Source organism: Quercus lobata, chromosome 8 (assembly GCF_001633185.2).
Source record: "Quercus lobata isolate SW786 chromosome 8, ValleyOak3.0 Primary Assembly, whole genome shotgun sequence".
Lineage (NCBI taxonomy): Eukaryota > Viridiplantae > Streptophyta > Magnoliopsida > Fagales > Fagaceae > Quercus > Quercus lobata.
This window is the reverse complement of record NC_044911.1, coordinates 37,876,411-38,020,589: the sequence shown is the minus strand read 5'-3', so window position 1 is coordinate 38,020,589 and position 144,179 is coordinate 37,876,411. Positions and strand designations below refer to the sequence as shown.

General features: G+C 37.0%; 7 protein-coding genes and 1 pseudogene across 8 annotated transcripts; all 8 read left to right on the top strand.

Annotated features, from left to right (window-relative positions):
• Positions 1 to 23,309: 23,309 nt before the first annotated feature.
• On the top strand, positions 23,310 to 27,142 carry LOC115955019 (xanthohumol 4-O-methyltransferase-like). Its single transcript, XM_031073047.1, has 2 exons — positions 23,310 to 24,077; positions 26,686 to 27,142. The coding sequence occupies exons 1-2, from the start codon at positions 23,310 to 23,312 to the stop codon at positions 26,983 to 26,985; spliced, it is 1,068 nt and encodes a 355-aa protein (XP_030928907.1). The 3' UTR covers positions 26,986 to 27,142.
• Positions 27,143 to 39,896: 12,754 nt separating this feature from the next.
• On the top strand, positions 39,897 to 42,446 carry LOC115958600 ((R,S)-reticuline 7-O-methyltransferase-like). The gene is made up of 2 exons (XM_031077027.1): positions 39,897 to 40,686; positions 42,147 to 42,446. The coding sequence occupies exons 1-2, from the start codon at positions 39,922 to 39,924 to the stop codon at positions 42,444 to 42,446; spliced, it is 1,065 nt and encodes a 354-aa protein (XP_030932887.1). The 5' UTR covers positions 39,897 to 39,921.
• Positions 42,447 to 44,077: 1,631 nt separating this feature from the next.
• LOC115956834 lies at positions 44,078 to 45,990 on the top strand (annotated as a pseudogene).
• A 10,945-nt stretch (positions 45,991 to 56,935) lies between these two features.
• Positions 56,936 to 80,456, top strand: LOC115954554 (xanthohumol 4-O-methyltransferase-like). 2 transcript variants are annotated; one of them, XM_031072431.1, is made up of 3 exons: positions 56,936 to 57,846; positions 80,016 to 80,133; positions 80,197 to 80,456. In XM_031072431.1, the coding sequence occupies exons 1-3, from the start codon at positions 56,959 to 56,961 to the stop codon at positions 80,313 to 80,315; spliced, it is 1,125 nt and encodes a 374-aa protein (XP_030928291.1). In that variant the 5' UTR covers positions 56,936 to 56,958; the 3' UTR covers positions 80,316 to 80,456. The 2 variants fall into 2 exon arrangements, with proteins under 2 accessions (XP_030928291.1, XP_030928290.1); XM_031072430.1 differs by having other exon boundaries at positions 80,016 to 80,456.
• Positions 80,457 to 84,478: 4,022 nt separating this feature from the next.
• On the top strand, positions 84,479 to 87,285 carry LOC115958119 (xanthohumol 4-O-methyltransferase-like). The gene is made up of 2 exons (XM_031076484.1): positions 84,479 to 85,376; positions 86,847 to 87,285. Exons 1-2 carry the CDS (start codon positions 84,612 to 84,614, stop codon positions 87,144 to 87,146), a joined length of 1,065 nt encoding a protein of 354 aa, XP_030932344.1. The 5' UTR covers positions 84,479 to 84,611; the 3' UTR covers positions 87,147 to 87,285.
• Positions 87,286 to 89,405: 2,120 nt separating this feature from the next.
• On the top strand, positions 89,406 to 92,265 carry LOC115958270 (xanthohumol 4-O-methyltransferase-like). Its single transcript, XM_031076678.1, has 2 exons — positions 89,406 to 90,164; positions 91,906 to 92,265. Exons 1-2 carry the CDS (start codon positions 89,406 to 89,408, stop codon positions 92,203 to 92,205), a joined length of 1,059 nt encoding a protein of 352 aa, XP_030932538.1. The 3' UTR covers positions 92,206 to 92,265.
• Positions 92,266 to 100,447: 8,182 nt separating this feature from the next.
• LOC115954426 (xanthohumol 4-O-methyltransferase-like) lies at positions 100,448 to 102,628 on the top strand. The gene is made up of 2 exons (XM_031072276.1): positions 100,448 to 101,218; positions 102,332 to 102,628. Exons 1-2 carry the CDS (start codon positions 100,448 to 100,450, stop codon positions 102,626 to 102,628), a joined length of 1,068 nt encoding a protein of 355 aa, XP_030928136.1.
• A 22,506-nt stretch (positions 102,629 to 125,134) lies between these two features.
• Positions 125,135 to 127,504, top strand: LOC115956833. The gene is made up of 2 exons (XM_031075116.1): positions 125,135 to 126,556; positions 127,295 to 127,504. The coding sequence occupies exons 1-2, from the start codon at positions 125,135 to 125,137 to the stop codon at positions 127,502 to 127,504; spliced, it is 1,632 nt and encodes a 543-aa protein (XP_030930976.1).
• Positions 127,505 to 144,179: the final 16,675 nt, after the last annotated feature.

Genomic DNA, 144,179 nt, shown 5'->3' with positions numbered 1-144,179 from the left:
AACTCGATACTTCTTTCTTTCTTTATTTTGAATTTTTCCATTTCTTTTTGGATATTAAGCTAGTTTGCAATGATATTGTTTTACTTAACTTGAGACATGGAGTTTGTTAGTTGCTTATATAGAATGCTCATTTTAGGCTAGAAGCTCAAAAATAGATTTCTTTGTTGTCTCTTTTATTGCTAACCTAGGAAATCACAACTTGTAGATTTCACCGAAATTTCAAGTCTGCGAATCTTCACCTTAATGACGGGCTTGAATTACGTGTTTCAGACTGCAGTTTGGCTCCTCTACTATTGTCTGGTTCTGCGTGTCAGGTAATTGTGTGTATGATTTAAATCCCGTTGATATAAAATGCTACAAATTACTACTTTTGACTGATGTTCGTAAATGTTTATTGAGACCCTTCTTAAAAGAAAATATGGTCTATATTGGTACCCCTTGTTAATGGTACTACAATTAGGTATTAATTGAGAGAATTTGACATATAGCTACGGTAATAAATGTAGAGGCTTTATTATGTGAGCCCCCTCTTATCTAATTAAATTATTGATTATTTATCCAAAATGGAAAAAAAGGGTTAAGGTTTGTTGTAGAGTTGTGTAAAGATGAGTTTGGCTCATCTCCGGTACTTTTTTAACTAGACATGTTCTTTTGTTTTAAATATACAATGACAAGTGGTAGTAGGTTTTAATCTCTACCTTTTATTTATTTAGTGGATGACGTAGCAGTCTCTCATTAAAAAAACAAAAGGAGATTTCAGTTAAAAAAGTACTGGAGGTAAGCCAAACCCTGTAAAAATTATTAGTGATTTTTTGAAGTCTGTTTTGGAAAATAATCGGGCTTTGATATGATAGCTTGCATTGAATGCAATTTCCTTAGGTTCAACTATGGTGAAAACAATGTTACTTTTTACTCATCTGATTTCAATAAGTAAGAAGCCTACACAATTGCACTCTCTGAGCCTTCAAACTGCATATCATCAAAGTTTCGCAATGGTTATTTAATTGATTATTATATTCACCTTTTCTTTTCTTTTTTTTTGTTGTTGAATCATCTACCTCTTTTTAACTCAAATACACCTTACTGGGGGGGAGGGGAGATTTCCAAGAGTTGAAGTCTCAACCAAATTTTCTTGTAACTTGAAGTCTTCAAACTATAAATCTTACCAATTATATATAATCTAGTTCTGTATAAGAGTTAAAATTATACTCTGGAAGGACCCACAACTACCATGGTCACTTTTGGTCTAATTAGGTCTTTGAACATCTTTTGTGAATATTTTCAAATGAAACACATAATATAGCTATCAAAGTTTTTAATCAATTTTTAGGATTCTGTGATTACAGTACCACCGGTTATGCTCTCTTCGTTACTATTGTCTGAAATGGAAGTGGAGGACAACTCCAAGGGAGAGAAGTTGCTTCATGGGATGCAAAACTTACCATTATCCTCACAAATTGAGAAGTTAAAGGTTTTTCAAAGTTCATCGTGTTCTTAATTAAGCACATTCTTTTCTGGCACCAGCCCTTTGGCTTAGTCATCTGATTGATGATTAATGGGAGATGCATTAAAGTGCCATATAGAATTGATTGCTTAGGTTCATGGAGTCTTTAAGTTTCTCCAAGTTGTCCAGACACAGGTTGGTTGATGGATCAATCCCACCTCCTGTCAAATAATTGTGTCCTCATTTGGGGCGTTGGTTGGCCTAGACCTGCTTGAAATGATCTTAATTGTTGATATAGAGTCAAAGTTGCAAATTATTCTTTCATCACATTAAATACTCGAGGTCCTACTAGTATAGGTCTGACGTGGAAGTTTAAAAAAAAAAAAAAAACACGAGAAACTCGAATTTAGGAAACTCGAGTTCCAGCCCAGTAAAAAAATTTACCCACGTCCCCACCGACCCCAGTTCCCACTTCCCACCTAACCTACTTGTTTATCTCCAGATAAACACCACGTCCCTACCTAGCCATTAAAGTACCATATGGCTATGATATTTTCATTTCGCCAGATACTAAACAGTCATCTGTCGTCCCCCAACTTCTTCTAATCCCTAAATGTTAATTTCTCTCTCTCTCAACTTTCAGCTCTACTTTTTCTCTCTTTTGTTAGACTTGAAAGCCTTAGATTGACATGTTTGTGCCTAATCAAATGGTGCCTCCATTGAATATTTGAATCCCTCTCAACTTTTTTTTTCCCTTACATTCCATGGTTTAGATCAGCAAAAGATGGTCACGGCTGATGGCCTCGTTTACAAATCTTTGCTATTTGTCACTCAAAACTAGTGTTTTGGTGTTTTAAGCAAACCGCTCTAAAATTGGTCACGGTAAATTTTTTAACAGCCTGGAACTCGAGTTTGTTGAACTCAAGTTCCACATGTTTTTATTTTTTTATTTTTTATTTTTTATAAATTCAGGTCAAATGACTAAACCAATTGGAACTTGAGTTTGCTAAACTCGATTTTGGGTTGGAACTCAAGTTCCAGAAACAGTCTACTTTACTAATTAATTTCAGCCGCATGCTATATACCAAATTTTTTTTTTAAAAAGGTATTCAGAAAATTTTGCCATAGGATGAGTATCAGGTTCTTCTTTTTTGAAGGTGTGTGTTTTGTCCAATTGGCAAAAACTTTTTAAGCAGGCTTCTACGCCACAACTTATTGGAAGATCAGCTGCATCTCCTAGTGCCACAACTGCTACTTCCTTTGATAACACAACAACATCTCCACTGCAATATGCCAATTCTCCTGGGTCAGGTACAAACGGATAAACACCATCTCCTCAGCAACATACCCCTCAGCAGCAACAGTAGCAAAGGCAGAAACTGATGCAACTACCTCAGCATCAGCAGCAGCAACTCCTTGCACAGCAACAGTTCAGTCAATCTGTGATGCAAGGACTGGGACATGAGGAAAAATACTACAATATATGAATTTGAAGTGGTTGCATCTTTTAGTTGATTCAATAAACAATTCTGAATTGCTAGTTATGTTTATGCTTCCAGTGTTCCATCCAAAGTTGACGATGCTTATGGAAGTTTGGACATATAATTTCTTGCACTAGAACATGCTTAATTATATGTATGTTTGTAAATGAACTTTCACACCAACTTTGGCTTATTTAGGATTAAAATTTAAATTTTGGAAATTTGATTGGTTTTTAGGACTTAGTGGAGGCAAGAAAATAATTGTATTTAAAATGGGTGAAACACGTGATGTAAACTATTTTGAGAACAAAAAGGAAAAATCATCTCCCTTTGTATCTGCCTCCCTCTTATATCACAATCTGTTCTAGAACCTTGATTTGGGTCTTATGTTAATCTCTCCGAATGCTTTCCTACTTAGGAAGTTCTGCTCTAGCATTTGAATAGGACTTATATAAGTTTGTTGAAATTGATAATTGTTTGTTGCTAGATGATTTTCATCATTAACCATTTGACTGTCATATGCAGAACCAGCTGCCTCAGCTGCATGATTTGCAGGGCCAGCAGAAGTTTTAGTTGGTAAATTTACAGCAAGCTACATTTTTCCTTAGTTGTTTGAAAACTTATAGATACATGCACACACATGCATGCGTGCATGTACACCCCCACATATATTGACATTTAAAACATGTATGCCTCCATATATCTATAAGCTTGACGTTATTAATGGTGTTCTTGTTACCAAAGTCTTCCAAGAAATTTGGGGTCCATTTGGATGGAGGAAAGGAGAGGGTAAGTGGTGAGTGGTTCCTCTTTTTCTTGTTGTTTAGATGGAAAAAAGAAGTGGGAAAGGAAAGATGAGGAGAGAAAGGATTACATTTCCTTGATTTGGTTGACATCAGAGAAAGGAAATTAGGATGATGTGGATGGAAACATTTTCCATGGGGCCCACACTTTTGCTATCATCCCAATTTGGACTGAGAGAGGGAAAGGGAGAGGGACTTTGAGGTGATTTTAACTTTTTCTATTTTAAAATTACCAATATGCGCTTATGTTCTTCTTACAAGTCATAAATTTAAGGTTGTAAAAGTATAAACATTTATTTTCCTTTCCTTTCTCTTTGAAATCCAAACAAGGGAAATAATTTGTTTCCTTTATTTTCCTTCCTACATCCAAACACAGATTTCTTTTTTCCTTTCCTTTCACTTTTCCTTCCCTAGGTATTTTCTTTTCTCATTGCTTTGCCTAGGTGCAACCAAACATAGTGTTAGTGTAAACAAGAGAATTTGAGGGGATTTGAAGGAGTACTGTCCCTTTAAAGCTCATGTTTTCAAATTCCTCAAATTGGGGGAGTTCAAATTAATCTTAAGTTGCTTCCATCCACCCCACACCTCTACAGCTGCTGATTAATCTTAAGTTGCTTGCATTTTTTGTTTTCTGCTTTAACTATATCCAGCTTCTGTAAAGACAAAGAACATTTTGTGAATTGTATGTTTCTTTCATGATGGTTGCATCTGTGTTAATAAATCTTGTGTTGGTTTCTGTTCTGTTACTAGATAGTGTAAAGCTCCAACTGTATTTTGCTTTTCAGATGCTTTAGCACATTCAGGAATTCATTGAGTAATTTATATTTGATTTTGAAGTGATGTTTCTGGTTTAGCAGAACCATTATCAGATTTGACTGTGTTTCATTCGGTCCAGAGGACTGTAGGTTGATATTTTTAAATGTGAAGATAAATGTTTATTCTGCTATATTTTTCCTTGGGCCAATATGGTGCACCTACATTCTTATGGATCCTGCTATATTCTGCAAGAGGACTATTTCTTATTAAAGAGATTTTCTTAGAATCTGTCTGGCGATTTGCTCTCTCTTTCTCTCTCTCTTTTACCCTTCTATTTTTGTTACTCACTGACAATCCCAACGTTATATGTACAGTTTCTGCTTATTTTATTTCTTATGAAAACTTGGGCAGTGTTTGCTTTTCTTAGGCTTTGTATCCAAGAGGATTATAAATTACAGTTTTTCTCATACTCTTTGTCCTATTGTCTTGTTTTAGTCATTTTGTGTTGGCAAGCTCATATCCAATTTGAATGTGGTAATGCATCTTATTGGTGTGTAGTAGTCATATTAACTGGGATTGTGATCTAAATATTGTTGCCAAGAGAAGAATAATACAGGTTTTTGCTTTATATTGTCGTGCTTGGCACGAATTTGGCCTTTCGAGAAATTGAATTGCTTTAACTTAAACAAAAACAAAAATCGTCCTACCAAACAGATCCTTATTCATTTTTTACTTCACTTTTTCTTGTAAATTTCTTTCAAATATTCTATTCCTTTGAACTTGATATTATATATTTCCTTGTTTGATTTATATTTTATAGATTCTTATTGAAGGTGCTTTTTGGATTGATTTGTTTCTTTTCTTGATTTCTCTTTTTGCTAATAAGTCTTTCAAGTTCAACACATTATTCAATCTAACATGATTCCATTCTTTGTTCAATTTTTATTTTTATAGATTTTGGTGCTAGGCTGCAAAGTTGGATTTCCCAAATTGGTTTGATTCTTTATTTTTATAGGAAATTAAACAAGTGAGTAAACTTTCTTGTCCCTTTTTGTCGGCCAATGTTAGACAAAATTATGGTTAAGTGATTTAATTCTTTAATCTCTTAATAGCTTAAGTATTTTGGAGAATCGGCATTTTATCATGGTATTAGAGCAGGAGATCATGTGTTCTAACTTTGTCTCCTCTTTACTTCCTATTTAAAATGTTACAAGTCCCATGTGTTGGGCCCTACTTATTAAGAGAGTCAATAATTTTAGGATAGTTGGTAATTTAACAGCTAATAATGTGTTAAAAAATTTTAGTTCGCTTTGTAAATGATGAAAGGTAGTGCTTTAATTATGAGAATTTTAACATCTTTGGTTCTTTATTTTTATTTTTTCTTTTTGTTTTCCTACTACCATCTATTTGCACCTCTAAGAACTTTTATTTGTGAATGGTAAATTTTGTCATTTGATATACAAGCTCTTATGAATTTTGGAGCTCTAATCAGAATAGTGATTTAATGTTATTGGTAGTTATATAGGATGTGATATGCATGCTTTAAACATTTCAGTTCATTTAAATGGTAGAGACTTGTTTGATGGACTTGAAGGATGGTAGGTTTGATGGACTTGAAGGATGTGTTGTAAACTCAAAGGTCCCAAGTTTCATCGACCATACTATCAATTCATTGGGTTTTTGATTGTCTCATAGACAGAGAGTGGGATAGTATGACCAAAAACCGTGACACTACTTTCTTATATAAAAATGAAAAAAGATGATAATTGTAGGGATAAGGGCCCAAAGTTATGTGTTGGGCCTTAGGCCTTGGCCAAGGACGTTGGTTGATCCGAGAATGAATAAACAGTAGTAAAGGTGTTAAGTTTAGAATCCCATAAGTAGGTTGCAAGTGGAAAGGTAGGGGAAGGTGGTTCGAGGAGGAGCATCTCCTCGAATAAATAAAGCACATATCAAATGTATATCCTATCGTTCAAGATGACCCTCCAGGAAATTCCACCGATGGGGACAAGTGTTATGAACATACAGGAGGGATGGAAGCTTAGAAATATCTAAGGAAAAACTGCTGCCACCGCATTGAATGCTTTGTAGCTAACTTCTGGCTGCTTTTATGTGGAGAAGACCCCTGAACAGTGCTGCCTTAGCTACCCTAACTCACAGAGGGTCAAGGGGGTGTTCGATGGGACAAACACTCAAGTAGTGCCCTGGATGGTCAACAACTGGAGGGTCAAGATCATTGAAAGGGAGATATCTAATGTAAGAGACCCCTAAGAACAGAAGGGATCGAGAAATTTAGAGAAAAACATTGTAGCTATCAAGAACTGACTTTGTAATCACACTTGAAAGAAATACATAAGAACAAATCTCCTCAGACTATGCTGAAAATGATTTTCTTTAGTTTGAATCAATTTATCTTCATTTTCTTGTCTCCTGAACCTGTTATATTTGTTGTCTAACTCGTTAAAGCCCAGTTTTCCAACCCATTCTCTACAAATTCATTGTATTGAACCTTTTGGGCCTAAGTTCATCCATCCTCTTGGGCCTGAGATCCAAATTTGGTCCTTACAATAACCCTAAAACCATATTAACTCATGATATTTTAATAAAAAAAATATTACTCATAATATGACAAAATCATGGTAACACATAGTGCTCTAAAAAATCAATTGTTCACTTATGTTAATATTCTAATAAATTATATGAACTATTCTCCTTATTGTAATATAGTATTATATTTTAACAATTTTTATGATATTATAGTGTCTAATTATTTTTATGTTATATATATTGTAAGGACCTGATTTAGACTCCTAGTCCAACGGGTTTGTGGACTCAAACCCAAAACAGTCCAAAACAATAAATTTGTAGAGAATGGGTTGGAAAACTGGGCTTTCGTGAACTAGATAACAGAAAGACAGGATTTGATGCTAGAAAGAGAAAGATAAAAGAAGTTTGTTGAGGAATAACGTTCTCGGATTGGTCCGAGGACATTGATTCTTTAATATTTACTCTTAAAAGCTTTATTACAGATTTTGTTTACATAGTTTCTCCTCTCCCTCTTCATGGAGGGTCTTTCACGTTATATAGTCCTCTCCGGGTCATCTTGATCTTACACTTGTTGACCATCTGAACCCTTACTTGAGTATCTGTCCCATCAGACACATTTCTTGGCTTTCTGTGAGTTACGGTTGCCAAGGCAATACTGTTCAGGGGTCTTCTCTACATAAATGCGGCTAGAAAAGTAGCTGCAGTACATTCAATGCGGTGGTAACAGCTTTCCTTTAGATATTTTTTTGGGGTTTTCTTCTCTCTTGCACGTTTCTAGGGTACATTCTTGTCATTGATGCATCCTGGGAGGTCGCCTTGATCATTAGGTCCGATGTTTGACCTATTCCTAGCCAGTTCGAGGAGACACTCCTCCTTGGATAACCTTCCCGTTCCATGTTCTGTTCGTAAAGTCTAACTTAAAACAATTTATACTACTTGCTTGTCTTCGGATTACTTACCTCCTCGGATAGGGCCCAAGGCCCAGTATTTGATTTGGGCCCTTAACCCCCCCCCCCCCAACACACAAACACACACACACACACACAAATATAATATATATATATATATATATATATATATATATATATATTTATATATATTTGTTAGAGAAATGAATTTATGTTAATTTGGGTTAAGAGGTAGCTAACTAAAAGTGTATGAATCCTTTAAAAAAATTTTGGTTGAAGGCGGAGCACTAAACAGATTTAGATGGATTTTGTTGTGAACATCTTATAAGATAGCGAATTTGTAATGTAAATTCCACTAGAATTTGTAAGTGAAGAAAATAGTGGCTAGAAGACAAAATCATTGTCCTTGAAAACTAAAAGGAAAGAAAAAATAATTATTAATTAGTGCATGAATTATGGGAGAAAATGGGCTTTTGCCTTTAAAAAAAAAAAAAAAAATCCAATATTTTGCTCCCTTTTCCAAACTAATTAGGAAAATGCTCCTCTTTTGAAACTTGATTTTCTCAAAATCAAGTTTAAAAAAAAAAAAAAAAAATTCTGGAGCCCTATAGTGGCGTTTTAAGGAGTCTATAGTGATGTTTCAAGGACCTATAGTGGTGTTTTGGAACTCGAACTCCATGAACTCCAGTGCCATGCAAGTTTTTTCTTTTCTTTTTACCTATAACTCTAGTGCATGGAGCTCGAGTTCCAAAACATCACTATAGGCTCCTTAAAAGTTAAAACATCACTATAGGCTCCTTAAAACTCCACAATAGGACTTAACTTGATTTTGAAAAATCAAGTTTCAAAAGTGGAGTATTTCCCTAATTAGTTTGGGAAATGAGGTAAAATATTGGATTGTTTGATAGAAAGAGGCAAAGACCAATTTTGTCCATGAATTATGTAATATTTAAAATGAAGGAGAAAATGCAATTTGCATTTGTTAACTTAATCCAAAAATCGTTTTACTCTTTTAAGTTTGACATTTTTGAAATTGATCATTTTAGACAAGTAACTTTACCCAAACGAACTATGTTCTTAAAGGATTAAGATGATTTTTGGGAAAAGTTGCTGGATTAAAAAGACAAACTTCAAAGTTAAAGGATCAAAATGATTTTTGGACAAAGTTAACTTATGTAAATTATATTTTTGCATAAAATGAAAAAATGGATCTTGTTAATGATTTTGTGCAATCTTTCTTTCTTTTCTCATCTTTCTTAGTGGGAGTTCATAAAATTTGACACTGTGAAACTGCCGGTGGCATGCAAATTACATAGGATTTTCATGGAAGCTGTGGGAAAGGCACTAAATCAATTGGCAGAAAAGAAATCTATTATATGAGCAAAAGCTCTACTACCAAATCGTTGAAATTTGGTTGAAGAAAGCACGACATCTAAATAAGAAGGTAATGGCCTCATCTAGGCACTGGGCTGAATTTTGCTTTCTTCTGAAATTAAGGGTCCGTTTGGATACAGCTGAAAACTGAAAACTGAAAAACACTGTAGCGAAATAATTTTTAAATGTGTGAATAGTATCGTGGGACCCATTTTTAATGAAAAAGTTGCTGAAAAGTGAAATTTGTGGGTCCGTGAACAGTACACGATGTGCTGTGATTGGTCCAAAAAAAATTTGAAAAGTCAAAGTTTGCGGCTACTGTTCATTGAACAGTGCATGAACAGTAGCCGCAAACCCAAAACGCGTGAAAAAAAAAATGAAAAAAAAAAAAAATGAAAAACGCAGACGTAGGATTGGGCGAAAACGCCCAATCCAAACGCACTCTAAGAAAAAACATCTATCTTGATTCTTGACAAATGTGAAATTTAATAAAACATTGTATAAATTTATGTAATTCAATAAGTAGTGATAAATCATGACATTACATAAAATATAAGAAATTCAATTACTACAGTTTTTCATTCACAAATTTTTAACAAATCTGTCTCACCTTTACCAATTAGGGAAAAAAAATTTATTGGGGGAGCTTTAAATGGTTATGTTGGAAAAGGGAGTGAGTTATTTGAAAGATTTCATGGAGGCCGTTGGAGATATGGAACAAGGAATGAGGTAGGAGATGCTATTTATGCTTCGCAATAGAATATGATTTGATATTGATGAACACTTGGTCCTAAAATTCACACTTAATTACCTTAAAAAATATGTATTAACATTAGCCAAATAGGTATCATCGTTATTTGAAATCGTGAAAGTAGATGTTTTAGAGATTGAGTAATACCATGGGAGAGCATAACCACTTATCATATATTGGTGTGACAAGATATTTGTAGGCAAAATTTGCCAAACAGTGAAAATTCTGAAAAATTTTAGCCGGACAGCACGCGTTGAAACTTATTTAGTTAGTTAGACTGTTTTTGAAAGTCGAGTTTGGCAAACTCGACTTTGGGCTGGAATACAGACACAATAGTGGCGTTTTTTTTAGTGGCGTTTTTCAGAAACGCCACTATATGTCACCTATAGTGGCGTTTTCTATAAACGCTGCTATAGCCACTAAAAAACGCCACTATAGTGTTTGTTTTTCAGCCCAAAGTCGAGTTTGCCAAACTCGACTTTCAAAAACAGTCTAACTTACTAAATAACTTTAAACACATGCCACGCGCCTAATTTTTTCCCACAAATAGTCTGTTTGGCAATTTTTTCCGATATTTGTATTATAAGTTGCAACGAGGTAGATTGTTTCTTAAATAATTACCAACCGCATGGCACAATTCAAAAGAAACGATTCTGGGTAGAAAAACAAATATGTGCTTCATATATACTGCGTACTATGCCCATCAAAAACTATTGAACACACGCATAGAGTATTTTTATTTAAAAGCCCTTAGCCACTTCTTGATTTTTTTTCTTTATTTTTTGTTGATTAGGATTTTTTTTTTAAATGATCTTAGTTGGATAAAATACCAAAATTGTAGAACAAAAAAAATTAAAAATGTTAAATGTTAAAAAGGAAAATTCTTTTAGAGGAGGACCATAACTGAATTCTTGGGAGAAAATTTTAAAATATTTAATTAAATATATCTAACATTTTAAAATGTTACATGAAAAAAGAAATTACACTTCAAATTTAGTGGATTATCATTTTTATCATCTAATTTAAAAAAAAAAAAATCATTTTAACCCCTAAAATATCTAAAGCCTTTTCTGGTTTTCTTTCATAGGAAAATTTTCAGTCTTTTTAAGCACATTTTTGCAATTTACTTATTTTTGTATTCACTTTGTATACATGTGATTACTTTATATTTTGAAAATTATTAATCTTAAAAAAAAAAAAAGCCTATCAGGGAAAAAATATTTTGTATCAAATAATACCATGTCATTCGTATCAAAATCTAATAAATGATAGATATGTATAAAAAAATAACTACCCACTAACGAAAGATACTAATATTTTTCATATGTAAGTAAGATAAATATTTTATATTGACATATTTTATTTTTGTTAAATTTTAATAAAATATTGATATAATATTATTTGATATCTAATACCTTCTCTAACGACGTGCTGATGCGTGTATTTAGTGCGAGTTATTTCTATAGGCTATATTAGGGGTCTGTTTAGATTGAACTTATTTTTGCTGAAACTGAAAACTGAAATTACTATAGTAAAATAATTTTTAAATGTATGAATAGTACTGTGAAACCCATTTTTAAATATGTGAACCGTACATGTACAGTATGTAAATAGTACAAACACGGTTTATAAACAGTAAATTTTTGTCTGAAAGTCAACATAAGTGGCCTAAAATAATTAAGAAAAAACAAAACACCATACGCTAGATGCATACGCGCGTAATCCAAACCGCATCTAGGTCCGTTTGGATTGAACTTATTATTGCTGAAACTAAAAACTGAAAATACTGTAGCAAAACAATTTTTAAAGGTGCGATTAATATCATGGAACCCGTGAACAGTATATAAACAGTATGGAAACCGTATGTGAACAGTATTTTTGTCTATATACAGTAAAATCATGTGATTTTACTGTTTATGTAAAAAAAAAGAAAAAAAAAAGAAAGATTGAAAACGCAACGCCACTATCAAGATGCAAAAGTTTAAAACTCGAGTAGATGCGGTCGGTGGAGATACTCATAAAATACAAAATTTTGAAAGGTAGTCTTTTCACATCCCACCAACTCATTTGGAACCCAAGATAGACCAAGCCAAAAAAAAAAAGTTCAAATATTATTCCTGTCTTTTCTAAACTTCATTAAAGGTTCAGTTCCTATCCCTAAATTTTAATAGGTTTATATTTTTTGCTCAAAATATTTTTTTAATAGGTTCATTTTTGTAAACGTTCTATTTTATGTCCTCTCGCTTCATATATGTTAGTTTATAAATCAAAATCAGTCACATCAATTACACAATCCAAGTCAGGTAAACCGTGCACGGGAGCAAAATCTCTTCATCACTCATCCAATCCAAAGCTCTCTCCCTTCTCTATGTAAAATCAATCACAACCTTCTCTCTACATACAGATCTGTTAGTTTTCAAAGTAATCCGTTGGTTGATAAACCCAAATCTGTTTGTTGAACAACTTGAATTCATTGATGAAGATATGGGTCAATAAACCCGTCTCACCTGGTCATGCACTTCGCCACTTGGGTGATGAATTTCTTCTTTGAGCGTGTTCACGCAATTTGGATTTAGATTAATAAAACCTAGAGTACTTAAGTAGGTGAATTTGTATTTTTTATTATTATTTTATTTTTAGAAGAAGGTGAATTGGTATTATCAAAGTTAAAAGTCATTAGGTGGGTGATGTCTCTTCTTTGAAAGTAGTTTCCTTGTAATCCCTTGCCTTTCTATTTTTAAAGTAAATGGCAGGGTAAAAAAGATTATATTTTTCTCTATTTGTGTTTGGTTGGAAGTGTGAAAAATGAAAAGATAGAAATTAGTGTTTGTGTAAATTTACTCATATGCTCTTATTAAAAAATGATACCAATTTAAAAAAGAATAACAAATAAAAAAAAGCACACAACCAACCAAAAAATAGGGCAATCAGCCAATCACCCAAAAAGAAAAATCATGCCCGAAAAAAAAAAAAAAAAAAAAAACCAACAACAACAACGTCCAGTTAAACCCAAAAAGAATGAAAAAAAAAAAAAAGAAGGAGAGCGAAGCGCCCAACAAACACCCAAACTTAAAGAGAGAGAGAGGGAAGCATACATCAAGCCTAGGAAAAAAAAAAAAAAAAGTGAAAAGAAAACAAAGAAAGGATTAGCGTAAAAGAAAAAAACAAATAAGAAGAAGAAAAAAGAAAAAAGAAAAAAATGATGAAGACAAATAAAGGATCAACGGACAAAAAAAGGAAATAAAAAAAGTTCAATAAATATGAATGTTGGGATGGGCAATTGTGTCTAAAACACAACATCTCTTTTTCTTTCCAGTTTTCTTTCTAATTTGAGGAGAAAACATTTTGGTGGGTTAAAAGAGGAAATATCTGGGTCCCATAAAATTTTTCATATTTTTTCTCTCTAACTAAATACCCACAAAAACCATTTTCTCTTAATTTTTATCCACTCTCCCTAAAATCTGTCCAACCAAACAAACCCAAAGGATTGGGAGAATGACAAAGTAGAGAGATGAAAAATCTTTTTTATTTGGTTAAAAAAATATGAAATGATTGAAATGTAATTGAATAAATTTACTCTCATGCCCTAATTACATAAATAAATAAAAATTTTGTAAGCAAAAAAAAAAAAAAAAAAAGGAAATAAAGAAAGAAAAGAACCAAAGCCTTCTAGGGAGGAGAGGGGTAGATAGGTAAATTTTCATTTAAGCCCCTCTCTCCAGAATTTCCCCTCAATTCGGAAAGACTCCAAAATCACCCTAAATGGTGGGCACAAAAAGAAAAAAACTTGGGTCCCACGACTCCCATGGAATCACCCATTCCTAACCAAATACACAAACCACTTCTATTTCTTCTTAATTTCTCTCCCCATAAATCACCCCAGCCTAACACATATTAAGGGCACATTTGGTATATTATAATGATTATTACATGGGAATAGGAATAAGTATTACAAGGAATACATTAAGATGAAATGTAATAAGTATTACTATTCATTAGTTTTGTGACCATTTAGGAATAGAATTTTGAATATGCATCCACAATTTAGTAGAGTATAAAAAGAAGGTGTAATTAAATCATTTTTAAATCAAATTTCCTAAAATACACTTATTTTAGGGTGTTCAAAATAGAGCTAATAATTAACAAGAAAGAAAATTTATTTTCTTTCTTTTTAAAGATACGGCAACTAATGACTTTTTAGGAAATTTTTATAAAAAGTTATTACATAAGATGAAGGAATAGATATTCAGTACTTTTGATAAAGAATAGTTATTCCTCATTTTGAAGAATAACTATTTATAAGGAATAATTATTCATTGTAATAAAAATATAACCAAACAACCGAATAGTTATACCATAGGAATATTTATTATATTACAGTGTTTATTACAGTCTACCAAACATGCTCTAAGTGTCATTTGGTTCGCTACGATGTGAATCACATTTAAGCCACATCACCGTAATGCAAACATTACGGTGTTTGGTCATCTTATTGTTACAAGATTACAATAATTTAAGATTACAGAATATTTCACCTTACCCTAATTGCATCACCTTATTAAATGGAGGTAATCTTACATTGCCTATTGGTGAAAAATATATAATTTATTCAATTGACAAAATTTCTCACACTTATAAATTTTATTTATAAAATTTTCCTAATATATTTTTAAACCCTTGCCTCTTTCTCTCTCTCATAAAATTTAAATCGTAGTCCCGCTCTCTCTCTCATCAATTTCTCACTCTGGCTCTCTCTCATCAAATTGAACGCTTGAAACCCTAGCCTCTTTCTCACTCTTCTCTCTACAAATTGGAGCTTTTGATCAAAATCCATGGCTGATAAACCTAGCCTTTGTTTTGCCAATATATGCATTGAAGAATGGCAATGGAGCTCATGGTTTCGGCCACTGTTGAGCTTAATATAGAGAAATCTGGGAGAGAGGGAATTCGGTAGATGAGAGCTATTGCTGTGATGGCTTATGTGAATGACTGTGGTCATTGGTGGTGGTAATAGATGCTCGATGAAGAGGGATTTGAGAGCCACCCTTATTCTGACTCATGGTGGTTGTTGGTGGTGACCATAAGAGATCCAGCTATGGAAGTTCAAAGCTTGACTGAGATTGATGAGGGTTTAGAGAGAGAGAGATATGAGAGTCATAGATTAGAGAGAAAAATGGGTATAATATGTTTGGTTAGTGAGAAAGTGTGGGAAAGTGTGATTTGAGATAATGTCTAGTTGGTGAGAAAATGGAGGAAAGTAAAATAAAATTTAATTTAGCAATTTAGTCATCTTATATATATATATATATATATATATAGGTTGAGTTCAAGTTATATCTAATGTAACTTTAAGCAAAATTACATCACTTAATAACTTATTATTGTATTCATATTTTGAAAATCCAATCGTTAAATTACATGTTCTATATGTTCTTAACATACATGTCAAATTTCATACTAATCAGATGTAATTATTGTGGCAGTTGTCAAGCGTCGCTATAAATCCATCATTATTATTATTATTTATTTATTTTTGGGTTTGACCTATGGCAGCACTTTGCAATCACCACAATAGGCCCTGTGTTTAAAAATGCAGCTATAGACCCTTAAAGATGTGGCTATAAACCTCCCCTATTACGGCACTCTTAAAGCGCCACTATAGAGTACCTATAGTGGCATTTTTGGAAAACACCGCTATAGCCTGCCTTTTTTGTTATGCATTCTCAGACTTTGCATATAAATGGAATGAAAAAAACAAAGGATAGAAATCTGTAGTAATTTTGATAATAGATGTGTGTTGGCAGTAATTATGCAAGTTATCAACACATTTTCCTTTTACTACACTTTTGATTTTAAAATGCTATAATTAATACTATACTCAATTAATGTGGATATAATACTCAAAATATATACATATATAGAAGATGTAATTCAAATTTAAAAATCGACCAGGAAACAATTAAATAATGAATAACAATATTTGATTATAGGATAAAGTTTAGTTATAAACTTTTTTTTTTTTTTTTTTTTGGAGAATGAGTAGTTATTGTGGGGCGCAAATGATTTATGGGCCAGGCCCATCTACCCGGGAGAGTCCAAAGGCCCAAGCCGAGGAGGATTATGGCCCAAGTTCAACGAAATAGCCTTTGGGTACCGCCGAGGGTAGTTCAGTCCTCGGCAGACCCACAGTACCCCCAAAGGGAAGGGTAAAAACGGTATAGGACTGGAACATGGAAGAAAGATCTAAAATATCCAGGAAAAGCTGCTGTTATTGTCATTTAATGTTCTGAACCCGACAGGGCCACATTCTTTGGCTCTTACAACCACCCCCAACGACTTTGGGGGATGGACTGATGGGATAAGTATCAGCCATGTAAAGATTGACCCTACACGTGGATGAAGGATAATGAACACAGGCGAGTATAAAAGGAAAACTAAGTAACTTTGGGAAGGGGCTGGGAAAAATGGCCAAAAACGAGAGCCTCCCAGCCCACCTCCAGGAGAAGTACTCTAGGGGTGACGATCGTTTAACCTTGTATGAACGCCATGAAAAACCCATCGCCTATCGATCAAGGCCTAGCCTTTCAAACCCACGCTCTACAAATGATATTGTTAGGGCCGTTTTACGTGCGAACCCGACACTGTTACGGTCCGCCACGAATCGTGACCCTACAATTGGCGCCGTCTGTGGGGAAGGCTTGCGTGTTGGCGCAGGTGGTAGGTTGAAACAGTTCCTTTGTTATTTCTAACCGTTGGTTATAGAGTTCAGGTATAAAATCTCACTAGGGGCTACGTTTCTTGACGAGGGGCTTGGCTGAGGAGCTAATTCCCCTAAAAGCTAAAGCTCCTCGTAAAGAACAAACTAGGTGCTTGGTAACGTTAACCGTATAGATAAACTCAAGGGGCTTGGCTGAGTAGCTAACTCTCCTAAAGCTAAAGGCCAGCCAAGGCCCCGTGCAAAGAGAAAACTAGGTTTTGGATAGAATCAGGGCATTGTATGGTCCACGGACTCAAGCCTCTGGGGAAACCAACTACTTGGATGATGGAAAACTAGGTTTTGGACAGAACCAGGGCATTGTATGGTCCACGGACTCAAGCCTTTGGGGAAACCAACTACTTGGATGATGGAAAACTAGGTTTTGGACAGAACCAAGGCATTGCATAGTCCTCGGACTCAAGCCTGTGGGAAAACCAACTACCTGGATGAGGAAAACTAGGTTTTGGACAGAACCACCCCCCCCCCCCCCCCACACCCCTGGGGCTGTATGGTCACGGACTCAAGCCTCTGGGAACCAACTCTTGTTATGATGGAAAACTAGGTTGGACAGAACCAGGCTGCTAGTCCTCGGACTCAAGCCTCTGGGGAAACAACTACTTGGATGAGGAAACTAGGTTTGGAACAGACCAGGGCATTGTATGGTCCCGGCTTCAAGCCTTTGGGAACCAACTATTGGATGATGGGAAACTAGGTTTGGCGACCAAGCATTGCATGGTCCACGGACTCAAGCCTATGGGGAAACCAACTACCTAGATGAGGAAAACTAAGTTTTGGACAGAACTAAGGCATTGCATAGTCCTCGGACTCAAGCCTATGGGGAAACCAACTACCTGGATGAGGAAAACTAAGTTTTGGACAGAAGTAGGGCATTGCATAGTCCTCGGACTCAAGCCTATGGGGAAACCAACTACCTGGATGAGGAAAACTAGGTTTTGGATAGAACCAGGGCATTGCATGGTCCACGGACTCAAGCCTGTGGGGAAACCACTACTTGGAGATGCTAAAAATAGGTTTTTGGAAGAAACCAAGGCATTGCATAGTCTCGACTCAAGCCATGTGGGAAAAACCAACTACCCTGGATGCAGGAAACTAGGTTTTGACAGACCAGAGGCATTGGTATGGTCCACGGGACTCAGCCTTGGGAAACAACTACTGTGGATGATGGGAAAACTAGGTTTTTGGACAGAACCAGGGCATTGCATGGTCCTCGGACCCAAGCCTCAGGGGAAACTAACTACCTGGATGTAATGAAAACTAGGTTTTTGGACAGAACCAAGGCATTGCATGGTCCACCGGACTCAAGCCTCTGGGGAAACCAACTACCTGGATGTGGAAAACTAGGTTTTGGACAGAACCAAGGCATTGCATGGTCCTCGGACCCAAGCCTCAAGGGAAACCAACTACCTGGATGTAATGGAAAACTAGGTTTTGGACAGAACCAAGGCATTGCATGGTCCACGGACTCAAGCCTTGGGAAAACCAACTACCTGGATGTGGAAAACTAGGTTTTGGACAGAACCAAGGCATTGCATAGTCCTCGGACTCAAGCCTGTGGGAAAACCAACTACCTGGATGAGGAAAACTAGGTTTTTGGACAGAACCAAGGCATTGCATAGTCCTCGGACTCAAGCCTGTGGGAAAACCAACTACCTGGATGTGGAAAACTAGGTTTTGGACAGAACCAAGGCATTGCATAGTCCTCGGACTCAAGCCTGTGGGAAAACCAACTACCTGGATGTGGAAACTAGGTTTTGGACAGAACCAAGCCATTGCATAGTCCTCGGACTCAAGCCTGTGGGAAAACCAACTACTTGGATGAGGAACCAACTATTAAAAAAAAAAAAAAAAACTATGGCACGTAAACCTCAAGATCCATCCGAGGAGGATTCCTAGTTCACAAATGGGTTAATACCTCGAATGCACGGATTCCACGGTCTGCCCTCGGGTCCTTAGTGTCAAAGGGGTTGATCCGGTACGACGCAATTCATTACCCAAAAGCACAATCAAAGTCCCTCGCTACTTGGCTACCCTTTCAGACGAATTATTTAGAGATTATCGTTCTCGGACATTGGTCTAGCATGCATCGCGTAGTACTCAGCGCTTATCCCGGTTAGTTCCAAGAATTTAATTTATTGAAAGTTACCATTGTTATACTTGATAATATTTGTAAGTTTAAATTAGTAGGAACCTGTGTTAAAGCATTTTTTCTGCCTGGAATATCCTTAAGGGCAAGCTTGCATTTAATATTCATGCGTAAAGTAGTTGTTACGGAGAAGAAAGATATGTATGGAGAAATAGACACATATTTTATTAAGACAAAGGAACAGTACAGTGTACAATGAAAAGCTGAAACAAGCTTACACTAAAGCTGACTACATAAGTAAAGGAAAATACAAGCGAGTGGAGATAAGGCCGTGGGGACAGCTTAGAGGAGAGGTTGGCTACTGCGCCAAGTTATTGTCTAAGGAAACTATTCCTCGACACTTCTCCATGCCCATAACTCAGGCAGTCAAAGAACCTGACCTTAGGCTAACACCATCTACAGAAAAGGTGCTAGGAGCTTGAGGTTGGGAAGCCCCCACAAAAATTTGCCTGCTACAAGGCAGACAGTGCTGATGGTGGAAATTCCTTCTTTGGACATACCGAAAAACTGGCATGACCAGAACCTGCTTCGGATTTTGACTAAAAGAGGGAAAAAGACCCTCTCCCCTATGACGAAAGGGAATGCTCCCTTGAACTTGCACCTCCTTGACCCGTACCTCCCTACTTTGAGTCTCGGGGGGACATGACGCCTTTGTGGCGGAGGGAGCTCCTTTTTCCCAAGCCCTGCCTCAAGCATGATGAACTAAGGGAGGAATCTGAAGGATTTGTGTGTGGATAGAGCAACTTTCTCTCCTATTTATGTTAAAAGATAAGGTGGTGGCATTTAATTCACGCAGCGTCTCAAGGAACGCTACAGACAAAACGTCTCTGGCACGATTTCCAATGTCGTCTGCAGCCCTGAAGATAAAGGAGTCTCGAGAAGGCGCACCTCGAACACCGGGACGCCCGAAAAATACCGCGTGACCTAAAATTACGAAAATACCCCCTAATTTGTGGGCCCAATAGATTCGCGGCCCAAGCCCGATTCAGCACAGGGGCCCAGGGACAGAACCAAGGCATTGCATGGTCCTCGGACTCAAGCCTATGGGGGAACCAAGTACAAAAAATAAAAGTTACAAGTGTCGGACAGTACCAAGGCCGTGTATGGTCCTCGGACCCAAGCCAATGGAGAAACCAAACACTTAGATAAGAAAAGGTTTGAATTTAGTAAGATGGGCTACTTGATAAAAACGTCAAGTCACTTCGTCCACGGCTTAAACACCATAGAAGGTTAAGGCCAATAAGGGTGTAAGGAAGGTGGTGGAACGCCCCAGCATTCAGTCGTATACGAGGGCTATTCATTTGGCAGGTGATATGTCCTCGGATGGTTATTTCTCTCACGGCATCAAGCCTTCGGTTCTCTCCTCGGCTAGTTCCGGGTAAGTACTATTTTTTACGGGTCGGCCTTATTGTGCTAAGCGCTTCTATCAAAGTTATGGCGATATCTATTTATTATCAAGTATTTTGGTTTTAGTCGCCATTGATTTAGATGCTATATCATTGTGCCGAGCAGTGCTTGCAAATTTATGAAAACGTAAAGACATAATATGCGAAATAAGGTAGACAACAATCTTTATTAATATGAAAAATTGCTACAACATACAAAAAGGGGCTCAAACGAGTCTATACAAAATGTGAACTGCCTAAGCAACCATTACGTCTGTAGTACAGAAAAGTAAACTGTCAAGCGTCTTTTAAACTCGTCTTCAAAGTTTCTCCAATCTCCGCCTCATTGCTGCTCATACTAAGAGAGGGACTCACTTTAAAAAAGAAAATGAATGAAGAAGAAGGAAATAGTAAGGAAGAAATCAATGACGAAGATGGAGGGGATGAATAAAGAAGATGGAAGACATGAGTAAAGAAGGAGGAGAAGAGGAGAGAAGAAATGAAAAGAAAGAAAAGGAGCAAAAGAGGGAGAAACAGAAGCACTTAGCCCCCGCCTCAGCCCTGACTCCTAACACGCCGGTGCCATATTAGGTACGCTCGTGAGGAGCCGGATGGTAATGATCTTGGGTGTTCTCGACTCAGTCACGTCGAAAGTTTGACGTGACGAGTCCCTGCTTCGGATTTTGACTGAAAGAAGGATGAGGTTGATTTTGAGTCTTCGCCATCCTTGTCCCGATCGAGCCATGATGAGCTTTATCGGAACGTGGCATTTTTGGGAGGGGTGGGGCTTTTGCATCCCTTGTTGTTACGGTAAAGTGTTTTACGATTAAGTGTATAAACCAGTGGGTAAACCAAATCCTAAGGGAGGCTAAGTATTTCAGAGTCTCAGGGAGATGAAAAGGGATTCTTGATAAAAACAATAACCTCCTCTCTTCCTTCTTATATAGAGGGGGGAGCGGGAGGCATTTAATAGGTTCAGATCTCCAAAGGGATCTGTCAACACAAACATGCCGGTTCCGTTTCTCCACCCCATCAAAATAAATCGTCGAATTAAAGTAGTCTCGTAAATAGTGATCATTCAAAGCGCGTTTTGGATATCCCAAGCGATAAGAACGCATCAAGCGCGAAATTAAGAACTGTCTCGTAGACCGGTGCACCTCTTGGGCATATGAGGAGCCGCTAGCATGTTTAATAGGCCGAATGGATTGGGCCGTAGGAAGAAGTTTGGCGTCACCAAAACCCCCCTGTCCAGCCCAGAGGTTGGACAGCCGGGTTTTGAGGGGCTAATGTGGGGCGCAAATGATTTATGGGCCAGGCCCATCTACCCAGGGAGAGTCCAAAGGCCCAAGCCGAGGAGGATTATGGCCCAAGTTCAACGAAATAGCCTTTGGGTACCGCCGAGGGTAGTTCAGTCCTCGGCAGACCCATAGTACCCCCAAAAGGAAGGGTAAAAACGGTATAGGACTGGAACATGGAAGAAAGATCTAAAATATCTAGGAAAAGCTGCTGTTATTGTCATTTAATGTTCTGAACTCGACAGGGCCGCATTCTTTGGCTCTTACAACCACCCCCAACGACTTTGGGGGATGGACTGATGGGATAAGTATCAGCCATGTAAAGATTGACCCTACACGTGGATGAAGGATAATGAACACAGGCGAGTATAAAAGGAAAACTAAGTAACTTTGGGAAGGGGCTGGGAAAAATGGCCAAAAACGAGAGCCTCCCAGCCCACCTCCAGGAGAAGTACTCTAGGGGTGACGATCGTTTAACCTTGTATGAACGCCATGAAAAACCCATCGCCTATCGATCAAGGCCTAGCCTTTCAAACCCACGCTCTACAAATGATATTGTTAGGGCCGTTTTACGTGCGAACCCGACACTGTTACGGTCCGCCACGAATCGTGACCCTACAGTTATAAACTTGGTTGTAGCAAAAACCTACAATTTCACTTAATATTTTTTTATTGGATGTGAATTTTTACAAATCCATCATTAGATTATATTTTCTTTTTATATGTTCTATACTTGCAAAATTTTTAGAAAATCAAATATTAATAACTATGTCATCAATCGTATATTTAAATTTCAAGTTCTTTAATCTAAAATTATGTATAAAAAATAAGTTTAGGATCAGATAGTAAATAATATCTGACTGAAACAAAATTTGATATACTTATTAAGAATATAAAAAATATTCAGGATCTGCTTAGATACTGCTTGTTGCTGAAAATTGAAAACTAAAAATACTGTAGCAAAATAATTTTTAAACATGTGAATAGTATCGTGAAACTCAATTTTAAAGTGGTTTTTTTTTAAAAAAAATACTTACAAATCTCGTAAATAGTGCACGAAATCCACCTTTATTTCAGTTAAAAAATATTCAGGATCTGCTTAGATACCGCTTATTACTGAAAATTAAAAACTAAAAATACTGTAACAAAATAATTTTTAAATATATGAATAATATCGTAAAATCTAATTTTAAAGTTGTTTTTAAAAAAAAAATACTTACAAATCTCATAAATATACGAAACCCACCCTTATTTCAGTTAAACGCCGGAACGCATGTAAACGTGCGTTCCAAACGTACACTCAATCCAATAAATATTTTTTTTTTTTTGGGTAAATCAATCCAATAATTTCAAAATGTCATATTATTATTTTTTATTTTGGTTGGAAATTGTATCCCTGGTCGGCCGAGTACAGCTGGGTTTGGCCATCACTATTCACATAGTAATCCACTTTTTCTAATTTAGGATACGACAAGACTTCTACCAAAAAGGAGATATGATGTTTTAACCTTCTTTAAGTTGGAGACACTCAAAGCCAAGTCAGGAAATTACATACTGCTTTTACCCCTGGTTCCACTTCATTTGAGGGAGAGTACTGGGTGTGTGTGTGTGTGTGTGTGTGTGTGTGTGTGTGTGTTTTTGAGAATGGAAGCAAAAGAAGCTGAAGCAGAGCTACAAGGGCAAGCTGATATATGGAAATACATGTTGAGCTTTGCAGATTCCATGGCAGTGAAATGTGCTGTGGAGCTCCGCATAGCTGACATTATAAACATGCATGGTGGCCCAATGACCTTGTCCCAGATAATAGCTGGTATTCCTGATGCACACTCCCCAGATATCAGCTACCTCACACGCATCATGAGATTGCTAGTCCGCAGAAAGATCTTCACCACACAATCAGATCATCATCCATCAGAAGGTGGAGACACTCTGTACGGCCTGACCCACTCATCAAGATGGCTGTTGCATGATTCCAAGATGACCCTAGCTCCTATGCTACTCATGCAGGACCATCCTTTGCTAATGGCGCCGTGGCACTGTTTCAGCCAATGTGTCAAAGAAGGTGGCATAGCCTTTAAAAAGACTCATGGCCGTGAGATTTGGGATTTTGGTTCTGTAAATCCTGAATTCAACAAATTGTTCAATGATGGCATGGCTTGTACGGCCAATATTGTGATGAATACTATTGTCTCTGAGTATAAAGATGGTTTTGGTTCTGTGGGATCATTAGTTGATGTGGGAGGTGGGACCGGTAGTGTGCTAGCTGAGATTGTGAAATCCTATCCACACATCAAAGGTATTAACTTTGATCTACCACATGTTGTTGCTATGGCACCCATTTATGATGGAATCACACATGTCGGAGGAGACATGTTTGAAGCCATTCCAAACGCTGATGCAGTTTTCATGAAGGTATGTATATATATTGTTTTGAGATGCAATTTTTTTTTTTTTTTTTTTTAAAGCCATTGTTATTATTATTATTAATTATTATCGTTGTTTTCCTTAGCTCACAGTTGCGGCTTTAGAATTTTTTTTTTCCAGGATTGGGTTGAAGTAATTATTGAATTGTTAAAGGAGTATTCTATTATTTGTATTTGAAATGTTAAAAATGGGCTTTTTATTAAATATTTTGGGGTTGATTGATCTCATATGGTTGTTGTTTGGATTATTTTTCTGTTATTTGAGTTAATTTTTACAAGAAAGATTATGTTTATAATATTTTCGTAATAATTTCATATCAAATTGTACGTGACAAGTTATGGATATGTAAAAAAATGATGTCAAAGATGTCAATAACATGTCACGACCTAAGATTTGTCATGCAAATGTTTTGAATGTAGCATTACTCAATTTTTATTTTTATTATTATTTTTTGAGTGATTCTACTTCCACCACATTTTAAAAACAAAAATCTAATGGATAAAAAAGTGATTTCGAAAGTGGTATAGGGGATGTTTGTTTGGATTTTGTTTTCAAATAACTATTTTCAGTTTTTAAATATATTTTCACACATTATTTTCATACATTTTTTTTCAACCATACCTATTTTTACAAATGTTTTCAAATAATAATTTTCAGTTTTTAAACAAATTTACCAAATGGGCTCATAATCTCTGGGCTTTAATTTCATGAGTTTTACTTATTTGGAATGTTGATCTGTTTTGGGAGTAATTGTTCAGATGCTCTATGCCCAATTTGCGGTCACTAGTATTTTTATCTTTTGGTCTTAAATGGGTTATGCCAATGATGGGTTTGAGTTGCTTCTTTGTTTGATATGGATTTTTCGGCAATAGAATAGCAGAAGGGTTTGGAATGTAATGTTGTTTTGTCTCTCGTAAAGGATTTGGTGTGAAATGAAATTTGATAGGATTAAGCTTCCCCTTGAAAGGAAAAAATACCTATACTTTTAGTTCTGTGGTTCAGTGGACATGTGCAGATGGCAGTATACCTTCTTTGTAAAAAGTTTTGAACATTTTGTCTTTGTAATTTGTTAGGTTTGAGCGGAAACAATAGTACAATACTATTACTGTGTACTTCAGTTATTCCTTCTACTTCAAAAAATTCTTACAAATCGAAAAGCAAAATTAATGAGTTTTAGCCCAGCGTTTTTGGATCTGTGTACTGTTCACAAAACCCAAAAACTTCACTTTTTAGCAATTTTTTCATTAAAAATAAGTCTCACGACACTATTTACATATTTAAAAATTATTTTACTATGGTATTTTCAGTTTTTAGTTTTCAGTTTTAACAAAATAAGTTCTAACCAAATGCACCTTTACTGTATACTTCAGTTATTCCTTCTGCTTAAAAAAATTCTTACAAATCGAAAAGCAAAATTAATGAGTTAGCCCAGCGTTTTTGTAAGGCTTTTGTGATGAACTCTCTTTGTTTGTAATAAATAAAAATGAAATGCAATTTTTTTTATTTTTTATTTTTATTTTGATGAAAGAGAAAGAAATGCAAAATTGATTAATGCTTGTAAACTAAAAGCAGTGGAACATTACGGTTTTTCTAATATAATATGACGTGGCAGTATAGGATAGTTGACATGGCGAAAAATAATATCTTATTTGGGCCATTAGCAACGTTAGCATATAATGACAGAGACCAAATTGACATAATTAAAAAATTAAGAACCAAATTGACATATGATGTAAAGGAACTAATTTTGTAATTTATCCAACATTTTATAATTATTATGCATATAAGGATAGTGAGTATTTTGGAAATATTATAATTTTTAAAGTTGTTATGTGTATTAAGGAATAATTATTACATTTTTTGATAATTGAGAATAACTATTACATCTCTTTTAGAGATGAATCAATTTTATGGAATTGCTACGAATAACTATTCCACATAAGGAAAAATCAACCAAACCCTATTCCACAGAAATAAAAAATTCCATTATGTATAAGATCTGTTGCATCATACCAAACATGCTGAGGAATAATTATTTCATGTAGTATAATTATTACTCATGAATAACCATTCCAATATAGGGATCTATTACAACATACAAACGTGCCATAAGTGTGTTTGTCATGTTTGCCTATAGTTACTACCTCATGTTACTACTTCTCAAAAACTATATAATATATTATATTATTGGGCATTATACAAATTATTGTGTTGTTGCTATTTTATTTTATTATAATTTTTTTAACTCAACCATAAAACAAAAGAAAGAAAAAGTGATTGTGGAATGGATTGCATAGAAAATATGGCAGATGTTTCCAAAGACTTTTAGTTGAAGTTTTATCATTTCTATGAATAACAAGTTTATAACACGTATTTATGCACAAAAGCATTCAATGGTAATGATTATGAGGTGGACTTATTTAGGTGAGTGGGATGATATCTTCACTTTCATGTTGAGTATTATAAATAGGCTATTTGGCACTAAAATTAAGAAAATTAAAATGAAAACACTTGGCACTAAAATGTACTACAATTAGAAGTTAATTTATATTCGATTTGGATTTTGATTGTGACATTGCCACTTTGAATTATGCAGTGGATCATGCATGATTGGAATGACGAAAGTTGTGTCAAGATTTTGAAAAATTGCCGAAAAGCAATACCAGAAGAGACTGGAAAAGTTATTATTGTAGACGTTGTGCTACAGCCAGAGGGTAACGGTCTATTTGATGACACAAGTTTAGTATTTGATTTGCTTATGATTGCACACTCCTCAGGTGGCAAGGAAAGGACTGAACTCGAGTGGAAGAAAGTATTGGAAGAAGGAGGCTTTCCTCGCTACAATATCATCAAAATTTCAGCTTTACCATCCATTATTGAGGCGTACCCAAAGTGATATGGTTATGATGTAGTCATCATTATAATGTTACTAGTTTCCAACATATGTAATGCACGAGAAAGTTTGACAAATAAATTGTTATCTACATTACAGATTATTTTAGTAAGTTGTTGAAAAACTTGAATGGTGGCTAGTGTTTATAATTTGCTCGAGATATAAAGGTTGAAATATGAGGGCATCCTAGCTTCCAAGAATTTAGAGAGAGAGAGAGAGAGAGAGAGAGAGAGAGAGAGAGTGAGAGTTTAATTTCTAATAGATCTCATTACAAGACCAAAGTTCTATTTATACATTCTCAAATCCTAATCAATAAGGCTAATATACTTAATAGGTCTAGCAGCTACTTATACACATTGGCATAACTACCTCCAAAGTCCAACCTTCTAAGCAATCCTTCCTTTAAAATCCCCTTAAGGAGCTGTTGTCCAACTAATTGAATTAGTCCTAGACTCAATAAGGTATTAGTATTGCTTTGATTTTTAGTCTTAACTAGTCACAGACCCGCGCGTTGCGCGTGATAATTTTTTAAATAAAATACTAATTTAGTCCCTAAACTTTATAAAGAGTTTTTTTTTTTTTTTTTTTTTTTTTGTATTATTATATTTAATTGTTGATTTGATTGCACTATAAAGTTTTTAATGTCCTCCGTATAGCCATCTCTATTTTATTTCTTACTCCTCTTTACCACCATTTTATTTTCCAAATAACAGTTATTAATTGACATTTGATTTCATTTTTTTTTCTTCTTTCATTTATTCTTTATTACTTTGTATGTTCCCTTGCTAGTTGTAAATTTTATGGTTATTAATAAGAAATAGATATCATGGATGGCTTAAATAGTTATAGATGTAGTTATGTTAGTGGTATGTCAAAGGTTTTTTTATTTTATTTTATTGGGGGATGTGGGCCTGTGGCTGAATTTAAATGTTAAATAAAATGATATGAGAAAAAAATAAAAATAAAATCCATAACAATAAACACTAACTTATCCAAATAATTCTATGTAATATAATAATAGTACATTCTTATATACTATTTTTGATTATTTATAATGCAATATGATAATATATAACAATCAAAGTCATAAAATAAAAAATAAACAAAAAAACTTAAAACACAAAACTAAATCCCATCAACCAAAATAGAGTTCTAAAGAATACAAAACTTTATCAAGCTAAAATAGAGATGCAAGAAAAATAAAAATAAAAATCCACCAAAAAATTAAGGGAGAAAGAGTAGGAAATAACCATCTTTTTGTGAGAGAAAATTATGTAAAGAATGGAAGAGTGAATGACAAATTTATACTAAGAGGATGATAATAAAAAGGAACAAAATAAAGGAAGATAAAAGGAAAGAGAAAGTGTGATATCAAGGTAGAATGTTTGGGGAGATGAAAAGGTAAAGAGAAGGAGAAAGGTTGAAGAAAGTGTAAATGTTAAAAAAAATGAGTACAATTTGATGAGCACAATAAAAAATTACATTTTTTATTTTTTAAAACAAAAAGAGAGAGAGAGAGAAAATATAAATAATTTAATGATAAGGAGGATGTGGTTGAATTTAAATATTGAGTAAAATAGAAGAGAAGAAAAAAAAAAAGAAAAATTAAAAAATATAACAACAAACACTAAATTATCCAAATTATGGTATGTAATGGAATGCTATTTTATTTTTATCTACTATCTTTAATTTTTTATAATGTAATCGGATAAAATTTAACAATCAAATAGTAAAATAATAATAATAACTTAAAACACGAAAATAAATCGTATCAACCTAAATTAGAGTTCTTAAAAACACAAAAATTTATTAATCTAAAGCGGAGATGCAATAAAAAATAAAAATCCACCAAAACATTGAGAGAGAGAGAGAGAGAGAGAGAGAGAGAGAGAGAGAACCTTCTTGTGAGAGAAAACTATGTAAAGAATGGAAAATAGTGACAAATTTATAGTAAGAGAGAAGGGATAAGAAGAGACAAATAAAAGAAGATGAAGAGAAAGATGAATAGCAATATTAAAGTAGAGGGTAGTGGGGAGATAAAAAGGTAAGGGAAGAAGAAAGGTTGAAGAAAGTGTAAATATTTAAAAAATAAGTAAATGTAAAAAAAATTATAGAAAAATTGGAAATAAAAAAGAAATATATTTATATATATATATATATATATAGATGTTAAAACCAACATAAATGAATATGTAAAGTCAATAATCTATTTATATATATTTGTAAAAAAAAAAGGAATAAATAATAAATAATAAATAATAATTATGTAGCGAATGATGTGGCGATGAGGTGGCGCAACAGGAGTTCAGCAGCAATAAATACCACGCTTCAGCTTTTAGTAATATATAGATTTTTATCTACTATCTTTAATTTTTTATAATGTAATCGGATAAAATTTAACAATCAAATAGTAAAATAATAATAATAACTTAAAACACGAAAATAAATCGTATCAACCTAAATTTTTTTTTTTTTTGAGAAAACGTATCAACCTAAATTAGAGTTCTTAAAAACACAAAAATTTATTAATCTAAAGCGGAGGTGCAATAAAAAATAAAAATCCACCAAAACATTGAGAGAGAGAGAGAGAGAGAACCTTTTTGTGAGAGAGAACCTTCTTGTGAGAGAAAACTATGTAAAGAATGGAAAATAGTGACAAATTTATAGTAAGAGAGAAGGGATAAGAAGAGACAAATAAAAGAAGATGAAGAGAAAGATGAATAGCAATATTAAAGTAGAGGGTAGTGGAGAGATAAAAAGGTAAGAGAAGAAGAAAGGTTGAAGAAAGTGTAAATATTTAAAAAATAAGTGAATGTAAAAAAAATTATAGAAAAATTGGAAATAAAAAAGAAATATATATATATATATATATATAGATGTTAAAACCGACATAAATAAATATGTAAAGTCAATAATCTATTTATATATATTTGTAAAAAAAAAAATAGGAATAAATAATAAATAATAATTATGTAGCGAATGATGTGGCGATGAGGTGGCGCAACAGGAGTTCAGCAGCAATAAATATCACGCTTCAGCTTTTAGTAATATATAGATATAGATTCCAATGGGAAAATAAAGGAGCAAGAATTTAAATTCCAATTAATTGCCTTGTACCAAAAAATGAAGGAGACCTGGGTTTATTAGCTGCTGGACCAAGGAACATAGCTTTGCTTGCTAAGCTTAATTGGAGATTATATGGGGAAAATGACCAAGCCTGGGCTAGAGTTCTTCGAAGCAAGTGTGCAACTCCCTATAAACCCTGCTCACGGACCAGCTGGTTTGGCATTAAGAAGGGTGAAGAAATTTTGTAAAAGGCTCTAAGTGGTTAATTGGTTCAATAGTCATTTAAATAAATGTATTACATATTTATAGTAAAAATCTAGAAACCATTAGTATTAGACTAATACGTATACTTTTGAAGTGAGGATGAATCTTTGAAGTGAACCTTCCGGCCTACATGTGATGATATCCATATTTAGTAATACACTTTTATTCGAGGATATCAATATTTAGCATTTTCTTTAAATAGTTAGTGAATTTAACATTTTAATTTTATTCCTGATGAGATTTGATGTGTATTTTACAAAAAAAGAGATTTAACGTATGCAGATAGATAATATTTTGACTCTTGACTTTGAAGTACTAGATGATCAAAGCCCTGTTAAAATGTAATTTGCAATTGACAAGTGGCTCCATATGTGTCAAAGAAAGAAGCAACTAAAATCTAATGGTCCGTTTGGATTGAGGGAGAGGGAGGGAGAGTAGAGTAGAGTAGAGTAGAGTAAATTTAAAACAAAATTAGCTTATTTTTAGCCAACTCTACTCTATTCCCCTCTACTCCCCCCCCCCCCTTCCCCTTCCCCCTCCATCCAAACAAGCCATAAGTGTCAACAAATGAAGAATCCAGCACCAAGCAAGCATGCAAATAGACACCTTATGGACAAGTGTCAATTAAAAAGAAATGAAGCAAACTTCTGTGGTATTCTTGAAGCTTGTAGTCATCCTAAACTCCTAACACATCTATATATAGATGTGAGTTGTAAATGAAGTTGTAACATCTGAAAAAGAAATAAAAATTGCAATGAAATAGAGTTTCAGCAATACTCTGTTTTTTTTCATATCTAGTGTAACAGCAACTTAAATACTAAATTCTACTCCTAGCCATATTGTTCTAAACTTGTACCCAACAATTTGGTATCAGAGCACCAGCCCCTTTTGTCCTAGAATTATAAACCAGACAACCATAAACCATGGCAGCAAGTACAAGTACAACGATCTTCCACTATGCCCAAAACATTGTTCCCATCTTCACCGGTGAGAGCTATGATTTTTGGAGCACACAAATGAAGACACTCTTCATCTCACAAGATTTGTGGGATTTAATTGAAGAAGGCTATGAACAGCCAGAAGATTTGTCAACTTTGGCAGCAGCAAAGCTAAAGGAGTACAAGCAAAACTATTTTCCCTAGAATTTCTAGTGCAACTAAATCTAAAGAAGCATGGGAAATTTTGAAAAAGCAATTTAGTGGCTATGATAAAGTAATTTCTATTAAACTACAAAATCTTTGGAGAGAATTTGATAACTTGCAAATGGAAGAAAATGAAACTGTGCAAGAATTTTTCTCTAAAGTTTCAGCAATAATAAATCAAATTAGAGGCTATGGAGATAATGTAAATGATCAAAAATTATAGAGAAAATACTAAGAAGTTTGTCAATAAAATTTGAACATGTGGTTGCTACAATTGAAGAAGCTAAAGATTTATCAAAACTCATGAGCTTTGTGGATCTCTTGAAGCACATGAAAATGGATGGGTAGATTTTCTACTCAATCTTTTGAATAAGTGCCCGTTTGTTTCGGCTTTTTTAGCCCAAAAAGCGCGTTTTGAAAAAAGCTCAACCAACTTTTGCGTTTGGTAAACTCAAAACGCAACTTTTTTATAAAAGTTGCATTTTGAGCATTGAGAAAAAACTGAGAACAAACGCGGAAGGGATTATGTGCCCGTTTGTTTCAGCTTTTTGAGCCCAAAAAGCGCGTTTTGAAAAAAGCTCAACCAACTTTTGCGTTTGGTAAACTCAAAACGCAACTTTTTTTATAAAAGTTGCGTTTTGAGCATTGAGAAAAAACTGAGAACAAATGCGGAAGGGATTATGGACCCTTAGGGGTCCATAAATGAAAACGCGCTATGCGCGTTTTGTATATTACCGTTGCAAACCTGAAAAATACCGAAATACCCATCAGTTCTCTCACGCCCTCATCTCATCTGTGTCTTTTTTCTTCGTCTTCTTCCTTTTCGTCTTCCTCTGCTTCTTCACCGGTCTACCCCCACAATCAACAAAACCCATTTCAACCTTTGATATTCCGAACACAGAATCAACAAAACCAAACCAAAAATAACTCAAAATCAACACAAAAACAACTTAAAATCAACTCAAATCCGGAAAACCCATCCCAAACCCAACTCAAAATCAACCCAAAATCCATAGAAAAAAAAAACCCAAAATCCCAAAATCCTTATGTTTCAATCATCTTCATCTTCATCTTCGTCATCATCATCATCATCATCTTCTTCTCTGGAGTGTGAAAAAAAAAGAATAAAGGATGAGTTCTGGCGTTGGTTCCGATGGTTCCGATGTGTTCCGATTTGAAGTGCTAAGAGGAAAAAAAAAAAAAGAAAAGAAGAAGAAGCAGAGCTATGTTCTGGACCGAAGTGCTAAGAGGAAAAAAGAAAAAGAAAAGAAGAAGAAGCAGAGCTGTGTTCTGGACCGAAGTGCTAAGAGGCAAAAAAGAAAAAAGAAAAGAAAGAGAGCTGGGAATGTTCTGGACTGAAGATGGTAGAGGAAAGAAGGAAAAAGGAAAAGAAAAGAGTGTGGTTACGTGGGTGGATGAGAAAAAAAGAGGAGAAAAAAAAAAGGAAGTAGAGCCACGTGTGTGGAGAGAAAAAAAAGGGAGAAAAAGAAATTATATCATAATATTTTCACAATATTTTTACAATAAATTTTAAGGTAGGCTATTATTAGCTAATATTGGTGAGAAAAAAATAATTTTTTTAGAAAGAGAAAAAAATAATTTTAATAGTATGTTAAAATTAAAATTACTATCAATTTTTATCACAATATTTTTACAATACTTTCACAATAAATCTTAAGTGGTAGGTTATTATTAGCTAATATTGGTAAGAAAAAAATAATTTTTTTAGAAAGAGAAAAATTGATTTAAGTATGATGAAGTAATTGATTTAAGTATGAAACAAACTCACATAAAAAAAAAAAAAAAGTATGAAATAAATTCCCTTATATATACATTGTCCTTTTTGGTCATTTAACCCTCAAAAAGCCACTTTTATAAGTGCTAGCCAAACACTTAGCTTTTTCATTATGCACTTTTTAACAGCTTTTACCAAACACTCAGTTTTTTGAAACTCCACTTTTTCATTATGCACTTTTACAAAACTCCACTTTTTCATTATGCACTTTTTCAAAAAGCTGAACCAAACTCACCCTAAGCATTTCAATCTAAAGTGAAAAGTATAGACAATAAAAACACAAAAAATGAACAAGGAAATAAAGCCAGCAGTTCCTCCCAACAAAGGAATCAAACTGGAGGAGGACGAGGAAAACATAATTTTAGAGGTCAAGGCAGAGGAAAAAGAAGTTTTTCAAGCCAAAGAAAATTTTCTATTAACTCAATGCATAATCTGTGAAAAATCTGGACATGAGTCCAAAAATTGCTATTTTCGATGCACTGAGTGTAAAATCCCAAATCACTCTCAAAGAGAGTATTGGTAAAAAGATGATAAAAGTGCTAAAGAAGAACATCATGTCAACTTCACTAAGGAGGTTGAAAATGCACATGTGTTTTTCTCATGTATGTTTGTACAACAAGAACCAAGAAGTACATGGTATCTGGATAGTGCTTGCAGTAATCATATGATAGGAAGCAAAGAATTTTTCGTGAGTCTTGATCAAGGCTACACATCCAAAGTGAAGCTTGGAGATGGAAAATTTCATGACATCAAAGGAAAAGGTGTAGTAGCTGTTGAATCAAAAGGAGGTAACTCTAAACTTAGGGCAAATTATAGAATACCCACATGTGGTTTGACTCGAATTTAAATTGCCTACATGTGGTTTAAAATTTGGTACTTTGTCCACCTAAGATAAACTCCATTAAGATTCCGTAACCCACCCATCACTTTCTCCGTTAAAACGTAAAAAACATAACAAAATCAAAGAAAAGAAGATCAAAAAGTGGCATTTGTAAAATTTTAGAAATTTGGCTCAAAACTTTAATAGAACAAGATAAACTCTACAAATTATGAGTCGAATACAATTAAGAGTAAAACAAAAAAACATAGACCATTTGTATATACAACAACTCTGTAGCTAGATCAAGCAAAATTAAAAACAAGACAAGAAATCAAGCCCCACAACCCTACTGTGAGAAGATAAGAAATCGCAGTTGGAAAATAAGAAAACAAACCCAGTTTTAAGAAACACCAGTATTCAAAGGAAAACGGCAAACCCATCTCTACTGTTACTCTATCATAGACTTCTTCAAAATTTAGACAAACCATTCAAAACTCTTTGCAAGAAAATTAAAACCAACAATAAAATTAAAAATAAAAATAAAAAAGAAATCAAAGAGAAGCAAATTGCAGAGAACCACTGTTTCTAATTTTGTCACCACATCTCTCATCATCTTCATCTTCTTCTCTTCTCAAAGATATCCCAAATTGCAAAACCCTAAAACAACCCTCCCCAATTTCCACTCCCAATGCCCCTGTTTCTTCATTGCCTTTAGACACACCCCTTGTCCTCCTTTGTCAATTCACCTCCCTTGCCCATGGTAGTTCAGCTGTGGCCCGTGGGTTTGGTGGTGTTACAGTTGCCCTAGGTTGGTGACTTTATCTTGATAATCGGTGTTGGGTGGAGCTCAGCTGTGGGTTTGGATTGTGGAAGATGGAGGAGAGAAAACCGTAGAGAGAAAGAGAGACTGAAGGATTGGAGAGAGGTGATAAAGAGTTAGGAAAAGAGAGAGAGAGAGAGAGAGAGTAGTGATTCTAGTATAGATTAATGTTCTTTTTATTTCTTTCTTGAATACCAAAAACGTTGTTAAAGTAGCTATTTTGAGTCTTTGACGGTACAAGTTAATCTTTGAGAAAATTTTGTAATCTATTGAAGTTCTTGAGCCAAGTTTCTATATTTTTACAAACACCACTTTTTGATCTTCTTTTCTTTGATTTTGTTATGTTTTAACAGAAAAAGTAACGAGGTTGGTTATGGAACCCTAACAGAGCTTACTTCAAGTGGGCAAAGTGTCAAATTTTAAACTACAGATAGACAACTTAAATTTAGATCAAACCACAGGTGGGTAATCTGTAATTTGTCCCTAAACTTATCTATGATGTGCATTTTGTTCCTGGTTTAGTCGCAAATCTTTTAAGTCTTGGACAACTATTAAGGAAAGGCTACAAAATAAATTTTGATGATAATGAAGGGACAATCATAGATAAGAAGAATAATTCTAAAGTGGCAAAAGTAAAAATGAATTCTAAAAATGTTTTTCCTCTCACTATGCCACTAGCTGAGAATTTTGCCTTCAAGACTGAAAAAATAGATGAAGCATATTTGTGGCATTTAAGATAGGGACATTTAAATTACAATGGCCTCAAATTACCAGAGGATAAAAATATGGTCCAAGGATTGCCTCCTATTGCTAAGCTAAATCAAGTTTGTGAAGGTTGTATTTATGGAAAAATGCATAGGCTTCCGTTTCCAAAAACTGCATGGAGAGCCCGAGCACCACTTGAATTGATGCATGCTGATATTTGTGGACCAACAAGAACCCCATCATTCAATGATAATAGATACTATACTAGAATGATGTGGGTCTATTTTCTTAAACAAAAATCAGAGGCTTTTAATGTTTTTCTTTAGTTTAAAGCTTTTGTAGAGAAACAAAGTGGCAGAAAAATGAAGACTCTTAGAACATATCATGGTGGAGAATTTATTTATGAACCTTTCCAAAAATATTGCAAAGAGCAAGGCATTCAAAGACAACTCACAGTTCGTCATACTCCACAACAAAATGGCGAGGCAGAACACAAAAACCATACAATTGTGGAAATGACATGAAGCATGTTAAAATGGAAAGGGCTATCAAATAATTTGTGGGCTGAAGTAGTTAACATTGCTGTTTATATCTTAAATAGGTCTCCTACAAAGGCCGTTCTGAACAAGACTCCTTATCAAGCTTGGCATGGACAGAAACCTTAAGTCCATCTACTAAAAGTGTTTGGATGTGTTGCTTATGCTCATATTCTAAAACAAGAAAGAGAAAAGTTTGATGAAAAAGGAGAAAAGAAAATCTTTGTCGGCTACAAGAATGAATCAAAAGGCTACCGCATTTACAATCCTAAAACAAACAAGATGGTGATTTCTTGTGATGCTATTTTTGATGAATCAGCAACATGGAATTGGGAAAGCGATTCCAATCAAGGGCTTAAGATGTTAGAGATTATTGAACCAGTGACAAATCAAGAAGGTTCAAGTTCTCAATCAACTCCAAGTGCAAGTCCAAGCCATAGCCCATCAACAAGAGCAAGTCCATCAATTAGAACATCTTTAAAGTTTGAAACTCCACCAAGAAAAGTACGTTCTCTCAAAGAAATTTATGAATCATCTAATGTAGCATTTTTTGCATGTGAGCCTCAAAATTTTGAAGAAGTAGCTAAAGAAGAAGTTTGGATAAAAGCAATGGATGATGAAATTGCAACTATTGAAAAGAATAACACATGGGAACTTGTTGATCAGCCTGAAAAGAAAGAAGTAATCAGGCTAAAATGGGTCTATAAGACCAAGTACAAAGAAGATGGTTCAATTCAAAAGCACAAGGCTCGATTAGTGGCAAAAGGTTACTCACAACAACTGGGTCTTTTGCACTAGTTGCTCGCATGGAAACTATCAGAACTGTCCTAGCCATAGCAGCCCAAATGGAGCTACAAGTGTTAGGACATATTTGACTCAATGTTAGGAATATATGTCAACATTTTATGTAATTGGCTAATCCTTTGACAAAACACACTTTACTTGTAATTAGGTAGATCTAGGATTTGTTTAATGCTTCAAGAAACAAGGTTTCAAGTTCAAGTGTTAAAGCCTACAAATTTGTCCAAGAATTAAGTGAGAAAGTGCAAGATTTTAAAGCTCGACAGCTAGCATCTATCGAGGTTTAAAAGTTGTTTCAGCCCGTGGCTTGACAGCTAGCTCGATAGATGGCTATCTATCAAGGTTTATGAAATTCAGTTTTTCAGAACTGATTTCAATCTAATCCGTGGGTATATGTTTGGGCTTTCTTTTCTCACAACCCTAAACATATATAAGGATTATTTTGAGGGCTGTAAAAGGATACAAAAGTTACATAAGAGCACAATTCCATAAGTGTGAAGAAGAGTGTGACCGGAAACTTAGTTTGCTCTAGTTCTTCTTTCTCTTGAAGAAGCTGCTGTGTTTTGTACACCGTAAGGTTTTGTGACCAAGCAACTTCATGATCTTCATTGTGTGATGAACTGAAGAACTTTGCAGCCAACATCCTTCTCAAGTTGGTGATCAAGTCGCGTACTGGGATTTGCGCAATTGGTTAGTCACGTACTGGGAGTCGTGCATTGAAAATGAGAGATTGTCAATACAGAACAAGTCCAATTGGGTATGGAGGTAAGGGTTCAACTGTAGGTTAGTAGAAGGTACTGGGATTCCTTTACTTGTAACTGCTTGTTTTGATAATAGTGGATTCTCGGGAGTGGTGACCTTAAAATCATCCGGTGGGGTTTTTGCCATGTAGGTTTTCTCCATTCATGAACAAATCACCGTGTCAATTTATTTTTTGCTGTATACTTAGTTTAATTGGTGATTTGTTTGTGTTGCCACGTACATTGCATGTTAATTTGATTAATTAATAAACTTGGCTTAGTAATCAATTAATTCATCACAAGGGGTCAATACATTCTTGGCCTATCAACAAGTTTTCCAGTTTGATGTAAAAGCAGCATTCTTAAATGGAGAACTCGAAGAAGAGGTATATGTGGAACAACCTCCAAGCTATGTGCAGAAAGGAAAAGAAGACAAGGTCTATCGTACCAAAAAGGCCTTATATGGACTAAAGTAAGGGCCGCAAGCATGGAATAGTAAAATTGACTCATGTTTTCAGCAAAATGGATTCCAAAGAAGTCCAAGTGAACCATCACTATATGTCAAGAAAAAAGGTATAAAAGATTTTCTTTTAATTTGTTTATATGTTGATGATCTTATTTATGCAGGTACAAACCCAGAGATGGTTGCAGAATTTAAAGGAACAATGATGAAAGAATAAGAAATGACAGACTTAGGTTCCATGAAATATTTTCTAGGGATCCAAGTATGTCATTGCAAAGGAGAAATATTTATTTCTTAAGAAAAATATCTTGAAGATCTACTCAAAAGGTTCCAAATGAACAGCTGCAAACTAGTATCCACCCCAATGGCATTCAATGAGAAATTGCATTCAGACGATGGCGTAGAAAAAGTTGATTGATGCTAGAAATTATCGAAGTTTGGTTGGAAGCTTAATTTATTTAACAAACACAAGGCCAAATATTGAGCAACCAGTCAGTCTTATTTCCAGATTCATGAATGAACCAAGCAAAATCCACCTCACAGTAGCAAAAAGAATTCTACGCTACCTAAATGGTACAAAGAAACTTGGCATAAAATATAGCGCAGAAAAAGTTGATGCTAGAAATCATCGAAGTTTGGTTGGAAGCTTAATTTATTTAACAAACACAAGGCCAAATATTGAGCAACCAGTCAGTCTTATTTTCAGATTCATGAATGAACCAAGCAAAATCCACCTCACAACAGAAAAAAGAATTCTACGCTACCTAAATGGTACAAAGAAACTTGGCATCAAATATGTGAAAGAAAAAGACAGCACGCTAGTGGGATATACAAATAGCAACTGGGTAGGTTCAATTGATAATTGTAAGAGCACTTATGGTTACTTATTTTGCCTAGGTACAAAACCAATTTCTTGATCCTCAAAGAAGCAGAAAACGATTGCATTATCATCAGCCGAAGCCGAATACATAGTAGTAATAGATGCAGCATGTGAAGCTGTATGGCTAAGAAGAATTCTTTTAGACATGCAACAGAGTGAAGAGATGCCAACCATCATCTACTGTGACTACATGTCAGCCATTGCTATGACCAAAAATCCGGTGTTTCACAGTAGAACAAAGCACATTGAACTCTGCCATCACTTCATCAGAAAATTGGTGCAAGAAGAAGAAATACAGCTCAACTTTGTCAACAAAAATGAGCAACTAGCAGATGTTTTTACAAAAGTTGGTACTTCCGAAAAATTGGAAGAGTTCAAGAAAAATGTGAGAATTACAAATTAAGAGGAGGTGTTAAAATGTAATTTGTAATTGAAGTGTGGCTCCCTATGTGTCAAAGAAGAAGCAACTGAAATCTAAGTGTCAATAAATGAAGAATCCAGCACCAAGCAAGTATGCAAGTAGACACCTCATGGACAAATGTCAATTAAAGAGAAATGAAGCAAACTTCTGTAGTATTCTTGAAGCTTGTAGTCATCCTAAACTCCTAACACATCTATAGATAGATGTGAGTTGTAAATGAAGTTGTAACATCCGTAAAAAGAAATAAAAATTGCAATGAAATAGAGTTTCAGCAATAGATTTTCTGCAATACTCTGTTTTTTTTCGTATCTAGCATAACAGCAACTTAAATACTAAATTCTACTCCTAGCCATATTGTTCTAAACTTGCACCCAACAAGCCCTTCAGAAAATTATATAAGGCTCTCACCACCTCTGTTCCACTTCATTTGCAAGAGAGAGAGAGAGAGAGAGAGAGAGAGAGAGAGAGAGAGAGAGAGAGTTGAGAATGGGGACAAAAGAAGCTGAAGCAGAGCTACAACTACAAGGGCAAGCTGATATATGGAAATACATGTTTAGCTTTATAGACACCAAGGCTGTGAAATGCGCTGTTGAGCTTCGCATACCTGACATTATAAACATGCATGGTGAACCAATAACCTTATCCCAGATAGTTGCTGGTATTCCTGATGCACACTCCCCAGATATCAGCTACCTCGCACTTGTCATGAGATTGCTAGTCCGCAGAAAGATCTTCGCCGCACATCAGACATCAGAAGGTGGAGAAACTAAGTACGGCCTGACCCACTCATCAAGATGGCTATTGCATGATTCCAAGGTGACCCTAGCTCCTATGCTAATCATGGAGGACCATCCTTGGCTAATGATACCATGGCACTATTTTGGCCAATGTGTCAAAGAAGGTGGCCTAGCCTTTGAGAAGGCTCATGGGCGTATGATTTGGGACTATGCCTCCGTAAATCCTGAATTCAACAAGTTGTTCAATGATGGCATGGCTTGTACGGTCAATATTGTGATGAATACTTTTGTCTGTGAGTATAAAGATGGTCTTGGTTCTGTGGCATCATTAGTGGATGTGGGAGGTGGAACTGGTACTGCCATAGCTGAGATTGTGAAATCCAATCCACACATCAAAGGCATCAACTTTGATCTACCACATGTTGTTTCTACGGCAACCATTTATGATGGAGTCACACATGTTGGAGGTGACATGTTTCAAGCCATTCCAAATGCTGATGCAATTTTCATGAAGGTACGCTTATAGGGATATTTTTTAAGGGTTTCACTAATGTGTGTTCTTAGGTATACGTAAACCATTTTATGAAATTTTTTATGAAAAATGAAAAAATAATTAATTATTTTGACAATTTTTTTAATTCTTTATAAAAATTTTTCCAAAATGAATGGGTAAAATGAATGGTTAATGTATAGGTATACATTAACTGAACCTTTTTAAAGTTGTGTGTTTTTGTTTTGTTTTCTTTAAGCCATCATTATTATTATTGTTTTCCTTTGCTTACACTGGTGGCACTGGGATTATTATTATTATTTTAGGATAGGCATTAAAAAAATTAAATAGAAAATTAGAGATTTTTTTTTTTTTTTTTGGGAATGGGTTGAAGTAATCATTGAATTATTAAAGGATTTTTTTTTTTTTTTTGAAATGCCTAAAAATGGGCTTTTATTAAATATTTTGTGGTTGTTTGGCCTAATATGGTTGTTGTTTAGATTATTTTTGCTGTTATGTTGGCTAATTTTTATGTGTAACTTTATGTCTATGATAATTTCATAATAATTTTACGACAAATTCTACGTGACAAGTTTTTTATGGGTAAAAAAGTGATGTCAATTATGTAGATGATATTAAAAATATACATTATTTTAAATTAATAATTTGATATGATATTATATTATGTAATGAAAACTTAAGTATATTTATTTTATATATAATAACTTTAGTGTTAACCTCGAAATGGAACGTCAAAATAGATTGGTATCAAAATATCTCATTTCAATAGATAAACTAGAATAGCCTTCAGAATAGAATTGATAGCTTTGTGCCTATTAAGAGTTAATAACTGGGATGACAATTTGTCCTTGCCCTATCCCACCATGCTCTATTAGTGTTAAAGACTTAGTTTGTATTACTAATATTTAAATGCATGAATATTGAGACTTTTTGTTTTATTGTGATATTGTTAGTTTGTCATGTTTGGCTACAGTTGCTACCTCATGTTACTACTTCTCAAAAACTATATAATATATTATATTATTGGGCATTATACAAATTATTTTGTTGTTACTATTCTATGTTAATTCTTTTTAACTCAAGCCCCCATTTCCCAGGGCTAAATAGAAAAAAGAAAAAGAAATGAAGAGAAAAGAAAAAGAGATGGTGGAATAGAATGCATAGAAAATATGGCCGATGTTTCCAAAGACTCTTTAGTTGAAATTTTATCTTTACAATGAATAACTAGTTTATAGCACATTTTTATACATGAAAGCATTCAACAATACTGATGATGAGGTGAACTTATCTAGGTGAGTGGGATGGTCATCTTAGCTTTCATATTGAGTATTATAAATGGACCGCTTGGTACTAAAATTAAGAAAATTAAAATGAACAGTTGAACAAAAATATACTAAAATTAGAAGTTGATTTGTATTGGATTTGGTTTCTAATTGTGACATTGCCACTTCTGAATTATGCAGTGGATCATGCACGATTGGGACGACGAAAGTTGTGTCAAGATTTTGAAAAATTGCCAAAAAGCAATTCCGAAAGAGACTGGAAAAGTTATTATTGTAGATGTTGTGCTACAGCCAGAGGGTAATGCTATATTTGATGACACAGGTATAGCATTTGATTTGCTTATGATTGCACATGTCTCAGGTGGCAAGGAAAGGACTGAATTTGAGTGGAAGAAAGTATTGGAAGAAGGAGGCTTTCCTCGCTACAATATCATCAAAATTCCAGCTTTACCATATATTATTGAGGCGTTCCCTAAGTGATATGACAATGATGTAGTCGTTGTTATTGTAATTTCAACATTACATATTCTTTTAATAAGTTGTTAAGAACTTGAATGGCATAGTTATTGAGGCATACCCTAAGTGATATGGTTATGATGTAGTCATTATTGTTTTTGTAATATCACCAGTTGCTAACCTGTACTATGCATAACCTGTACTATGCATGGAAAAGTTGGACCAATAAATTGTTAATCTATATTACAGAGAGAACAAGCATTTATTTAATTTTTGATAGATCTCATTACAAGGCCAAAGTTCCATGAATACATGCTCAAATCCTAATTGATACGGCTAATCTACTTAATTGGTCTTGCAACTACTTATGCCCGTTGGCATAATTACCTCCAACTTTCTTATAACCTACTAATTAGTCACATGCACTAATCCTAGTCTGTTACACTACTTATCTAACTGAAATTAATATGAAATAATCCCCTACATGCTACTATACTCATCAGGACACGTGCCTAACTACGTACCTTGTAGTTACAATAAGTATTACATCAATTTACACATGCAACCTATCATCTATCATTACAGTAGTAGTCTGCAATTGCACTTTAGATGCACACACCTCCATAGCACTTCAGCAGCACAACAACACACACAATATTAAGCAGTAACTCAAAATATTACATTTATGTATATTTAGTCACATGACTTATTTTATAGTTATATGATTTGTTTAAATTTTAAATAATAATGAACCATGTAATTTAAGTCACGTAGATGATTTTATAAACTATCATATAATAGGTGAGAAAATATTCCTTCAATTTATTTATAAAAAAAAAACTTTGTACAAATACCCTATTAAGAACTTATTTATTTATTTATTTTTTGTATGTTGTTTTAACTGTTAAATTTTTCTCAATATATATATATATATATATATATTCCAATGACAATCGGACAATGACAATTTATATTCCATAGATGATAATGATCATCAATTTGTTTAGCATATTCTTTTGCTGGGTGTTAAGCATCAGACTGGCAATATTTAGAGAAGAAATGCTTGGAGAGCCACATGTGCATCGTCATTCACGAATTACATTGAATCAGTAAATTCTCGTTAAATAATTAACAAAAATTAATCCATTTCAGAAAGAGTGATCCTTGTCTTATATCATAATAAAAACGTGTACTAAAATAAAATAAAATAAAAACCCTAGCTAGTAACAGGATCAAATACTTTTATTAAATACAACCTAGTTGAAGATAATCGAATCTATAGGATTGTATCTCTATCATAAAGGATCTAAGAGTACCATTGACAAAGGAAAAGTTCTAAGAGTACCCTTGACAAAGGAAAAGTTTTAGCAACATATTAATTGCAACTTACTTTGACACAGCTTCTACACGTGTCAAATGAAAATTAAATTACTTTGTATCAAATATAGTAATCGATGGACCATATATAAATGATGGAATCCAAACACAAAAGAACACGTTAACAAATTGTGGCAAAGTGTGGTTGTAAAAGAATTGATTAACAAACTTCTTCCAAACCTCTCCTACTTTCACTCATTCAGCAAATTATACCCACCTTCACCCCCTTCAGGTTCATTTCACATTTCATGAGAGAGAGAGAGAGAGAGAGAGAGAGAATGGGGCCAAAGGAAGCTGAAGCAGAGCTACAAGCGCAAGCTGATATATGGAAATACATGTTGAGCTATGTAGACTCCATGGCAGTGAAATGTACTGTGGAGCTCCGCATAGCTGACATTATAAACATGCATGGTTGTCCAATTACATCATTACAGATAGTAGCTGATATTCCCGATGCACTCTCTTTAAATGTCAGCTATCTCAAACGCCTCATGAGATTGCTAGTCCGCAGAAAGATCTTCACCGAACATCATCCATCAGAAGGTGGAGACACTAAATACGGCATGACCCACTTATCAAGATGGCTATTGCAAGGTTCACAGATGAGCCTAGCTCCTATGCTACTCAAGGAGACCCATCCTAGGCTAACGACCTCCTGGCACACTATTAGCCATTGTATCAAAGGCGGTGGCATATGCTTTGAGAAGATTAATGGGCGTGAGATTTGGGACTTTGCTTCTGAAAATCCTGAATTCAACAAGTTGTTCATTGATGCCATGGCTTGTACGGCCAGGATTATGATGAATACTATTCTCTCTTGAGTATAAACATGGGTTTGATTCTGTGGGATCATTGGTGGATGTGGGAGGTGGGATAGGTAGTGGGCTAGCTGAGATTGTGAAATCCTATCCACACATCAAAGGTATCAACTTTGATCTACCACATGTTGCTGCTACGGCACCCATTTTTGATGGAATCACACATGTTGAAGGTGACATGTTTCACTCCATTCCAAATGCTGACGCAATTTTCATGAAGGTATGTACATGTATAAGAGATTCATGTCTTTTTTTTCTTTTTCTTGATAAGCCATTTTTTTTTATTGTTTTTTTCCTTTGCTCACTAAGAAAAATTAAACCTTGCATGATAATTGTGTGTGTATATATATATATATATATTTTTTTTTTTTTTTTGACAATTCGATAGTTGAGTGATGAGAGACTTGAACCTTAGATGTCTTTATTCAAATTACCAAAAAAAAATATGTTAATTAAGTTATAAGGCTCTTTGCTTGCACAATTGTTGTCTACGATAAATCATAAAAAAATGTTGTTGCTACGGCACCCATTTATGATGGAATCACACACGTTGGAGGTGACACGTTTCATGCCATTCCAAATGTATATGTATATGTACAGAGTAATGCTAGGATACCAACTTTGATATAACTTTGTGCCACAATTCACTACATGGCGAGTTGTGGCATAAAGATGGTGTCCTCAGCATTACTCGTATGTATAAGAGATTCAACTCTTTTCTTCTTCTTTTTGATAAGCCATTTTTTTTTTAAAATTTTATTTTATTGTTGTTTTCCTTTGCTCACTAAGAAAAATTAAACCTTGCATGATAATTGTGTGTGTGTATTTTTCTTTTACAATTCAATAGTTGAGTGATGATAGACTTGAACCTTAGATGTCTTTAGTCGAATCACAAAAGAAATGTTAATTAAGTTATAAGGCTTTTTGCTTGCATGATTGTTGTCTACTATAAATCACAAAAAAATGTTAATTAAGCTATAAGACCTTTGTATGATTTTTTTAACTCACAGTGAGTCCAATATGCATCTAGGATAAAGTTCTTAGAAACTAGCATGTATAGTTAGATAAATTCTCGCAATACGTTAGAATAAGCCAATACTTTGGGTGAGTATTGGTCATTTGGGAGAGAGAGAGAGAGAGAACCAATGCTTCGGATGAGTGGAAGTCTATGTTAGGCTTGAAGAAATTTGGATGATCAAATCAAATCTTTAGCATTTACTGAAACCAAAATGTAAGGTTGAATTTATTCAATCATGTGTTTGCTTTATTTCATGCCAAATTTGTTTGTATTTTAGCAATTAGATACCTTGTATTTTGGTGGGAATTATGTAAAGGTTGTGTGTGAGAAGAGCGTGAAGAATTCAAGTGTGTGAGCATTCAGAGGATTCTCGCGACTAGATCTTGCGAGTGACTCGCGACTGGCGACTCACCAAAATGCCACACGTGTGAAACATGTAGGAAGCTGAAGGGTCACGACAACTGGAGCACTATAAGACAAAAAACGAAAGTCTAGCCTGACAATTATCTCGCGACTCATCCCAGTAGCGAGTGAGTCGCCAAATTCCTCTATCTCACCCTCTCCATTGACATACCCTTGAGAGGTTTATTAGCCAAATCCTTATCTCACCATACCCATATCAGTGAGGAGGTAATTTGGTGCTTAGGATGCAATTTGGAGATGACCAATTTATTTGGTTGATGCAATGGGTTTATTGCGGGATCTAAAAAGCTAAAAAAGACACAGTTAGGCTTAACCTTGTTGGAGCAAGAAGCTTGGAGGACTCAGGTGCATTGGACAGATTAGGCTTAGAGGGTCTATTGCTATTCGTGCATCCCAACTTTATTCTTTAGTGGATCATTTTACCAATTATATGGCAACTTTGAAGAAGTAAACAAAAAGTTAATAGTTTTCATTTTCTATTATTACATTAGTATATATAGTTATGGATATAGATTAGAACATGAGACATATTTAAACCTCTAAATAGGGCTATCCATGTGTTGGTTTGGGTTGACCTTGTGCCCAATCTGCAACTGACCTAATCAAATTGGGTGGAGAAGATCTAGACACATCGTTGACCACAAATAACCATAGGTTGAGTCAGATCGGACTTGAGTGGGTAACGATCGGCTTCAATTTCGACCAAAATACAAAGATCAAACACTAGAGTTTGATTCCTAAATAACAAAATCTACAAATCTACAAACCCAAAGAATGGATCTACAAATCCAAAGAACAAAAACACCAATAGACACCAATTTCACATATAATCATATCTGAGAGAAGGAATAGAGACATTGAACCTGAGAGACATAGAGGCAAATTAGTGATGGAGACGAGTTAGTGATGTTAGTGATGGAAATGATGGAGTGAATTGGTGACTCTCAACTATTTCCTTGTAGAATTGAGTTCTAGGGGAGGAAGATACTTATCCCATCAGGGGTTTCTTCCTCCTTTTTTAAGGAATAAGTGGGTTCTTTGCTGGAGGATACTGTTTTAATAGGTCATTAGGCATTTAATATAATGTTTGTCTAGTAAGTACAACCATTTAATGCGGAGGGGTTTGTTGCCAATTTTAGTTGCTACCTTCTCTTGTTCCTTGGCTATCTTTTTTCACTAGTCTTGTTGTTATCCTTATCCTTCCTAGTGATGACCCGGTTCCTCTACTACATTCCAAGGAAGGGAGATACCTCAGTGGGTTACACCTTCTTCTCTCCAGTGCTTGAGCTCTACAGTCCCTTTCTTTTCATCTTGTGATCTTACTGGGCTTGGCCTAGTGTTCCCTTTGTCCCCTTTTTTCTTCTCTATTTTGATGGGCCTTAGGCCTTTAGGCTTGTGATGCCATCCTATCCCCCCACATGAAACATGGCAGAAACAAGAATGCACAAGTTTGATAATTGCCTAATTAAAAAACGGTTACCAGCGTAGATGTTAACAATGATTTTGAACTTGATCTTCATTCCATTTTGGTTTCTACTTTAGCTCTCCACTTCTCTTTGCAAATACCACAGACTTGTTCTTCAAGAAGTAAACCCAAATCTTTCTGGAATAATCATCAATGAAATTCATAAAATATTGAGCTCCACCTTTAGAGACCACTTTCATCAGTCCCTAGATATCAGAGTGTACAAAATCTAATATACCCTCTGTCTTGTGCGTGGCTGTTTTGAATTGCATCCTACACTGCTTTCCCATGACACAGTATGAAATCTAACTTACATGACTTAGCTCTAGACAACCAATTTCATTTTTGCAATTCCCTTATACCACACTCACTCATAAGCCCTAGTCGCATATGCCACGGGAGTGTATCATCTTACTCAAATTCAGTAATTGTAGCAGCTCCACCAATAATAATATTGCCGAACAGCTTGTAGGTATTACCTTCTACTTTCTGCCCCTTCACCACAACCATAACACCCCTTGACACCTTTATTAACCCATTCTTAGACTTATAGCAATAGCCATTAAAGTCTAGGGTTCCCAATGAAATTAAATTCTTTTTCACATATGGAACATGTCATACCTCTCCTAATGTCTTCACCACATTATCGAACATCTTTATCTTAATTTTTCCTATTCAAACAATTTTGCAAGCAACATTGTTGCCCATTAGAACAAGATTGCAATTAATTGACTTGTAAGTGTCAAACCAATCTCTGTGAGGAGCCATGTGAAAAGAACATGCTAAATCCAAAATCCAAGAATTGATCAACAAGTTGGCACTAGATAAAACATAAAGCATATCTCCATATGAATCTAAATCTACTGCCACAACAGTTGCAGATCTTAAGGACCCTTCCTTGTCTTTGTCCTTGCCTCCTTTCCACTCTAGATAGTCTCACTTAATATGCCATTTCTTTTGGCATTTATAGCACTTCACTGTCTTGCTTTTGGATTTGGATCTACTATGTCCCCTAGTAGAATTGTGATCTCTATCTTTCTTCCTTCCATGATCTTGATTACCCTTTACCATAAGCCCTTCACCAGAACTTTCACTTGAATTCTGTTTCTGTTGGTAGTGATCCCACAAGACTCTTAAGATCTCTTCAAATTTCAAAATCTCTTTCTCCCAAAGTAGGGTTGTAACTAAATACTTGTAGGAAGCTAGGAGATATGACAAAGGCATCATTGCCTTGTTTTTATCATTGAATTTTATTTCGATCCGCAACAAATCATTGATAATTTTATTGAACATATGGTTATGCTGAGCCAAATCTACACCCTCTGCCATCTTAAGCTCGTATAGTTTTCACTTAAGATTTAGTTTATTTATGAGGGATTTGGACAAATATTGGCTCTCCAAATTCAACCATACAATCACAATTAACACATCATCCATGACATCATACATAAGCTCATCTACCAGACATAGTCGAATTGAACTTACCGCCTTCATATCGAGTTCTTCCCATTCGACATATGTCATTGATGAAGCGTGAGTTCGTCAGTCAGAGTGGGTAGATGGAACCAATCTCCAGTTTGTGTGAATGTATCCTCAAAGATGGTCACCGGTGTGGTGTCTGCCACAACATCTCCGATGCCAAAGTCAGTACCAGGGAACTCTTTGTAAGTTAAAACAAAATCGTACAATAACAGTGAATTTATCTTAGTATATTTCTTACCTCGTGTTGATGTTGTGAGGGTCTTTATATATGTTTTTGTAGCTTCTGACCATTGGGGCAGTTATGGTGGCCTTAATATCCCTCTTGGTAAAGTTTGATGCTTTGTAATGTGGCTTCAATGTGCTCCAACGGTTTATACAGCTGGCCCTGTAACCGCTCCAGGTATAATTGGCTGCATTGAATGGCTTGGTTTCCACTACAACAAAAGTGGACTATGGTGACGAAACCTTTCGTCACAATATATCCTTATTTCGTCACCGAATACATATGGTGACGAAATGGTGACGAAACAGCATTCGTCACCTAAGCTCCGTCACAGAATGTATTGGTGACGAAAATGTTTCGTCACCGATAAAAAATGATAGGTGATGAAAAACTTTCATCACCTAATATTTTCGTCACTAAACCTTATTTTTAGTGACGGAATATTTCGTCACCAAATGTACTTTTTTTTCCAATTTCAATAGATTAGGTGACGAAGTTTTGCATCACCGATCTTTTTTTTTTTTTTTTTTTTTATAATTTCAATAGATCAAGTGACGAATTATTTCGTCACCAATTTTATTTTTTTATTAATATTTTTTACATTTACTTGCCATTACATTAACTTATTCATTTCTAACCAAATCTATAAAAAAAACATCCATACAATCTAAAAATGCAATAAAGATGTTCACAAAGTAATTACAACCATTTATATACAAATGATGTCTTAGCTTCCAAACTTTACAGAAAATTATTTGAGTTCAAGTAGTCCCACAAAAACTATATTTTTGCCACCAATCCTATATCTGCACAAGTATAAAGGAAAATACATTAATAAAAAACTAGACTGCAAACCTATATCCCTAATAAGATGTACTACAACAAAAAAAAGATTATCATTAGTAAGACAATGGAAAAAATGTCCACAGTACCCAATAACAAAGTAGACAAAATAATCATAATACAACATCATATGAAGCCAAACTATCAAAGAAAGAAGACCCACAACATTCTCATCAAATAAAAACCCAACCCACATTACAAACCATGGAGAAATCATAAAGAATGCAGAAAAATCACAATTTAAAACAAAACAAATAAAGTGAAATCCAAAACAAAAACTCAGCCACCATCATAAACACAAACCCAACCATCACAACAAATAAAAAATCTAGCCAACACTAATTTTTTAAAAAAAAAAAAAATAGCCACTACCATTAAACAAAAACCACAACAAAAAACACAGCTACCACCATTAACACAAAAATCCAACCACTACCATAAACAAAAAAACCACCACCACCATTAAACAAAAAACACAGCCACCACCATTAACACAAAACCCCAGCCACTACCATAAACAAAAAACCCGGCCATCACAATAAACAAAAAACTCAGCCACCACCATAAACAAAAAACCCACCATCACCATTAAACAAAAAATACAGCCACCACCATTAACACAAAAACTCAGCCACTGCCATAAACAAAAAACTCAACCATCACAATAAACAAAAATCTCACCACCAACATTAAACAAAAAAACTCAGCCACCACCATAAATAAAAAACATAGCCACCACCATTAATACAAAAATCCAGCCACTACCATAAACAAAAAACCCAGTCATCACAATAAACAAAAAACTCAGCCACCACCATAAACAAAAAACCCACCACCACTGTTAAACAAAAAGCACAGCCAGCACCATTAACACAAAATCCCAGCCACTATCATAAACAAAAAATCCAACCACCACCATTAAACAAAAAGTACAGCCACCACCATTAACACAAAAACCCAGCCATTGCCATAGTAAAAAAAAACCCACCATTTTTTTTTTTTTTTTTGAGAAACAAAAACCCACCATTAATAAAGGATTAGCTCTGCAATACAAAAAAAAAAAAAAAAAAAGGTGGGGAAATATGACAGAGAGAGAGAGAAGGAGAAATAAAATTTATGAGTGATTTGGGGATTTAGGGTTACAATTTTTTACCCCAAAATAAAATTAAAAACTTTGGTGCCCAAAACACTGAAAGGGCGCTTAATTTTTATCCTCGGTGACGAAACCTTATTTCATCACCATAGACAATGGTACAGCCCGCCAAATAAAAACACAATGGCGCCATTTTATTTCATGAGCTATAGTGATGAAAACCTTATTTCGTCACCAACACGAATATCTTTAGTGATGAATTACTAATTTCATCACCGTAGTAAAATATTTTATCAAAATTGGTGACGAATTTTTGTATTCGTCACCAAATGTTATCATTTCGTGACGAATTTAATTTTTGTCACTAGATTTTGTCACTATAGTCCACTTTTGTTGTAGTGTTCCTTCGTCAATGATGGGGGTATTTGTTTAGCTCGTCTAAGAATGTCCTTGTCTGTGTCGTTGAGATCATTTAGGGGAGACGAATTCGTCAGTCATCTTATCTGGTTTCTTTGCTTTCCCATACAAAGCCTTCATCAAACCTTGTTGTACCAACATTGAATATGTCAACCTGGAACTTTGATACTAGTTGCTATGAAAAAATTGAGAAATAATCTGTTTAGATAAGGTTAAAGGGTAAAGAGAAGAGAAAATATGAAACAAGGAATTTATGTGATTTAGCAATATGCCTACATCCATGGGAAGCGACAGAATAAAGTTTCACTATAACTTTGGAGATTACAACAATAGCTTGAAGACACTCTCACAAACCCAAACCCCCAATACGCCCTTGGTTACCTCACCTTTTAAATTTTTTATTTTTTATTTTTTAATAACAATCCTTTGGTTTTCTCAAAAATAAATAGCGAACATCCTATTGTATTTAAACAAGAGTTGCAAGACACTCTAACTTCTATCTTTGGTGCACACATAGAAGAAGCTCTTTGCTATCTCAAGTCGGAGCTCTCTTCCTCCACCTTTATTTATAGCTAAAGGTCTAGTCGTATTTTTAGTAGTTTAGCACATGAAAATAATGCAAGACTTCTATTGACAAAGAAGTTAACAAATTGAGCCAAGAATCCATGCATCAAGACTTCTGTATTCCTTCACGCATGCTATTTGTGGATGCCAATCTTTGGTTTGGTTAAATATCAAGCCACACTTTCTGACATGGGCATGCTAACATTTAATGGCTTGTTGGCTTCTTGGCCATTCAAGCCATTCCAACATGTTTGTAGCTTGTGGTGGGTTGTTGGTGCAACTTCTTTGTTGGGGACTCGGATCCTCTCAATTTCTCTTTGATATGGAGAGTGTCCATTTCATGGACAGGATTGTTTTGAAATAAATCAAAGGTATAGAGTATGCAACCTCATTTAAACTTAACCCAACAACTTAACTCTAGAAACTTAAACGGTGAAAAGTAAACTAATGTTTAAAATTTTTTTTAAAAAAACCTTGTGTTAGTTTAAGTGTTAGAGTCTTGGAGGTAATGACTAATGAGTTTTTGTTCATTCACCATAAATTTAAACAAAAAACAGTCCTATTAATTGCATTTTTAATGAAACCATTGAGGGTAATTTTTAGAAAGCAAGTTCATCAGAAGCCATTTTAGAGCTGGAATCATTTATGTGACTGAAACTCTACCTGATAGGAAAATCAAGGATTTGATTCTACGGTTACTTTGGGCAACGTGTGTTGAAAGTCCCTCCTTCAAAAGGACTCTCCTTAGAAGTATAATGATCCGTCACAAGAAGGTAAATTGATTTACAACTAAAATCCTTTAGTCAGGGATTTAAACCACATTCTTTCATCTAGCTAATCACTGAACCTTCAGGTAGGGTTAGCTTTTAAAACTTGTAGAAGCTCTATCAGAATTGACAGTGACAACCTACTAATATTGATGATGCATAAAATCGTTAGTGAGTTGATTGTCTACACGTACGCTAATTAGGGTACCTGAAGAACAAAAGAACAAAGAACCTACAGAGAGCAATGGTAGGATGCTGGCCAAAAACTTTTTGAAAATTAAGTCACTGATAAAAGAAATCTCCAATAACCCCAAAGTGTGAGCTAGGAAATTTCATGTACCTTGGAGAAGAGGAGACTTGATGATGCTTATATATTGTAGAAGAGCTAACCAAGATCCCATGAATGTAGGATCTTTCTTCTTGTAGGAAAGATATGGAGTTAATGTCTCGAGATCTTAGGACTTTACTACCCATACTGAGAGGTGGTGTGCAAGTTCTTTATATATAAGGATGCATGAGTGGAGAACACACAAATGGTGTGAGACTAGTATCATCCATCATCGGTAGTGGGTAACCTGACAGGTGATACTATACCTGATGGTTGAGATGGATGGGAGGACGGAAGGCCCCTACATTGGCATTAGACTCGAAGGGCACTCTTATCCCAAAGGATCCTTCAAACCCGAAGGATCTAAGGAATCAAAAGAGCATTTACAACCCAAAGGGTAAAAGGAGTTAGAAAAATTCTCAGTCAAAATATTATCAAATATCAACCTGTCTATTACCCAAAAGAGTTAGAAAAATTCTCAGTCAAAATATTATCAAATATCAACCTGTCTATTACCCAAAAGTATATCCTTGGCTACATGATTGCCTTCTTGGAGAAGTAACTGTCCTATAAGAAAACTCTTGAGGGAATCTTTACCGATCTAGTTATTGTTCCAGATGTAAGTTCCACAATGTGTGATCTCTGTAGCTTACATAGGCCAGGGACTCAAGGTTAATTCAAAGAATGGGAATTGCCCTTTATTTTGGATCTAAGAACCACTTTCGACCCAATGCAGAGATCTTACAAATAAGACTATGAGTTTAGAGTTAGACTATTAGTTTTCATAATTTGTTTAGTTGATTCTTCCATCCTAGGTTAGATTCAAGTATGTTTAGATATGATTTTCAAAATAAAATATTTCCTTATCAATGCATGCCTAATTTTATTTTCAACATTTCCTTTACCAATATCTAACTTTATTTGTGCTTCAAATATGTTTCCTTCATTTCTTGACTTGATCTTTGAAAATATGCCCCCTTGTGTATTTCATTTAATGTAATAGACGCAGAATTAGGATAGAGTTCCCATTTATATTTTCATGATTCAAATATTAATAATTTTATAGAATTGGAGTCAAACAAAATCACAACAAATGTGGAAAATTAAACAAACTAATCGAAACATAATATTCTACTGACTTGGGTTCAAGATGCATACATAAACACATAGGCTGCGTGTGCATAAGGTATACGGGTATACAGGATATCGATGCATATGCACTATCACATCAAAACGAGGATATTTTGAATCCCCTCATATATTTTATTTAATGATTAACAAGTAAATCATACAAACATTCAAACAAACTACATTAAATAAGTGGATTATGTTTATCCTATTTATAAAAGAATGAAACTTGATAATCCCAACTTTTACACGGTAATTAGCTTCAAGAGAAGACTAGTGATGGTACCGCTAGCTTATTGCCTTTTATTGATACATATGATTAAGGTTGGCTCAACGGCTAGTTTAGTGTGCTTAATGTCAGGTTAGGGTGAGAGAAAGAATGTTAAAGCATACAAAAACATGATAATTATGTGAAAAAAAAAATTATAAAAAAAAAAAAAAAACACCATGAAGGCTAGGGTGTAAAACCACGGTTGGAGTATAGAAAGAATGCTTTGCTCCTAAGACTAATATTTGCTAAGAAAGAAGGTACAAGAATGTCTCTCTTCCTATTCCTATCCTCATGCTATTACTAGTACTCTAGCCACCCTTCTCGGCCTAATGAAGGCCAAATTTTCCCCATTTAAGAAGGGCACTAGTCCTTATACAAGTTCTGAATTCTCATTGGTTGTGGTACATTACAAAAACGTGGTAATAAATTCCTTGTCTAATATTGCTGAGCCTGGGACGGAGGTGAAAAAGCCAAATATCATGTTTTGGTAAAATTTGTGGCAAACTAGCGTGGCACTGTTGATGCTCAAGTTATCATTCGTATCCAAACGGATACAAAATTGAGTTCTAAATAGTACTTGAGTTCTTAGTAAGTCGCCAGCGTAGTACTGTTGACCTGAAATTTGTATAATTAAAAAAAAAAAATGTGATACTCGATATTAGTGAAATCAATTATCTCTTTATATTACTCGAGCTTAGTGCAGTCGAGTACCCTTTTTTTTTTTTTGGTTTATGTTGGAATGGTTTGAATAGTCAAACTTAGTGGCTTGATATTAGCCAACAAACCATTAAATGGCTTGCATGCCCATGTCAGGAAGATGCATGATATTCAAGAAGTTTCATGCGTGAAGAAATGCAAGAGTTTGCATTAAATGTTCTTCATAAATTGTCAAAGAAGATGGCCAAGAAAAGAAAAGTAATATATATAAGAAAATGAGATTGCGTGTGGCTTTATGCGGAATGGTTTGAATAGTCAAACTTAGTGGCTTGATATTAGCCAACAAACCATTAAATGGCTTGCATGCCCATGTCAGGAAGATGCATGATATTCAAGAAGTTTCATGCGTGAAGAAATGCAAGAGTTTGCATTAAATGTTCTTCATAAATTGTCAAAGAAGATGGCCAAGAAAAGAAAAGTAATATATATAAGAAAATGAGATTGCGTGTGGCTTTATGCGGAGGAAAGTGAAAGAAAAGGAAAATAAGGAGATAAGGAAGAAGTGAACGAGTGGATGAGAAAAATGTTAAAAAGAAGTTGTGAAATAATTTGTGTAGTTACTCCTTATATTTTCTTTCGCGTTACTTTAATTACCCAAACCCAAAACCTTTATTTTTCCTTTTTCTTTTTCTCTTTTTTCTCATCCACTCGTTCACTTCTTCCTCATCTTCTTATTTTCCTTTTCATTCACTTTCCTCCACATAAAGCCACACGTAATCTCATTTTCTTATATATATTACTTTTCTTTTCCTGGCCATCTTCTTTGACAATTCATGAAGAACATTTAATGCAAGCTCTTACATTTCTTCACGCATGAAACTTCTTGAATATCATGCATCTTCCTAACATGGGCATGCAAGCCATTTAATGGTTTGTTGACTAATATCAAGCCACTAAGTTTGACTATTCAAGCCATTCCAACGAAAACAAAAAGTAGAAAAAGGAAAAAAAGAAAAAAGAAAAACAAGGTACTCAATTGCACTAAGCTCGAGTACTATAAAGAGATACTCGATTTCACTAATATCGAGTACCAATTTTTTTTTTTAATTACATAAATTCCAGGTCAGTAGTGTCATGCTAACGACTCACTAGGAACTCGAGTACTAAAAAAGTGGTAGGTTACTAAATATTTTTGAAACAGTGCTAGTTTACCACAAATTTTACCAAAAGGTGGTATTTGGCTATTTTCATCTAGGGATGGAGGCATATATAGACTAGAAGGTCAATGGGCCCCCCACCCCAAATTTTTTATTAAAAAAATATATATATATATATATATATATATATACTAATTTTAGCAATTTTGTTCCATAAAATTACATTTTGCCCCTCTTAACAATATCATTGATTTTTTTTTAGAGTAATGTTACATGCACAAACTTATCTACAACATTTTTATAAACCGTTGAGGTACAAAGTCTTATTGGATCGTATTTAGGCTCACTACTTACCTCACTTTTTTACTTGGCAATAACCCCTCACCACAATTTTAGCAATTTTGTTCAATAAAATTACATTTTGCCCCTCTTAACAATATCATTGATTTTTATTTATTTATTAATGTTACATGCACAAACTTATCTACAATATGTTTACAAACGGATGAGGTACAAAGTGAAGTCAGGAAACAATCAAAGCCAAGTCAGGAAATTATATACTGCTTTTACACCTGGTTCCACTTCATTTGAGAGAGAGTACTGGTGTGTGTGTGTGTGTTTGAGAATGGAAGCAAAAGAAGCTGAAGCAGAGCTACAAGGACAAGCTGATATATGGAAATACATGTTGAGCTTTGCAGATTCCATGGCAGTGAAATGTGCTGTGGAGCTCCGCATAGCTGACATTATAAACATGCATGGTGGCCCAATGACCTTGTCCCAGATAATAGCTGATATTCCTGATGCACACTCCCCAGATATCAGCTACCTCACACGCATCATGAGATTGCTAGTCCGCAGAAAGATCTTCACCACACAATCACATCATCATCCATCAGAAGGTGGAGACACTCTGTACGGTCTGACCCACTCATCAAGATGGCTGTTGCATGATTCCAAGATGACCCTAGCTCCTATGCTACTCATGGAGGGCCATCCTTTGTTAATAGCGCCGTGGCACTGTTTCAGCCAATGTGTCAAAGAAGGTGGCATAGCCTTTAAAAAGGCTCATGGCCGTGAGGTTTGGGATTTTGGTTCTGGAAATCCTGAATTCAACAAATTGTTCAATGATGGCATGGCTTGTACGGCCAATATTGTGATGAATACTATTGTCTCTGAGTATAAAGATGGTTTTGGTTCTGTGGGATCATTAGTTGACGTGGGAGGTGGGACCGGTAGTGTGCTAGCTGAGATTGTGAAATCCTATCCACACATCAAAGGTATTAACTTTGATCTACCACACGTTGTTGCTATGGCACCCATTTATGATGGAATCACACATGTCGGAGGAGACATGTTTGAAGCCATTCCAAACGCTGATGCAGTTTTCATGAAGGTACGTATTATTATTATTATCGTTATTTTCCTTAGCTCACAGTTGCGACTTTAGATTTTTCTTTTTTCCCCGGATTGGGTTGAAGTAATTATAGAATTATTAAAGGAGTTTTCTATTTTTGGTTTTTGAAATGTTAGAAATGGGCTTTTTATTAAATATTTTGGGGTTGTTTGATCTCATATGGTTGTTGTTTGGATTATTTTTCTGTTATTTGAGTTAATTTTTATAAATAATGTTATATTTATAATATTTTCATAATAATTTATATCAAATTTTACGTGACAAGTTATGGATAGGTAAAAAAATGATGTCAATAATGTGATCAATAACAAGTCATGACTTAAGATTTGTTATGAAAATTTTTTGAATGTAGCATTACTCAATTTTTATTTTTTTATTATTTTTATTTTTTGAGTAATTCTACTTCCACACCATTTTAAAAACAAAAATCTAATGGATAAAAAAGTGATTTCGAAAGTGGTATAATCTCTAGGCTTTAATTTTGATGAGTTTTACTTATTTGGAATGTTGGATCAGTTTTGGGAGTAATTGTTCATGATGACGCTGAAAATCGTTAGTAAGCCACACAATACTCACGTGCTCAAAGCAAGATATGCAAAACAAAGACAAAGAAAAACCCTAGGAGAGTACTGGTGCAGTACTGGCCAAAGACTCTCCGAAAATTAAGTCAGAAAACTTTTCAATACTCTAGAGTGCTAGAGTTGGGGTAAATTATGCATACCTTATTTTCTGAGGGCCTTTGGGTTTTTATAGTAGTGTAGAACTAACCTCTGTTTCTTGCGTAGAAAGTCGTTTCCTTATGAAGAAGATCATCATTAATGGGTGTATATTACGGGATCCTTCTCATGTTAGGATTCTATTCATATTGGGACACTATCGATTAGGGTTAATCATGGGACGCAAGTTGTTTCCATTTAAAATTCCTTGGAGGTCACTTAAACCATGTGAATGCCACGTGGCCTTGAGATCCGACCACCTTGCTCCTGTGCATCTTGGATCCGTCCACTATTAGCCCACTGGTCTAGCACCATCAGGTTTATTTAAATGGATCTGTCGTTCCTAATTTTACCCTCTTTAGTTGCCCTCTCACTTCATGGGTCAGTGATCTCTGAGTGGACAGACCCCTGGGGTGACAGTTCAATTTGCCTCCTGAGAAACCCACCCAACCTAACAGGCTGGCCTAGGGTCATTAATGTCGTAAGGACACGTGGCATCTATTTAGTGGTCCATCTCTTGGAACGAAGTGTCCCTTCGTTTTTTGTACCGTACCCTCTATATAAACCTGCCTTTTTAACCCTCATTTTTTACTTTCCACAAAAATCTTACGATTAGAGTACTACCGTCACTCTTGACAAACGAGCATACCTTCCATCTAGTGCATCCGTCATCTACACCTTTTTACTGCTCATCTTCAACGGGTAAGTACTATTCTCCTTCCATTAAATTTTTCACTTTTTAGACATTGTACTCTCGTCATTTATTAGATCCGTCAGTGTCTTAGGATTTACCGTCACGTGTAGGTGACAGATGTCTAGTGCGTCAAGTAACCAATCGTGTATCCGCAACGGGGCAGGCTACGATGAGGTGTTTTTGTCAGGTCAAAAAGACCCTAACACTTCAAGTGAAGAGAGGAATCCGTCAGCCACCTCTCCTTCAAGGGATGAAGGTTTGGAGATGGATAGGTTAGAGGGCGAGGGTGACTTTAGTGACGGCCTAGATGGTGTTGAGCCCCTAATCCAATCCGTCGTAGGTCCTGATGGAATTAGGGAGTTCATAATGCTTCCTTTGTGGATGGTTAATGATTTTGTTTCTACAATCAAAGAATCATACTTCAAAACACTTAAGGATAAGTACTAGATACCCGTTCATATACCCCTCCGTCTACCTTACAAGTCAGAGAAGTGTTATTATAAGGGTGTTGAGGACGTAGGAGTCTACGAGCAAATGCTAAAGGCGGGGCTCAGATTCCCCCTAAGTGCACTCCACCGTCGCCTCCTCCAGTACCTTGGGTTGACTATCACCCAGATCTCTCCGAATGCCTGGAGGGTCTTCCTTGGTGTGGAGGTCTTATATGGGGCTATGTCTGACGGAGCACGGAGGTTGATGGTGGAAGAATTCTTTCATTGTTACTGTCCTGCTAAGATTGCTCAGTCCAAGGGCATGTATAGCTTCTTGCCCAGGAGCTTGTTGCTGAGGCTCATTTGTGAGACCCCCGACTCTAACAGGGATTTGAAGAGTCATTATTTTTTTATGGAGGGTGACGAGTGGATGTGTCACCCCGGTGACCATGAATATATGCCTGTCAATAAAACATGGGGTATAATGCCCCCGTCTGGTATGCATTCGTCCATAATCAGGTTCTCTATTGTTTTAAATTTTCTTCATGTTATTTTGACCATCCGTCTCCTATTGCAACTCGGGACCGTTCACAAGTTTCGCTTGAACAGTGGAGCTTTTTGGAAAATATTTTCAACAAAACTAAACTATCTAAGAGGATGTGGGCAAATTTGGTCACCTTAGACACTCTACACTGGTATTGTGACGGACCAGAGCCAACTACAGCCAGCCGTTGCTACGACCTTTAAGTTCGCTAACGTAAGTCCGTCACCCTACACTTTGGTTTCTTTCTTTTTACTTTATTTAACTCTAGACATCCGTCTACCTTTGTGTAGAGATGGACGCCGCCAAGAGAAGGGCCTATATTAAGCCGCAAACTGCTTTGAAAAAACAAGCGGAGGGTCAACCTTCTAAGGGGACAGGTTCGTTTAACCCGTCCACTAAGAGGAAGCAGCCGGAGAAGACTGACCATCTTCCAAAGAAGCCCAAAACTGTCCCCGAACCCGTCGTGGGGTTGAAAGCTGAAACCAAGAAGCTTGGCCCAGGAATGGGCAAGGGACTCATGATGGGCTCGGTCTCCGTCACTGAAAAGCTCCCGTCCTCCTCCGTGAGGACTCTAAGTATGCATTGAAGTAGCTCTTGTCCATCATTACAGCTGATGATTATGAGGACTTGAGCAACCACGCAACCGAGGCCATAGGGGAGACAGGTCTCTTTTGCATTGCTCAAGTAACTACGTCTCTCCACTTTCTCTTTTCCTTCCCTTCAACTTGCCTTGTTACTAACCCTTCTGTCTTCAGGCAATGTTGATGATGAAGGGGTTAATGGGTCGTTGCCTGAATCATGAGACGACATTAGACTGTATAAGGGCAAAGGCGAGATCAACAGAGAACGAGTTGAATGAGTTGAAGGCTTGAAAGACGGTCCAGGAGAAGAAGCTCGCTCTATCAGAGGAAGCTAGGGGTGAGTTGGAAAAGCAGACGGAGCTATTGAGGCAGGTCCTGGTAGACAAGGAGAAAGAAATTAGTGACGCTAAGGACCGGCTCCTCAGGTGAAGGATGAAGCGATATGAGAGTACCATGACTTTGACGCCCTTCTGGTGGTAGAGGTCGGAGGATCCTTTGCTGAAGGCTTTGACGACTGCCTCCATCAAATCAAATCTTCTTATCTGAACTTGGACTTATCCCATGTGACTATTGATGTCCAAGCCCATACCTCAATTTAGCCCGTCCACTCTGAGAGCACGGACAAACTATTTGCTGATGATGCCTCCGTCAACAACCCTCGTGGTGATGGAGAGATTCTCCCGTCGTAGATAGCATCGGTCACCAGTACGCAGTACACTTAGCTGTAGATGAAAACACTCTCGTCCAACAGTAGTTTTATTTATTTATTTATTTATTTTTATGGTGGAAATGTAAACTTTTTGAAGAATAGTTTATGTTTAATTTATCCGTCACTTTCTGTATTTAGACTTCTCCTTCTATGGGCTTTTAGTAATATTTGATTACTTATTTTATCCATCTACTTTTTATTCCTGTAGATGAATCTTTTCAGCTTATGGTTTCATCTGTCCACTTTTATGGACCTCAATGGACTAGTGATTTTAATTCAACGTGGTTGAATCTGTCTATTTTATGGATCTTATAAGTTTTTTGATCATCCTCTTGGATGAACCCGTCCTCTTATGGACTTAATTTTAACATGTGGTTGAAACCGTCCACTTTATGGACTTCATAATTTTCTGATCACATCCCCTTGGATAAACCCGTCTTTTTATGGACTAGTAATTTTGATTCAACGTGTCGTTGAACACATCCACTTTATGGATTTTATCATGAATCTGTCCATTTGTGGACTTAATAATACTAACTCACCCTTATGGGATGAACTCGTCCACTTATAGACTTAATCATGAATCTGTCCACTTGTGGACTCAATTAACTTGTCTGCCTGTGGAATTTTTATTCAAAGCATCCTTGTAGGATGGACTCGTCCATTTGTGGACTTGATAATTTCCAAGCATCCATATGGGATGAACTCGTCCACTTGTGGATTTGATAACGAAAGTAGTTTAGTAGAGAAAATATATACAACTTTTATCTGAATAACTCCTCTTATTTTTGGTAAACGTGTGCATAAGTAAAAGTTTGTTCTTAAAAAGGATAAAAAACTTGCCCTTTGGGCTTAAAAAGTACTATAAAAAATTTAACTAAAAAAAATAAACTGGAAATGAGGAGTATCGCTCTTCATGCTATCTTCTACTAGTAGTACTTTCGGAGATGCTCTGTGTTCCATGGATGGTGTAACCTCTGTCCGTCCAATGTCTCCAAGTGGTAGGTGTCTTTCCTTTGCCATGACGTGATTTTATAGGGTCCCTTCTAGTTAGGGCCGAGCTTTCCTTGGGTAGGGTCCTTAGCTGCGCCCATTACCTTCCACAAGACGAGGTCTCTAACCTTGAAGTCTTGGTGTTTGACTCGGGAGTTGTAGTGCTTTGCCATGAGGTCCTAGTATCGTGCGAGTCTCTGTTCAATTGTTGCCTTGATTTCGTCTAGTAGATCCAGCTATAGACGCATAGTCTCGTCGTTCCTTCTTTCATCATAATTATCCACTATGTAGCTCGTGAGTCCGACCTCTGCTAGGATGACTACCTCACTTCCATAAGCTAATCGAAACGGTGTTTCTCCTGTAGGTGTCCTTGCTATCGTCCTATATGCCCATAGTACGCTTGGCAGCTCTTCTGGCCATACACCCTTTGCCCCTTCAAGCCAAGTCTTGATGATTTTAAACAAGGATCAGTTCGTAACCTCAACTTGCCTGTTGGCTTGTGGGTGGGTGGGGGAGAGGTAGTGGTTATTGATTCCCAACTGTGAGCAAAAATCTCTGAAGGAGTCGTTGTTGAACTGTTTCCTGGTTATCTGATACCAAGACTCTGGGGATTCCATACCTACAGACGATGTTTCTCTAAACGAAGCTTCTCACATTCTTCTTTGTAATGGTAGCCAAGGCTGTTGATTCTGCACACTTAGTGAAATAGTCTATGCTGATTATAAGGAACTTCAGCTGTCACATTGCTATCGAGAATGGACCTATGATGTCGAGTCCCCATTGAGTGAATGGCCACGGGGCTGTCATTGGGGTCAATTCTTCCGTCAGCTATCTGATGACGTTGCTGAACCTTTGACATTTGTCACATGCTTTGACATAAGTTTAGGCATCCTTCTACATAGTAGGCCAGTAGTATCCAGCTCTAATTAGTTTGTGAACCAATGATCGCAATCCTGAATGGTTGCCGCAGATCCCTTCGTGTATTTCTCTCATGACATAATCCGCTTCTTCAGGGCTTAAACACCTAAGGTACGGGTGAGAAAAGCCTCTCTTATACAAGACGTCCTTTATCATAACAAATCATGCCACTTGGACCTTCAGCTTTCTTACGGCTTCCTTACCATCTGGTAATGCGCTGTTTTTTAAGTAGGAATTAATGGTGTGGTCCAGTTGCCTTCATAGTTAATTTCCTGTATATCGACAGGATCTATTAATGGTAAAAACTGAACAAATGACAGTACCTTGTTGGGGATGTTCATGTGTTCTGCTGACGCAGCTTTGGCAAGATGGTTAGCTTACTTATTCTCTCTTTTAAGGATTTGAACAACCTTGGCCTTTAAGTCTTCTACCATTCTCTTTACTTGCTCTAGGTACTTCTTCATACTTTCTCCCTTACATTCGTAATCCCCGTTTACTTGGTTGGTGACAACTTAAGAGTCGCAATGAATGACCACGCTCACGGCCCCTGCTGCTTTAGCAAGATCTAGTCTTGTCATTAGATTTTCGTACTTTGTTTCATTATTGGTAGTAGGGAAGTCGAGACGAATCATGCATTCAATTTTGTCCCCTTCCAGAGATCGAAGCACAATACCTGCCCCTCCAACTTGCTGGTTGGACGATCTGTTAGTATGTACATTCCATCGAGGATACTCTTCTACCTCCTGACTTTCTCCGTTAGTGAATTTTGCAATGAAGTCAACGACTACTTGCACCTTAAAGGCATTACGCGGTCGATACTGTGTGTCAAACTCACTCAAATCTATTGCCCATAGTGCTACTTGTCCAGCAGCTTCAGGATTGCTCATTGCTCGTCATAAAGGCTTGTCAGTGAGGACAATCACTGTATTGGCTTGGAAGTACAGCTTGAGCTTGCAAGCTACTGTAATCAAAGTGAAGGTGAGCTTCTCCATCGGTGGGTACCTTTCCTCTGCCCTACGAAGCACCCGGCTGGCATAGTATACGGGTTTTTGCACCTTGTCTTCTTCTCTAATTAAGGTCATGCTGACAACGGTCGGTGATACAACCAAATAGAGGAATAATTCTTCCCCTAGCTTTGATGGACTCAGCAATGGTGGGAAGGAGAGGTAGGCCTTCAGGTCCTTGAATGCTTGCTGACACTCGGCTGTCCACTCAAAAGATTTCTTCAACGTGCGGAAGAAAGGTAGACATTTTTCCGTCACTCTCAACACAAACCTATTAAGCGCAGCTATCTTGCCATTGAGGCTTTGTACTTCTTTCACGTTCTTAAGGGGTGCCATTTCTATTATGGCTTGGATCTTATCTGGGTTAGCCTCGATGCCTCTCTGGGACATTATGAACCCTAGGAATTTTCCTGCGGTTACTTCGAAGGCACACTTGCCTAGATTGAGCTTCATGTTGTAGGAACAAAGGATGTCGAATGTTTCCCTGAGATCCTTCAAGTGATCGTCCTCCCTTTGGCTTTTTATCAGCATGTCGTCAACATAGACTTGGACATTTCTCCCAATCTACTGTGCGAACATCTTGTTCATGAGCCTCTAATATGTTGCGCTCACATTTTTGAGGCCAAATGGCATTACTTTATAGCAAAAAAGGCCCTGGCTAGTAACGAACGAAGTCTTCTCCTGATCCGTTTCATCCATTCTGATCTGGTTGTCACCCGAAAAAACGTCCATGAAGCTTAATAACTAGTGTCGGGCCGTAAAGTTAACTAGGACGTAGACCCGCGGGAGGGGGTAGCTATCTTTGGGGCATGCTTTGTTCAGGTCTGTGAAGTCCATGCACATCCTCCATTTTCCGATGGCTTTCTTAACCATTACCACATTTGCTATTCATTTGGGGTAGTAAACTTCCCTGATGAAGTTCGCCTTTATCGCTTGCGAACTTCCTTCATTATAGCTTGGTCTTCTTCTGGGGTGAATACCTACTTCTTCTGACGGATGGGTGGAAAAAAAGGCGACACATTCAGTCTGTGCACCATGACAGAAGGGTCTATTCCCGACATGTCTTTATGGCTCCAAGCGAATACATCCCGGTTATCTTTGAGAAAAGTTGTAAGTGCTTGGTGGACCATCAGGCTGGCGAGGGTACCAATCCTGGTCATTCGATTAGGCTTGGAGTCGTCGAGAAGTATCTCTTCAAGCCTTTTAACGGGCTCTGTCACTGTCCGGTGTTCTTCTATGTTCATGGCCTAGAGGTGGTCATCCATCTCCATCATAGCTATGTAGCATTTGCGTGCGGTCAGCTGATTTCCGCGCAGCTCTCCTACTCCATAATCGGTAGGGAATTTGATCATTTAGTGGTAGGTCGATATTACAGCCTTCCATGAATTGAGGGTAGGTCGTCTTAGGATGGCATTGTAAGCAGATGAGTAGTTGACCATAAGGAATGTTACGTCCTTAGTGATCTGCTGGAGGTAGTTGCCCACTATCACAGATAATGTGACTACACCAAGGGGGAACACCCTTGTTCCTCCAAAACCAACGAGTGGAGCGTTCATCAGAACCAGTCACTCTTTATCAATCCTCATCTGTTGGAATGTTGGATAGTAAATGATGTCAGCTTAGCTACCATTTTTAACCAGAACCCGATGCGTGTTGTAATCCCCTACTCGTATGTTGACGACAAGTGCGTCGACATGTGGGTGATGAAGACGTCGAGCATCTTCTTCCAAGAATTCGATGATGGGGTTGTCAATCCGTGACATCGTCGGCACTGAACTCGTCAGCTGGACGTTCTGAACCATCCTGAGGTAAATCTTACGGGCCTTTTTGGATGACCTGGTAGCCATTGTGCCCCCTATAATCATTCTTATGTCTTCTATGGGCGACCTAGGATGCTCGTTCTTCTGTCGGGGAGCTTGCTCTTGAAGTGGATCTGCTCTCTCCTTGCTGACGAACCTCTACAGCTTTCCTTGCCTAATAAGGGCCTAAATTTGTTGCTTTAAGTCGTAGCAATTAGCGATGTCGTGGCTGTGATCATGGTGGAAGCGACAATATTTGTCTCTAGACCTTTTATTTGGATGACTTGGTAGCCATTATGCCCCCTATAATCATTCTTATGTCTTCTATGGGCGACCTAGGATGCTCGATCTTTTGTGGAGGAGTTTGCTCTTGAGGTGGATCTGCTCTCTCCTTGCTGACGAACCTCTACAGCTTTCCTTGCCTGATAAGGGCCTAAATTTGTTGCTTCAAGTCGTAGCAATTAGCGATGTCGTGGCTGTGATCACGGTGGAAGCGATAGTATTTGTCTCTAGACCTTTTATTAGGATCTTCCTTCAGCTTGTTGAGAAAGGTCAAGGCTCCTTCGTACTTAATTTGCATCAAGACTTAGTCGATCGGGGTAGTCAGTGGGGTGAAGCCTGTGAACTTCCCTATAGGGGGCTTGGAGCGTCTGTCCTCCCGCCATTCTTCAGTTCTAGTCATCTTTCGCCCCCTGTCTGACCGTATGTCTTCTTGTCTATCCCTTTTCTTGGGATTCTTTTTTCGAGCAAATAGTGCGTCTTCCGCGTTCACATTCTTGGTCACCTTGTAAAGCACATCTAACACAGTCTTTGGGTCGTTTTTATACAGAGAAAATAAGAACTTACCCTTCCGTAGCCCATTGGTGAATGCCACCACGAGTATCTTGTTGTCCGCTTCGTCGATTGGGAGGGCCTCCTTGTTAAACTAGGTTATGTAAGATCTCAGCGTCTCGTCCTCCCTCTGCTTAATGTTCATCAGGCATGCAGTAGACTTCTTATACCTGTGCCCCTCGATGAAGTGTGAGGCAAACTAGGCGCTTAGCTTCTTGAAGGTATTAATGGAGTTGGGTGTCAGCTTGCTGAACCAGATCCTTACATGTCCCTTCAGCGTGGTGGGGAAAGCTCTGCACATTATCTCGTCTAGTACCCCTTGAAGGTGCATCGGAGTCTTGAAAGACTCCAAGTGACCTAAGGGGTCCTTGGATCCGTCGTAATTTTCCATTTGTGGCATACGAAACTTCGGTGGAAGTGGGAATGAAGTGACGGATGCTGTGAATGGCGAATCAGTTTGATGGACCAAGTCATCAAGATCGCTAGACACCCGTCTTCTAAGGGCGTTCATCATAAAATCCATCCGTTCCTTCATCATCTGCATCTTGGTGACTATGTGAGGTGGAACCGTATCGGTGATGGATGGCCGGCTAGTATCCTGTCGTTCTGGTCTGCTTGGGGCGTTGCTACCTTTTGGATCTTCTTGGTTCCTTCTCTCAGTGCTGGTGCCTTCTTGGTCTTCCTTCTTAGTATTAAGGTTTGCATTCTTTTAGTGCAACTGTTCTTCTAGGTCATGGTTTTGTTTGCTGAGGCACTCCACGGCAACGGCAAGAGTTTGAACCTGTCTCTCGAGGGCGGTCTTGCGTGGTTCGTCTCCTTGAGCGTCGATAGTGGTTGCCATTGAACAAATGAGCACCATGCAACTCTTTGTCCAGGAAGCGATAGTATGGCTTACAAGTCGCAGTTTCCCACAGACGGCGCCAATTGATGATGTCGAAAATCATTAGTAAGCTGCACAATATTCACGTGCTTGAAGCAAGACCTGCGAACAAAGACAAAGAAAAACCCTAGGAGAGTACCGGTGCAGTACTGGCCAAAGACCCTCCGAAGATTAAGTCAGAAAACTTTTCACAACTCTAGAGTGCTAGAGTTAGGGTAAATTATGCATGCCTTGTTTTCTGAGGGCATTTGAGTTTATATAGTAGTGTAGAACCGACCTCTATTTCTTGCGTAGGAAAGCGTTTCCTTATGAAGAAGATCATCATTAATGGATGTATATTACGGGATCCTTCTCACATTAGGGTTCTATTCATATTGGGACTCTATCGACTAGGGTTAATCGTGGGACACAAGTTATTTCCATTTAAGATTCCTTGGAGGTCACTTAAACCATGTGGATGCCACGTGGCCTTGAGATCCATCCACCTTGCACCTGTGCATCTTGGATCCGTCCACTGTTAGCCCATTTGATGATGCCGAAAATATCACCAATAAGTTACACAGCACTCGCGACTCAAAGCGAACCTGCACAACAAAATAACAGAAGACCTTAAAAAGCACCGGTGTGGTACCGGCCAAATACCCTCCGAAGGTCAAGTTAGAATTATTCTCACAACTCTAGAGTGCTAGAGAGGGTAAATTATGCGTACCTTGATTTGCGAAAGTACTGAAGTTTTTATAGTAGAAGAAAGTCGACTTCTCCTCCTTGGACTAGAAGTCTTTTCCTAATGGGACTCTACTTCGAGCAATCCCAAATGTGATGGACAAACATTTCCTTGTAGAGTGTGTTCTTCTAGAATTATCCTTGTGCGGACATTCTGATTTCCCTAGGATCCCTTCAGATTTCAAATGTGTATACCAAGTATTTCAAGTGATGCTAAGCCCTGGGCCCTTCCTCAAAGTCGGCCCATGGGCCCGAATTCGTCAGGCCCAATGTTGTGTGATTTCATACCCCTTTAGTTGCCCCCTTCACCCTATGGTCCATCATGACTTTAGGCAGTCGGACCATTAAGGTGACGGTTAAATATAATTGGGGATGACGATCAAGGATGGCTCATGATGACGGTTGAAAATTTTACGAAGTTGACGTTTCCAGATTGATTACGTTGACGGCTGAAGATTTATGAAGTTGACGGTTCCTCAAGGGGAACAATCTGTAGATGTGTGCTGATAGGTTGTCAACATTTATGAGGCATGCCACGTGTCGCTACTTGATTGGATGGTGTATCGGATCGAAGCGTCGCTTCGTCTTCCGTGCATCTCTCATATATATAACACACCTCTCTTCCTTTATTTCTACTATTTTCAACCAAAAATTGTTGTCAGAGCGAAGTCGTCATCCTTGTCAGAGCACTCCGTCGAGAATTCTTATCCGTCGATTACTCCACCGTCAACCACCATTTACTAAGTGTGGTGAGTACTTATTTTCATTTTGTTCAAGTTGCATTTTATGCTTATATTTCTGTTAGAGCTACACACTCGTCAGTACTTTTAGACCCGTCAGTCTTAGGTTTCATCGTCAATTGTAGGCAATGTCTAGTGCGTCAAGTAACCAGTCAGTGGTTCGTGACAGGATGGAATACGAGGAGGTATACCCATCCGGTCATAAAGACCAAGAGAGTTCCAGCGAAGATAGGAGTCCGTCTACCTCTTCTTCATCCTCAGCAAATGAGGATATGGAGATGGTTAAGGAAGGATCTTCTGATGTCGACGAGGATCAAGCATTGGGATCCGTCGTTGGTGCTGATGGACTTAGGGAGTTCATCATGCTACCAGAGTGGACGGTGCATAAATTCAGATCCATCATCAAGGAGAGACATTTCAGCACCTTTAGAGCCAACTTCCAAATTCCAGACAACATTCCCATCCGTCTAACATATGTGTCAGAGAAGTGTTATTACGAAGGGGTAGAAGGTGTCGAAGTGTATGAGCAGATGCTGAAGGCAAGACTTCGGTTTCCGCTAAGTACACTTCATAGAGAGCTTTTAAACTATCTGGGTCTATTCGTCAACCAGATATCCCCTAACGCCTGGAGGGTCTTCATAGCCATGGAGGTTCTCTACGGTGTAATGACAGACGGTGAACGGAGGCTGACGGTACATGAATTCCTTCATTTCTATCGTCCAAACGAGATTGATAAGTCGAGGGGAATCTATAGCTTTGCCAGTAGGAGCCCATTGCTGAAGGTCATTTTCTAAACACCGGACTCGAATAGAGACTGGAAGAGTCGATATTTCTTCCTAGAGGGTGACGGGTGGATGAACCGTCCAAGAGAGACGGAGTTTATGCCCGTCGACACAACTTGGGGGGTTTTACATTCATCTCGTATGCATCCCTCCTATTGCTTTAATATTTTACATTCGTCATCTATAGTTGTTTTCTTTTAACCGTCTATTTCCAATGCAGGTAGACGGTGCCCACAGGTTAGTGTTGAAGTGTTTAACTTCCTAGAAAGAATTTTTCAAAAGACGAAGCCGGAAGAACGAACTTGGGCGAAGCTGGTAAACCTGAGAACAATCCATTGGTATTGTGACGGTCCCAAGCCGACCCGTGAGGCCATTATTTATGACGAAAGAGTTCACAGACGTCCGTCATCTTTCACTTTGTTTAAGTATTTTAATCCATATGTAGAAGATTTCATCCGTCCTGTATTACAAAGATGGACGACGCAAGGAGGAAGGCACTTATAAAATCACAAGCCGCCAAGCAAAAGGAAACGGGCGAGATTGTGGTTCCTAAGGGGACGGCGTCATCGGCGAAGAGGAAACAGTCGTCCAAGTCTGACCGTCCACCTAAGCAACAAAAAATCCCTTTGGAGCTCGTCGTAGGGTTGATGGCAGAGGGTGCGAAGACTGTCACCCCCTCAAAACCTGGGTCTAGCAAAGGCTTAATGAAGGCCCCGTCCACTAGTCAGGAGAAGCCTTCTCCTCTTCTCCATGACGACTCCAAATTCGCCTTGGAAAGGCTCTCGTCAATCATTACCTCGGAGGACTACAAAAACCTCGGCAATCACTCGACGGAGGCCATGGGGGAGACGGGTCTGTTTGCCATTGCACAGGTAACTTTTATCCGTCAACTTGAGTCCATCTATCTTGCTTTGTCTTTTTGTTTTAACCCCTTTTAACTTGTTTATTTCAGTCCTTGGTTATGATGAAGGGCCTAATGGATCGGTGTCTGAAACGTGAGGCTGCTCTGAAGCGTGTTCGGGTAAAGGTAGAGCAGATGGAGGATGAACTCGGTCAACTTCATAAGTGGAAGTCTACAATGGAGAAGAAGTTTGACCTGTCAGAACAGGCGAGAAAAGAGCTGGAGCAGAGGACAGAGGAAGCTGGGAAGGCCTTGGAAGCCAGAGATAAGGAAGTCAAAGACTTGAATGAAAAGCTCCGTCAAGCCAAGGAGGATGCGGTCCTTGAATACCGCGACTCCGACGCTTTGCTGAGAGAGCTGGGGGGTTCCTTCCTTCAAGGCTTCGATGATACACTCCATCAGCTTAAAAAAGCCTACCCTGACCTGGATGTGTCAATGATAAACGTCAATGATCAAGATCAGACGTCTGCTTTGCCCGTCGCTTTAGAGAATACAGACGACCTCTTTGGTAACGATGCGGCTTAGGGTGATGGAGAATCAGTCCCAACAAAAGATGTACAAGATGTCGAGCAAAAAAAGTAGATTGATGTTACCCGTCTATTTTGTATTTCATTTTGAGAACAATCCGTCTCTTTTTTGTATTAAACAGTTGCCCCCTGGGCTTTTTATCCATTATTAATGCTTTACTTTATTTTTATGTCTTCTATTACTGTTTGGAAATTTCTTAAATATCCGTCATCCCTATGTAGTGGAGATTAAGAAAATACTTGTCGATCCAAGAGTATTTCTAGCAAACTTTCAATCCGTCCACTTTGTGGAGTTTAATTAAATTTCAGTATTGATTGATTCGTTCACCCTTGGGTGATCCATCCTTCTTGAGGACTAGTATGCCATCTTTTGGGTGGTCCGCCTACTTTGTGGACTGTTATTTTCCAATAATGCGGATCCATCCACTTTGTGGACTTTGCAGGTTAATTCACCTTTTAGGGGATCCGTCCACCTTGATGACAATTATAATGATCCGTCCACTTTGTGGGCAGTTATTTCATCTTTTGGGTGATCCGTCCACTTTGTGGACATGTAAATTAATTCACTGTTTTGGTGATCCATCCACTTTGTGGGTAGTTTTGGGTGATCCGTCCACTTTGTGGGCAGTTATTTCACCCTTTGGGTGATCCGTCCACTTTGTGGACTTGTAAATTAGTTCACTGTTTTGGTGATCCGTCCACTTTGTGGACTTATTTTGTATCTATCCATTTGGACTTTAAGTCGTCATCCTCTTAGGATGATCCGTCCACTTTGTGGACTTGTTTTGTATCCGTCCATTTTGGACTTTAAGTCGTCATCCTCTTAGGATGATCCATCCACTTTGTGGACACATAATAATAATAAAAAATCCATGTAGAAAATCAAAACTGTATCTGATTATTCTTCTTAATAGAAATGCGTAAGAAAAAGTACCTGCCCCCTTGGGCTAAAAAAGGCACAAAAAGATTGTAGCAAAAATAGTTGAAGAAAAACTAATAATTAAAAAGCTTAAAATAAACTGGTCAATTGGGGGGTCGTCATGTTACTACTACTGGTAGTACTTTCTCAAGTGCTTGGAATTCCACGGATGTGGCAGCTTCTTTCCGTCTATCGTCTCCAGGTGGTAGGTGCCTTTCCTTTGCTATGACGTAACTCGGTAAGGTCCTTCCCAATTGGGGCCGAGCTTTCCCTGTGTAGGGTCTCTAGTGGCACCCATGACCTTCCTAAGTACGAGGTCTCCTACTTGGAAGTCTCTGTGTTGGACCCGAATGTTGTAGTGTCTGGCCATGCGATCCTGGTATCTAGCGAGCCTTTGTTCCGCCGCCGACCTAATCTCGTCTATCAGGTCCAGCTGTAGCCACATTGCTTCGTCATTCCTGCTCTCGTCATGGTTGCGAACCCTGTAACTTGTGAGCCCAATTTCGGCCGGGATGACCGCCTCGCTCCCGTACGTAAGTCGGAATGGTGTCTCTTCTGTTGGGGTCCTCGCCGTTGTCCTGTATGCCCATAGTATGCTTGGCAATTCTTTAGGCCATATGCCCTTCGCCCCCTTGAGCCGAGTCTTGATAATTTTAAGCAAGGATCGGTTCATAACTTCAACCTGGCCATTAGCCTGAGGATGGGTGGGGGATGAGTAGTGGTTCTTTATCCCTAGCTGTGAGCAAAAATCCCGGAAGTAGTTGTTGTCGAACTGCCTCCCGTTATTTGAGACAAGGACTTTAGGAATACCAAACCTGCATACGATGCACCTCCAGACAAAACTTCTAATGTTCTTCTCCGTAATGGTGGCCAAAACTTCCGCTTCTACCCATTTTGTAAAGTAGTCAATACCCACTACCAGGAACTTCAGCTGTCGTACCGCTGTTGGGAAAGGTCCCATAATGTCTAGTCCCCACTGAGTGAACGGCCATGGAGCCGTCATCGGAGTCAGTTCTTCGGTTGGCTGCCTGATAATATTACTGAATCTTTGGCATTTGTCACAGCTTTTAACATAAGCCTCGGCATCCTTCTGCATGGTTGGCCAGTAATACCCAGCTCGTACCAGCTTGTGCACCAACGACCTCGATCTAGAATGGTTCTCGCAGATTCCTTCGTGTACCTCCCTCATTACGTAGTCTGCTTCTTCGGCACCCAGGCATCTTAGATATGGACAGGAGAAACTTCTTTTATATAGGATGTCTTTTATCAAGATGAACCTTGCCGCCTGGACCTTCAGTTTTCTTGCTGCCTCCTTTCCGTCTAGCAATACCTCGTTCTTCAAGTATGAAACTATCGGTGTGGTCCAGGTGCTTTTGGAGCATATCTCCTGCATGTTGCAGGGGTCTATTAGTGGAGAAAGTTGAACAAAAGAAAGAACATTACCCAGGGTTATCATATGCTCTGCTGAAGCGGTTTTGGCTAGGCGGTCGGCGAGCTCATTTTCTCCCCTGGGGATTTGGATGATCTTGGCTTCTAGGTCGTCGATTCTTGCCCTTACTTGATCGAGGTATCTCTTCATCCTTTCACCCTTGCATTCATAATCTTCGTTCACTTGATTGGTCACGACCTGAAAGTCGCAGTAAACGACTACTCTCGCGGCTCCTGCGGCTTTGGCTAGGTCGAGGCCTACTACTACTGCTTCGTATTCCGCTTCATTGTTGGTGGTGGGAAAGTCGAGACGGACCATACATTCAATCCTGTCTCCTTCAGGTGACAGCAGTACGATACCGGCTCCCCCGGCTCGTCTATTGGATGATCCGTCAATATATATGCTCCACTGAGGGGACTCTTCTGCCCCCTTGTCTTTGTCACGAGTAAATTCTGCTATGAAGTCAGCTACGATCTGTCCTTTAATGGCTGTACGTGGGCGGTACTTGATATCAAATTCGCTCAACTCTATTGCCCACAACGTCAGTTGACCTGCAACTTTAGGATTGCTCATCGCCCTTCGCAAGGGCTTGTCGGTCATTACGTTCACCATATGGGCTTGAAAGTAGGGCTTGAGCTTACGAGCCACCGTGACTAATGCAAAGGCGAGTTTCTCCATAGGTGGGTATCTTTCTTCGGCACCGCAGAGCGCCCGACTAGCGTAGTATACGGGCTTCTGTACCCTGTCCTCTTCTCTGATTAAGGCCGCGCTGACTGCGATAGGGGAGGCAGCCAGGTAGAGGAAGAGTTCTTCGCCTGGTTGCGAGGGGCTCAGCAGAGGTGGTGAAGATAGATAGGCTTTTAACTCCTCGAATGCTCGTTGACACTCGTCCGTCCTCTCAAAAGACTTCTTTAATGTGCGAAAGAAGGGCAAACACTTGTCTGTGGCTCTCAACACGAATCTATTTAATGCCGCTACCTTGCCGTTAAGGCTTTGTACTTCCTTCACATTTTTCGGGGGAGCCATCTCTATTATGGCTTGGATCTTGTCCGGGTTAGACTTAATCCCCCTTTGAGATACCATGAATCCTAGGAATTTTCCTACTGTCATGCCGAAGGCGCACTTTCCCGGATTGAGCTTCATGTTATAGGATCGAAGCGTGCCGAATGTTTCTCTAAGATCTTCCAGGTGATTTTCCTCCTTTCAACTCTTCACTAGCATGTCATCGACATAAACCTGAACATTTCTCCCGATTTACTGTGTGAACATCTTGTTCATCAGCCTTTGGTATGTTGCGCCCGCATTTTTTAGGCCGAATGGCATTACTTTGTAGCAGAAGAGGCTTTGACTAGTCACGAACGAAGTCTTCTCCTGATCAGCTTTGTGCATGCGGATCTGGTTATAACCTGAGAAAGCGTCCATGAAGCTTAGTAACTGGTGTTAAGCCGTCGAGTCTACTAAGACGTCGACACTTGGAAGGGGATAGCTATCTTTGGGACACGCTTTGTTAAGATCGATGAAGTCCACGCACATCCGCCACTTGCCGTTCGCTTTTTTAACCATTACTACGTTCGCCAGCCAATCGGGATAGTAGACTTCCCTAATGAGGCTTGCCTCTTGTAGTTTGCAGACTTCTTCTGCTATTGCTTGGTCTCGTTCCAGGGCAAACACTTTTTTCTTCTATCGGACGGGTGGAAAGGAGGGCAACACATTCAATTTGTGTACCATGACCGAGGGATCTATTCCTGGCATGTCGTCATGACTCCAGGCGAACACGTCTTGATTGCTCCTTAAGAAAGTTATGAACTCTTGACGGATTGCAGGGTTAGCGAGCGTTCCGATCTTGGTTGTTCAATCTAGATTGGAGCTGTCAAGAGTTATCTCCTCTAGCTTCTCTGTTGGTTCTGTCACCGTTCGGTGCTCTTCTATGTTCAAGGCCTGGATTTGGTCTTCCATCTCCATCATGGCCACATAGCATTCCCGTGCCGCCATTTGACTTCCACGCAGCTCTCCTACTCCATAATCCGTAGGAAATTTGATCATCAGGTGGTAAGTTGAGGTTACCGCCTTCCACGAGTTGAGCGTGGGTCGTCCGAGGATAGCATTGTAGGCAGACGAGCAATCGACCACCAGAAATGTTACGTCCCTAGTGATTTGCTGGGGGTAATCGCCTACCGTCACTGATAACATGACCACGCCTAAGGGGAATACTCGGCTCCCTCCGAAACCAACGAGCGGGGCGTTCGTCGACATTAATTGCTCCTTGTCAATCCTCATTTACTGGAATGCCGGATAATACAAGATATCGGCTGAGCTGCCGTTGTCGACCAACACCCGGTGCATGTTGTAGTCTCCTACTTGCAAGCTGACGACGAGAGCATCGTAATGTGGATGGTGTAGGCGTCGTGCATCTTCTTCTGAGAACGCGATAATAGGGCCTTTTTTTCCTGCTATCTTCGGCACAGTGCCCGTTAGCTGAACGCTCTGTACCATCCGGAGGTATGTTTTGTGAGCCTTTTTTGAAGACCCGACTCCAGCTGTTCCTCCGACTATCATCCTTATGTCTCCTATGGGGGGTCTTGGTCGCTCGTTCTCTCGCCGGGGGTGCTGTTCTTGTGGGGGTGGATCTATTTTCTCCTTATTGACGAACTTTTGCAGCTTTCCTTGTCGGATAAGGGCCTCGATCTGCTGCTTTAAGTCGTAGCAATCGACTGTGTCGTGACCATGGTCACGGTGGAAACTGCAATATTTGTCCCTAGATTGTTTGTTGGGATCACTCTTCAGCTTTCCAGGGAACGTCAGGGCCCCTTCGTCCTTAATTTGCATTAGGACTTGGTCTATCGAGGCGGTTAATGGGGTGAAATTTGTGAATCTTCCCCCCATGAGTTTAAGGCGTCTCTCCTCCCTTCGGTCTCCTACCCTTTCTTTCTTCCGCCCCTGGTCCTATCAGGTGTTTTCTTGCCTCTCTCTTTTCTTGGGCCTCTCTTCTCGGGCCAACAGCGCGTCTTCAGCGTTCATATATTTGGTGGTCCTATAAAGCACATCTGACATGGTCTTTGGGTCGTTTTTGTATAGGGAGAATAAAAACTTACCCCCCTTCAGCCCATTAGTGAATGCCGCTACAAGTATCTTGTCGTCGGCTTCGTCGATCGAGAGCGCCTCTTTATTGAAGCGGGATATGTAGGCCCTTAACGTTTCCTCCTCTCACTGCTTGATATTCATTAAGCAAGCTGTGGACTTCTTATACCGATGTCTTCCGATGAAGTGCGTAGTAAATTAAGCGCTTAGCTCCTTGAAGGTGCTGATGGAGTTGGGTGCTAGCCGGCTGAACCAAATCCTTGCCACGCCCTTTAGGGTTGTAGGAAAGGCCCTGCACATAATTGCGTCTGCCACTCCCTGAAGGTGTATCAGGGTCTTGAAGGTCTCTAGGTGATCTAGAGGGTCCTTGACCTCGTCATAACTATCCATATGTGGCATGCGGAACTTACTTGGCAGGGGGAAGGAGTTGACGGTGGTCGTAAATGGCGAGTCAGTCTGGTTGACAAGGTCGTCAAGGTCACTGGACACTCGTCCCTTGAGAGCGTTCATCATCACTTCCATCTGTTCCTTTATCGCCTGCATCTCCGCGATGATGGGTGGCGGAGCCGTATCTGCAAGAGAGGGAAGGCTCGTGTCCCATCGCTCTGGTCTACTTGGGGCGTTGCTAACCTGTGGTCCTTCTTGATTCCTCCTTTTAGCACTGGTCCCTTCTTGATCCGCTCCTTGGTTATTGGGTGCCGCATTTTTCTGGTTCAGCTGCTCTTCCAGGTTGTGGTTTTGTTTGGTGAGGCGCTCCATAGCTGTGGCAAGTGTCTTGACCTGTCTCTCAAGAGCAGTCGTGGGGGCTTCTTCTTCTTGAACGTCGTTAGTGGTCGCCATTAAGCGAGTGAGTACCATGTAACTCTTTTTTCTAGGAAGCGATAATGTGCTACGTCCCTACAGACGGCGCCAACTGATGATGCCAAAAATATTACCAATAGGTTATACAGCACTTGCGACTTAAAGCGAACCTGCACAACAAAATAACAGAAGACCTTAGAGAGCACCGGTGTGGTACCGGCCAAATACCCTCCGAAGGTCAAGTTAGAATTATTCTCACAACTCTAGAGTGTTAAAGAGAGTAAATTATGCGTACCTTGATTTGCAAGGGTACTGAAGCTTTTATAGTAGAAGAAAGTCGACTTCTCCTCCTTAGACTAGAAGTCTTTTCCTTATGGGACTCTACTTCGAGCAATCCCAAACGTGATGGACAAACATTTCCTTGTAGAGTGGGTTCTTCTAGAATTATCCTTGTGTGGACATTTTGATTTCCCTAGGATCCCTTTAGATTTCAGACGTGTATACCAAGTATTTCAAGTGATGCTAAGCCCTGGGCCCTTCCTCAAAGTCGGCCCATGGGCCCGAATCCGTCAGACCCAATGTTGTGTGATTTCATACCCCTTCACCATTGATCTAGCACCGTCAGGTTTATTTAAATGGACCCGTCGTCCTTAATTTTACTCTCTTCAGTTCAGATGCTCTATGCCCAATTTGCGGTCACTAGTATTTTTATCTTTTGGTCTTAAATGGGTTATGCCAATGATGGGTATGAGTTGCTTCTTTGTTTGATATGGATTTTTCGGCAATAGAATAGTAGAAGGGTTTGGAATGTAATGTTGTTTTGTCTCTGGTAAAGGATTTGGTGTGAAATGAAATTTGATAGGATTAATAAGCTTCCCCTTGATAGGCAAAAATACCTATTCTTTTAGTTCTTTGGTTCAGTGGACATTTGCTGATGGCAGTATACCTTCTTTGTAAAAAGTTTTGAACTTTTTGTCTTTGTAATTTGTTACGTTTGAGCGGAAACAATACCCTTACTGTGTACTTAGCGTTTTTGTAAGGCTTTTGCGATGAACTCTCTTTGTTTGTAATAAATAAATAAAAAAGAAATGCAATTTTTTTTTAATGAAAAAGAAAGAAATGCAAAATTGATTAATGCTTGTATACTAATAGCAGGGGAACATTACGATTTTTTTAATATAATATGACGTGGCAGTATAGGTTAGTTGACATGGCAAAAAATAATATCTTATTTGGGCCATTAGCCACATCAGCATATAATGACAGAGACCAAATTGACACAATTGAAAGATTAAGAACCAAATTGACATATGATGTAAATGATCTAATTTTGTAATTTACCCAAAATTTTATAATTGTTATGCATATAAGGATAGTGATTATTTTGGAAATATTATAATTTTTAAAGTTATTATGTGTATTGAGGAATAACTATTACATTTTTTGATAAATGAGAATAACTATAACATCTCTTCTAGAGATGAATCAATTTTATGGAATTGCTACAAATAACTATTCCACATAAGGAAAAATCAACCAAACCCTATTCCAAAGAAATAAAAAATTCCATTATGTATAAGATCTATTGTATCGTACCAAACATACTAAGGAATAATTATTTCATGTAGTAAAGATATAACCAAATAATTATTACTCATGAATAACCATTCCAATATAGGATCTATTACAACATATAAACATGCCATAAGTGTTAGTTTGTCATGTTTGCCTATAGTTACTACCCCATGTTACTACTTCTCAAAAACTATATAATATATTATATTATTGGGCATTATACAAATTATTGTGTTGTTACAATTTTATTTTATTATAATTTTTTTAACTCAACCATAAAACAAAAGAAAGAAAAAGTGATTGTGGAATGGATTGCATAGAAAATATGGCAGATGTTTCCAAAGACCTTTAGTTGAAATCACAAAAGCATTCAATGGTAATGATTATGAGGTGGACTTATTTAGGTGAGTGGAATGATATCTTCACTTTCATGTTGAGTATTATAAATAGGCTATTTGGCACTAAAATTTAGAAAATTAAAATGAAAACACTTGGCACTAAAATATGCTACGATTAGAATTTAATTTATATTCGATTTGGATTCTGATTGTGACATTGCCACTTTGAATTATGCAGTGGATCATGCATGATTGGAATGATGAAAGTTGTGTCAAGATTTTGAAAAATTGCCGAAAAGCAATACCAGAAGAGACTGGAAAAGTTATTATTGCAGATGTTGTGCTACAACCAGAGGGTAACGGTCTATTTGATGACACATGTTTAGTATTTGATTTGCTTATGATTGCACACTCCTCAGGTGGCAAGGAAAGGACTGAACTCGAGTGGAAGAAAGTATTGGAAGAAGGAGGCTTTCCTCGCTACAATATCATCAAAATTTCAGCTTTACCGTCCATTATTGAGGCATACCCAAAGTGATATGGTTATGATGTAGTCATTATTGTAATGTTACTAGTTTCCAACATGTGTAATGCACGAGAAAGTTTGACAAATAAATTGTTATCTATATTACAGATTATTTTAGTAAGTTGTTGAAAAACTTGAATGGTGGCCAGTGTTTATAATTTGCTCTTGATATAAAGGTTGAAATATGAGGGCATCCTAGCTTCCAAGAATTTAGAGAGAGAGAGAGAGATATTAATTTCTAATAGATCTCATTACAAGACCAAAGTTCTATTTATACATGCTCAAATCCTAATCAATAAGGCTAATATACTTAATTGGTCTAGCAACTACTTATACCCATTGGCATAACTACCTTCAAAGTCCAACCTTCTACGCACTCCTTCCTTTAAAATCCCCTTAAGGAGCTGTGTTCAACTAATTGAATTAGTCCTAGACTCAATAAGGTATTGGTATTGCTTGAATATTTTTAGTCTTAACTCCAGTGGGAAAATAAAGGAAGAAGAATTAAAATTCCAATTAACTGTCTTGTACCAAAAAATGAAGGTGTATGTTTTTAGACCCCTTAAAACCACAATCAAATTAACCTAGGTAATTAGCCAAGTGATTACTTAGTCAAATTAACAAATCTAGGTTAACACAAATATATCATATCAATGTAAAGTGTGGAAAATAAAGAACACAAAGATATGATGACCTAGGAAAACTAAACCGGTAAAACCTGGGGAGAATTTAACCTATCTATCCTCAAGGTAAAACTGAATCCATTATGAAAGAATTAAAGTTTACACAATAGCGACTTAGACCACTAACATCTTTTTGCTACCTCGAGTAGAAAACTTACTACTATGACTACGTGACAGCTCTGAGTCCACAGACTACTTCTTTCTTGGATTCCCAGCAAGTACAAGCACCCCCGCTTGTGTATCTTTAAGCTCTTAATGCAACAACTGAATCGATCACCAAGTTCTTGACATAATCTTGAAACTTGGAAACCCTAAGTATGTGTGAAGGCAACCACCTCTTGATCTCACAAAAGATTCACACACACAGCATATGGAGCATCTCCAAAACGTGGCTAAAGTTTTCCCTTTTATACTTAAGACAAAACATAAAACCCTACACGTCAAACGGGCTTGGGCTGAGTTGGAAATTTCTGTAGAAAACAATCTGCATGACTTTCGATCGATCGAGTCTAATTCTCGATCGAATAAGCCATACAGAATTGCACAATAAATTCTGCAATAACTCGATTCCAACTTTACATAAAAAGCAAATACTTTGAGCAAGTCTAAACAAGATTAAAACGTTTTGATCATGATTTGCCGACATTACAAATTGAAGTTTTAATACATTTAAACCTAAAGTCTTAGAACCCAACAGAAGGAGGCCTGGATTTATTAGTTGTTGGATCAAAGAACATAGCTTTGCTTGCTAAGCTTAATTGGAGATTATATGGGGAGAATGACCAAGCCTAGGCTAGAGTTCTTCGAAGCAAGTGTGCAACTCCCTGAAAAGCCTGCTCTCGGACCAGCTGGTTTGGCATTAAGAAGGGTGAAGAAATTTTTGTAAGAGGTTCTAAGTGGTTAATTGGTTCAATAGTCATTTAAATAAATGTATTACATATTTATAGTAAAAATCTAGAAACCATTAGTAATACACTAATACGTATATATACTTTTGAAGTGAGGATGAATCTTTGAAGTGAACCTTCCGGCCTACATTGTAGAATATGGCTTGAATTAGCTTGTTGGATTTGGATAAGGAAGGAATTTTACTCCTTTTGGGTTACTGTTGTTTGAAGTTATCAAACTCTATTAAAAGTCTTGTCCACCACTTGATTTTGAATTCTATGTGGAATAGGAGTGATTCTCCTTTTGTGTGTGGAAAAGAAGTCTAGTTCTTCTTGGTTTTGGATATGCTAACCGACTCAAGTCTCCTATACAAATAGAGTGCTACTGTAGTAAGAGAGTGTGTGTGAGAAAAAGATGCACTCTCTTTGTTTGGTTATTTGATATTTGTGGGTTGTAATTTGGAATAGTGAGAGAGGTTTGATACCACTTGGTTTTGGTTTTGCGGTTTGGTGATTTTCTCTCTCTTGGTGCGTTGCAACTTTTGGATTTGCTTTGTGGCTCTTTCTTTGGTTTGTGCGCAATTCGTATTTGATATTTGGTATTTGTATTTGGTATTTGTAAACCTTTGGTTCTTTGGTTTTGTATTTGTGAGAGAGAGAGTTATTTGTGTATAATTGGGATTTAGGTTTGTAAGAGTGTCTCTACACTAATTTGTATTATCCCAAATTTGTTATAGTGAAATTTATTCGTCGTCGTCTTCTGTGGATGTAGGCTATTGCAGAACCACGTAAATCTTGGTGTTTTGTGTCTATTTTTTTTTTTTGGATTAATTTTCTTAGTTCCTATTGTTAGTTTGAAGATCTTTCACAAGTCTAAAATATTTTCACAATCAATCTTGATAATTTGAGCTTCCGCTATTTTACAACAAACTGGTATCAAAGCCAAGGTTCGCTACCTAGGCATTTGGATTTGTTCTCTTTGGAGATTTTGGTGATTGGTTCGTGAATTTGATTTTTAGGGAGAAAGATGTCAAGTGATTCCTCTACAAAATCTTCAACGATTTCCTCTAGGAAAGCTTTGGCAAAGTCTTCTGCAAAACCTTTGGTGGTTAGAATGATGGTTTCTAATGCCAAATTTGAAGTAGAGAAATTGATTGAACGAATAACTTTGGCATGTGGCAATGCGAAGATATGGATGTCTTGGTCCAATAAGAGTTCGATATTACTTTGGAAGACAAACTTGAAGGGATGCCAGACAAGGATTAGGAAAAGATTAATAGACAAGCTTGTGGCACTATTCGTTTGTGTTCGGCCAAAAATGTTAATTTTTGGTGGTGACATGATGATTAAGCCTTTATACAAGTTCAAGTGTTGCTTGGACTTGTTCAGAATTTGCAATTTGAATTAGCCCATAGGGGCTTTGGTGGTGGTGATGGAGAAGTTTCGTTTGTGGTGATATGCACTTTGATTTGGACTCTTATTTGGATTTGGCACCATCTTTAGGTGCATTTGGCGTCCATTGGCATATTTGGAAGTAATTTTGGATAATTTGCACTTTGTTTGTTGAAAACTCTAATTTATTGAGCGCTTTGCATTTGTGATTTAGGAGATGTCTTGTCAAGGTGGAGACTTGTTAAGGATTTATATATGGTGGTTTGCAAATTTCGTTTGTGAGACTTGATAGAATTCAAGCCAAGATGGAGATTTGTAGAATATGGCTTGAATTAGGAGTTCGACTCCTCTTTGGATTTGAATAAGGAAGTAATTTTATTCCTTTTAAGTTACTATTGTTTGAAGTTATCAAGCCCTATTAGAAGTCTTGTCTACTGCTTGATTTTGAATTCTATGTGGAATAGGAGTGATTCTCGTTTTGTGTGTGGAAAAGAAGTCTAGTTCTTCTTGATTTTGGATATGCTAGCCGACTCAAGTCTCCTATATAAATAGAGTGTTGTTGCGGTAAATTTAGAGTGTGTGAGAAAAAGAGGCTCTCTCTTTGTTTGGTTATTTGATATTTGTGGGTTGCAATTTGAAATAGTGAGAGAGGTTTGTTACCACTTGATTTTGATTCTACAGATTGGCGAGTTGCTCTCTCTTGGTGCGTTGCAACTTTTGGATTTACTTTGTGGCTCTTTCTTTGGTTTGTGCACAATTCATATTTGATATTTGTAAACCTTTGGTTTTTTGGTTTTGTATTTGTGAGAGAGAGTTATTTGCGTGTATTTGGGTTTGTGAGAGTACTTCTACACCAATTTGTATTATCCCAAATTTGTTATAGTGAAATTTTTCGTCGTCACCCGTGGATGTAGGCTATTACCAAACCATGTAAATCTTGGTGTTTTGTATCTATTTTCTTTTGGATTAATTTCTTCATTTCTATTGTTAGTTTGAAGATCTTTCACAAGTCTAAAATATTTTCACAATCAATCTTGGTAATTTGAGATTCCGCTATTTTACAACATACATGTGATGATATCCATATTTAGTAATACACTTTTATTTGAGGATATCAATATTTAGCATTTTTTTAAAAATAGTTAGTGAATTTAACATTTTACTTTTATTCATGATGAGATTTGATGTGTATTTTACAAAAAAAGAGATTTAACGTATGCAGACAGATAATATTTTGACTCTTGACTTTGAAGTACTAGATGATCAAAGCCCTTCAGAAAATTATATAAGGCTCTCACCACATCTGTTCCACTTCGTTTGAGAGAGAGAGAGAGAGAGAGTTGAGAATGGGGACAAAAGAAGCTGAAGCAGAGCTACAACTACAAGGGCAAGCTGATATATGGAAATACATGTTTAGCTTTGCAGACACCATGGCTGTGAAATGCGCTGTTGAGCTTTGCATACCTGACATTATAAACATGCATGGTGAACCAATAACCTTATCCCAGATAGTTGCTGGTATTCCTGATGCACATTCCCCAGATATCAGCTACCTCGCACGCATCATGAGATTGCTAGTCCGCAGAAAGATCTTCGCCGCACATCAGACATCAGAAGGTGGAGAAACAAAGTACGGCCTGACCCACTCATCAAGATGGCTATTGCATGATTCCAAGATGACCCTAGCTCCTATGCTAATCATGGAGGACCATCCTTGGCTAATGACACCATGGCACTATTTTGGCCAATGTGTCAAAGAAGGTGGCCTAGCCTTTGAGAAGGCTCATGGGCGTATGATTTGGGACTATGCCTCTGTAAATCCTGAATTCAACAAGTTGTTCAATGATGGCATGGCTTGTACGGCCAATATTGTGATGAATACTTTTGTCTCTGAGTATAAAGATGGTCTTGGTTCTGTGGCATCATTAATGGATGTGGGAGGTGGAACTGGTACTGCCATAGCTGAGGTTGTGAAATCCAATCCACACATCAAAGGCATCAACTTTGATCTACCACATGTTGTTTCTACGGCACCCATTTATGATGGAGTCACACATGTTGGAGGTGACATGTTTCAAGCCATTCCAAATGCTGATGCAGTTTTCATGAAGGTACCGTTTATAGGGATACTATTTAAGGGTTTTATTAATGTATGCTTTTAGGATATATATAAACTATTTTAGAAAAATTTATGAAAAAATGATTAACTATTTTGACAGTTTGTTTAATTCTTTATAAAAAAAAATTCCAAAATAGATGGTTAATGTATATCTTAAAGACATACATTAACCGAACCTTTTAAAAGTTGTATGTTTTTGTTTTGTTTTCTTTAAGCCATTATTATTATTATTATCATTGTTGTTGTTGTTGTTTTCCTTTGCTCACACTGGTGGCACTAGGATTATTATTATGATTTTAGGATAGCCATTAAAAAAATTAAATAGAAAATTAGAGATTTAAAAAAAAAAAAAAATTTATCAGAATGGATTGGAGTAATCATTGAATTATTAAAGGATTTTTTTTTTTTTGGAAATGCCTAAAAATGGGCTTTTATTAAATATTTTGTGGTTGTTTGGCCTAATATGGTTGTTGTTTAGATTATTTTTGCTATTATGTTTGCTATTTTTTATGAGCAACTTTATGTCTATGATAATTTCATAACAATTTTACAACAAATTTTACGTGACAAGTTTTTTATGAGTAAAAAAGTGACGTCAATTATATAGATGATATTAAAAAAGTACATTATTTTAAATTAATAATTTGATATGGTATTATATTATGTAATGAAAACTTAAGTATATTTATTTTATATATAATAACTTTAGTGTTAACCTCGAAATGGAACATCAAAATAGATTGGCATCAAAATATCTCATTTCAATAGATAAACTAGAATAGCCATCATAATAGAATTGATAGCTTTTTGCCTATTAAGAGTTAATAACTAGGATGACAATTTATCCTTGCCCTATCCCACCGTGCTCTATTAGTGTTAAAGACTTAGTTTGTATTACTAATATTTAAATGAATGAATATTGAGACTTTTTGTTTTATTGTGATATTGTTAGTTTGTCATGTTTTGCTACAGTTGCTACCATATGTTACTACTTCTCAAAAACTATATAATATATTATATTATTGGGCATTATACAAATTATTTTGTTGTTACTATTCTATGTTAATTCTTTTTAACTCAAGCCCCCATTTCCCAGGGCTAAATAGAAAAAAGAAAAAGAAACGAAGAGAAAAGAAAAAGAGATGGTGGAATAGAATGCATAGAAAATATGGCTGATGTTTCCAAAGACTCTTAGTTGAAATTTTATCTTTATAATGAATAACTAGTTTATAGCACATTTTTATACATGAAAGCATTCAACAATACTGATGATGAGGTGAACTTATCTAGGTGAGTGGGATGGTCATCTTAGCTTTCATATTGAGTATTCTAAATGGACCACTTCGTACTAAAATTAAGAAAATTAAAATAAATAATTGGAACAAAAATATACTACAAGTTGAAGTTGATTTGTATTGGATTTGGTTTCTAATTGTGACATTGACACTTTTGAATTATGCAGTGGATCATGCATGATTGGGACGACGAAAGTTGTGTCAAGATTTTGAAAAATTGCCGAAAAGCAATTCCGAAAGAGACTGGAAAAGTTATTATTGTAGATGTTGTGCTACAGCCAGAGGGTAATGCTATATTTGATGACACAGGTATAGCATTTGATTTGCTTATGATTGCACACGTCTCAGGTGGCAAGGAAAGGACTGAACCTGAGTGGAAGAAAGTATTGGAAGAAGGAGGCTTTCCTCGCTACAATATCATCAAAATTCCAGCTTTACCATCTATTATTGAGGCGTTCCCTAAGTGATATGACTATGATGTATTCTTTTAATAAGTTGTTAAGAACTTGAATGGCATAGTTATTGAGGCATACCCTTAGTGATGATGTAGTCATTATTGTTTTTGTAATATCACTAGTTGCTAACCTGTACTATGCACGAGAAAGTTGGACCAATAAATTGTTAAATCTATATTACAGATTATTGTTATCTATATTATAGAGAGAACAAGCATTTATTTAATTTTTGATAGATCTCATTACAAGGCCAAAGTTCTATGAAAACATGCTCAAATCCTAATTGATACGGCTAATCTACTTAATTGGTGTTGCAACTACTTATGCCCGTTGGCATAACTACCTTCAACTTTCTTATAACCTACTAATTAGTCACATGCACTAATCCTAGTCTGTTACACTACTTATCTAACTGAAATTAATATGAAATAATCCCCTACATGCTACTATACTCATCAGGATACGTGCCTAACTACGTACCTTGTAGTTACAATAAGTATTACATCAATTTACACATGCAACCTAGGTAGCACCTTTTAGTGTATAACAAAGCACTAGGTAGCAAGCCACAACTCATTCACTAACATATCATTACAGATCTTCATTATGCCCTCTTAAAAAGGTGAGGAAATTGGTTTTGAGAAGTCTGTGAGTTCTACAAAGTTTCACCTTCTGGTGAGCAGCCATGCCACTGAACTAGGACTTCAGTAACTGTCATGCTATTAAGCTGGTGTGATCTCTCCTACTACATAGCAGCTGGTTAAGGCGAGAGGATACCAGCTTGGTCCGTTTCTGGAAGAGTAGGTTAAGAAGTCAAATTCTGGCCTAGGTTAATAATTCATTTAGGGCATGTGCGTTTTTTTTTTTTTTTTTTTTTTTTTTTTTTTTTCTTCCTTTTTTTATTTAAAAATTTTAATAGTTACAATAGGAGAAATGATTTGAATTCTAAATGTCTTCTTTAAAAATATTAAAAAATGTCAATAAGTTAAGTTACAAAACTTTTTGCAAGGTATGTACTTATTTAAGATCTATTTTATTTATACTAATTACAATAGTTATATAAATATGTGTAAAAATGTTTGTGTCACTAAATTTATTCAACTTGCTACTATTCTAACATTCTGACTAGACAAAATATGAATTTATCATATTTGTGAAAGATATTTTAAATAAACAGTATTTTCATCCAACCCAATTTAGAGGAAAGTGCTTCCAATGTATCAAGCAGTAACTCAAAATATTACATACATGTATATTTAGTCACATGACTTATTTAATAGTTATACGACTTGTTTAAACTTTAAATAATAATGAATCATGTAATTTTAGTCACGTAGATGATTTTATAAACTATCATATAATAGGTGAGAAAATATTCCTTCAAATTAAAAAAAAAAAAAAAAAGTTTTGTACAACTTAAAATACCCTATTAAGAACTTATTTATTTATTTTTTCCGTATGATGTATTACCTATTAAGCTTTTCTCTCTCTCTCTCTCTCTCTCTCTCTCTCTCTATATATATATATATATATATATATTAATTCCAACAACAATCGGACAATGACATTTTAAATTCAATAGATGATAATGATCATCAATTTGTTTAGCATATTCTTTTGCTGGGTGTTAAGCATCAGACTGGCAATATTTAGAGGAGAAATGCTTGGGGAGCCACATGTGCATTGTTATTCACGAATTACATTGAATTAGTAAATTCTCGTTAAAGAATTAACGGCAATTAATCCATTTCAAAAAGAGTGATCCTTGTCCTATATCATAATAAAAACGTGTGCTAAAATAAAATAAAATAAAAACCCTAGTATTAGGATCGAATACTTTTATTAAATACAATCTAGTTGAAGATAATCGAATCTATAGGATTGTATCTCTATTCTATAGGATCTAAGAGTACTCTTGACAAAGGAAAAGTTCTAAGAGTACCCTTGACAATGGAAAAGTTTTAACTACACATTACTTGCAACATACTTTGACACAACTTATACACATGTCAAATGAAAATTGAATTATTTTGTATCGAATATAGTAATCAATGGACTATATATAAATGATGGAATCCAAACACAAAAGAACACGTTAACAAATTGTGGCAAAGTGTGGTTGTAGAAGAATTGATTAACAAACTTCGTCCAAACCTCTCCTACTTTCACTCATTCAACAAATTATACCCACCTTCACCCCCTTCAGGTTCCATTTCACATTTCATTAGAGAGAGAGAGAGAGAGAGAGAGAGAGAGAGAGAGAGAGAGAGAATGGGGCCAAAGGAAGCTGAAGCAGAGCTACAAGCGCAAGCTGATATATGGAAATACATGTTGAGCTATGTAGACTCCATGGCAGTGAAATGTGCTGTGGAGCTCCGCATAGCTGACACTATAAACATGCATGGTTGTCCAATTACATTATCACAGATAGTAGCTGATATTCCTGATGCACTCTCTCCAAATGTCAGCTATCTCAAACGCATCATGAGATTGCTAGTCCGCAGAAAGATCTTCACCGAACATCATCCATTAGAAGGTGGAGACACTAAGTACGGCATCACCCACTTATCAAGATGGCTATTGCAAGATTCACAGATGAGCCTAGCTCCTATGCTACTCATGGAGACCCATCCTAGGCTAATGACTCCCTGGCACATTATTAGCCATTGTATCAAAGACGGTGGCATATGCTTTGAGAAGATTAATGGGCGTGCGATTTGGGACTTTGCTTCTGAAAATCCTGAATTCAACAAGTTGTTCAATGATGCCATGGCTTGTACGGCCAGGATTGTGATGAATACTATTCTCTCTGAGTATAAACATGGGTTTGATTCTGTGGGATCATTGGTGGATGTGGGAGGTGGGATAGGTAGTGGGCTAGCTGAGATTGTGAAATCCTATCCACACATCAAAGGTATCAACTTTGATCTACCACATGTTGCTGCTACAGCACCCATTTATGATGGAATCACACATGTTGGAGGTGACATGTTTCACTCCATTCCAAATGCTGACGCAATTTTCATGAAGGTATGTATAAGAGATTCATGTCTTTTCTTCTTTTTCTTGACAAGCCATTGTTTTTTTTTTTTTTTTTTTCTCCTTTGCTCACTAAGAAAAATTAAACCTTGCATGATATATAATTGTGTATATATATATATATATATATATATTATTTTTTTTTTCTTTACAATTCTATAATTGAGTGATGAGAGACTTGAACCTTAGATGTCTTTATTCGAATTTTAAAAAAAAATGTTAATTAAGTTATAAGGCTCTTTGCTTGCATGATTGTTGTCTACAATAAAACATAAAAAAATGTTGCTGCTATGACACCCATTTATGATGGAATCACACACGTTGGAGGTGACATGTTTCACGCCATTCCAAATGCTGATGCAATTTTCATGAAGGTATGTATACGTACAAAGTAATGATGGGACACCAACTTTGGCACAATTTGCCATGTGGCGAGTTGTGGCACAAAGTTGGTGTTCCCAGCATTACTCGTATGTATAAGAGATTCAACTTTTTTTTTGATAAGCCATTTTTTTTTATTGTTATTTTCCTTTGCACACTAAGAAAAATTAAACCTTACATGATAATTGTGTGTGTGTTTGTGTGTATATATATTTTTTTACAATTTAATAGTTGAGTGATGAGAGACTTGAACCTTAGATGTCTTTATTCGAATCCCAAAAAAATGTTAATTAAGTTATAAGGCTTTTTGCTTGCATGATTGTTGTCTACGATAAATCACAAAAATTTGTTAATTAAGCTATAAGACTACTTTTGCATGATTTTTTTACTCACAGTGAGTCCAGTATGCATCTAGGATAAAGTGCTCAGAAACTAGCATGTATAGTTAGATAAATTCTCGCAATACGTTCGAATAAGCCAAATACTTCGGGTGAGTATTGGTCATTTGAGAGAGAGAGAGAGAGAGAGAGAGAGAGAGAGAACCAATACTTCGGTTAGTGGAAGTCTATGTTAGGCTTGAAGAAACTTGGATGATCAAATCAAATCTTTTGCATTTACTAAAACCAAAACCTTCAAGTTATTATAACTGGCACATATTTGAAGCAGATAACCAGCATTATCAACACTATTCTTTTTGTCTCGGAGAGAAGGTTTTACTGGAATCATGATTAAAGTAACGCATTTCATAACAACTAAAATTTTGGAATCAATTGATAGGTTTTGGAGCCAGCTAGTTAACAATCAGTTTGAGTCATGTTTGTACCCTTTACTCTAACTCCTAATTAAAAGGTTAAAAATCACAGTTAGTTCCTAATTATTATACGACATATAGAAAAGAACTTTCAACCTACTTGTAGGGAGTAGTGTTAGAATAATGATTAAATAATTAATTTTACTATCAAGAACCTTCTACCTTAACTAGCACCACTTGACATTTCTAACGGAAATTAATTATCGGGGTTAAAATTCCTCTTCCCTATTGTACCTATAGAATTATTTAAATAAATAAAAAAGATTAAGTTTACACTTTCTTTATATCTCAAGTTTTAGGAATATTATATTTGGTCAAAATTCCTACCTCATGTTATGAACCCCTAAAAAAAAAAAAAAAAAAAAATTACTGTATAATGAGTAGAAAATATGGCTAATGTTTCAAAGTACTTTTTACTTGAAATCTTACCTTTGATGTGTAAATTAAATCTGTTTTTCCCATACTCTAAACTCATTATAATGTGGATAAATAAGTCATATTTAAAAATTAATGACATTGCCCTTCTCAACAATAATGCAGTGGATCCTACATGATTGGAGTGACGAAAATTGTGTTAGGATTTTGAAAAACTGCCGAAAAGCAATACCGAAAGAGACTGGAAAGGTCATTATTGTAGGTGTTGTGCTACAGCCAGATGGTGATGGTCTATTTGATGACACAGGCTTTGTATTTGATTTGCTTATGCTTGCACACACCTCAGGTGGCAGGGAAAGGACTGAACTTGAGTGGAAGAAAGTATTGAAAGAAGCAGGCTTTCCTCACTACAATCTCATCAAAATTCCAGCTTTACCATCCATTATTGAAGCGTACCCTAAGTGATTTGATTACAATGTAGTCTTTTTATTATAGTAATCTTAGTAGTTTTTATCTCATGCAATATATGAGGAAGTTTGGTAATTTTTTCTTTTATTTTAATAAGTTTTAATAAAATATATTATATTAATAAGTATTAAAGAATAAAAATTTGAATTACAAAACTTTTGGAAAATAATATGCCAAATTTAATTTAAATTTCTTTATAGAAGATCAAACCCAAGTTATTCCAATTTGTATAGTGTTGTGTTGCGTTGCTTTATCTAAAAAGGTTGTAAATTCCAATTAGTTTAAACATATTTACGAAACAAATTAGGTTAAACTTTAAAATTGAGATTTGAAAATTTTGTATGGCAACTTTGAAGAAGTAAGCAAAAAGTTAATAGTTTTCATTTTATATTATTACATTAGTGTATATAGTTATGGATATAGATTAGAATATGAGACATATTTAAAGCTCTAAATAGGGTTGTCCACGTGTTGGTCTAGGTTGAGTTTGTTCCCAATCTGCAACTGACCTGATCAAATTGGGTGGAGAAGACCCAAACACACCGTCGACCACAAATAACCACAGGTCAAGTCAGATCGGACTTGGGTGGATAGCGATCGGCTTTAATTTCGACCAATATACAAAGATCAAACACTAAAGTTTGATTCCTAAATAACAAAATATACAAATCTACAAACCCAAAGAATGGATCTACAAATCCAAAGAACAAAAACACCAATTTCACATATAATCGAATCTGAGAGAAGGAATAGAGAGATTGAACCTAAGAGACATGGAGGCAAATTAGTGATGGAGACGAGTTGGTGACATTAGTGATGGAAATGATGGAGGTGAATTGGTGACTCCTAGCACTTTCCTTGTAGATTTGAGTTCTAGGGAAGGGAGATACTTATCCCATCAGGGGTTTCTTCCTCTTTTTTTCAAGGAATAAGTGGGTTCTTTGTTGGGGGATACTGTTTTAACAGGTCATTAGGCATTTAATATAACCTTTGTCTAGTAAGTCCAACCATTTAATGCAAAGGGCTTGTTGCCGATTTTAGGTGCTACCTTCTCTTGTTTCTTGGCTGTCCTCTTTCATCAGTCTTGTTGTTGTCCTTATCCTTCCTAGTGATGACTTGGTTCCTTTGCTATGTTCCAAGGAAGGGAGACACCTCAGAGGGTTACACCTTCTTCTCTCCAGTGCTTGAGCTCTACAGTCCCTTTCTTTTCATCTTGTGATCTTACGGGGCTTGGCCTAGTGTTCCCTTTGTCCCCTTTTTTCTTCTCTATTCTAATGGGCCTTGGGCCTTTAGGCTTGTGATGCCATCCTATCCCCCCACAAGAAACATGGTAGAAACAAGAATGCACAAGTTTGATAATTGCCTATTAAAAAATGGTTACCAGTGTAGATGTTAACAATGATTTTGAACTTGATCTTCATTCCAGTATGGTTTCCCACTTTAGCTCTCCACTTCTCTTTGCAAATGCCTCAGACTTGTTCTTCAAGAAGTAAACCCAAACCTTTCTGGAATAATCATCAATGAAACTCATAAAATACCGAGCTCCACCTTTAGAGACCACTTTCACCGGTCCCTAGATATCAAAGTGTACATAATCTAATATACCCTATGTCTTGTGCGTGGCTATTTTGAATCGCATCCTACACTACTTTCCCATGACATAGTATTTGCAGAAATCTAACTTACATGACTTAGCTCCAGCCAATAGATTTCTTTTTTGCAATTCCCTAATACCACGCTCACTTATATGCCCTAATCGCATATGCCACGAGAGTGTATCATCCTACTCAAATTCAGTTACTGCAACAGCTCCAAAAACAATGGTATTGCCGAAAAGCTTGCAAATATTACCTTCTACTTTCTGCCTCTTCATCACAACCTTAGCACCCCTTGACACCTTTATTAACCCATTCTTAGACTTATAGCAATAGCCATTAGAGTCTAGGGTTCCCAATGAAATTAAATTCTTTTTCACATATGGAACATGTCATACCTCTCCTAATGTCTTCACCACATTATCGAACATCTTTATCTTAATTTTTCCTATTCCAACAATTTTGCAAGCAACATTGTTGCCCATTAGAACAAAATTGCAATTAATCAACTTGTAAGTGTCGAACCAATCTCTGTGAGGAGCCATGTGGAAAGAACATGCTAAATCCAAAATCCAAAATCCAAGAATTGATCAGCAAGTTGGCACTAGATGAAACAGAAAGCATATCTCCATCTAAATCTAAATCTACTGCCACAACATTTGCAAATCTTAAGGACCCTTCCTTGTCTTTGTCCTTGCCTCTTTTCCACTCTAGATAGTCTTGCTTAATATGCCATTTCTTCTGGCATTTATAGCGCTTCACTGTCTTGCTTTTGGATTTATTTCTACTATGTCACCTAGTAGAATTGTGATCTTTGTCTTTCTTCATTCCACAATCTTGATTACCCTTTACCATAAGCCCTTCACCAGAAATTTCACTCAAATTCTGTTTCCGTTGGTAGTGATCCAACAAGACTCTTAAGATCTCTTCAAATTTCAAAGTCTCTTTCTCCCAAAGTAGGGTTGTAACTAAATACTTGTAGGAAGCTAGGAGATATGACAAAGGCATTATCACCTTGTTTTTATCATCGAATTTTATTTTGATTTGTAACAAATCACTAATAATTTGATTGAACATATGGTTGTGCTGAGCCAAATCCACACCCTCTGCCATCTTAAGCTCGTATAGTTTTTGCTTAAGATTTAGTTTATTTGTGAGGGATTTGGACGTATATTGGCTCTCCAAATTCAACCATTCAATCGTAGTTGACACGTCATCCATGACATCATACATAAGCTCATCTGCTAGACATAGTCGAATTGAACTTACCACCTTCATATCGAGTTCTTCCCATTTGGCATATGTCATCATATCTGGTTTCTTTGCTTTCCCATACAAACCCTTCATCAAACCTTGTTGTACCAACAAATCTTTCACCCTTCTTTGCCATAACCAAAGTTACCAGTTTTGTCAAACTTAACTACGTCTACCTTGGCAATAAAAGCATTGATCTCCATTGAATATATCAACTTGGAACTCTAATACTAGTTGTTGTGAAAAAAATTGAGAAATAATCTATTTACATAAGGTTAAAGGGTAAAGAGAAGACAGAATATGACACAAGAAATTTATGTGATTCATCAATATGCCTACATCCGTAGGAGGCGACAGAATAAAGTTTCACTATTACTTTGGAGATTACAACAATAGCTTGAAGATACTCTCACAAACCCAAACCCCCAATACACCCTTGGTTGTCTCACCTTTTTTTATTTTTTATTTTTTATTTTTTTTAATAAGAAACCTTTGGTTTTCTCACAAATAAATAGAGAACATCCTATTGTATTTAGACAAGAGTTGCAGGATAGTCTAACTTCTATCTTTGGTGCACACACAAAAGAAGCCCTTTGCTATCTCCCATAGGAGCTCTCTTCCTCCACCTTTATTTATAGCTAAAGGTCTAGCCGAATTTTTAGTAGTTCAGCACATGAAAATAATGCAAGACTTTTGTTGACTAAGAAGTTAAAAAATTCAACCAAGAATCCATGCATCAAGACTTCTGTATTCCTTCATGCATGCTCTTTGTGGATGCCAATCTTTGGCTTGGTTAAATATCAAGCCATACTTTCTAACATGGGCATGCTAACATTTAATGGCTTGTTGGTTTTTGACCATTCAAGCCATTCCAAAATGTTTGTAGCTCGTGGTGGGCTGTTGGTGCAACTTCTTTGTTGGGGGCTTGGATCCTCTCCATTTCTCTTTGAAATGGAGAGTGTCCATTTTATGGACAAGATTGTTTTGAAATAAATCAAAGGTGTAGAGTATGCCACCTCATTTAAACTTAACCCAACAACTTAACTCTAGACTCTAGAAACTTAAACGGTGAAAAGTAAACTAACGTTTAAAATTAAAAAAAAAAAAAAAAAAAAAAAAAAAAAAAAAAAAAACAACAACAACAAACAAACAAATAAACTTGTGTTAATTTAAGTGTTAGAGTCTTGGAGGTGATGACTAATGAGCTTCTGCTCGTTCACCATAAATTTAAACAAAAAACAGAGTCCTATTTATTGCATTTTTAATGAAATCGTTGAGGGTAATTTTTCAAGAGCAAGTTCATCGGAAACCATTTTAGAGCTAGAGTCATTTATGTGATTGAAACTCTACTTGATAGGAAAATCAAGGATTTGATTCTACTGTTATTTTGGGCAATGCATGTTGAAAGTTGTCACTATAAATAACAATGGATTGGGAAAAGGGCCTTGAATTTTTTTTTGTGCTACTACTATTAGATATCAACAATGATCCAAAGATTCGCTATTTTCCTATACTGAACGGGAATTCTTTAATGAGTTCTCAATTTTGAGAGCAACCATGAAGCCCCTAAGAATTTCAAAAAAAAATTACCAAATCGCCGCTTTGCATCACATAGTGGTTTATTAGAACTAGAAAGTAGTTCTCTGTTTCTTGTAATTTCAAAAATCAGAAGATTCTGAACTCAGAAAGGTAGAAGAACCAAAAAAAAAAAAAAAAACCCCACCTTATATGTAATCAAACCTAGTTTTTCCCCTAAAATTTAAGATGAACCCATTTTTATGGAAACAAACACATATGCTAAGCTTCAAACCACGCCACTGCCCGACCATCATTAATAGCCTACCATCGTGACCACTAGTCTCAGCCAGTCAGCCTTCATCACCTCCACCCCTTACAGACTACACATTAGAAAGGCACAAGGAGCCTGTTAAATATATTAGCAACTTGATGTGTTATACCATGTTGTATATACTAGAGTATATGCAGAATGAGAAGTATAGAATAGGAACACCAAGAACACGAAGGTTACGTGGTTTAGCCCTGCCGGCCTACATCCACGGAAGAATCCCTTAAGGGCTACATCTTTAATATGTAAGAGTGTAGTACAATAACATGTGTCACAATGAACCCTAACATGAGTATATATAGGCGACTAAACCCTAGACTACTAGTACAAGTAAGAGTGGGCTTGGGCCTATTACATTGTGTTAGATTATAAAAGTTTAGAACAATTGGCAAATTGTAAACACAAACTTGTCTAAATATAGATCCTTGAGTCTATAGGTATTATTAGACAATATTCAAGATGATACAAGTCAAGATCCAAGAACAAGCAAGCTGCAAAAAAGAGAATTTGAAATTTGCCTGATTCGACCAATCGAGAGACAAGTTTGATTGATCGAGATTCGTATCTGCAGAATTTTAATTAAGCCCAAATAGTAGTTCAAGCCCAAAAAGGATTAGGGTTTCAAATCTACTTCTTCTAGTATATAAAGAAAAACTTAAGCACATTTTTATAAGGCTTTTTAGAGAGAGAAGAGTGTAACTCTTTTGTACCCAAAAAACTCTCTCATATCTTCTATCGGTGTTATTCCTTGAAGAATCTCAAGATCCGATATTGTAGAAGTTGCTGCCTTCTCTAATCATCAAAGGTGCTGATGATCTAAACCTTCAAAGATGGTCTTGAAGTCACAAATAGGAAAGTTTGTGTTTTTTATCACAAGTGTGGGTGCTTGTGTTGCAAAGGCCAAGGAAAAAAGTAGTTTGTGAACTCAAAGCTATCAAGGGGTCATGGTAGTAAGTTTTCTACTCGAGGTAGCAATAGAATGTTAGTGGTCTAAGTTCTATTGTATAAACTTCAATTCTTTCATAGTGGATTTGCTTTTTACCTTGAGAATAGTTAGGTTAAATCCTCCCTAGATTTTTTACCGGTTTGGTTTTCCTGGATCATCATATCATTATGTTCTTTATATTTTCCGCTACTTTACATGATATGATTGTTATTGTTTTAACCTAGATCTGAATAAAAAACCTAAGTATTCACTTGATTAAGTAATTAGGTTAAACAATCTAATTTAAAGGGGTCTAAAAACCTAACACATTGGGCTAATATGTTTAATATATCTCTAACATCTTCCCTTAAACTCAAGGCGGAAGCTTGATGAAGACTTAAGGTTGGATAAACATAAGAAGATCCCTTGAAGAATGCCTTTGAAGAAACCACGATGAAGAATGTATCAATTGACCAATTTCGAAGCTTCAAACAAAGAAAAGGAGTCTGAAATCAGAATCTATGTGAAAAACTGAGCAAGATAAGCCCTTTAAAAAATTTTGACTTTTGGTCAATGGTCAACGCAAAAAGTCAAAGTCAGTAAATGGAAAAAAGTCAACAATCAAGCGTGATCAACAGGCTACACTATCCAGGTTGGTTTCGGGTTTTCAGGTCGAGTCACTGATCGGGCGGCAGAGCCACTGATGTCATCTTGATAACGTGGCATTGATGTAGACGAGGGCTAACGTGGCTAGGGCTTACATAGCGTTGACATGGCTAAATGACGTCATCTAATGACGTCATACTAACATCAGCAGAAGTCTTTCAGAGCATTGTGGCGCGTGCATTCCCTGGTAGCACATGGATCTAACGGTGTGCGCGTGGTGGCGTGTCATTCGTTAAATAAAGGCCGGATTTCACAGTTTGACAGATCAAGGGGCTACCAGGCCGTCATGGCGACACATGTGACCAAAGTCTGATCTGGGAGTCGAGAACTTTTGACAACGCATGGGATTGTGCTGGAATCTCTTATGGAGCGTGGTGGCATGTGAAGCTTTTGTTGGAGACCAAATTCTTGGGTTTTGGTCACAGGAGGCCATGGAGTACGTCTATGGTGTAAGTTTCATCAGGCGAAAGCTTGATGTGCATAGATCTAAGAAGGTAAGTCATGGTTTGCTTGGTTGTTGGATTTTGACACAACACTGAGCCATGGTGGCTGCGAGATGCCATGGAGTCTAGATCCAGTAGACAAGCATGTGTGACTTCAGATGGTGGTGTGCATGTGAGAATCTTCTTTGCTTGCTCGAGATGTTTGTTTGATGCCAAGAACGAAGTTTGACTCTGATACCATGTTAAATATATTAGTAACGCTATGTGTTATATCATGTTATATATACTAAAGTGGATGTGGAATGGAAAGTATAGAATAAGAACACCAAGAATATAAGGGTTTCATGGATCAGCCTTGTCAGCCTACATCCACGGAGGAATCCCTTAAAGGCTACATTTTTATTATGTAAGAATGTGGTACAATAACCTGTGTTACAATGAACCCTAACATGAGTATATATAAGCGACTAAATCCTAAACTACTAATACAAGTAGAAGTGGGTTTGGGCCTATTACATTGGACTAATATGTCTAATATATTTCTAACAAAGCCCAAAAAGATAGAGATATCAAATTTGGTTGTAGCAAAGTTAACATAGTTTATGTTTTTTTTTTTTTTTTTTAAACGTTAGTTTACTTATCACCCTTAAAGTTAACTTAAGGATGCGTTTGAATACCACTTATTTTACTGAAAACTGAAAAACAATAAAAAAATAATTTCCAATTACTGTTCACTTTTTAAATTACTGTTCATATCCTATGAACAGTGCAAGAGGCACTAGTCAAAAAAAAAAAAAAAAAAAAAAAAAGGAGCAAAACGCAAAACATGGAACTGAATATGATATCCAAACGTTCACTAAGTATGTGTTTGGATCCGCATCACGTCTACTGTGTTTGCATTTTCTGCTTCTTCTTCTTCTTCTTCTTCTTCTTCTTCTTCTTCTTCTTCTTTATGTGTTTTGCTTTAGACCAGGGGACAATTATCACTGTTCATGTGCTGTAGTAGTACTGTTCACACACTGTAGCAACACTGTTTACGCACTGTTCATAAGACTCACAACTACTTTATTCAAAAAAAATATTAAAAATAGGTCTCACGGTACTATTTATACATTTAAAAATTATTTTACTACAGTATTTTCAGTTTTTAATTTTTAATTTTTAATTTCAACAAAAATATATTATATCTAAACGGACAGTAAATTGTTGGGTTGGGATATTGGCGTTTAAATGAGGCGGCATGGCCTTCACCCTTAAAATCATTTCAAGTTGATCTTTCCATTTCCCTTTCTTGGGTCGTGGCCCTCGTGGGTAAATGGGGTCACGTGGTTGCTTATAAATCTAGATTTGATTTTTATTTAATTTTTTATTCTGTTGCGGTCTGGATGGTGGGAATAATTGTGACTCTTTATTGGTATTGGGTAGTGAGAAAATGTGACTTTTTGTTGGATTGCTAAGATCTATTAATTTGGGTTCCACTTCATTTGAGAAAGAGAGAGGGTGTTTGAGAATGGATGCAAAAGAAGCTGAAGCAGAGTTACAAGGTCAAGCTGATATATGGAAATATATGTTGAGCTTTGCAGACTCCATGGCAGTGAAATGTGCTGTGGAACTCCGCATAGCTGACATTATAAACTTGCATGGTGGCCCAATGACCTTGTCCCAGATAGTAGCTCGTATTCCTAATACTGATGATGCACTCTCCCTAAATATCAGCTACCTCACACGTATCATGAGGTTGCTAGTCCGCAGAAAGATCTTCTCCGCACATCAAACATCCGAAGGTGATGAAGAAACTCTGTACGGCCTAACCCATTCATCGAAATGGTTATTGCATGATTCCAAGATGAGCCTAGCACCTATGGTACTCTTGGAGGCCCATCCTTGGCTAGTGGGTCCATGGCACACTCTTAGCCAATGTGTCAAAGACGGTGGCTTAGCCTTTGAGAAGGCTAATGGCCGTGAGATTTGGGACTTTGCTTCTGAAAATCCTGGATTCAACAAGTTGTTCAATGATGGCATGGCTTGTACGGCCAGGATTACTATGAATGCTATTCTTTGTGAGTATAAAGATGGGTTTGGTTCTGTGCGGTCATTGGTTGATGTTGGAGGTGGGACCGGTAGTGGGCTAGCTGAGATTGTGAAATCCTATCCTCACATCAAAGGTATCAACTTTGATCTACCACACGTTGTTGCTACGGCACCCATTTATGATGGAATCACACATGTTGGAGGTGACATGTTTCAAGCCATTCCCAATACTGATGCAGTTTTCATGAAGGTACGTATATAAGGTTATTGTTTAGAGATAAATGTGTTTTCTCTTCTTTTTTATTGGACCTTATTTTTTTTCATCAAATTTAACCTTGCAATTGCATGATTTGCTTTTCAAAGTCACGCATGGTTTAATATTAATTGTTCAAGGGTATTAGTCTTTTTTTTTTTTTTAGTTCACAATGAGTCTAGCATCAGCTAGGATAAAGTGCTCGAAACATGCATATATATATATATATATATATTGTGGATAATTTGACGCAATAATAAAAAGAGCCAATATTTCTGGTAATTGAATTCTGTGTTAGACTTTGATGTTTTGATTATTAAATCAACTCGTTTGCTGTTACTAATGAAAACAAAGATGAAAGAGTTCAAAAGCAAATATTTGCGGCCAAAACCTTCATGTTCTTCTAACTGGCACAAATTTGAAACTGACTTGACGCTGAACAATGTTTAACTGGATCCAGTAGTTAAGCCGATGACCAAAGGTCATTCTTGTACATTTCTTTATCAACACTGTTCTTTTTGTCTCGCATTGAAGGTTTTATTAGAATAATAATTAAATTCTCCAATTTCTTAACTTCTTAAATTTTGGAATCCAGTGATAGTTTTTTTTAAAAAAAAAAAAAAAAAGTTTTAGAGATAACTTTATCATTAATAAGTTTGAATCTTGTTTCCACTCTAACTTCCATTTACAGAAATGAAAACTTCATTTAAAAAATTCACTTATTATTAGAGGAGTATGCAAATAAATTCTGCATTTACTTATAAAGAGGAGTGTTAAAATAATGGTTAAATGCCAACTCATGATACTACATCTCAAAAAGTTTATATATTATAATTATTATTCCTCATTTAATAATAATAGTAAAATACAAAAATACGAAAAAAGATGGTGGAGTTGAGTGGGTAGAAAATATGGCCCAGTTTCAAACGACTTTTTACCTTTTTTAAAAACAAATTAAAAAAAAAAAACTACTTTTTCCTTGAAATTTTATCCTAATGATTAATATGTAAATTAAGTTTCTTTGTCTATATTCTAAACCCACTAACACTAATGTACATAGATAAGTCCTGATCAAAAGCTTAATGACATTACTACTTCTCAATAATGCAGTGGATTATGCATGATTGGAGCGATGAAAGTTGTGTCAAGATTTTAAAAAATTGCCGAAAAGCAATATTGGAAGAGACTGGAAAAGTTATTATTGTAGATGTTGTGCTAGAACCAGAGGGTAATGATCTATTTGATGACACAGGCTTAGTATTTGATTTGGTTATGATTGCACACACTAGTGGCAAGGAAAGGACTGAACTCGAGTGGAAGAAAGTATTGGAAGGAGCAGGCTTTCCTCGCTACAATATCATCAAAATTCCAGCTTTACAATCTATTATTGAGGCGTACCCTAAGTGATATGGTTACGATGTAGTTTATTTATTTATTTAATAATGTCAACAGTTTTTAACTCAGGTATTGGTGAGAAAGTTTGATAATTAATATGTATATATATATATATATATATATGTATGTGTGTGTGTGTGTGTGGGTGTGGGGGGGGGGGGGGGGGTAAAAGTTCTAATGAAAAAAAGTTTAATTAGGAAAATTTTGGAAAATAATATGCCTAATTTGTTTAGAATTTTCTTACAGAAGTTCAATCCCAATTTAATAGGATATTTTTAGTGTTGTGTCGTGTTTCTCTATTTTAAAAGGTTATAAGCTCTAATTAATTTAAATTTTTCTTAGGAAGCTAAATAGTTTAAACATAGACTATATATTGCTACTTGTCAGTTTTCACTCTAAAAACTAAATTAAGAAATATATATTAGAATGACAAAGGTAGAAAATTTGGGATTTGAAAATTTTGTGTGGCAACCTTGAAGAAGTAAACAAAAAGTTAATAGTTTTCATTTTCTATTTTTAGATTAAGTATATATATAGATATAATCTATATCTATATATAATACTAAAAGTTGAAGGGTAGCATTTAATATTGTTACGCTCACGTTAAACCACGTCAGTAGCCAGATCATTTCCATAATATTTTTTGTATTTGTCCAACAATTTAAAAATAATTTCTATCAATTTTAAAATACTAAAAAATATTAAATAAATCTCACCCCTATCTCCACCATAACCCCACTTCTTATCTATATATCTCTCTCAACTCATCATCTTCCTCTTCTCAAAAAAAAAAAAAAAAAAAATCATCTTCCCACCAAACATATTGCTAATGTTTCTCCTATTAATGACTTCACCATTAAATCTCAATTGCCTTAAATTCAAAATCAATCCTCTCCCCCCCCCCCCCCCTCTCTCTCTCTCTCTCTCTCTGACTTATCATCTCCTTATCTCCACTATAAAAGCCCACTTCTTATCTATATCTTTGTCTCAACTCATCATCTTCCACTTCTCAAAAAAAAAAAAAAAAAAAAAATACATCATCTTCTTACCAAACAAATTGCTAATGTTTCTCCTATTAATGACTTTACCATTAAATTTCAATTGCCTTAAATTCAACAATCAATCATCTCTCTCTCTCTCTCTTTGACTTATCATCTCCTTATTTTATGGTTTGTGCTAGATTTTTTTTTTTACGATGTTGTAATACAGTGTTTTTTTTTTTTTCCACTTTTTAATTTTTAGTCTTTTTCTTTATATTCATGTTTACAATTTTTCTATACATAATTGCATTTTAACCATTAAAATTGTTTGTCTAAAAATTGGAATGCATTTTATTGATTTAGTACATGTGAAATAATTAAGTTCTTTTTTGTTCCTTTTTTGGTTTGGTAATGTTTGTTTTGTATTGTCTGTTATTATGTCTAGATTTCATAGATAGAAAATAAAGAGTATAGTTTTAATGGTTCCCTTTTTTTTTTCTTTTTCTTTTTTTAATTTATGGCAAACTAACCTTTCTCCTAGTCTCTTCCACACAAAAAATCCTTTAATTCATTAATGTTAATGTCATTTCCATCATATTTTTTGTATTTGTCCAACAATTTAAAAATAATTTCTATCAATTTAAAAATACTAAAAAATATAAAATAAATCCCACCCCTATCTCCACCATAAATCCCACTTCTTCTATATATCTCTCTCTCATCTCATCATCTTCCTCTTCTCAACCAAAAAAAAAAAAAAAAACACATCATCTTCCCCCCAAACAAATTGCTAATGTTTCTCCTATTAATGACTTCACCATTAAATTTCAATTGCCTTAAATTTAACAATCAATCCTCTCTCTCTCTCTCTCTCTCTCTCTCTCTCTTCTCTCTCTCTCCTCTCTCTCTCCATAAAGCCCAATTTTTATCTATATATCTCTCTCAACTCATCATCTTCCTCTTCTCACAAAAAAAAAAAAAAAAAAACACTTCATCTTCCCACCAAACAAATTGCTAATGTTTCTCCTATTAATGACTTCACCATTAAATCTCAATTGCCTTAAATTCAACCATCAATCCTCTCCCTCTCCCTCTTTTTGACTTATCATCTTCTTATTTTATGGTTTGTGCTAGATTTTATTTTATTTTTATTTTTATTTTTATTTTTTATGATGTTGTAATACAGTGTTTTTTTTTTTTTTTTTTTCCACTTTTCAATTTTTAGTCTTTTTCTTTATATTCATGTTTACAATTTTTCTATACATAATTGCATTTTAACCATTAAAATTGTTTGTGTCTAAAAAATTGGAATGCATATTAGTAAATGTGAAACAATTAAGCTCTTTTTTTTCTTTTTTGGTTTGGTAATGTTTTGTTTTGTATTGTCTGTTACTATGTCTGGATTTTATATATAGAAAATAAAGAGTATAGTTTTAATGGTTCTGTTTGTTAGTTAGTTAGTTAGTTAGTTAGTTTATTTTTTTTTTTATTATTTTTTTTTTTAATCTATGGCAAACTAACCTTTCTCCTTCTCATAAAAAAATAATAAAAAAATAAATTAAAAAAAAAACTAACCTTTCTCCTAGCCTCCTCCCCAATAAAAATCATTTAATGCATTGATATTAATGTTATGGTATTCGTTCATCAATATTAGCCCAATTGAAGGAGCTTTCTTAACAGACTAGCTAATAAAGAGTTTTTTTTCTTTTCTTTTCTTTTTTTTTATTATTTTTTTTTTTTTTGTCTTTCTTTCGAAGAGGCAAATAAAGAAGTTAATAATTGATTAAGGTAAGGGAGTCATTAATTAACACATGGCAGCCATTTTAAAACGGCTTCTCTCTCCATCAAAACATTCATTTGCCTCCTTTTGTATTTAAAACCACCTAATTTATTTTTATTTTTTATATATAAATTTTAAATTGCTCTCTTTCCACCCCATAAGTCACCAAATTACAAATAGAATTGGAAACTCCCTTTGAGTTCAGTTTTTTCTTTTCTTCCCCCTCAACTTCTTTGCTTTTCAACTGCAAAGGTTATGGTTTGTGCTATATATATATGTATGTATGTATGTATATATTTTTACAATGTCATAATACATTGTTTCTTTTTTCTTTTTTCCAATTGTGAATTGTTAGTCTATTTCTTTATATTCATGTTTAAAATTTTCCTATACATAATTGCACTTTAACCAATAAAATAGTGTAAAAAATTGGAATGCGTTTTATTAATTTAGTACATGATCATTTCCCTCCCATTTATTTTTTTTATTTTCTGAATGGCTTTGTTATTGGTTCTATTTATGTTTACTATATAAATTCTTGCTAATTTTCTTTAGTCTCGTCTAAATCTATGCTAACTTCTAACTTCTTAGGATACTTTGGAAGAAGAAACAAGATCTTCTACATATTATGATCAATAGGTATGGAGCATATGGTGTTCCTCTTTTTCTTTGTATTTGAGATTATAACTTAGTTTTGTATGGTTTTCTCATTAATTTTACAATGTAAATAACTTTACAGCAAGTCATACATACTAATGTATTTTTTTTTTTTAAGATCTAATCTCTAATTCTTACAATTTATCATCTCCAAAAAAACAAAAATTCTTACCAATTATAATTTGTAAGGAAACAACTCTGGGATGCTTACAATGTTTAACTATTGCTTTATATTTTCCATGATAATACTAATATCCATTACTCCTACTTGAAGCATATACCTCAATGTGATCTCACTCTCACATAAAAAATTTTGGGAAAAAAAATAATGAATATGGAAAGTCTCTAATTTTCCGTAAACCAATATGGTAGTCCAAAAGTTCTCTATTCATACTTGCTATTATGTTACCACACTTAATTCGATGAGTTTATACACACACACACACACACAAACACCCATATATGAAACTTAGCAGTTACAAATACAATTTTTAATTACCAAAATATACAAAGTCTCTTCCTCTTCTCTAACCTTTCCCTCCCACGACACTTATATATCATTTACACCTTTTCCCCTTCCCCTACATACTTGAAATATATATATATATATATATATATATATTTATATATATATATTCTCTTTTTATCTCTTTTAAAACCAATAAGCTTAGTATTTGTGATGGAAAATTTTCAATTATCAATACATGTTTGTTTTTTATATCTACTACATATCAAAGGTCTCTCTCTCTCTCTCTCTCTCTCATTTAGATTTCTCTATAATCTTGACATTCTATTTGTTTTAATGCTTTATGATAGGCATTTTACAAGTTCTAGAAGTTCTTAGATTAATTAGAATGGAGAAAGTTAATATATGAATATTGATAAGTATTGTCAAGATAATAACAATAATTTTTTATGTTAGTAAAGCAATTTGAATAACATAGTTTAAATGATAAATGGTTTTTAGGTTGTCTATATGTTGATATTACTAATCAAATTCTCTTACATTATTTCACTCTTTGTATTACTAAATTTTTTTTTACTTTCACATAGGTCACACTTTTTAGCAAGTTTTCCTGACCATATATATATATATATATAGTCATCTACTTGGATGATTTCTTTAGCAATTCTACAATTATCAATGCATTACCCTTGCAGTATAATTATAGATTATTGCATTGTTTGTTGACACATGATAATTTATAATTCAAGATCTTTTCCTACTATTTTCTTGGCTAATTTGTTAAAATTTAGAAATTGTGTTTGACTTCATCTTTCTAGGTTCTTTTTTCATGATCATTGGTTTATATGCTATGAGTTGGGCTAAAGTTAAAGACCTGGGAGAGATCAAACAAGATACAGTTGTACAACTACTACATGAATCTTTTAGAGAACATGAGTAATAAATGTATAAATTTCTCAGTAGCTTAACATAATGAGGTGATTCTATGGTATAAAAAAACAAATATGGACATGTATAAACAATTATATCATGAATACGTTTGCTTTTATCTACCCCTTTTATGTTTTTTATTGATTGACTAAAATCAAGTACACATTTAGCTTCTTCTCAAAAGAAAAAAAAAATACTACACATTTAGCTTTCTTAGTTTTTCAAACAATTATAAATTGTGTGTAAAGGAAAAATATAAATCAATGTATGTTTTGGGGAGAAATTTTTTTTGTAATAGTTGATTCTCATATATGAGTTTAGTGATTATCAAAATATAAATTGTCATACTTTGTTTAATAGTTCTTATGCAAAAAAATGAAAACAAAGTTTGGATAAATTGCTCATTAACATCTCCAAAAATGCAAAATAATGTTAGCTTTCATATGAAATCATCAAGATTCATTTTCAGGTTCTAATAAAAATTATACATTCTCTTTCTTTTTCTTTTTTTTGTGTTGCATTTTGGTGCATATCTCACTATATTATAATGTATTACAAAATATTTTTTCATATTTAATAATTAAAAATAAAACGCAACATGTTTCCTTGGCAAAAATATATATATATATATATACACAAAAAATCAAGATATAGACTTCTTTAGTTACAAAATATATATTATATATTATAGTGTAATCACATTATTGTGAGATGGGTTTGGGACTATTATTTATAAGTCTTAGCCACTATTTCATTTTTTACTTAACATAAAAGAATATGATGTCAAAATTTTTCGCGTATTGCACGGGTTTGTGACTAGTTTCTAATTAAATTAGAATAAGAGACATCCAAACCTCTAGAAACCATGACTTCCATGACTAATCTTTTCATTCCCCATTCCCTCCTTCAAAAGGACTCTCCTTAGAAGTATAATGATCCGTCACAAGAAGGTAAATTGATTTACAACTAAATCCTTTAGTCAGGGATTTAAACCACATTCTTTCATCTAGCTAATCACTGAAGCTTCCATTAGGGTTTGCTTTTAAAACTTGTAGAAGCTCTATTAGAATTGAGAGTGACAACCTACTAATATTGATGATGCATAAAATCGTTAGTGAGTTGATTGTCTGCAAGTATGCTAATTAGGGTACCTAAAGAACAAAAGAAAAAAGAACCTACTGAGAGCAAAGATAGGATGCCGGCCAAAAGCCTTCCGAAAATTAAGTCAGTGATAAAAGAATCTCCAATTAACCAAAAGTGTGAGACCTAGGAAATTTCACGTACCTTGGAGAAGATGAGACTTGATGATGCTTATATAGCGGAGAAGAGCTAACCAAGATCCCATGAATGCAGGATCTTTCCTCTTGTAGGGAAGATATGGAGTTAATATCCCAAGATCTAAGGACTTTACTACCCATACTGAGAGGTGGTGTGCAAGTTCTTTCTATATAGGGATGCATGAGTGGAGAACACGCAGATGGTGTGACACTAAGCATCATCCATCATCAGTAGGTGGTAACACGACGGGTGATACTATACCTGACGGTTGAGATGGATGGGAGGACGGAAGGTCCCTACATTGGCATTAGACTCAAAGGGCACTCTCATCCCAAAGGATCCTTCAAACCCAAAGGATCTAAGGAATCAAAAAAGCAATTACAACCCAAAAGGATCTAAGGAATCAAAAAAGCAATTACAACCCAAAAGGATCTAAGGAATCAAAAAAGCAATTACAACCCAAAGGGTAAAAGGAGTTAGAAAAATTCTTAGTCAAATTATTATCAAATATCAACCTGTCTATTACCCAAAAGTATATCCTTGGCTACATGATTGCCTTCTTGGAGAAGTAACTGTCCTATAAGAAAACTCTTGAGGGAATCTTTACCGATCTAGTTATTCTTCCAGATGTAACTTCCACAATGTGTGATCTCTGTAGCTTACATAGGCCAGGGACTCAAGGTTAATTCAAAGAATGGGAATTGCCCTTTATTTTGGATCTAAGAATCACTTTAGACCCAATGAAGAGATCTTACAAATATATATAAGACTATGAGCTTAGAGTTAGACTATTAGTTTTCATAATTTTTTTAGTTGATTCTTCCATCCTAGGTTAGATTCAAGTATGTTTAGATATGATTTTCAGAATAAAATATTTCCTTATCAATGCATGCCTAATTATATTTTCAACATTTCCTTTACCAATATCTAACTTTATTTGTGCTTCAAATATGTTTCCTTCTTTTCTTACGTGATCTTTGAAAATATTCCCCCTTGTGTGTTCCATTTAATGTAATAGACGCAGAATTAGGATAGAGTTCCCATTTATATTTTCCTGATTTAAATAATAATAATTTTATAGAATTGGAGTCAAACAAAATCACAACAAATGTGGAAAATTAAACAAACTAATCGAAACATAATATTCTGCTGACTTGGGTTCAAGATGCGTACATAAACACAGAGGCTGCGTACGCATAAGGTATACGGGTATACAGGATGCATATGCACTATCACATCAAAACGAGGATATTTTGAATCCCTTCGTATATTTTATTTTATTTTATTTTATGATTAACAAGTAAATCATACAAACATTCAAACAAACTACATTAAATAAGTGGATTATGTTTATCCTATTTATAAAAGAATGAAACTTGATAATCCCAACTTTTACACGGTAATTAGCTTCAAGAGAAGACTAGTGATGGTACCGCTTATTGCCTTTTACTGATACATACATACGATTAAGGTTGGCTCAACGGCTAGTTTAGTGTGCTTAATGTCAGGTTAGGGTGAGAGAAAGAATTTTAAAGCATACAAAAACCTGATAATTATGTGAAAAAAAAAACAACCATGAAGGCTAGGGCGTAAAACCACGGTTAGAGTATAGAAAGAATGCTTTGCTCCTAAGACTAATATTTGCTTTTTTTTTTTTTTATAAACGACTTGTAAAGTTGTAATTTACAACTATATGTTTTGTTGGCTTTAATTCCGTGCCAAATTTAATTGTAATTTTATTCAATCTTTTATACCATGTATTTATTGTAGGATTTAATTGTAAGGGTTGTGTGATAGAGAGAGAGTGTGTGAAGACTCAAGCAATTGAAGACAGAAGAGTTTTCATGGGTAGCTTATGACTAAGCATCCCGCGAAATGATACATGTGTCCTGCACATGACTGGAATGCGAAGAATCAAGACAGATGGAGACAGTTGTGTTTCGCGAGTAGCTCGCGGGTAAGCCTTCTCCCGACACTCGCGAAACATTCTGTTTTCCAGACTGCACTATCTGATACACACTTTCTGTACCCACACTATATATACCCACATTACCCACAAAAGTTGAGAAGTGCTTCAGAGAGAAAACCCTAGCCACAAATCTTGAGAGTTAGAGATTGTTTTATCCACAATCCTCTACACAATTGCTTGTGGATTTTCCTCAACTCCTATCTCTCCATTTCCATATCATTGAGAGGTTGATAGTTCAAACACTTACCACACCTTTTTAGAGTATTCAGTGAGGTTTTGGTGCTACTGAGAAGTATTAGAAGAAGCTAAGGATGGCAGATGCAACATGGAGTTTGTTGCGGGATCCGAAAAGCTAGACAAAATACGGTTCCAAGAAACCTTGTTGGAGTAGGAGTTTGGAGGGCTTAGGTACATCGGGTAGATTAGGCTTGGAAGGTCTCTTGCTAACCCATGTATCCCAACTGATTTTCTAGTGGATCGATTACCGCTTAGAGAGCGACAGAAAGGTTTTTCGCTGAGTTCTTTGGTTTCCTCTTCAATAACACATTGGCGTGTTATCTTGTGTTTGCATTCTTCTTCACTACTCTTTTACCTTTCATTTTACTGCTGAGTTATAATGTTTATGGGTTAAAGTAACTTGTTTGTTTATCCGATCACATTTACTCTATTCCACACTTAGTATTAAGTTAGAGTAAAATCAATCGAGCCGTAACTTTAATTTGGGGGTCTAAATAGCTCTTGTGTTTTCACACATTTTCGAGTATACAATTGGTATCAGAGCGGGTACACTTATTTTGGTTTCATTACTTAAGTGTGATCCTTGACTCCTTGTGTGTTTTGCCATGGATAATGCTTTGTGCGCTTCTATGGATATTGTTGATTGTAACATGCCATGTGTTTGTGAAAATGCCTCTATAAGTGTTTATCCACATGATTGTGATGCCATGTTACACGAATCTATGGGTGTTGTTGTTGATATTCAAAATGTCAAACTCTTAAAGAAAAAAGCTAAGAAGTTTCTTTAGAATTTCAGCAAGTTCATTTGTGAAAATGATGATTTGATTGCTAAGCTCAAAGAATCCAACAAATTGGTTGAGAAATATAAAAAACTTGCTGAAATTTCCCTTGAAGAGCTGAAAGAGTTTGAATATGGACTTGGATGCTAAACTTGTTTTGTCTAGCAAACTTGTTGATGAGCTAAAATGTGAAAATGAATTTCTTAAGATGCATGTCAAGTGTTTGATTGCTGAACCTATTGCTAAAAAGGAAGATAATATATGTTGCAATCATGTTGTGGTACCCGATTTTATGTCTATTGTGTGTTCCACCTCAAAGGATAAATCGGTGTACATTCCTCCGCATAAAAGATATCAAAAGGTAAAGAGAAAGACTCTTAAGCCTAAGCCTCTATTTAGGTCTCAACCTAAGGTTTTGGATGGATCTAAGTTTGTTCCAACTTGCCATCATTGCGATGTGATTGGTCATATAAGACCTCAATGCTCCAAGTTGAAGAGAGAACAAAACAATGTTGCTAGATCCCTTCCCAAAAAGCCTAGTGAACCTAAACATATTGTTTGTCACCATTATGGTGCCTTTGGTCATCTAAGACCGCATTGCTCTAAGGATGTGGGCTACTAAGGATGTTTCTCTTAGAGGTAGGCATCACGTTGTTAATTTTGGTGGGACTACTAAAATTGACATGATGACTAAGCCAATTTCTTTGTACAAGTTCAAACATTGTTTGGACTTATTTGGTATTTGTAATATGAATTAGCCTTTAGTGGCTTTATTGGAGGCAGCAAAGGAGTTTCTTTGGTGAGATAGTTTGGGGTGATATGCACTTTATTTTGTTTGGGCTCTCATTTGGATTTGACACCATCTTTTGGTGAATTTTTTTGTGTTTGTTTGTGGATTAATTTGAAAGTAGCTTTGGTAATTGGCACTTTGTCTTTGGTTGGGTTCCAATTTAATCTGGCACTTGCGACATTTGTAACTTGAAAGATGTCTCGCCAAGGTGGAGACTAGTTAAGGGTTTGAAAATTCAAAAACGTGTATAAACACCTTTGAACGTTTAGACCCCCAAATAACAACTTAACCAATTCAAGCAATATGTCAAACAACTAGTGTGCGGAAACTTAACATAAGCTATAATATGGAATTGGTAAAAACTATCTAAGCCGAAATAAAACACAATCCACAGCAGATAACAAAAAGGCAAAGATAGAGAGGAAGGAAGATGCAAACACAAAGACAACACGCGATGTGTTATCGAAGAGGAAACCGAAGCCCTCAGCGTAAAACCTCTTCGCCGCCCTCCAAACGGTAAACAATCCACTAGAAAATACAATTGGGATACACGGACAGCAATAGACCCTCCAAGCCTAATCTACCCAGTGCACCTAAGCCCTCCAAGCTTCTTACTCCAACGAGGTTGCGCCGAACCTTTTTCTTTTCTAGCTTATCGGATTCCGCTACTAGACCGTAGCATCCGCCATCCTTGGCATCCTCCAATGCTTCCCAAAGTTCCAAAAACACTCAACACTCTAAATTGGTGTGGGTAGTGTTTGGATAGAAATCTCCTCTCAATAGGTATGACAATGAGAGAGGGAATGAGAAGAGACTACAAAGGTTTCTCTCTAAGAATGAGTAGCTCTCTCTAATTGGGTGGGTGTTTTGAAGAAACCTCTCTTAGGGTTTTTCTTTCTAAATAGCCACACATATCTTGTGGGAATGAGGGGTATTTATACTGGTATGAGAATGGAATGCAAAGAGTCAGTTTTTCCAAAAACAGGGCTGGCTGGCGACTTGACCTCGCGACTTGACTGAGTCGCGAGTTCAAGCCGTGAGCTAACTTAATGGCCAGTCTGGATTTTTGTCGTGTAGTGCTCCAGGTGGCATGACTGTTCAGCTCCCCTGCATGTTCTGCACGTGAGCAACTTTTGGCGGCTTGCAAGCCGCGAGCCACCCGCGAGTCCTAGCCGCGAGTCTCTGCTTCACTGCACTATCTTGAACATTTCTTCACACTCTCTCACACACTACCCTTACATGATTCCCACCTAAATACAAGGTTTCTAAGTGCTGTATTACAAGCAAATTTGTCATGGAATAAAGCCAACACATGGTTGATTTGTTGAAGTGACTTTGAATTCGGTACTTGGCAATCAATTTTCTGACTTTGTCTCTTGCTTGCAGTGGCATGCAAGACTTTAAAGACTCCTTAGTCTAAGTGATGTTGCAATAGAATGTGAGTGAGAGGAGTGTGCCGCAATATTGAGATTTGAGAATTCATGAAGTGTAGCACTTTGTAATCTACTTGTGAGAGCTTCTCACATCAATTGGTATTTAAAAGATCTCTCTCGGTAATTGTTTGTTTGTTTAGACCCTTGTACACTCAAATTGTTTAACCTAATTAATTAATCAAGTTGTTACTTAGTTCATTTAAACAGATCTAGGTTAAACACAAACAATCATATCTCTAAGTGTGAAAAAGTAAAGAAGACAAGTGATATGATAACCTGGAAAAACCATGAAATCGTTTAATTTTAAGGTAAAAAACCTTGAGAGGATTTAACCTAAACTATCCTCAAGGAAACAAATTCACTATATAGAATGGAATTTTTACAATACAGTTTTCCCTAAATCTAAAGTTACCTCTTATAGTACTTACTTATGTGACCACACGTAACTCTAAATCCACGGACTCTTCTATCTGAATTTGTTGAACACAAACACCCACGTTTATGACTTTGAGATCCCACTCAAAACTTTAGATAATCAACAATAGTTGATCTTGTATGCAGTAACTTCTACAACTCCGGATCTTGAGTTTCTTCAAGGAATATTACCTGTAGAAGATTTGAGAGAGTTTTAGGTACGAAAATCCTAGATCTACAATTGGAGGCACAAGATGCACTCTTCTCTCTCTAAAAACCACTCCTAGGGTTAGCTTATAATGCCCTTTAAATACTATTAAAAAAAAGATTACGATTTGGGCTCCAAACGGACAAGTTATAGGCTTTTGACTCTCAACCGATCAAATACCAATCGAGAGCAATGGAACAGCAATTGAGAGAACCATATTGCATCTCACTTTTTTTTATCTTGAACTTGAGTTTTTTGTCTTGGACTTGAAAGTACACCATTCTAACTCAATGAGACTTACTTTTTGTCATGGTTTGCCAACACTACAAACTCAAATCCTAACAATCTCCCCCTTTGGTAATTTGTGACAAAACTTACATACAACATAATGCCCATATACAATAAAATGCCCAAATACATCATGAATCTGAATCCAAGACTCCTAACCTAGAAGTTACAAGAAGAGACAGAAAATAGTACATCAATGCATGTGTGGAAATAAAGACAGATAAACAATATGAATCACAAGGATAACAATAAATCAAACTAACTCTCCCCCTAAGATAGATACATCAAAAACTTTTTATTTTCTCTCCCTTTCAAAAACAATTTCATCTCCCCCTAAATAAAAACAGTTAAAAACCTTTTCCAAAATTCATCTATTTCTCACCCTTTTTGTTACATATTGACAAAGACAACTTAATTAGAAGGTAGACAGAAAACATACGCAACAAAGGTCAAGAGAAAATAGAGAATCAAGGGAACACGAAAGAATTATTCTCTAAAAAAAAAAGAGGCAACCCCCCCCCCCCCCTATGAATAGCATAGGTTTGAAAAACAAGTTTCTCCCCCTATAAGATATGGGAAAAACAAAACAGGTTTGTGGGAAAACAGTATTGGGGAAAATTTAGAAGGTGGGGAAAACAAAAAAGACACAAACCAAACTTAAAAAATAAGCTAAGGACACACATGAATCCAATTATTCTCTCTTTTAATATATGTAAACTTGACACTATGTGATCCACAAACAGATGCATGCAAACATTTCAGGCACAATCAGTTAAGACTATACAATATAGATCTCAATGATATAAAAATTTAGTATGCAATGTGTTTTCAAGTGTCAATGGTATTTTGTAAACTCAAATCAACCTCAAGAGAAGAGAAAATATTTTCACATTTATTATCCACCATATCTCTCAAAAAAATATATTTCCAATTTTCAGTAGTTCACACATTAAGAAGAATAGCATATACTAAAATGTACAGAACTTAAAAATTAATTAATCAATTTTTAGATCAAGTTGAGTACTCAATTTAGCAAAGTGTATGGGTGTTGTGTGTGAAAACAATCTATGAGAGATATGACTAAAAAAATGCAAGATAGATAAAGAAAACAATGCAATGGCATTTCCTAATCTATACGTGCAATACATGTGAATCCTATCAAAAATGATGCATGAAAAGATTGATCAATCAAGAACCTAAAAAACTGAAATTTTCCAGCTTCAATTGGGTGAAGATCGATCAAGCATCGATCGAGAGAGGTAGAGAGTTTTGAATACAAAGCTCACAATTTCGATCGGTCAAGGGAGATTTTCGATTAGTTGAACAATGTAAATTTTAAACTTTAAAAATCTGAAAATTTTATGTAGAAAAACAACTTTAAGAGCAGTTTTTGAGACTCAATACATATGCACATGATCCATAAAAGTTTTAAAAAACATCATGCCTCTTAAATGTAAATATCAAAACCAATCAAGAAGTTAAAAACACAGATTTTAAAATTCTAAATCATAAAAAATAAAAATAAAAAACTTTTCTTCAAAGTTCCAACCAAAACAAATATTTGTATTTACACATTAGATCATATGCAATTAAAGATGGTCAGATTAGACAACACACACAGTCTCATGTACTTGATTTAGCAAAGATTTGTGTGTAGTGTGTGCAAAAACTAATATGTGTACAAAGTACAGAAAAGGTAATATGTAAATAGTAATCAAACAAATTTTCTACATTATCAATCACATTGGTTTGAAAGTAACTATCACATAAAGAGTCACATCATATAACTCTCAAATCCTAGAAAACACTCTTGCAATCATGTAAAAGCATTTTGATTCTTTTTGCTTTTTTTTTTCTTTTTTTTTTCTTTTGAGCACAATCAAAGATATCATGCATGGGCCATGCTAGGACTTAAATAATGCTCCCAAGTGCAGGATTGTTGCGAAGTAATAACTCGATAAGTCCAAGGTCGAATCCACTGGGAAAAGGGAATTGATTAGCAAACCACAAGAGAATAAAGACAAAATAATAAAGTTTAATTGAAGAGATTTTTTATAGTTTAGTAAAGGTAATTTAAATATTAAGTTGCTAAGGTTTAGGTATCCACACACAACACATCTATTGGTAGTCTTCACAATATTTATTTTATAACTCAACTAAAATTCATACAAATGATGATCTTAGCCGGATGATTTAACAATAAAAACTCAAGAATTAATTGTCTAAGGTAGTTTCATGAAATTGATTGATTTTAGGCAAAACAAAACTAGTGAATTAGTTCACAGGGAATACTGAGCGTTTAACGTGCTCGGAGTCTATGATAAATCAAAGGATTATACAAAACTAAACACTTTTCTAGATGAGTAAAACAAAACAAAAAAACATAAAAACATAAGAATTAAAACCAATAAATAATTGTTAAAAACATACCAATAAACAATTGGGTTTCACCCCTTACCTAAGCAAGGCTTCAGGCAAACCATAACACAAATAAAACTCTAAAAACTATAAAGAAACTTTAAGAAAACCAAAATTATGTTCTACGGCAGCTCTCCCTTGAATTTTTCCCTAAAAAACCTTTAAATAGGTCATAGAATCCTATTATAAGTTAAATTCCCGTTTAGAGAAAATCTCTGGTTTTTAGGCTTCACTTAACTGACGTTTTTGGCATATTTAACTTCAAAATTCAGACTTTTGGTAAACTACAAAGCTGTATCCCTTTAAGTTAAATTTCCAGCCCAACTTGAATCATCTCAATTGGACATCTGAACAGAAAGTTATACTCCAAATACTAACTGGTGCGCAGGCTGAAATCCTAATCCGAATTGAACTTGGATTTGGTGCAAATTTCCTTTGATTCCTTATTCCAATTGGACTTGAATTTAATTGGGGTGGCCTTCTTTGACTTCATCATGGCCCTTGTAAAAGTAAAGTCCATTATCTTTCTTCTTTGCACAAATTCACTTATTTAATTTCATTATCCTACAAAAGACAAATTCACACATTAAGGTTGTGTTTGTTTTGGCTTCAAACTAATTTCAGAAATGCTTTTCCGTAAAATAGGCTGTTTGGTTGGTCCAGAAAATTGGGTCAAACGGAAAATAACTTCCGTTGACCATAAAATATGCCCTCTGACCCTGTAAAAGCATTTTCATTTTTATTTTACCTTCAAATCACTTCCGGAACTCAGACGCGCAAAGAGAGGAACTCACAAACGCGCAAAGGGAGAAAGAGAGAGAGAAAGAATGACTCACAGACGCAGCGGAACAGCAAAGAGAGAGAGAAAGAAGAGAGAGTAGCGAGAGTGAGCAGTGGCCCAACCCCAGACGCAACGGCGAGATCGCGCCCCAACCCCAGACGCAGCAGCGAGATCGCGCTGCTGAGTTCTCAGTTCGGGTCGCCAATCTCTCTCTTTCTCAATCTCCCTCTCCCTTTTGAACCGGGTCTAATCGTCGATCACTTTCTCGCCGATTTGCTTTCTCGCCGATCATTCTCTCGCTGATTTGCTCTCTCATCGATCTGCTTGATCTCTGATTTTTTTTTGTTGTTGTTGTGGTGGTGTGGGTGGTGGCATTTTGGTGGTTTCTGTGTTGTGTGGTGGCGGGTTTTGTGTGGATAGTGGTGGATTTTCTGATATAAAATTTGTTTGGAAGCTGAGAAAGTATGAAAATTTTGTAGGAAAATAGCATTTTCAGAATATTACCAAACACTGAAAATTGTTTTCTAATATAATTTTTACAATGCAACCAAACACTTGAAAATATTTTTCTTTCCCGAAAATAGCATTTCCGGAAAATAAAATTTTCTAGAAAATATTTTACATTGAATCAAACACAGCCTAAAATTCAATTAAACGCAAAATTGATTATTCAACATTATTCCAAAACCAACTATAAAATGCATGAATTAACTCAAAATAAAAATGATAATGCTTTCTAATAAAGATATAAATATGCAAAATTAAGCTATTATCAGGGCATATAGGAGATAGAAAAGAAATACCCTTGTTACACATTTTTTTTAAAAAAATAACACCTCGTTTTATCTTGTTGTGCAAATGCTACACCTTACCAAGATGATTTGCACACAAGTATTCATGATTGGCGAGTAACAGTGGTGAGATAGTTATTTATGTCTTTCTCCTTGGATTTTCTTATCCTAATGATCAAAAGAATGTGACATCAAAATCAAGATCATTTGTTCAAAGATTATAAACAACTCACATAATTAAGCACTAAATAGCACATAGTAAAGTGCAAAAAGTAGCTCTTTAAAGCTTAGCAAGGTACATAGTCATGAAACGTAAGTTTCATTGGCCAACCTTAATTAAACACTTAGTGGGGTGCAATACAAAACAATAAAAATCTTTTTGTGTTTTTAAATTATGACCAAAAATCAAAAAGCACACATTATGCCAAATGAATAAAATGCAAAAGCAATGCATGACAACATGTAATGCACAACTAAGCTATAGTGGGCACACAAACAAGAAATATCTAATTCTTAATTAACCCATTAGTACATGTACAATCTAGCACATACTCGTACAAAATCAAATAAAGCTCACGCACTCAGTTATGCAATACACACTTTCTATGTTTCTCCATAATATCAAGCATGTTTTAAGTCAAGAGAGAAATAATATAATTCATGTAATCCTCAAAAAAAAAAAAAAAAAAAAAAAAAAAAAAAAAAAAAAAAAAAAACAAGACTCAAAATAAAATATTTTTGTCTTTTTGAAAATTTTCAATGTTTTTGGGTTTTTTTATTTTTATTTTTTATAAACAAAACAACCTAAGTAAATAAAACAATCAAAAACTGAAAGAAAGCATGTCCACAAATAATTGAAAGAATTATATCAAGGACAAGTAAACAAACACTCATCTTAGAAGATCTTTTCTCACCCATACAGCATGAATCTTTGGACTTGTAGGTGTAAAACCATGAAAAGCAGAGTGTATTTGAGGAATTACGTATTTCTTCTGAGAGAGACAGAAATCTTGCAATTTCCTTTCACAAGCCAACAAGCTTAAATTTTTCAAAAGTATATGAAACAATTTTTCAGGACTTATGGCAGGAGAAGTATCATCACATATACTAAACTGAAACACAGAATGCTTAAATTTCAATTTATGATGGTTAAGATGAACGTGACCAAGAACATCACAAAAGTGACAGACAAGAAAAAATTTAGGAACATCAGTATTCCTAGAAACATATCTAGTCTTAAGTTTTGGTTTTTGCTTCAACAAAGAACAATTTGGTCTAATGTAACCAACAACACCACAAAGGTGACAGGTAGGCACAAAAACAGATTTCTTCTGCAATTGATTAGAAGGTTTAGATGTAGGTTTAGAAACTTCAGCGTGTACATCAGAACTTTTACCTTTGTCTAACCTAGCAACATAAGTCTTTTCTTTATGATTCCTCTTGAAATGAGGAATATAAATTTTGTCTTTAGTCTTAATAGGAACAAAAACAGAAATAGATTTGTTATTAACAGCAAGTTTGGTACTAGAAAAATTTTCAAGTTTAGCTTCAAATTCAGCTAACTTTTGTTCCAAACTTTTCATCTTGAGAGGAAAATTGGTTTCTTAAAAATTCATTCTTTTTATAGGATTCATCCAATCTTAAAATCAATTCCTCTTTTTCAAGATTAGCCAATTTTAACTCTTCCTTGAATTTCTTAGCAATTTTCATAGATTTTTTTATATAATTCCTTACAAAGAGTTTCAAAAGCATCAATAAAATCAACAGAAGCATTAGTGTCTTTTTTATTCAAATCATCACAACCAAAAGCAGTAAGACACATAAAATTATCCATGATAGCAGGGATCAATGATCTCACTCAGGACATTAATCCATTCAAAGTGAACCCGCTCTGATACCACTTGTTGGTTTATTTAGACCATTGTACACTCAGATTGATTAACCTAATTAACTAACCAAGTTGTTACTTAGTTCATTTAAACAAATCAAGGTTAAACACAAACAATCATATCACTAAGTGCGAAAAAGTAAGGAAGATAAGCGATACAATAACCTAGGAAAACCAATGAAACCGTTCAATTTCAAGGTAAAAAAACCTGGGAAGAATATAACCTAAACTATCTTCAAGGCAAAAAATTCACTATATAGAGTGAAAATTTTACAATAGATTTTTCCCTAAACCTAAAGCTACCTCTTGTAGTACTTACTCATGTGACTACATGCAGCATCAAATCCACGAACTTTTCTATATGAATTTGTTGAACACAAACACCCACGTTTGTGACTTTGAGATATCCCACTCAAAACTTTAGATAATCAACAATAGTTGATCTTGTATGCAGCAACTTATACAACTTCGGATCTTGAGTTTCTTCAAGGAATATTGCCGGTAGAAGATTTGAGAGAGTTTTGGGTACAAAAACCCTAGAACTACAATTGGAGGCACAAGATGCACTATTCTCTCTCTAAAACCACTCCTAAGGTTAACTTATAATGTCCTTTAAATACTGCACACAAAAACAAAAAACAAAAAAAAAATCGCGATTTGGCTCCAAACAAACAAGTTATGGGCTTTTTACGTTTGCTGATTTTTCTTAATCTGCGTCTCTCAACTGATCGAATAGCAATCAAACAGCAATCAAGAGAACTAGATTGCATCTCACTTTTTTTTATCTTGAACTTGAGTTTTTTGTCTTCGACTTGAAAGTACATCATTCTAACTCAATGAGACTTACTTTTTGTGTCATGATTTGCCAACACAACAAACTCAAATCCTAACAGTAATACTGCAGTTTTTGTGTTCAGTGCAAATTTGTTTGGTATTTCTTTCTTTGGTTTGTGCTTTTTGGTATTTATGAATCTATTTTATTTTTTCTTTTTCTTTTTTTGGTGAAATAAGAATATTAAAGGGTGATATTTGTGAGTCTTGGTTTGTTAGTTTTGGTTGGCAGAAATCACTTATGCGAGGTGCAACTTTTAAGTTTTGTATTTATGAGAGAGAACTAATTAGGTGTATTTGGGATTTGGGTTTATAAGAGCATCTCTACACTAATTTGTATTCTACCAAATTTGATATGGTAAAATTTCTTTGTCATCGCACATGAATTGCCTAGCCAGGTAATTCTTAGTGTTCTTGTCCCTATTTTTCTTTTGCTTTAGTTCTCTTCATTACTATTATTTATTTGGAGATATTTCTCATATCCAAAATATTTTCACAATCAATCTTAATAATTTGAGTTTCCACTATTTTATAACAATAGCTTTACCATTTCTTAAGTTCTTTATTCAGGCCACGTTACTTTTTCTTATTCACTTCATAAACTAGCAACATTGTGTCAAGTGAACCATTTCGTGCAAATAAAATCTAGTTGAATTTGAAAACACAAAATCTCAAATTTGGAAATCAAACAGTTGAAAATGTTTAACAAATGGAAATTTGTATTAATGAAGTACAATCCTCTATATTTTGATTCTATTAAAATAGAATAACCCTCCGGTTCAATCTCCTTGGAAAAGTTATCAATTCTTGAATTGTCTTGATTCAAACACAAATTGTCTTGATCTTGATTGGAAAGTGGATTGAAAAAGCTTTGAAATAGAATTGTGATAAATCTTTGGCTATAAGGTTATTAGAAATTCTTCATTCTTTGCGTTGATGAAGTACAATCCTCTGTATTTTGATTCTATTAAAATAGAATAACCCTCTGATTCGATCTCCTTGGAAAAGTCTTCGATTCATGAATTGTCTTGATTTGAACACAAATTTTGTTTTGACCTTGACTGGAAAGTGGATTGAAAGATCTTTGAAATAGAATTGTGATAAATCTTTGGCTATAAGCTTGTTAGAAATTCTTTGTTATTTGAGTTCTTCGAATGTGATGAAAGTTCTTTAGGACTTTAGAGCTTGAATCTGATGAAGTTTCATTGGATCAAAGCCTTTGAAGTTTCTAGGAGGCTTGATTCCAAAAAAAATTTGAGACTTAAAATAATGATTTGGATGAATGTTCTTTTTATTCAAAGATCATGATGTAGAAATTCTTTGGGGCTTTAGAGCTTGATTTGAAACGAGTTTTGAATGTAGAAATTATTGAAGTTCTTGGAGGCTTGAGAACTTTATTCCAATAGAACTTTAAGACCTGGGAGGATGAATGATTTCTCTTCGAAAGTTTTTCATATTTGAAGGTTGAAGTTCTTGAAGGCTTTAAAGCTTGATTCCAGCAGAACTTCGAGACTTCTAAATATGCTCCCACAAGACTGAGGAGAGTCTCTATTTCTAGGAGTCTTGGGGAAGGTGTGATGAAACATTATTGGTTTTGAGCAGTGACACATTGAATAATTTAAATGGAAGGACTTATGTCTTGTTCTACAAGGGACACATGGCATCATTTAATTAGCAAAAGTGTCTTAATTTAAAATAAAAATAGCAAAATTTAATTTTATTGTTTATGTCATTTTAAATTAAAAATTAACATGTGTTAACATGTGGTTAGCTCTTAGGTATTCTTCACAATTTTTATTCAGTGACATTTGGAAATTTTCCATTGGTCTTTGAATAACAGCGATCCATTAAATAACATGTGGTGTTTTGTAATTGACCAATGTACTACATGGATTGGATAATATGATGTGGGAGTTTGTAATTGGTAGAAAATTTTCTGCTTCAACATAATTTTATTTTCTTGTTTTGGTATCTAAAAGCACTCACATCAGTGCTTGTATAATAAAAAAAAAGTACCACATTTTAACCAAGCAAATCCAAATTTCACCCACATCAGATCATATAAAGTTGTGTAAAAATACATGATTGCTACAATCAATAACCATGTAAATTTACACTAGTACTATCCATTTTGCATTTAGATTTTTATTCTTTCTTTATGTATTCGAGAATGAAGGAAGAGAATGGATGGTGATTGTTGTATATAAAGAAAGATAAATAATTTTAAAAATCAAGAAAAGAATTAATATTTTAATAAAATGTAGTGTAAAATAAATAATCTAATATGGGGTGTTTTAAAAAGTAAGCATGTAAAAAAAAACAAAAAAACAAAAAAATATTTTTAATACTAAAATAGATATAAAAAAAAAAAAAATTGTATGAGCTGATATATATACTCTTAGTACACTAAGGGGTATGTATAAGCTTCTATATTATATAGCCACTTTTAAACCAACAGTACACAAAGTAAACAGTCGATCTAGCAAAGGAGGCAACCAAGAGCTTCACCCTTAGAGCATTAGCATCAAACATTCTTAAAAAAAATACTATTTAGATACATAAAAAAGTTACTTTATCTATTTTAACACACCACTTTACAATACATTTCACATCACATATTGTATTCTTTTACCACTTTATTTAAATATTTTTTTTATTTTAAATTAATTTTTTATTAATTATAATGAGTGGCTGAGTGAGAGAACGAGAGAGTGATAGTGAGAGTGACGAGTGGTTGAAAGAGAAGAGACAAATATGTTAATATAAAAGAGAGAGAAATACAACCTATGTCAGTACCATTCAAATTGTTTCGTTTTTTTTTTTTTTTTTTTTTTTTTTTTTTTTTTTTTGATGAAATACCATTCTATTGTTAGAACATAGCTGTAACAAATGTCAAATTATTTAAAATTTGACACATTTTATTGAGGTGAGTTGTTGTGTTTGATGCACTAAATGCTAAATTTTTTTTCATTTAGCACATTTCTTTTCATTTTTCACCCGAAGCTATTTCTTTTGTTTTATTTTTGTCGCTCGTGGGCAAAACGACGCAACTTCTTTGTTGGGTTGTGGGTAAACAAGGTTGCTTATAAATCTAAATTTGCTTTTTGTTTAATTTTTACTTCCTTTGCGGTCTGGATGGTTTTTTCTTCTTTTTGATAATAAGACCTTATCTTTTTCATCAAATATAACCTTGCGATTGCATGATTTGCTTTACAAATTCACGCATGATCTAATATTGTTCATGGGTATTAGTTTATTTTTTAATTCACAATGAGTTTAGCTGCTCTAGCATCCAGCATAATGTGCTCGAAACATGCATATATGGTTGGATAATTTGCCGCAATAATAAAAAAAGCCAATACTTCTTGTAATTGAATTCTGTGTTAGACTTTGATGTTTTGATTATTAAATCAACTCATTTGCTGTTACTAATAATAAGAAAGAAAGATAAAGACAGCCACTGAGTAGGAGTTTTTTCTCTCCCTAGTAGGAGTTTTTTCCTCTCGTTTGAATACGAGTTGTTCCATCCCTAATCTTCCATTTTAGGGGTTGTATAGTTTTCTTTTGTTCTCTTTAGGCAAGAGCCAATAATCTCTAGTCATGGACCCAAGTATTCTCTCTAGCTTACAAAACCTGCAACTCACAAAAGAAGAAGAAGAAGCTATTCCTATCACAGTCACAAACTGCTCCGGCCTCTTGGAAGAATGCTCCCTAAATCTTTTTGAGCGGCTTGTCTCTGATCGGCAACAGAACCAACGTGTTCTGAAGAACACCCTTAGATCAGCATGGAAAATGGGTTCAAACATGAGAATTGTGAAAGTTGGAAATAATATACTCCAATTCAAGTTTAGCTCAAAATATCAAATGGAGTGGGTTGAGAGGTGTGGGCCTTGGAGCTTTGATAACAACCTCCTCTTGCTTTGTAGATGGAAAAAAGGGTTGACTTCTACAAATATTTCTTTCACCCATTCTCCCTTTTGGGTCCAAATTTGGGGTCTTCCTTTTGAGCATATGTCACAGGATGTTGGGGAAGAAATTGGTAACAAGTTAGGTAAATTCATTGAAGTCAATAGGCGTTCGTGGCAATCTGATCAGGCAAAATTTAGGAGAGTCCGTGTGGAGTTGGAGATTGATAAGCCACTAAGAAGAGGAGCTTATATTGCAAGCTCTAAAGGTGAACGACTATGGCTTACGTTCAAATATGAAAGGCTACCTACTGTTTGCTTCATTTGTGGGAAGCTTGGGCATGATAAAAAACATTGCCCAACATCTGGGGTCTGGCAAACTGCTTGCCATCAATATGGAGACTGGTTAAGGGCGGGGTGGACTGCAAAAGTGGCAGCCAAAGAAAGGAACTCGAGCAAGGACACGATCCAAGTGAGCTCCAATGAGTTAGAAGTGCAGCAAATGACCCAGCCGGTGACTGGTTTTGCTTCGACATGGCTTAAGGCTTCAGGTCTTGTGGGCGAGAAACAAAACTTGGAGAAAGGTGATGCCTGGGGAAGCGATAACACCACATGTGCGGATGGACAACTTACTGGTGACGTACAAGACTTCAGTAGACCTACAGAGCAGATGATGAGTGCAGCGGCAGGACAGGACTTGAGTGTTTTGGGTTCCTGTGAGAAGTCACGTGATCATTTAAGGCAGGATTCTTCAATTGAGCATAGAGGCTCTTTCTCCCATGGGCCAAAAAGCCTTGCTTCACAAAGCCCAAAAGGCTCTATTTCTCAAGGGAGCCCAAGTACTAAAGCCCCTTTAGATAAAAATGAGAAAGACAACCCAGAGAAGAAGAATCCGGCCAATGATGTCCAAGTTGGTGTAATTTTTCAGGCCAAAGCTCATGGAAAAGGAAAACAGATTTTGGGTAAAGGCAATCTAAAAAAAGTTGCCCGTGCGAATGGAAAAGTTAGTGATGATCAAACTCTTGCCCAGATGTTGAAGATTGGAGCAAAGCGCTTGAGAGCGAATGAAGGTTCAGAGGAAGAGAACAACCGGGTTCCTAAGCGCTTTTGTGAACCGGTCAACTCAAGTCTAGCTGACGATGTCTTTGGGATAGTTTAACTTGACTGCACTTTTCGGTGCTTGTTGGGATCTTGGGCTTATCTTGCTTTAGTTAGTTTTGTCTTCTTGAAAAGGGAGTTCAACAGGATAGTTTATAAGTTTTTAGCTGGCTGGTGTGTATAAGCTTTTTAGGTTTGGGAGGGTCCTTCTTGGTTTGCTGTTCCTGCGCTGGCAGGTTAGTAGCTAGAGGTCTCTTTTCTTCTTTTGTCTTTCCTGTTGTATTTCAATTTCTTGAAGCAATGAATCCCTGTTTCCCCTTCAAAAAAAATAATAATAATAAGAAAGATGAAAGAGTTCAAAAGCAAATATTTGCGGGCAAAACCTTCAAGTTCTTCTAACTGGCACAAATTTGAAACAGATTTGACGCAATGCAATGTATAACTGGATCCAGTAGGTAAGCCGATGACCAAATGTCATTCTTGCACATTTCTTTCATTATCAACACTGTTCTTTTTGTCTCGCTGAGAAGGTTTTATTAGAATAATGATTAAATTCTCCAATTTCTTAACCTCTTAAATTTTGGAATCCAGTGATAGTTTTTACGTTTTAGAGATAAGTTTATCATAAATAAGTTAATTAAAATGATTAATATGTAAATTAAGTTTCTTTGTCTATATTCTAAACCCACTAACACTAATGTGCACAGATAAGTCGTAATCAAAAGTTTAATGACATTACTACTTCTCAATAATGCAGTGGATTATGCGTGATTGGAGCGATGAAAGTTGCGTCAAGTTTTTTAAAAATTGCCGAAAAGCAATATCGGAAGAGATTGGAAAAGTTATTATTGTAGATGTTGTGCTAGAACTAGAGAATAATGGTCTATTTGATGACACAGGATTAGTATTTGATTTGGTTATGATTGCACACACCTCAAGTGGCAAGGAAAGGGCTGAACTCGAGTGAAAGAAAGTATTGGAAGGATTCTTCACTACAATATCATCAAAATTCTAGCTTTACAATCCATTATTGAGGCATACCCTAAGTGATATGGTTATGATGTAATCCTTGTTATTATAAAGTCAGTAGTCATTAACTCGTGATATGCATGAGAAACTTCAACAAAAATAGTATTAATGAATAAAAAGTTTTAAATTAAAAAAAAAAATAGAAAATAATATACCTAATTTAATTAGATTTTATTTACAAAAGTTCAAGCCTAAATTAATCAGAATTTGTTTAGTACTGTGTTATGTTGCTTAGAATAACAAGGTTGTAAGTTCTAACATTATTTTTAGGAAATTAATTAGTTTAAACGTAACTAACATAGTTTATTACTATTTTTAACTCTAAAAACTAAATTAAGAAATATATATTAGAATGACAATGTGGAAAATTGAGTTTTGATAAACTTGTGTGTCAACATTAGAAGAAGTACACAAAAAGTTGAAGGGTTTCATATTTTATTATTATAATATTAAGTGTATATATTTTAGAATGGGAGACACAAACTTTTAGAAACCATAAATTCCCTGACCAAGCTTTCCTGGCCCAATTCTCTCCTTCAAAAGAACTCTCCTTTCCAGTGCAATGCTCATTCACACAAGGGTAAATTGATTTAAGGCTCAAATTCTCAGTAAGAGAATTAAATGACATTCTTTGATCTATTGATAATCACATCAACCCGTCTATTGCCAAAAAATAGATCCTTGACTAATAATGATCCAAAAAGAAAACCCCCAAGGAAATCCTTATCAATCCAGTTATCCTTCTAAATGTAAATGTCGTGACGTGTGATCTGTGCATCCCAGTATGGACAATTCCTAGACATAGGCTCAGCCTCTCAAGTATATGCCACCAACTAAAGGTTAAGGGAGAGAATCGGAGTCATCATCTGGTTTAGGTCCATAAATCATTGGAACCTTATGCAAAGATCTAAAGAACGAAAGAATGAGTTCAAAGTTATGGTACGAGTTTGGAAAGGTTTTACGCACCCAAGCCCTCCTAAACTAGTAGCTCAACCTCTATTACTGTTGTAAAGTCATTTCTAAATTAGGAGAATATTAAGATGAGCCCTGTACAAATTTTGTGCTTATTACATTAAATGGAATTCCAACAATTGCATATTTTCAAAGATTACATCAAGCAAAGAAGGAAACATATTTGAAGTTCAAATGAAATCAGATATTGGTAAAAGGAAATTTCAAAAAATTAGGCATGCATTAATAAGAAAATATTTTATTTTGAAAATAATATCTAAACATATTCGAATCTATCCTATTACAAAGAACCAACTAAGATAATCATGGAAAATAATCCAATATTACTAATCTTAGGCATTAAGAGTCAAATCAAATCACAAAAATGTGAAAAATGAAACAAATTAATCAAAACATATGCCTATCCTGGGTGTGAGATGCATATGCAAACACACCTAAAAATCTCTAAACTAACCAAAATATTCTTAAAAACCTTTAAAATGTTGAAATCCCCACCACTAAAGAAAAGTTCTAAAACAACCAAAATGCCTTCAATACGTTCAATATGATTGAAATTTTCCTAAACCACCAAAATGACAAAAATACCACTCCAAAATCATTATAAAGAAAATTACCAGTTAAAACCTCCTAAATGAGTGCAACGTGTCTCAAACTTTAAAAATCACTCTCAAACTTTTAAAAATCACACAAAAACTACTTTTAAGAGTTTGTAACTATGCATGTGAATGTCTAACTTTACTCTGATAGTTTATGTTAATTGTTTTACTTTTTGTTTGTTTTATTAGGTTTTTTTTTTTAATGTTTAAGTTTTGTTTTGATTGTGTTTAGGTTTGTTGAGGGCTATTTGTGGAAGCCCAGGTAGACAGAAAAGCCCAATAATGAGGGCTACAAAGAATTGACAAGATAAATAGCAAAAAACCCATTAGGCTCAAACGGCAGGAATAATAGATCATAGGCCCAACAAATAAATAAATGGGTCTTGAAGAGGTAAGCGGGCTCAAAGAAGCCAGGAAAGAAAGAAATAGCATCCCATGGGCAGTGTATGAGGTAGAAAAGACCCACCGTAGGCCCAAGGCAATGCAAACTAAGAGAGTAAGGGGTTTATGGCAGACCCATGAGCCCCAAAGATAAGAATAAGGTTATTGGGCCGGGGAAGCCCAATGAAGTTAGTAAAAAACCCATGGGAGTGTGGAATTAGCAAACGGGCCAAGGAAGCCCAAAGAAAGTAATCGAGCCATGATTGCCCAAAGGGACATAGGAGCCCATGAGTAAAAGCAAAACAGTGCCCATGACAGACCACTGAGAAAAGGGATAAACGGCTAGCCCAAAAAGAGGTTCAGCAAGATTAAGTTATTACGGCAGGAATAACAGTTCAACGTGGCAGGCAATAAAGAAAATCAAAAGTGGGCCAAAGAAATGTAAGGCCCATCATCATACGAAGCCCAGCTCCTGAATGGAGCAAGAAACCAAAGAAAAACCCACATGAAGGGTCAGGAAACGTAGACGGAGAGTCTCCAGGTCACGGCAGACGCATGAGCAACAGGCAGACTCTTGGACAAATCTGAAAGGAAAGCACGCGTAAGGCCCAGGCACCACTAATCTGTACCCAGTCAATATAGGATATGGTAGGGCCATGGGCCAGAGGTAAGTGGTAAAGGGGGTATGGTTTGGTGGTGGGGAGAGGGGAAAAGGTCTATTTCGCGGTTCCTGCCCAAGCCCTTTTGGGAGGTACGTTCTGCTGGGATGATAGACCACCCAAAAGAGGCAAGTTTGAGGAGGAACCATTGGGTGCATGCTCTGAGAGTAGAGAGAGAAAGCATTAATACCGTGGCAGGAAGAAATGTTACGATATACAGAGGAACAAAACAAACCTGCCTCTGTCTAGCAAGGGTGGTCGCACAGACCTGGTGGTCGGCAAGTACTCCCAGACCAGACAAAGGCGGTTAAGGGGCAAAACAGCAAAACACTAGCCATGGCAGGCGCTATAAAAGGGCCCATGCTGTGCCCTGAAAAAGGGATCGAAAAACAAAGTATTTTACGGAGTAAAATGAAAAACAGAGCAGGAAGAAAAGAAAAAAAGATAAGAAAGAAAACAGAGAAGAAAAGAAAGGAAACTAAGGAAAAAGGAGAGTTAGTTCAATGGGCATGCACCAATAGATCGGTTCCCCTCTCTCCCCCTTCAAATCTTACCTTCTTCCAAAACGTAAACAAGGACTCTTCCTCTTTTGGGCAATAACCATTCAGGTTCGACTCCCTCAAAGCCATTAATCCCCACGGCAGGATCTTTTTCTTGGGGGATTATTTGTATTGAGAAGAGGCGTTCTCTCCTCTTTGGCTTTGCTGTGGCAGACTAAGCTTAAAACTTGATTTATGCCCATTTGATTACCTAGTATTATTTTCTTCATTTTTTCTCTGTGATTGATATCATTATGACTGTAATCATGCTTTATTAGTAGGGAGTACATAGCCATTTATTTAAATAATCAGAGTACTCTGTTTTGGTTATTATTATATCTGCCTGCCGTAACTCGTCTGCAGCAGTTCTGCTTGCCGTAAATTTACTCCTGGCAGACAAGGTATAAGTTTGTGCACAAACCGACCCAAATTGAGTTACAATTGGACCGGCCCCAACTCCCTTACTCAAAAATATTCGGGCCCATCACCACAGGAGGCAACCCAGCCCATTACAACAGGAGGCAGCCCAATACACCATACACAAAAAGGCCCCTACATTAAATTGGCGACTTCACTGGGGAGTTAGGAAGCAGACAGGGGTGAAGGAAAAGAAAAAAGAGCCCCTCGCAAACAATGCCACCCAAGTCCAGGACGACGCGGAATATGAGTGTCGTACCCTCACAAGCAAAATCCAGGCCAACGACGCCTTACCAAGAGCAACTCAACCAAACAGAAGGTGCCAACAGAACGGGGGCTGATCCTCAGCCTCAGACAAGAGTCTCCGCGGACAATGTCAACACCTTTGTCGAAGTATTGCAATCATTGCAGCACTCGCAGCAACAAATGATGGAAGAGATCCGTCAACTGAAGGCAGACAAAACAAAAGAGAAAGGCAGCCAACATGACTCGGATCATATGGCAGACAGAGAAGAGACACTGGCAGGAGGTGTCCCTCGGAACGCAGGACAGTGTTTCATTACCATGGTTGAGGTAGCGGCTCTCTTGGATCAAGAAAGAGCCAGAAAACTAAATGAGAGATTTTACGCACGGAGACCTCCTTATCCTCTAAAAGTACTCAGTAAGCCGTACCCCGAGAGGTATGAACCAAGGGCCTTTGCCCAGTACGATGGCAAGGAAGGGAAGTGCAGTAGAGCACGTGAGCAAATTTATTGACATCCTTGGCCCTTATGCAGCAGACGAAGACTTATGTCTGCGGGAGTTTTCAAAGTCACTGTGCGACCGGGCATACACCTGGTACATTGGCTTAAAACCAGGATCAATCCCAACCTGGGATGACATGGTGGACGTATTTTGCACTAAATACTTTCACGGGGAAGAAACGGTGACCCTTGCAACTCTGCAAGCAACCAAGCAAAGGAATGGAGAGGATCTGATGGAGTACATCAAACGGTTCAGGGACATAGCACTTGATTGCTATGACCACTGTGAGGAAAGGACGCTGGTAGAAATGTGCATGACCAATATGATTCGGGAGTTCAGAGTTGTCCTAGAGAATCTGGAGATTTCCCAATTTGCACAGCTATTGTAGAAGGCTAGAAAGACGGCTCAGTCCGTGAAACACAGTTCAGATAAGAGAAATGCACCGCAGGCTATGGCAGTGTCCACTGGAAACCAGAGAAGAAAAACAGAAGGGAGGGAGTATAATACGCCCCCACCCTTACCATGTACTCCCAAGGAGTTAGATGTGCTACTTGACAAATGGATAGCGAACGGGATCTTTAAACCCAACCAGGTTTCTAGAGAGCCTACGGAGGAAGAAAGGAGGGATCCTCGCTTCTGCCACTTGCACAACTATGTACAACATCCCACTACAGAATGCTAGGCGCTCCGCAGGCTGGTGCACTACAGGATCAAAAAAGGCACATTAGAGCTGACCCAGCAGGAAGTCCAAAGAAACCCATTCCCAAACCACAAGGGAAAGGGTGTAGCAGCAGTGGTGATATGTGCAGACCTGGGAGAAGATGAGGAAGAAAACTTGGTCCTGCCTGCCACGTCAATTACCACTCTTCAGCAAAGTGTCAAGTTCAAAAATCTATTTGACCAGTTGGGACGTACAGCAAAAGAAAGAAAAATAGCCACGGAGGCTTTGGTAAGCATCACCTCCAGGGTAGGGGTGGAATGCCTGTCAACAGAGATGCCAGAAGATAGGGCCTTCCTGCAGGAATCAACAGAAATCACGTTTAGCAGTGAGGATATGGAAGTGGGGCACCGAAACCATATGAGGCCTCTCTATTTAGCAGCATCTATAAATTAAATTCCCATTAAAAGGGCCCTGGTGGACACGGGTGCTTCCGTAAACCTCATTCCGTTGAGCACCTTGCAAACCGCGGGAATTTCAGAGAAAAAGATCCAAGGATGCCCGATGGAAGTAACGGGGTTTGCTGGAAGAGGCGAGTACACCACAGGCCATATTCAGTTATGGTTGAAAGTAGGCCCTATAGCCTCTTTAGCTCGCTTCCACGTGGTCAGAACGGAAGTATCCTACCATGTGCTTTTGGGAAGACCCTGATTACACAAACACCGACTAGTCCCATCCACTTACCACCAAGGTGTGAAGGGAAGATTGAATGGCAGGATGATACGCATAGTGGCGAACCCCTCGCCGTTCGAGCAGGCAGAAGCCCACTTGGTGGAAACCATGTTTTATGACCAATGGGCTCCATCTGGAGAAAATTCGATTGTAAAGCCACGAGGCACCTTTGTTCCTAGGTGGGAAGATGCTCAAGATGACCCAGAACCTGATTTAAGAGAGCTACTAGCGCGAAAGAAGAAAAGGAAAGAAACGCCTGCCGCAAAGCCAAACGAAATACCTCAGTGCATCAGGGTCCGAGGTCTTGATGGTAGGATTATCTATAAATTATGAAGGTGTGTGGGGCCCACGGGTAAGATGCAAGTGGGTCCCACCCAAAAAGGGTAACACAAGAGTTTGGCATGTTGCGTTGCTGAAGGAAGTTTGAGAAAAGAAGAAGAAAAGGATGAGGCAGTTACGGTAGAAAATGACATCCAGGTTATGGTAGAGGAAGAGTTGGAAGAAGTTGACTTAGGGTCTGACCCGCAAGAACCAAGGCCCATCTCAATTAGTACAAGCCTGACAGAAAAGGAGAGGTCAGAACTCATACTGTTGTTGAAAGAATTCAAAGACGTTTTTGCTTGGGATTACAATGAAATGCCAGGGCTCGATCCCGGGCTTGTTGCGAATACATTGAATGTGGACCCAGAGGCCAAGCCAGTGGCCCAACCTGCCAGGATATTTCACACAGAAATAGAATGGCAGATAGTCAAAGAGGTGCAGAAGCTGCTAGCCGCAGGATTCATCAAATCTATCCAGCATCCTCGCTGACTATCCAACATAGTACCAGTAAAGAAAAAGAACGGCCAGATAAGATGCTGTGTAGATTTCAGAAATCTCAATAAAGCTTGTCCAAAGGACGAATTCCCATTGCCAAACATGGATTTACTAATAGACTCCGCGGCAGGAAGTGCCATGTTCTCATTCATGGACGGTTTCAGCGGGTACAATCAGATCAAGATGAAGCCAAAGGATGCAGAGAAAACTACCTTCAAAACACCCATGGGCAATTTCTATTATACTGTGATGCCCTTCGGGCTAAAAAATGCAGGTGCAACTTATCAACGAGCAATGACGGCCATATCTCACGACATGATACACCAGGAGCTAGAAGACTATGTGGATGACATAGTAGTTAAGTCAAGGAGAAGAGAAGAACACTTTCGGGTGTTAAAAATAGTATTTGAAAGATGCAGAGCTTTTAAGCTAAGAATGAATCCCCTCAAGTGCGCATTGGGAGTATCCTCTGGGAAATTTTTGGGCTTCCTGGTTCACAGCAGAGGCGTAGACGTGGATCCGACCAAAGCCACAGCCATAGTAACTATAAGTCCGTAACTCAACGAGAAATTTCTTTACCTGTCCAATTTCTAATGAATCAAGATAACCATTCGTTCCAGTATAAATAGTCATTACCTATTCTTCCTGCCACAGTAAAAGAATTGAAGAGCTTCTTAGGGAAAGTCTCATACATCCGGAGATTCATCCCTGGGTTGGCATCAATCACCTCTGCCTTCACCAAGTTGCTTAAGAAGGGGCAAAGTTTTGAATGGGGGGAAGCACAGCAGACAGCCTTTAAAAGGCTATAGCAGATAATGATGAACATCCCCATAATGCAGGCCCCTATTCATAAAAAACCCCTGCTACTCTATCTGGCCACTAACTCGTACGTCATCGGCGCACTAATCGCCCAGGAAGATGGAGGTGGTATCGAGCAGCCAATATACTACATCAGTCGCGTCTTAAAAGATGCAGAAACTGGTTACCCAAGGGCGGAGAGAGCATGCCTAGCCATTGTATACGCTTCACAGAGGTTGCGTCACTATTTCTTGGCATATGAAGTATGGCTGATGACTAAGTCACATGCCATTAAAGTTCTGTTACAACAGCCGATTCTCTCCGGCAGGATATCCCAGTAGTTGCTACAGTTATCACAATATGACTTGAGAATGGGGACACCTAGGGCAGTGAAAAGTCAGGCTATAGTAGATTTATTGGTACAGTTTCCAGGAGAGGAAGAATTCCCACTGGATTATGAAGTTCCAAGGGAAATAGCTATGGCAGAAGAAGTCAAGGAACAGTGGGTAATGAAATTTGATGGGTCTTCTACTACCCATTCCGGAGGGGTGCTAGTAGTTCTGTATCAAGAAGAAGACAAGGTAGTGGCACTGTCATTTAAGTTGGAATTCCCCTGTTCAAACAACACGGCAGAGTACGAGGCCTATCTAACTGGGCTTGCCACAGCGCTCGAAATGGGAGTCAAACATTTGAAAGTACTGGGAGATTCGAACTTGGTCGTCTGCCAGGCCAAATGAAGTTTTTCCTTAAAAGAGCCCAGCCTAGCCCTGTACAGAGTGATGGCCTAGAGAATGGAAGAGAAATTCTTAACCTTTGAGATAGAACATACTTCGAGAAATGAAAATCGGTTTGCGGACGCATTAGCTGCACTGGGTTCGCAAATAATCTTCAAAGGGAATAGCATTAACATAGAAGTCAGCAAGAGGGAAGAATCCATCATTGAGGTGCTGAAGGAAAAGTTCCGGGAGGAACAGGGCAAAGGGGATTGGCGAATCCCCATAAAGGAAACCTTGGTAAAGGGAGACGATGCGGCAGAATTGAAGATATTAAAAGACTATGCCTTGGTAAAAGAAGAATTGTACTGCAGGATGCCAGGTGGGGTCTTATCCAGATGCGTGGGCCAGGAGGAAGCCTAGAAGAAATTGAAAGAAATACATGATAAGACTTGTGGATCTTATGGCAAAGTTGGTCTTTATCGCAGACACTAGAGGGCAGGCTTCTACTAGCCAAGCATGGGTAAAGACGCAGATCAAGTCCAAACCCAGTGTGGGACCTGCCAACTTGCGGCAGACAGGGAGGAAAGTTACACTGCGTTCATCAGCGAGGATTGGAGAAGCCCTTTCATGCAGTACCTAACAGAAGGCGTCCTACCACAAAGGCACAATGAAAGGTACAAGCTTAAGAGGTTGGCAACACGTTACTTCTTGCATAACACGGTCCTTTTCAAAAAAGGATATGATGGAGACCCTTTGAGGTGTTTTGGCCCTGAAGAGGCTAAAGAAATGATAAAAGAAGTACACTCAGGGGAATATGGTGAACATCAGGGGAAGAAAAAGCTTTACAGATGCCTGCTGCAGATGGGCTACTACTGGCCAACCATGAAGAAAGATGCGGCAGAATTTGTAAAGAAGTGTCACAGTTGTCAGGTACAAGCCAACTTGATTCATACCCATCCGTAAGGCTTGCACAGCATGGTCACCCCATGGCCCTTCCACACTTGGGGGCTAGATTTGGTAGGGCCAATCAACCCACCATCACGTGGGTACATATGGATATTGGTAGTTATAGAATATTTTACTAAGTGGGCGGAAGCAGTGCCACTCCGCAAGGCCACAGGGGGAGCAGTGGCAAATTTCATCAAAGAAAATATAATTGTAAGGTTTGGGGTGCCTCACAGGATCATTAGTGACAATGGCACACCATTTGTCAACAGTGATGTAAGGAGAATGTTAGAGTTCTACCAAGTCAAGCACCACAGATCATCACCCTATTACCCTCAAGGGAATGGGCAGGTAGAGTCAACAAACAAAATCCTCATAAAGATCATTAGCAAAAAGAGCTAAGAGTATGCGGGAGGATGGGCAATACATCTACCAGATGCTCTCTAGGCTTACAGAAAATCGTCAAAGTCAGCCACAGGCTTTTCACCCTTTTCCTTAGTCTACGGAACTGAAGTAGTGAGTTCGACAGAAATAATGACACCGTCCCTAAGGGTTATACAGATGCGAGAAAAAAAAAAAAGAGGGAGAAGCCTTCGCGGCAGAAAGGTTTGAGGACTTGGAAGAACTTGATGAAAAGAGGGAAGAAGCCCAAGAACGCAGCCGGAGATACAGGCAGAAGATGACTGAAGCCTACGACAGGATGACCAAGGAAAGAGTGTTTGCAGAAGAACAACTAGTGTTAAAAGTGGCAGACTACGTCAGGCAAGGTCTGGTAGGACCATCCAAGTTTGCACCAAAATGGGAGGGACCCCTTGTGATAAGGGAAGTGTATCAAAGTGGGTATTATCGTCTAACTTAAATGGATGGCAGGGACTTGATGGATCCTGTAAGGGTAAAATTCCCAAATCAAGCAATGGGCCTTGGGCCCCATACAGAGTCCAGCCATGACTGAGGAGAAAATGGGGCGCCAAAAAGACTTCTAGCCTAACCCTGATAAGTCCAAACTTATTTAAAAAGATTTTCGAGGAGGAATGTCTCCTTGGACGTACCAAATATGGGCCCAACGTGCACCCGATCCATAATAAGGAATCACTCCAAACGAATATTGGTAGTAAGGACGAGCCCCACAAAGCCGGGAGAAGGAAGAAAGTATAGGATGTCTAGGGGGAGACCACAATTGCCGCATTAAATGCAAGGAAGCTACTTTTCTGGCTGCATTAATGTGGAAATGACAGGCGAACAGTGCTACCTTGGTCACTGCAACTCACAGAAAGGTAGGGTGGATATCCGATGGGACGGGCACTCAAGTGAAGATCCAAATGATCAACAAGTGTAAGGTTCTTATTACTTTAAGGAGGCTATATAAGAGAAGGGCATCCCCATGAAGAGGGGATCAGAAAAAAGAAAAAAGAAAGAAGGAGAGATAGAGAGAAAAAAACTATAGCCTTTAATCAGGAACAGAGGTGCACCCATACATCTCCTCGGACCGAACATCCCGTGGGCATAAAAGAGATATTCTTACGTTCAACCGCTGCATGGCCTAAAATTAACTAACGTTCACTTCGTTAAGACCTAGTTCTGTAACCCGCTCTCTACAAATTCATTGTCGAGGGTTCTTTGGGCCAGAATCACCTACCTGCTGAGCTTGGGCCCCAAAACACCCCCTACAATTGGCGCCGTCTGTGGGAAGAACTTCTGTCTCAACAAGTGAAACCGTAAGAAATGGAAGGATCAGGACCATGCCAAACCGGACACGCAGACTCCCAACGGCAAGACAACTTTTTGAATCTCGAACGGGAGAAAGATCAAGACAAGCAACGAGAGGGCAGTATGAATACCTCCCACACGAGCAGAAGTCGCTCGAAAGGGAAAGGTCACGCATCCCATAAGCGAAACGATCGTAAGGCTTTACAGCAAGAAATCGATGACTTGAAGAAGAAGCTGCGCCGAGCGCAACAAAAATGTCATTTACCCAGCTCGAACACGAGCAGTGATGAGGACAATGAATACAGGCGGAGATCAAGAACCCCTCCAAGCGAGAATTTTTTCTATGAGGAAAAGCAACCTCGCAAACGATGCCACAAAAGCCCATCTTACCAAGGCCTGGTCAACAATGCCATGAGCAAGGCCCTGGATCGCCTCTCCCAGTCACCTTTCACACGTAGAATAGAGGGGGCGGAGCTTCCTCGACGGTTCCATCAACCAACCTTTGCCATATACAATGGTCGGACAGACCCAGTAGAGCATGTAAGCTAGTTTAATCAGAGGATGGCCGTCCATTCCAGGAACGAGGCGTTGATGTGTAAGGTGTTTCCGTCCAGCTTGGGACCTATGACGATGAGATGGTTTGATGGCCTTAAACCAAATTCCATAAATTCCTTTAAGCAGCTGACACAGGCTTTTGGTTCTCGCTTCATTACCAGTAGCAGAGTCCCTCGGCCCCTAGATTCCCTCTTATCTTTGTCAATGCGAGAAGGAGAGACACTGAAGGCCTATTCAGACAGGTACTGGGAAATGTATAATAAGTAGAGGGAAATTACGATGACATCGCCATTAGTACATTCAAGAGGGGCCTGCCGACAGAGCATGGTTTAAGAAAGTCCCTGATTGGGAAGCCGGTCACTAGTGTGCGCCAAATCATGGACAGAATTGACAAGTACAAAAGGGTCGAGGAAGACCAGCAGATGGGGAAGGGCAAAGCGAAGGTTGTCCCTCAGGAGAGGAGGGCCTTCAGGTCAGACCGCTCTAACAACAGTAACAGGTCGAGAAAAGATTACTCGAAACAGTCTGGATCCACTGGGGCACAGGCAATCCATGCTATGTTCTGAGAACCATTACACAAGATCCTAGAGAAGGTAAAGAGCGAACCGTTCTTTCAATGGCCAAGCAAGATGGCAGGTGACCCCTCAAAACGTAACCAGAATTTGTATTGCGCGTACCACTAAGAGCCGGGTCACACCACCGATGATTGCAGGAATCTGAAAAACCACTTGGACCGGCTTGTCCGAGAAGGGAAGTTGAGACATCTATTACATCACCCTGTGGGATGGCAGGAACAGTCAAACACCGAAACCAGACAAAGCACATTGAGGCTACCCATTGGCACAATAAATGTCATTCTTGCCTCACCTGGAAGGACCGGTTCCAATCCTTTAAGGGTAATGTCAGTGGGCAGGCTCCTGGCTGAAGCGGACGACAGGGAATCCAAGAGGGCCAGAGCGATTGACACGCCCTTAATCGGATTCTCGGATGAGGACAAATTGGGAACCCTTCAACCCCACGATGATGCCCTAGTCGTCACGCTCAGAATTGGGGGTTATGACATGAAGAGGGTGCTAGTTGACCAAGGCAGCACCGTGGAAGTAATGTATCCCGACTTGTATAAAGGATTGAACCTGAAGCCAGAGGACCTGTCGGCATACGACTTCCCTTTGGTCAGTTTTGAAGGAAAAACCGTCACCTCGAAAGGCATGATTAGGCTGCCTATACAAAGAGATTCAGACGTGGTGGAAGTGGACTTCATTGTGGTAGATGCATACTCCCCCTACACAACCATCGTGGCCCGACCGTGGCTTCATGCACTAGGGGCTGTGTCATCAACCTTACACCAAAAAGTGGAGGACCAACCATGGAGGTGAATTGCGAGGATCTGGAGAAAGTACTTGTCAGATCAGACCCAGAGAGGTTTTTTCAGGTCGGCTCAGAATTACCGCCCCAAGAGAAGTTGACACTAATTGATTTTCTCAGACGGAATGTGGATGTGTACGCCTGGGACGCCTACGAGGCCCCTGGGGTTGACCCAGATTTCATCTGCCATCACCTTAATGTTAGCCCGACCGTAACACCTAAGAAGCAGCCTCCTCGGCGACCGTCGAAAGAACATGCAGACGCCGTGAGAGAAGAGGTCATAAAATTGAAGAAAATGAGGGCTATCAAGGAGGTATTCTACCCCGAATGATTAGCCAACACAGTCGTGGTAAAAAAGAAGAATGGGAAATGGCGGGTCTGCGTAGATTTCACGGACCTAAATAAGGCCTGCCCGAAGGATCCCTTCCCCATGCTGCAGATAGACCGATTGGAGGATGCGACCGTCGGACACCCTCGAATGAGTTTTTTGGACGCCTTCCAAGGCTACCATCAGATACCCCTGGCTGCTGAGGACCAAGAGAAAACGGCTTTTGTCACCCCCATCGGAAATTATCATTATAAGGTGATGCCCTTTGGCTTAAAAAATGCCGGGTCAACCTACCAAAGGATGATGACCAAGATGTTTGAACAGCAGATAGGTAAGAGCATTGAAGTTTATATAGACGACATGGTGGTAAAAAGCAAATTAGTGGCCGACCACGTCAAAGACCTCGGCGATATCTTTCGAATTTTGAGAAAGTACAGGTTGCGCCTAAACGCGTCCAAGTGCTCATTTGGAGTAGGATCAGGGAAATTCTTAGGTTACATGATGACCCACAGAGGCATTGAAATTAACCCTGACCAAATTAGAGCTATCCATAGCCTGCAGCCTCCTCGGAATCCCAAAGAGGTCCAAAAGCTCACCGGCATGATTACCGCTTTAAACTGTTTCATTTCCCGCTCAGCGAACAAATGCAGGCCTTTCTTCCTCCTATTGAACAAGTGGAAAGGCTTCGAGTGGACTGAAAAGTGTGCTTTAGCTTTCCAACAGCTTAAGGAATACCTCGCCCGACCACCAATTATGTCCAGTCCTGAGGCCGACGAGGTGCTGTTCGCCTACATCATTGTAGCCTCTCATGCAGTGAGCTTAGTGCTAATCCGAGAAGACAATGGCACGCAACGACCTGTCTACTATGTAAGCAAATCGCTGCACGAGGCAGAAATCTGTTACCTCCCCCTCGAAAAGGCCGTCTTGGCAATCGTACAAGCCACGCAAAAGCTCCCCTACTATTTCCAGGCACATGCTGTAGTTGTACTAACCCAACTTCCGCTGAGGTCCATTCTCCGAAGCGCTGACTACATGGGCAAAATTGCAAAATGGGGAACGATTCTGGGCGCCTTCGACATTAGGTACATGCCTCGCACCGCTGTGAAGGGTCAGGTCCTCGCAGATCTAGTAGCTGAATTTGCGAAGCCCACACCAAAAGGAAGGGGAGGGTCAGGTTCACTAAGCCCTGACGGGAAACTGATCAACACAATTTCTCAGCAAGAGCCCAGTTGGTGGAAAGCACACATCGACGGTGTAGCCAACCGAAAGGGCTCAAGGGTGGGGCTTGTTCTGGTCTCCCCCGAAGGGATCACCATCAAAAAATTATTGATGCTTGGTTTCTCGGCCACGAATAACGAAGCAGAGTATGAGGCACTATTGGAAGGAATGTCAATGATCCAGAAACTGGGTGGAAATCCGTGAACATGTTCTTGGATTCGAGACTCATCGTGGGACAAGTAAACGGGGAGTTGGAGGCGAAGGATGAAAGAATGCAAGAGTACCTCGTCCAAGTTAAGCGCCTACAGACCCATTTCTGTCACTTCTATCTGGCGCACGTGTCCAGGAACAGGAACACCCATGCTGATTCTCTTGCAACGCTCGCCACCTCCTCGGCTCAGCCACTTCCTCGGATTATTCTAGTAGAAGATCTCTACTGCCTAACGACGGCAAAGGCCAACAAAATACGGGTCCACAACGTCAGGGTCGGACCTAGTTGGATGGATCCTCTAGTGCTGTTCTTAAAGCACGACACCTTACCAGATGATAAGAATGAGGCCGACAAGATTAGAAGGAAGGCTTCTCGATTCTGGTTGTCCGAGGATTCCAAACTGTACAAGTGCTCGTTCTCAGGGCCGTACTTGCTGTGTGTGCACCCAGATGCCACTGAACTCATCCTGGAGGAATTACAGGAAGGAATTTGTGGAAGTCATACGGGGGGTAGGTCCCTGTCCCATACGGCCATAACGCAGGGTTACTGGTGGCCGAACATGCAGAAAGAGGCGCAGGAATATGTGAAGAAGTGCGACTAGTGTCAAAGGTTCACCCCGAATATACACCAGCCGGGTGGAAACCTTAACCCGCTGTCTAGCCCTTGGCCATTTGCACAGTGGGGCCTAGACATCCTAGGACCATTCCCCAAAGCAACAGGGAACAAGAGATTTCTTCTCGTCGGCACGGATTATTTCACGAAATGGGTCGAAGCTGAGGCGTTGGCAAACATTAGGGACGTTGATGCCAAGAAATTTATTTGGAAAAATATCGTCACTAGATTCGGAATCCCTCACACACTGATTTCGGAAAACGGTCTCCAGTTTGACAGTAAAGCTTTTAGAAGATATTATAGCGAGCTAGGAATTGCCAACAAATACTCCACATCGGCTTACCCACAGGGTAATGGGCAGGCGAAAGCCATCAACAAAACTATAGTGAATGGGCTGAAAAAGAGGTTAGACGACGCAAAGGAGAGGTGGGTAGAAGAGTTGCCCCATGTCTTGTGGACGTACCATACCACACCTCGCAAGCCCACAGAGGAAACCCCATTTCAATGACCTACGGGGCCGAGGTTGTTATTCCCCTGGAGATAAAATTCCCAACACAAAGGACCACCACGTTCTGCCCCAATGCCAACAACAGACTTCTGGAAAAAATCTTGGACCTCATCGAGGAAAGAAGGGAAAGCGCAATGGTCCAGCTTGCCTACTATCAGCAAAAGCTCAAGCAGGGTTACGATGCCAAGATGAAGCTAAGGCCCTTGGCGCCCAGGGATCTGGTACTAAGGAAGGTCCTGGGCACTGCGAGAAATCTTGCGTGGGGAAAACTCGGACCAAATTGGGAAGGACCATATCGTATCACCTCTATAGCCGGCATAGGAGCCTACTTTTTGAAAGATTTGGATGAATGTTTAGTGCCATGCCCTTGGAATGTAAATAACCTGAAAAGGTACTGTTATTAATGAAAGACGTAATTCTTGGCGCCACAATATTATGCAGCTACTTGGACTAAGTGTTAAACAGAACCCAAGTCCTGCCTGGCTCCTCGGAGCACAAGCTTGGGGGAAATTAACAACTCTACCACTTTCGCTAAGCGTTAAACAGAACCCAAGTCCTGCCTGGCTCCTCAAACCATAGGCTTGGGAGAAATTAGCAACTCTACCATCTTCGCTAAGTGTTAAACAAAACCCAAGTCCTGCCTGGCTCCTCGGACCACAAGCTTGGGGGAAATTAACAACTCTACCATTTTCGCTAAGTGTTAAACAGAACCCAAGTCCTGACTGGCTCCCCGGACCATAGGCTTCGGGAAATTAGCAACTCTACCATTTTCGCTAAGTGTTAAACAGAATCCAAGTCTTGCCTGGCTCCTTGGACCACAGGCTTGGGGGAAATTAACCTCGAAGCAGTCCCATCTAATTGTTGACTATCGTTTTTTACACATTCATTCATGCTTGCCCACATTGTGTAAATCTCCAACAACACTTGGTTTTCAACAGTTAGTGGCAGAATAGGAATTCATTCATGATGAAAACAGAAAAGGAAGTAGTGCAACAAAATTTAAAGGAAAATGACATCATTCATTGAAATCCAAAAGTGTTCTTTTACAAACTTTGACAAAACAAAATGTAAAGGGTAAAGAAAGCAGCTACAAATAAAGTCCTACACTATTTTCCTAAGTCTTAATCCTGAGTAGG

Excerpts from the sequence above, each read along its gene's own strand:
- LOC115956833 (XM_031075116.1), top strand. The coding sequence starts at position 125,135 with ATGGACCCAAGTATTCTCTCTAGCTTACAAAACCTGCAACTCACAAAA. Across the intron at positions 126,557-127,294 it reads CTAAGCGCTTTTGTGAACCG|TGGATTATGCGTGATTGGAG; the intron begins GTCAACTCAAGT and ends TCAATAATGCAG.
- LOC115958270 (XM_031076678.1), top strand. The coding sequence starts at position 89,406 with ATGGGGCCAAAGGAAGCTGAAGCAGAGCTACAAGCGCAAGCTGATATA. Across the intron at positions 90,165-91,905 it reads CTGACGCAATTTTCATGAAG|TGGATCCTACATGATTGGAG; the intron begins GTATGTATAAGA and ends ACAATAATGCAG.
- LOC115954426 (XM_031072276.1), top strand. The coding sequence starts at position 100,448 with ATGGATGCAAAAGAAGCTGAAGCAGAGTTACAAGGTCAAGCTGATATA. Across the intron at positions 101,219-102,331 it reads CTGATGCAGTTTTCATGAAG|TGGATTATGCATGATTGGAG; the intron begins GTACGTATATAA and ends TCAATAATGCAG.
- LOC115958119 (XM_031076484.1), top strand. The coding sequence starts at position 84,612 with ATGGGGACAAAAGAAGCTGAAGCAGAGCTACAACTACAAGGGCAAGCT. Across the intron at positions 85,377-86,846 it reads CTGATGCAGTTTTCATGAAG|TGGATCATGCATGATTGGGA; the intron begins GTACCGTTTATA and ends TGAATTATGCAG.
- LOC115955019 (XM_031073047.1), top strand. The coding sequence starts at position 23,310 with ATGGAAGCAAAAGAAGCTGAAGCAGAGCTACAAGGGCAAGCTGATATA. Across the intron at positions 24,078-26,685 it reads CTGATGCAGTTTTCATGAAG|TGGATCATGCATGATTGGAA; the intron begins GTATGTATATAT and ends TGAATTATGCAG.
- LOC115954554 (XM_031072430.1), top strand. The coding sequence starts at position 56,959 with ATGAGGTACAAAGTGAAGTCAGGAAACAATCAAAGCCAAGTCAGGAAA. Across the intron at positions 57,847-80,015 it reads CTGATGCAGTTTTCATGAAG|TGGATCATGCATGATTGGAA; the intron begins GTACGTATTATT and ends TGAATTATGCAG.
- LOC115958600 (XM_031077027.1), top strand. The coding sequence starts at position 39,922 with ATGGGGACAAAAGAAGCTGAAGCAGAGCTACAACTACAAGGGCAAGCT. Across the intron at positions 40,687-42,146 it reads CTGATGCAATTTTCATGAAG|TGGATCATGCACGATTGGGA; the intron begins GTACGCTTATAG and ends TGAATTATGCAG.